The sequence below is a fragment of the Amphiura filiformis genome, chromosome 1 (genome assembly GCF_039555335.1).
Source record: "Amphiura filiformis chromosome 1, Afil_fr2py, whole genome shotgun sequence".
NCBI classification, from domain to species: Eukaryota; Metazoa; Echinodermata; class Ophiuroidea; order Amphilepidida; family Amphiuridae; genus Amphiura; species Amphiura filiformis.
Genome location: NC_092628.1, coordinates 9,283,465 through 9,427,643, shown reverse-complemented (window position 1 = coordinate 9,427,643; position 144,179 = coordinate 9,283,465). Strand labels below are relative to the sequence as shown.

At 36.2% G+C, this 144,179-nt stretch overlaps 5 protein-coding genes across 7 annotated transcripts; 2 read left to right on the top strand and 3 right to left on the bottom strand.

The window, feature by feature from the left end:
- Window positions 1-18,264: 18,264 nt before the first annotated feature.
- LOC140148347 (inactive tyrosine-protein kinase transmembrane receptor ROR1-like) lies at window positions 18,265-26,651 on the bottom strand. Its single transcript, XM_072170306.1, has 4 exons — window positions 26,494-26,651; window positions 23,621-23,743; window positions 22,766-22,951; window positions 18,265-21,466 (listed from the first exon to the last, which is right to left on the bottom strand). The coding sequence occupies exons 1-4, from the start codon at window positions 26,567-26,569 to the stop codon at window positions 21,201-21,203; spliced, it is 651 nt and encodes a 216-aa protein (XP_072026407.1). The 5' UTR covers window positions 26,570-26,651; the 3' UTR covers window positions 18,265-21,200.
- A 31,033-nt stretch (window positions 26,652-57,684) lies between these two features.
- On the bottom strand, window positions 57,685-68,997 carry LOC140148141 (uncharacterized). 3 transcript variants are annotated; one of them, XM_072170111.1, is made up of 5 exons: window positions 68,667-68,997; window positions 65,230-65,531; window positions 64,428-64,586; window positions 59,065-59,268; window positions 57,685-58,253 (listed from the first exon to the last, which is right to left on the bottom strand). In XM_072170111.1, the coding sequence occupies exons 1-5, from the start codon at window positions 68,791-68,793 to the stop codon at window positions 58,242-58,244; spliced, it is 804 nt and encodes a 267-aa protein (XP_072026212.1). In that variant the 5' UTR covers window positions 68,794-68,997; the 3' UTR covers window positions 57,685-58,241. The 3 variants fall into 3 exon arrangements, with proteins under 3 accessions (XP_072026212.1, XP_072026136.1, XP_072026292.1); XM_072170035.1 differs by having other exon boundaries at window positions 65,230-65,534; window positions 68,667-68,996; XM_072170191.1 differs by having other exon boundaries at window positions 65,350-65,534; window positions 68,667-68,993.
- A 13,687-nt stretch (window positions 68,998-82,684) lies between these two features.
- On the bottom strand, window positions 82,685-95,893 carry LOC140165491 (uncharacterized). The gene is made up of 2 exons (XM_072188785.1): window positions 95,823-95,893; window positions 82,685-84,908 (listed from the first exon to the last, which is right to left on the bottom strand). The coding sequence occupies exon 2, from the start codon at window positions 84,881-84,883 to the stop codon at window positions 83,210-83,212; it is 1,674 nt and encodes a 557-aa protein (XP_072044886.1). The 5' UTR covers window positions 84,884-84,908; window positions 95,823-95,893; the 3' UTR covers window positions 82,685-83,209.
- A 1,341-nt stretch (window positions 95,894-97,234) lies between these two features.
- LOC140148045 (DNA-directed RNA polymerases I, II, and III subunit RPABC1) lies at window positions 97,235-115,845 on the top strand. Its single transcript, XM_072169926.1, has 8 exons — window positions 97,235-97,394; window positions 105,960-106,048; window positions 107,906-108,025; window positions 108,637-108,718; window positions 110,351-110,431; window positions 110,882-110,940; window positions 112,037-112,115; window positions 114,730-115,845. Exons 1-8 carry the CDS (start codon window positions 97,338-97,340, stop codon window positions 114,793-114,795), a joined length of 633 nt encoding a protein of 210 aa, XP_072026027.1. The 5' UTR covers window positions 97,235-97,337; the 3' UTR covers window positions 114,796-115,845.
- Window positions 115,846-135,879: 20,034 nt separating this feature from the next.
- On the top strand, window positions 135,880-139,277 carry LOC140147963 (uncharacterized). The gene is made up of 2 exons (XM_072169809.1): window positions 135,880-136,104; window positions 137,951-139,277. Exon 2 carries the CDS (start codon window positions 137,984-137,986, stop codon window positions 139,271-139,273), a length of 1,290 nt encoding a protein of 429 aa, XP_072025910.1. The 5' UTR covers window positions 135,880-136,104; window positions 137,951-137,983; the 3' UTR covers window positions 139,274-139,277.
- The last annotated feature ends 4,902 nt before the right edge of the window (window positions 139,278-144,179 follow it).

Here is a 144,179-nt window from a genome sequence, read left to right as displayed (position 1 = left end):
AACCAATGCAGTGTCGCTGATATTGCTGCCACTACAAGACCAGAAGGAGTGGGACAAGTGTTTACCTTATGTAGGCTTCGCATATAGATCGAGTATCCAAGCATCTACCGGTGAAAGCCCTAATATGATGATGTTAGGACGCGAAGTATCTGCCCCAGTTGACCTAGTGTTTGGTTCAGTGCCTGGAGAAGGAGAATGTGCAACTGACTATGCAGAAGAGTTAAGAGAAAGAATGAGAGGTGTACACGAGAGGGCTAGACATGCACTTGAAGCAAGTAGTAGGCGCCAGAAGCGAAACTATGACCGCCGAACACGAAACCCTATCTATAAAGAGGGTCAGTTTGTGTGGCTGTTTGATGTCAAGAGGAGACCTGGCTCGTCAAAGAAACTCACACTGCCATGGGAAGGTCCCTACCTAGTGGTGACAGCATTATCGGATGTTACCTTCCGCATACAGAAGACGGCCAGAAGTAAACCGAAAGTTGTGCATGCAGATCGCCTCAAACCCTATGAAGGACCAGAGCTAGAACCATGGGTCTTCGAAGTTCCAGCCCCAGTAGAGAAACCGTCTGAGTCAGAGACTGATGTGTTGACGGAGGTGGAAGAGTCAGTGGAAGCACCCAGACCAGCTGATCATGTAGCCAATGAGGACGAACCTGCAAAGAGTCAAGAAACTGAAGACAAGGTCAGGAGAAAGAATAGCTCAAGTAAGGAACCGGACACCGAAAGACCAAGTATCCTGAGTTATGGTGTAAAATGTGTACGAAGGTCGTATTCATCGGTCACTAAAGCTGGCGGCGACATCTGTCTTATTTTGATAGTCACAACACCAATCAATAATCCTATTATTGAAGTGGATAATAAGCTTCTACCTTAGATGGCTATAGAACTTTTAATAACTCTGGTCTTTGTTTGCTTTTGCTAAATCCTTTTCAAGTGGTGGGTTATTTGTATAGGTATGCATAACCAACAATTAACAATGAGAGAACCTTCTTAAACCTCGTTGACTTGGGGATGATTTGAAATGACCGCCAATTATGAAATGTTTGATATTTATTGCCAGCAATGTGGAAAAAGAGACACACATAGAAACGAAAAAGCTATAATTTTGTTGAAGGAGCAAAGTTTAACTAACCATAACTCCGCTTCTGGATATCGTTTGAAGTCAAATGATATACCATTTTTAAGTTTATGATGTTTATTTTTAAACACGAAATAAAACAAAATTGACTGGGAGGAATTTACGGCTCATTCGCCGTGGACGGTCACAAATAAAAAAAAATTCAAAAAAAAATTTTCAAACAAAAATTCAAAACAATTTTGAAAAAAAAATCATGAGGACGTGGCTAATTGCCACAGATGAATATGAATGGGCGAATGTAAATAAAATACCGCCATTTTGAATCGAGAAGTTGATTTTTTGACCAGCGTTCATATTTAGGGACGTTAATATTTAGGGATGTTAATATTTAGGGACGGTGAAAGGAGTCAATGAGCATGGAAATGAGCATGGAAATGAGCAGTGAAATGAGCAAATAAGCATGGAAATGAGCAGATGAGCATTTAAATGAGTAAATGAGCAGGAAAATGAGCAAATGAGCATTGGAATGAGCAGGGTAATGAGCAAATGAGCATGGAAATGAGCAAATGAGCGTGTAAATGAGTAAATGAGCGGTGAAATGAGCAAATGAGCATGTCATTGAGTCAATGAGCGTGTAAATGAGTAAATGATCAGGAAATGAGTCAATGAGCGGTGAAATGAGCGGGGCAATGCTATACATAGAACCGGTTAAACCCGGTTCTCCTCTCCCTTTCCATCACTACCAAATATACAACAAAATGCGCAAATGCGTCAAAATGCGTCGATTGCGTAACAAAATGCGTCAAAGCGTAACGAATAGCGTTAAAATGTGTCATTGCGTCGTGAAATGCGTCAAAGCATAACGAATCGCGTCATAAATGCATCATTGCGTCGTAAATTACGTCAAAGCGTTACTAATTGCGTCGATTACGCAACGAAATGCGTCAAAGCATTATTGATTGCGTCAAAATGCGTAAATTGCGTACCAAATCCATCTCCTCCTCTTCTTCTTCCTCACTTTCCTTGGAGTGTACGTGTCGCTCGTGTCTCTCGAGATCGTACTTGCGCGAGAACGTCCTGCCGCACAGGGAACAAGGGTAAGATTTGAAGGTATTCATGTTGACTCGTTGAAGGTTTGGATCGAAATGACCGAGAGGTTGAAAATAACCGGCTTATATAAGCTTTTGCGTTACGCATTTCTTGCACGATCGACACAATTTGGTACGCAATATATTACGCTTTGACGCATTTCGTTGTGTAATCGACGCAATTTACGACGCATTTTATGCATTTTGACGCAACCTATTACGCTTTGACGCATTTCGTTGCGTAATCGACGCAATTAGTAACGCTTTGACGTAATTTACGACGCAATGATGCATTTATGACGCGATTCGTTATGCTTTGACGCATTTCACGACGCAATGCGTGTTTTATTTCGTGTTTAAAAAATAAACATCATAAACTTAAAAATGGTATATCATTTGACTTCAAACGATATCCAGAAGCGGAGTTATGGTTAGTTAAACTTTGCTCCTTCAACAAAATTATAGCTTTTTTCGTTTCTATGTGTGTCTCTTTTTCCACATTGCTGGCAATAAATATCAAACATTTCATAATTGGCGGTCATTTCAAATCATCCCCAAGTCAACGAGGTTTAAGAAGGTTCTCTCATTGTTAATTGTTGGTTATGCATACCTATACAAATAACCCACCACTTGAAAAGGATTTAGCAAAAGCAAACAAAGACCAGAGTTATTAAAAGTTCTATAGCCATCTAAGGTAGAAGCTTATTATCCACTTCAATAATAGGATTATTGATTGGTGTTGTGACTATCAAAATAAGACAGATGTCGCCGCCAGCTTTAGTGACCGATGAATACGACCTTCGTACACATTTTACACCATAACTCAGAATACAATTTAGGGAATTTACGGCTCGTTTGTGCTGCCGGGTCACATTTTTTTTTTTTTTTGAATTTTTTTAAAATTTTTGGAATTTTTTTTTTTTGAAATTTTGTTTGCAATTTTTTTTTTTTTGAATTTTTTCTTGAAATTTTTTGGGAATTTTTTTTTTTTTATTTTTTTTTGAAATTCTTTTTTGAAATGTTTTTTGGGGGAATTTTTTTGTGGAAATTTTTCTCGATTCAAAATGGCGGTATTTCCGGTTGACCTTTCAAAATGGCGGTATTTCCGGTTGACCTTTTCAAAATGGCTGTACTTCCGGTTAACCCTTGACCACTTCCGGTTGACCTTTGAACACTTCCGGTTGACCTCATGACCCATGATCCGGAAGTGACCTTTGACCTTTAACCTGGTTTGACCTTTGACCCGTAACCGAAAGTGCCGACGTCTCTAAAAGCCATGTTACTACTTACCAAGTATGGGAGAGAGAATTCAGAGTAAGGGAGCAGAGAATGAGTCAAGCTGAAGGGTACTATCAACACTGGATGGAAATGAGGAGACGGGAACGCCAGCAGTGGGAGATGGAGTTAGTGGAGAGAGAAAGGAGGGTCAGCGCGCAGGAAAATGAATTGCACAAGCTGGAGCAGAGATTAGAGAAGGCCGAAAGGGAATTTAAAGAACACCAGAAAAGAGTGGAAAGGAAGGAGCGTGAAAAACGGCATCTGGTGAGGAAGATCAAGGAAGCGGAGGAAGAAATCCAGTGGTGGAAAGACAAGGAGCGGCGACTAGAAGAAACAGGAAGGAGAGAGAAAGAACAGAGGGAGAGTATCGGCAGTACCTCGAGGAGTGGTCGCAGCGGGAGGTTATAGACGAGTAGGAACATCTTTTCAGCAGAAGACCGATTTCGTGTTAACTCAAGAACCTAACAAGATTACAGAGGACTAGGGTGGAAAGAAGAAAGAAGATAACCTAAGGACAATATCTTTTTAAATGTTGTAGAGTAAGGTGTTATATAAAAAACAAACTGTACATATAGGCGTAGTGTAAGGAAATTTCGAACCCCGTTTAGTATTTCAAAGATCACATATTTGCCGGGACGTCAAAATGTTAGGAGGGGGCTGTGTGACGGGGATCCGAAATGTCCTAGCAAACCGCGTTCAGCCTCCCCTGTATGTGCTATTGGCGGCGCGCTTCCAAATTGTATTGCGTGAGGAATGACGTAACCCGGAAATGGCAGTGACCAGCAATTTCATTGAATTTGTGTGTAAACAACGCGGAACGAGTGATATTTATCACTAAAACAGTGCTGGGGATTCAGGTAGTTATAAATATATAAATAAGATTTGAGTAAACAAACATCTATAGCACATAATGAGCCCGCTGGCGTGTGTTTAAATGCTCTCAAATGATAGAAACCAATGTTTTCTGGTGCGTATTTTGCATTCAGATCTGCATTCAAATTGCATGTAAACAAAACGTGGTCGCCAAGATTTGCGTATTTTTGACATGACAATCTCGAGTTTGGGTTCGAAATCCTCTTTGTTGACATAATGTCAGGTGCTAAATTGCGTATAAGGGTCATCGCTAATGTGTATCTATCATGATGTTAACTTCGTTAGAGTAAGACATGAGTGATTGGCCGTAAACTTAGTAATTTTCTAAATTATCTACATTTTGGAAATTGATATTTTACAATTTGTCGCGTAAGCAATAGGGTCATATAGGACAAGGTACATGTTGCCGCGGTACACCTACAAGTACGGTTTGCCATGCAAAGCATTGTGTAGGATGTATAAAATAGATTGAATGTTGTACTTTGTTTATATTATGTCAGATGCTCCTAATCAAGTGATTGCTCGCCCATTGTTGTGATTTTAATTCATGTACCAAAATAATAGACCAAAATGTTGTTTGGCATGGATTATTTGGATGTTCATAATTAATTGATTAATTGCTTTTCTGTTTGTTATGATGTCAATTCAAGTGACCAAAAATTGCCAAAAGAAGTGTATGTCTTACAAATGTTCACTTCAGATTAAAGGAAATCAGTCTTTCATGTCAGTGATATTTACATTTCAGTCATGTGAAGTTCAAGTAAATAGGTGATAATGATGTGTTTTCATATTATGCATTTATATAAACTTGTGTGTAGGCGTATAAATGTCAGTTATGCAAAATGGCATCATGTTTGAGCAGAAGTGCCATTATTTATTGTAGCTCATTGCAATGCAAAATGAGCTATAGTCGTGGTCCAGAGATTATTCATGTGTCAAGTAAATATTATTGTTTCATTAGGTTGTAGGTTGGCGTGAATGAGACAGTATAAAAATCATTCCATTTTAGATTACCGTATTCTATTGCAACTGTTTGAGTGTAAAAAGTGGCGGAAGTAAATAAGTGGTAAAAACAACATTTGTCTATTTCTGTAGTGTAAAGACGAGCGAGTTAAGGACAAATGTGAACCAAAGGGTTGCAATAGAAATATTGGTGCTTTTTCTGAAAGTAAGGCCTAGTTAACATGTACGCATAGGCCTAATGTCATGAGGTGCTACAGCAGTGTGCTAGAAATTAAGGTGGTACCTTACTCGAGTGTCATATATTTATATGGTGCTGATTATGCCAATTTTATTGTGTATCATAATTATGTGTGTCCATGCGTCATATTTTTATATTGGAAACCGTCCATTTTATATGCCAAATGTGTGTCTGGTTGCATAAAAGCCAGCCAGCTATTTTTATATATAATCATGTGTGCAACAACTGATCACATAAAGTGAGTCAGATTTAAAACATGTGTTCCAAATAATGTGTGCTACCAATCTGTGTACCTGTTCAGATCCAAAATTCACAGGTACAATTTTATATTGTGATTTCTTGCTTAACCAAAAATATTACTCCAAAATGTGAGTTTGTGAAGTCGAGGTATAAGTCGAGTTCAGACGAGTTATCATTTATTCCTTTTATTTTCAACCAAATATGTAGGTCCTCTATTTGGAAGTTATTAAAGCATTATTTATTTTGTGAGCCCAGTAGGCCTTCACTAATTAGTAGTACATTCCAAAAGAAAGGTAACTCATTAAAAATGTTTGATATATTATACAGGTAGCACAAAATACTTTTAAATGCTTTGTTGAAATTGTGTGTTATAAAAATGAATCCTTGCTATTAATGTGCACTATTTTGTCAATTGCTCTATTTCAAAAGTTCTCACATGCCAAGAGTCGTGTGTTGGCGAGTTTTGATTTTCTTGAGGAGTTGTTGAGCGAGTTGGTTATAGACTATCATGTTGTGGGGAAATACACACATGAACCCAAATTAACTCATTTTATTATTTCTTTGTGAAGTGACTAATGATAGCCAAGGTTCAAATATCATTGTACTTCTCACATGGTGCACAATTAGCAGGTACTCAAAGTAATTAATTATCTATGTTTCTCAGTAATAAATATATTTGTAATATTGCAACATAATGTATAATGCTCAATAGTGACCAGGAGTGCGCTTGTGCTGGACAGTCGTTACCAAGGAGAGTTATACATGGGGAGTTAACAAAAGTTCAGCAAGGAGTTACACACCAGATTGTTTAGTCAAGTCATTAAGGTCACTCGTGTTGCAATGTTATATTAAAGTATGTGTAGATATTAAGTAGTTAATTATATTAAATAGTTTTTCTTATTTCTCTTTATATCAACAGCCTGTTACTGTATGTTGTTCTGGTGGTCTGTTAATGTGTTATTGCTCGCCTTCTGTCCTGTTCTGCGGTGTTGTTTGCTCGCCTGTTTGTTATCAATGGATCTGGGATAAGTTGCTCGATCGATCTCTGTTGGTCTGTTAGCTATTATTCACTCCCGTGTACTATTGCTGGGCGCAGTAGCTCGTGTTTACTTGTACTGCTGCCTTTCTTGACAAATCTTAACAGCCTGTTGTTGATTAGCACATGTGATGACTATTGGTTTTGAAGATAGTAGTAGACTGAGAGCCAGTAGAATGTTATAGATATAGAAGTGCTAAGAATAAATAAGTACCAGTTGAAAGTAAAAACAAGGTATCACCGTAGATTTCTTTGTGGTCCATCACAGTCTCCTCCAGTGCGTAGCCGGATTCTAGCTCCGGCAAACCCACCAATAAAACCACTTGCTACGTACCTAGCCGCTCGGTCCCGTCACATAGTATTCTCCTCCGCCGTCAGTGTGATTCCAGTCACTCCACGTACCGTGTTGCGAAGGTGGAGGAGACTAAAGCTGTATTGACGAACACGCATGCGTTAAAAATAATGTAGCCTAGGCCGAACAATAGCGTGACGTAGTTCCCGACATTGCCCCTATGAACAGGCACCCTCCTGATTATATGTGTTAAGAAATAAAGTATTGAGTCACTGAACTTCCAGTGTAGTAACTGGATCCCTTGCCCCTATAATATACACAACGTTTCTTACCAGTGTGTTATTATTTGTTGAGAAAAATGCAAAAATATTCACAAATTTATCAAGGGGTGTAGTATCACCTTAACGTTTACGATTCTGAATAATTTTCAATAACTCTTCGTGGTTGGTATTTTGTCATTTCTGTGACCAAACGTGGACACTTTATCATAAGTAAATTTCAGTGGGAAGTTTATCAACCAAAATAGCCGATTGTATTAATTATCTTACACAGTACCGGCATTAACAATGTGTGTATCTAGACAGAATGAGCTCTAACATGTTGCTTGGTACAATAGCGCACAGCGTCATCATCGTTATCGATTTCAATCGAATTGAATACATGTCTCCATTTTGAGTTTGTACTACGCCACTGAGCGATCAAGCGATCGATTTCTAGCCAATTAGATAGTCCTCCTTTTCTTGCGTTCGGTGAAATACCAATCGCCCGTCGCTCACCATCTGAGTATTAAGTTTATATTTATAACACTGGGTGTCGACACTGTGTAGCGTGTTAAAATGTCACAGTGTATTGCCTTTGCAGCTGGTAAATTAATACGTCACTAATCAAAGTAATTAAAGGATCACAAAATTTCATCCAGATTATCTTGACCATGCTTGTACCTAATTGAAATCTACCAAAACACGTTTCAAAACGTAAAAAGGGGCCAAGTTTAAAAAATCTTTCCTGTGTGGCTTTTCAACCTTTTTTAAACTCGGTCCCATTCAGTAAAGTGGTACCGTAATAACGTGAAGAATGAGTCCTAATTTCTACATGCAACAATTAGGTTTAAGACTGTTCGAAAGCGGTGCAATATGACGTAGGCTATGTAGTATCAAAAACATTTGAAGGTTTATGTTTCATTATATTGCGTGTTCATAAAGAGTAGTAGAGTATTATATATACTTAGCAAATTGACTGTCTGTCAACCTGTTACATATTATAGGCCCTACATCTGTACATAAGGCGCAGGATCGCACAAGACGATGAAGAATTTAACAAAGTGAGTATTTGCTACTTTTGCTTAAATCAAAATGCATTATAACGTCTTTACGGAAAAACTTCAATCAAGCACGAACATTAATTAATTTACTCTACAAAATGAACACTGACAACTAAGAAAACAAACAAGTAGCCTAAAGATGACTTCGTATGGGTCTTTAGAAACTTTCATAAATGGGACCAAGTTTAAAAAAGGGTGAAAAGCCACACAGGAAAGATTTTTTAATCTTGGCCCCTTTTTACGTTTTGAAACGTGTTTTGGTAGATATTAATTCTTTTTTGAGGTAAAAGATATTGCGCGGTAAGTGGTTCTTTGTAGCCATGCGAGGCGAAGTAGTTGGATATCCATATTTCGCGGTTAATGGTTCTTTGTAGCCCTGCGGGGCAAACTAGTTGGATATCCATATTTCGCGATGAGTGGTTTTTTGAAGCTTCGAGGGGCAAACTACAATCAAGGAAAAAAGTCCTTGGAACGCTTGGCACCCTCTGTCGAAATTCCGTGCAGGATTTCTTATGTTCATGGAAATGACCTATATTGTGTTTGGGAAGAAACATGACATCTACAACAATGATTTACCCTTCCCCTCTCCCCATCAAGCAATGTTGGAACACATTGGGGAACCGCTGAAGACATTGGCAGTTCTCAACATTGCACGGGGGAGAGGGGGTGACAGTTGTCCGTTATTTACACGCAAGCGTTCCAAGACTTTTTTCCTTGATTGTCTCTACCGAATGCAAAATATTTCATCTAAATTTCGTTTTTGTCTCATAACTCAAAAACGGAATGTCGTATGAGCTTCAAATTGCACACGATTTGAGAGTGGATCATATGCTTTGTAATCATAATAAAATTGTTAATAAAGAATTTGGTTTATTTAGGGAGTGGTCATTGGAAACACCCCCTATGCTAAATTACTCACATTTCTTAATCATGGCTCTAAAATGCTCTAAAATGTCGTTTTTGTCCATAACTCAAAAACAGAATGTTGTATGAGTTTCATATTGCACCAGATTTGAGAGTAGATAATATCCTTTTGAATCATAATAAAAATTTTGATAAAATTGTTGGGTTATTCAGGGAGTGGTCACTGAAAACACCTCCTATGCTAAATTACACAAGTTTCGTAATTATGCCCTCTACTGTAGTCAAATTTCGTTTTTGTCTCGTAACTCAAAAACACTACAAATACATTTATTTACAATACCACAATGTTTTGCAGCATGTTTCCAAAATATTTTCAATGTTATTAAAACTTCAAACATTTTGTACCCTTTATGATATAACCCAACATTTAAATGTTTTGTCAAAAACTTGTGTTTGCTGAGTATAGGCATATATAAATGTTTTCTGGAAAACTTGTGTATGCTGAGTATAGGCATATCCGAGCCAATCACAAAGATCATGATGTAACAATTTGAAACAACTCATTTCTGAATATTATTTCTATTAAGACACGCTTTTGCGATGAGAAAAACAAGAAAAAAAAACACAATTGAATATACTTTTTAAAAAAAGACCACCACTGGGACTCGAACCATTCACATCGGTCAATAGTCAAAAGGTTATCAGTCTGAGGACTAATCCGCTACGCCACGCTGCCATTTCGCAATCGAAGTAACAATTTTTGTTCTTTTATAGTAATCAGGTATCGGGGAAAGTGTAAACTTGTATAGAGTGCTTGCACGAAAGGTCATGAGTTCAAATCATCCTCCAGACACGCTCCATAAGATATGCTAATGCATGGAGTACAAAGAATTACTTTGATCAAAACCAGTTAAACAGGTGATTGGTATTGTACGTACTCCGTGCATTTGCATGTCCGCTGGAGCGTGTCTTTAGGATGGTTTGAACTTTGTGATCTTCCATGCAAGCACCCTATAGTAGAAACCTCAAAATGTATCAGTTTACCATAATGACAAAATGGTCCAAAATCGATATTTTATGTTTTTAGGCCGCATCTCACGAAGCGTCACGTTCGTTTACATTTGCTATACCAATTGAAAATGTTTTATTGCAACAGGAATGATATAAAATTTGTTAACAGTTAAGTTTACCAATTTGAATTGAAATAAATACGCATAAACAACTCATTTCTGAATATTATCTATATAAATTACGCTTTTGCGATGAGAAAAAAAACAAGAAAAGAAAAAAGAAAACAACAATTGAATATACTTTTAAAAAAGACCACCATTGGGACTCGAACCACATCGGTCAATAGTCAAAATTGTTATCATTTTGAATTGAAAGAAATACGCATATATATATTTATTTCAATTCAAAATGGTAAAGTGTTAACAAATTTCATATAAGAGATCAAGGTGTCATTCCTTTTGCATTAAAACATTCTCAATTGGTATAGCAAATGTAAACGAACGTAACGCGTCATGAGATGCGGCCTCAAAAACATAAAATGTCGATTTTGGACCATTTTGTCATTATGGTAAACTGATACACTTGCCATTTTTTTTATACAAGTTTACTCTTTCCCCGATACCTGAATACTATAAAAGAACAAAACTTGTTACTTCGTTTGTGCAATGGCAGCGTGGCGTAGCGGATTAATCCTCCGACTGTTAACCTTTGGCTATTGACTGATGTGCATGGTTCGAGTCCCAATGGTGGTCTATATTTTTCTTTAAGTGTATTAAATTGTTGTTGTTCTTTTCTTTTATTTTTTTCTCATCGCAAAAGCGTATTTTGTTATAAATACTATTCAGAAAAGCGTTGTTTCAAATTGTTACATCATAATCTTTCTGATTCGCTCGGATGTGCCTATACTCAGTAAACACAAGTTTTAGAGAAAAACATAAATTTTACACGTTAGGTTATATCATAAAGGGTACATAACGTTTAAATAACATAAAAAAAACCATTTTGGAAACATGCTGCAAAACATTGTGATATTGTACGAAAAATGCATTTGTAGTGTTTTTGAGTTATGAGACAAAAACGAAAATTGACTCAGTATCATACAGAAGAGGGCCATAATTACAAAACTTGTGTCATTTAGCATAGGAGGTGTTGTCAGTGACCAATCCCTAAATAACTCAACATTTTTATCAACAATTTTAATATGATTCAAAAGGATATTATCTACTCTCTAATCGTGTGCAATATGAAGCTCATACAACATTCTGTTTTTGAGTTATGGACAAAATCGACATTTTAGAGCAGTTTAGAGCCATAATTATGAAAAGTGTGTAATTTAGCATATGGGGTGTTTTCAGTGACCACTCCCTAAATAAACCAAATTCTTTATCAACAATTTTATTATGATTGCAAAGCATATAATCCCCTCTCAAATCGTGTACAATATGAAGCTCATACAACATTCTGTTTTTGAGTTATGGACAAAAACGACATTTTAGAGCAGTTTAGAGCCATAATTATGAAACGGGTGTAATTTAGCATATGGGGTGTTTTCGGTGACCACTCCCTAAGTAAACCAAATTCGTTATCAACAATTTTATTATGATTGCAAAGTATATAACCCACTCTCAAATCGTGTGAAATTTGAAGTTCATACGACATTCCGTTTTTGAGTTATGAGACAAAAACGAAATTTAGATGAAATATTTTGCATTCGGTAGAGACAATCAAGGAAAAAAGTCCTTGGAACGCTTGGCACCCTCTGTCGAAATTCCGTGCAGGATTTCTTATGTTCATGGAAATGACCTATATTGTGTTTGGGAAGAAACATGACATCTACAACAATGATTTATTTCCCTCTCCCCATCAAGCAATGTTGGAACACATTGGGGAACCGCTGAAGACATTGGCAGTTCTCAACATTGCACGGGGGAGAGGGGTGACAGTTGTCCGTTATTTACACGCAAGCGTTCCAAGACTTTTTTCCTTGATTGTAGTTGGATATCCATATTTCGCGGTTAGCAGTTCTTTGTAGCCCTGCGGGGCAAACTTGTTGGATATCCATATTTCGCGGTTTGTGGTTCTTTGTAGCCCTGCGGGGCAAACTAGTTGGATATCCATATTTCGCGATGAGTGGTTTTTACAGCTTCGAGGGCAAACTAGTTGGATATCCATATTTCGCGGTTAGCAGTTTTTGTAGCCTTGCGGGGGCCTATGTTCGATATCCTCATTTCGCGGTTAGTGGTTTTTAAACGACCTGTAACCACCCCAATCAGCTGCATGGGGTAAAAGAATTATTTAAAAAAATAATAGCTGAACCCTATAGTTCAGCCAGGGACTGGAAACGACATATTGATGACTATATATAGAGTGTATTCAATAAACCCAAGCGGAACGAGAGCTGCTAAGTAACCGCTATCCGAACCATAAACACATGCATTATCAGACAACGAGTGTTCCATTTCCTCATAGCTTCTCACGTTGTACACACGTCAGTCGAATTTGGCGGTGTTGGTTTGTTAGCCCTCCAAGTTATAACATCGTTCACTTTGTGTTGAACATTTTATGTGGGCCGCACTGTAATAACATAAAGATCATTCTGATCAGTGTGATGATATCATTTCAAGAGGTCACTTCCCGATTAACATGATTAAGCTAAACAGCCTATGTGGAAGAATTTTATGCATGAGCATTGAGCAACCACATCAATGATGTAGTAATGAATACCCTCTATTGTTATCGGATTAATGTTTACGACCTTCGATTACATGGGAGTAGCAACGAGGACACGGTGTTTGATTTCACTCACATAATAGATCAATAGTGACCTTCATCCAGCAAGGATCAGCCAAGCACTACAGTGGCCAAGCACGAAAGGTTTCTTGTTATCTCTTCAAGTATTTTTACCTTAGGTCTATAATCATAATGCAGGCCTAAATCCCGGTTCTAAATTAAGTGTACTGTTCGAGTAGGATTTGTTTGATATTATTCTTGATTTTGAATAATATTATAGTACCTGTTTGTTTCCATATATCGGTTATTAAAATTACAATTCACCACATACACATTCCAGTTTGCGAGAGGTTTATAATGAATAAATGAATAGGTGTTATTATTTCGAATTATAATTATTTAGGGAGAGTGTTTTAGGATTTTGTTAAAAAAGGGATGATTGTTGATCATGTTTATTTTATTGTTGTATGTATTTTCCTGTCATTTCCTGCAAACCTAATAAAGATATTTTGATAATTGAAAATAGTCTGTATCATAAATCGTAGAGGTTGAAAGAGTCAACAAGCGGCAGAAATTATAATTTGCCATGGAACTTCGATCATATTTTATTTGAAATATAACTGGATGTTAGGGTCTGCATGCATGGTATGCATAGTATGATGATATACAGACACTGACCTTTCCCTAAAACTATTAAGCAGCAAGTTGTGTATCACACCCATCATGGGTTCGAACCCCTTTATTGTATTTTATTGTTAAACCTGAATAGCGTGATTACTTTTGAATGAGCGGCAGCACACATATTTTGTTTGAGGATAGCTGGATCTATCTCCTTTTCCTCACATCTTCTCTGTAGTACAAAGCTGTCTTTTTTATCTAGTGTTTAGACAATGTTTACTCAACCATTGCTATCAATGGATGTTGCCATTTTTGACGACTTCTAACTTTTGAAATGCCCATTAATAAATCAATAAAACCAGCGCACTGAATGGTCTATTGTTTCCGATTTGAGCGCTGACATATTGGAAAATGTTGCCAATCAATATTCATGAGAGTGTACATTCAACGTCCAATTTTCGAAATTGGGTGACTTGTGCTTGGCAGGTGTAAAATACATCTGACTGGGCGTTTTAAATATGTAACGCATAAAGGCATTGACATCATCGAATGGCTGCCTATAGTGCTGTCAGTGTTAGGCCTATGTGGGGGGGCTGTGTTTAGTTTCTATAATAATTATTATAAGGCCTACATTTATTTGTTATTCTTTTCTTTTCCTTTCTCTGTACTTATTCTTTCCTTGCTAAAGTATCACTCCCTCTTCTTATCTCCCTTCCCTTCTCCATCCCCTCATACTTTTTGTCCCTCTTTCTCTCTTCCTCCAGCCCCCTCTCATTCTTCATGTCCCCTCCTCCACCTCTTCCTCCCTCATCCCCTCACAAAAGAGCTGCCCCCTTCAGTACGCCACTGTTTATGACATTCTCTTTCTTAAAATAAAATAAAATGTCAATTTGTGAAACAACTTTAATATAGGCCTATACCGGTATACTTATTATATGTTACATGTAGGCCTATGCGTAGCTATTACCATTATACAGTAATAGACGTGCATACATGGCAGCCTTGATGTGTCATCATTCAGCAAGCGCATTCAATTTATTTAAATGAAGCACCTACAGTCAGTGGGGTGACAACGAACTGCATCAGCGGCTAATGTGTGCCTTTTGAGCTTACGGCTACTCAATTACACCCTTGAGTGGTATAACAACAAAAGGTACTTTTCGTTATAGTAAGCGCTTTCACGCGACTTTCGTTTGATCACTTATTGACAGTAGTCTGCTAGGTAAAGCGTTAATACACTGTCGGGTCAGCTTACCGATTTAATGGTGGAAGCCCTTTGTCCCAAACAAAAGGTACCTTTCGATGAATAGCTTCTCAGATTTCAAATCGGCACAAGTGTACAATGCGTTACATAATCTATTGCCTCTCCATTCTTAATAGCTCCATGAATAAAACCGTGTATAAGATATTTGCGGGGATATTTGGGCGCGATTACAAAAAATTAGAAAATAAATGGGCACTTCTGGGTTGGGTATCTATACGCCGTAGAAGTGACGTCATAATCGGATTAACTACCATAGCAATAGATGAATACAATTTTTGAATAGACCGCCCTGCACTACAAGCAGATTGCACTAATTACCTGTGTATGTCAGCAAACATAGATTGAATACAATACCGCTCTTTTCAAAGATACTTATCTTACAGGTGCGAGTGATCAGCCTTTCTTTGACATCTATGGTTCAGTGCATCGGTAACGCGTGAACGTTGTAGTGCAGGGTGGTATAGTCACAATTGTATTCATCTATTGCTATGGTAGTTAATCCGATTAACTACGTCACTTCTACGGCGTATATAGGCCCTGCATGAAATTATTGATTGGCTCCAAACAAAGAATTTGAACCGGTGTCCTTCACCGTAGTTATGGCGGAGTACAGTCCATTCAATCAAATGTTGTCATCAACCTATTTGATCGTAGTGCAGGGTTATGTGTGTGAGACGAACTGTCACGGTAGATTGCAATCATGCTTTTGTTGAATGCATTTGAGTAGTCTGCCATATTTACGGGATGATACGTCACATCATGACATGCAATGCCTCTATAGATTCTATAGAATTTAAGTATGATATATTTTCGATGGTAATATATTTTCACTTTCAAAGTTTGTAGTTTTCATAATTGCAATTTCTGAATATTATATAAAAAGCGGGAATAATTCTATTAATGTAAGAGTATCGGATCATTTTGAATGTTAATAAATACGAAACGCCGGCGGTAGACACCAGCGATATCAGGGATTGCCGCGATTCTTGCAGTAGCTTTTATGAATAGAATACAATAGTGGATACAATAGTGGATACAATAGCGGAACAATAGAGCTCTCTTACGGGTAAATAAACCTCGTCGCGTTTTGCTAAATTTCACTTCTTCTTTTTCATGAACTAACCGTTATTTCATTAAGTAACCGTTATTTTTAAAGGTTTTTAATATCGTTTTATATTATGTGACCTTGTCCATGCGCTACTAAACACTATTAAAAGTCTCATCAATACTGCTTCATCTGGCCATTAAAACATCTTGAAAGTTAATTTTGTTTTTGAAAAATATTGAATGACATTTTTTTTAATTTATAGCATTGCTCTTTTTCATCAACCTTTCATAAACAAGTAAATAAAATAATGAATAATTAAATTTTGGATTTATATAGCGCATCATCTAGGCTAGTTACTGCCGAACCTGGCGCAAATATATCCGCACTTAGATTGTAACATCCACCAATTATCTGTGCATCTCCCCAAATATCATTGAGTGAAGGAAGTTTTTGATAACCAAACTACTAATCACCGATTTTTGAAAGCAGGAGGAAACCGGAGATCCCGGAGAAACCTGCGAAATTGAGCATGGAATCGGGATAAACCAAGTGCACATACAGTCCTTGGGTACAAGTGTAACAAACTACACGAATTTGTGGAGAAGAACCAGGTAGGTGAATTTGCCTTTACACTAGACTTCAGTGGCGTAGCTAGGGATTGTGGCGTCCAGGGCTAAGGATACATAATGGCGCCCCCTCCCCAATCCTTGAAACAAGTGCGCGATAGGGCCTATCACTCATTAATTTTGGTTATAATGAAGTTGAATATCGGTCTTAAATTGATCTTTCCAATGATTTTGTGCAAATATGAGCGAGAAGCGCGTGATAAATTTGACTTTCATCGCTAGAGAGGGCGCAGAATTGATGCTGAATCGGTCAATTCGGCGCGACCCCCCAGGGTGGCACCCAGGGCACGTGCCCCCTCTGCACCACTGCTACGCCACTGCTAGGCTTGGAGACGAACGAAGAAGTCACTAAGTATCCCAAGAGAATTGAAGCGTGGACCCCTCGCGTGCCAAGCACAAGAACACCGTTTAGCCATGGGGGTTAGATTGCGTCATGGCATCACGTGGAGTTGTTTTCCTGGTGAGATTAATGAGTTTTTGAGTGGTTAGGGTTAACATGGTTAAGGGGTAGCTCTGCCAATAAAAGCGCTGGAACTGACAATAGCCATAATATCAAAGAATAGCAACACTGACTACTAATCTGCAATTATCAATGTGAGGCTGTGAAATTAGCGCAAATTATGAACTAAACGTTTTAATTTATGAAACTTTCAAAATGCTCAATAAAAATTGTTGAAATTAGCGTGGTACAGCTCTTGTAGTTTCCGTCCCTCTACATAAAACACCCAACCCCCTCTCCGCCGTATGACGCTACGCCACTGCGTAAACATAAGATAATTCAGACCATATACCAGTTTACGATCCTTATTTCAAGATCGTTCGTTATCGTAGAGACGAATCCAACGAGCCAAGAGATGGCCCGAGAGATGGTCAGAATTCATTCGACCATATACCAGTTTACAATCCTTATTTCAAAATTTGGTACCTTCCTAATCGTTCGTTATCGTAGAGACGAATCCAACGAGCCATGAGATGGCCCAAGAGATGGTCAGAATTCATTCGGCCATTACTGGGTCCCCTCCGCACCAAACTGTCAAATCATTTATATCACTATCATATTTTGTGTCCACCTGTAAATGGCTACATTACTACACGCATTGCCTTTGTGGATTGTCGTTCATTGTATAATTTGTATCGTTGATGAAACAGGTTTGTACTCAACGTTGTCAGTAACTGGGATATCGAAAACTTTTATGACTGTATTAAATGTACTTGTACTTACTATACCAGTCTTGCAACACCGTACTAGATGATACAAAATGTATGAACTACAATTGATTTCTCATAAAATTCGTCACACTTTTCATTTCTGAATACACAAAACCCCCACACACCCACACAAAAGTTATAGTTTATACCTAAGGGACCGTTCACAAACACTTGTTAGAGGGGCCTGATGCAAAAAGGGGGGCCCTGAAAATTTTTGACCCTCATAAGGGGGGCCTGAAAAAAATGACCACAAATTTTCCTGGAAAAATTAAGTTTATATGCTTTTCTATGGGGTTGACCCATAATTTTCATGTCAAAAATGGGGCCCTGAAATTTTTGAGGTCTGTAAAGGGGGCCCGAAAATTTTTCGCGATCAAATTTTTTTGCATCAGCCCCCCCCCCCCTTACAAGTGTTTGTGAACGGTCCCTAAACAGACGCAGTATATAGAGGCCTAAATAAATACAATCAAAGCAAAGCAAGATGTTTCAAATTGGTTCAAAGCAAATAAATGCAAAGAAAACAAATTTAATGTATCTTGGTACACGTGCACAGACTAGTAGTGTAATAAATAACAAAGAAGTTGATATCATCTTGGATGGGTGTAAATTTAGTAGAAGTATTAAGTGAAGCAAAATTTCTAGGAATTACTATAGATGAACATTTGACTTGGAAAAAACATGTTCAAAATATTGGTAAAATTTGTACCAGAAATATTGGTGTACTAAACAAAGTTAAATTATTCCTGCCAAGAGACGCCATGTATAAATTATATTGTACTCTAATATTGCCTTATCTTAATTATTGTTTATTATGGTGGGGAAATGCAAATAAAGAACACATGAATAAAATGTTCCGCCTCCAAAAACGTGCCATGAGAGTAATCTCCAATAGTGACTATCTTGGTCACACTGAACCAATTTTCAAAATGTTTAAGGTATTAAATATCTTTGATATGTTCAATAAGGAAGTTGCTATATTTATGTATAAGTATAATAACAAAATGTTACGTAGATCTTTTGAAAATTTCTTCCAGACTCACAAAGAAAATCATAACTATAATACACGGAATAGGAATGATTATAAAATACCTATCCACAAAATCAACAGTATCTTAACGGTTGGACCAAAAGTTTGGAATGCATTGCCAAAAAATGTTAAAATGTCAGCAACCTTAGGTCATTTTAAGTCAAACTTGAAATATGTTTTTGATATTTACAAGTAGAATTATGTTTATTTATTGATATGGTAACATTTGGTTAATACTACTGAATTTGATATTATATAAATGTATCATACATATAAATTTAATTTTATATGTATACCTTTTTATTACATGCCTATGACATTTTTGTGGTGGAGTGTGCTGCCCATAGCAAAAAGAAAAGTTTCCCGGTGACCACCCGATGACCATTCGGTGGTCATCAGAAACCTTTCGGGTACCTTTTCCAGAGTTATCCGAAAGTGCCCGGTAGCGGCTACATTGCGGATACCTAATTTAGTTATCCAAAAGTTTTCGGGTAAACATCCGGAAGTCTCCCAAAAACTCAAATATTTCAAATGAGTTACCCAGAAGGTTCCCAGAAACTTAGATTCTTTGCAGGAGTTACCCGGTGGTTACCCGCTTTGAATTTGACCTTGAAAATAGCATTAAGCATCTTAAGAATGCATTGTGGGTGGGTAAGTGGTCAAATTAAGGTCACTAAATGAATTCACAATGGAGTAGCTAGCTGTTGGCAGTTGGAATATATTTGTTCAAAATATTCAAGTTATTTGTGGTCCAAAATGTATGGATTTACATGTAGGACATTACAAGATGTTTACTAATTAATCTGGAACATGCTGTAGGAATTATAAAGCATTGAATGCTTGATTTCATTTGATTAATGCAGGTAGGAAAATGTGTATGAAATGATTTGTATTGATGCAGTCTTTATACACTATGTACATGTACCTAATATATGACACATATTTGAATGTTTTAGTTTTATCTTTTCTAGTAAATCATATATGATTTTGACAGTAAATTAATGCCAATTAAATTACTAATCATCAGCTAATGTACGTGTCAATTAACTGATAAGCTTTATGTTAAGCTATTTGTTGTAAATAAATTTATATTTGATATAACAATTATAGGCTGTGTCAGTGATATGTGATCACATTTAGTACTGTAATACAAGCTGATATCATAACAATTTGGTTGTACATTAATTGAAAGGTATATGCACCTTATAAAGGTGTGGACCAAATTAAATCAGAAGAATATTTTGTACAATAACTACAATTTACATTGTACACTTTCAAGTTTCTTATAGCAAGATAGCACAAGCTCAACTGCCATGACTGCAGAGTTGTATTTCTCCAAAAACTACAATTCAAATAATAAGTTAAATTGCCTAATAAATTTGTGCATATGAATTTGTATTTCTGCATTCCCAAAAGGTCAACAGGAAGTCTCCAAAGAGGTCACCAGGTATATCGTCACCAAAAGTTATCCGCTAGGTCCCCGAAAAGTTATCGGGTAGTTATCCGCTAGTTCCCCAAAAAAGTCATCGGGTGGTTACCCGCTAGTTTCCCAAAACAGTCATCGGGTAGTCATCCGGTACCTATTACCTGAAAGGTATCCACTATGGTTCCCAAAAATTTATCGGGTAGTCACCCGCTACCTACCTAATTTGCATGTGAAATTTGCCGGTGTCTACCCGGTGACTATCGGGAAGTTATCCGAAAAGGTCTCATTTTTTTTATATGGGCGGGTGTGAGTGTGAGGTGAGAAATCAAGTGTATTTTCTTTTTTCCCTTCAGGCTTGGAGTATTGTATTTTTTCATTTTGTGTATCTGTGTTCATATATTTAGGCCCTTCTTTTAAGCGTTTCAGGGGGCACAACGTTTCTAGTGTCTCCTCCATCGTTTTTTATCATGTTTGTTATTTGTATGTTTTATTTTTGATGGAAATAAATTTGATTGATTGATTGATTGATTGATTGATTGATTGATTGATTGATTGAAATTCACTGAGGTATAAATTAAAGAATGTGAGATGGGCACAAAAATAAGGAGAATACAAGCTAATTAATATTTTCCGTCTTCCGTAAAATTACGAGCTTCATTTATTTCATATGAGTTTAGATCTATTTTTGATAGATTGAAAAGTTTCTTTAATAATGGGATCCTTTTTAAGGAAATCATTAACTTTTCAAATAAAAGAAGATCAAACGTGTGTATAATTTATAACATGAAATATTTTAGACTTCTGCCACACACAACATAAATGACAGTCAGTAAAAAATAACCGACCATGCATGATTTGAACATACAGGGGGATCAATATTGTTCCACAACTTAACGCCACTATTATAGCTAAACGAAAATTTATTATTTGATCATTGTTTGATCACTTGGTGTATCAAATATCAACATTAGTCACATGCCAGAGGTTGGCCCACATCACATAGCTCCCATCGTGTGCTATTATCTGTAGTATAGCACCACGTACCCGCTAGCTCAAAGTCTGGATTACGACAGAAGTTGTGATCACCGAGTCCCGTACCAGGGAAATTTCCAGGTGTGCGGACATGCTTGTGGGGTTGCTGTGAAGTCCATTTCTGACATGTTTTACCTGATATAGTTTCGGAAATTGTACCACGGTAGTCTCGAGCGTTGAGGTCAGCAAAACATTCATCCCCTGTATTAATTAAACATGTGAAAGTTAACCGGGTGGTATTTAAACTATGCAGAACAAAAAAACACGTCACGAAGGCTTGAAAGATTGACTTGCGGGATGTATGTACGTATGTTTGCCCGAAATCACTAAAAATAAAGCTATTGAATTCCAGATGTAACCGTGTCATGAGTTATTCATTTATTATTAAATGAGAGAGAGAGGGTATACGAGAGGTGTGTGTAGGTTACGTAAGGGGGGAGAGAGAAGGAGTGTAGATGAATGGAATGGAAGGTACAGAGCGAAGGTACAGAGCGCCGGTAGTCCAACACTCCGCTAGTCCGACACACCGCTATTCCGAATTTGAAATTCACTGCACCAGTCCGACACGCCGCTAGTCCGAATCTAAAATACACTCTACCAGTCCGACACACCACTACTCCGAGAATGAAACTGCACTAGTACGAAACTGAAAACCACTGCTCTAGTCCGAATCTGGAAAACACTCCTTCAGTCCGAAACTGCGCTAGTCGAGTCCAAAAAACATTGCGCTAGTCAAAACTGAAAACCATTGCGCTATTCCGAATCTGAAAACACTGTGCTAATCGGAATTTGGGAAACACTGCGCTCCGATATTCGGACTAGCGTATTGTTTTCTACTGGTTAGTAGTATGTCAATATTTTTAAACATAATTTTAACATATATTTTGACAAACAAAACTTTCTCGATTCTCAGGCGGAATTCGGACTAGCAAAGTGTATTTCGGATTCTGACTAGCGGCGTGTCGGACTGAAAATGTGTTTGCAGATTCATACTAGCGGCGTGTCGGACTGTTGCAGTGGTTTTCATTTTCGGATTAGCGCATGTTTTTTTTTCGGACTAGCGCAGCGTTTTTCATTTTCAGACTGACGCACCCCTAAGTATAGGGAATTTGCGGACTAGTGGTGTGTCGGACTAGAGGCGTGTCGGACTAGCGGCGTGTCGGACTGAACGGTGCACCCGAAAAAGGAGGGGATTGAGAGTGGAGGGGAGGGAGAAGGTAGGAGGGGGAATGGTTGAGTTGATAAATCGATAAACACACAAACAACAAACCAATTAACATTTTTGTGACGTTAATGGAATAGCTACAACTCTTTTCCTATTCACACTCCACCGCCCATCGCGCTTCGATATTGATATCCGATATGATTGTTTTACTTCTAACATTTACACAAAGTAGTGGGTAGCTTTCTACTCCTCGTTTTAATCCCAAGATTTTTAGGAAACCAAAACTTGAAACGAGGCACCACAACAACAACAACTAAGACAACAAGAAAACTTACGTTTGCAACTTCCGCACGTCATTGGGCAAAATGCTCTCACCAGGAGTGCAGTGCGGTCACCATCTTGAATACTGCATAGACGTGACCATCCTTCACATGTAGGGAATGAAATAGACCCAGGCCATACATCTCGGTAGGCATGCAACAGCGCAGAATCAGAGGAGTCCGTGCACGATAACCACGACGCTGGTAAGGTTGGGAAAGGAAAAAGATCACGAAGGGTTTATCTTATGTTGTACAAATATATCTTATTGTTATTGAATTTCATCTCAGATAAAACTGATGAGTTGTAGTAAGACCCCCAAAATTAATAATAGCAAGTATTTCTTTCTTTTTTCCTGGTTTGAGCTATTAGGTAATGAGCTATTTTTAGAAATACTGTAATATGTCATAAATATTCTAGAATGGTAACAAATTATTTAAAAGGCCTGGATAATAAATGATTTTAGCAGCAGTTAGAGTTATAACAAAGAACTCAGTGAAATTTATGTTAGCCAATAGTGGTACAAAATATGTACATTTGCCGTTTTTTTAGAGAGACTGTATACATGTAAAGCCTTCGAGTTTCCAAAAAAGGGTTTATTGGGACAATGTGCGGTTAGGTTTGACATAGTGAACCTTATTTCATACTTCATTAGGCCACCCTTTAATTCAGTGCTCAGACACTATATTGGGTTCTCGCATGGTCTCTTGGCCGAGTTGTTATAAACTAATGAAATATAAATATTTGACAAAGTAAACCTTTTTCGACATTGCAAACCTCCGACAATCATAAGCTGGTTACTTTCGAAGGTTCCATTCGTTTCTCAATCCCAATTATATTCAAATCATATCATGAAAATGTATTTGACTTACATTCGCAAGTTCCACATGTGAATGGGCAGTTAGCTTTGATCCGATCCGCATCAGGGTCATCTTCTGGATAATTGCAAAGGTACGACAGCTCTATGCAATCAGTGGCCTTGTCCCTACATGACTCTGTATGTAGAAACCCAAAAGAAAGAATCATATAATAGATCATATTTCTCTCATTGCCATGCATCCTGTGAATTTAATGCTCTAAATCTAAATTCCGACGAAATCGTGAAGAATATGTTATGATATATAATTTCCTCATTGACATTTTCAAGAGTACTCGTATATAGCGCAGTCGGATAGGCGTTAGATTATCGCGCAGGAGTCCCGAGTTCAATTCCCCGTCACCTGGTTTGATTCTTTTTCTTTTTCTATCCATTTTTAACCCACAATTGTAAAAATTTACATATTGTATTGGGAAATATATTTTGTGTCCTTTTTTTCTAAAAAAATAAATTTTGAGTTCAACGTACTACATGCACACTCGAATGGTCATACGGCACACAGTCATTACAATGTTGTAAGAAGCATGTCATGCATATCAGTCTATTCGCTTGCTGATTGTGCTTTCATACTTAAGCTGAAATTGTTCTCGTTTTCTCACATACTGGGTGTCCCTGAAAGAACTGTATCGTCGGAAACGTAATTGTTTGGGTATTTTAACGCCACAACATAACTATAAATACTTGGTGTGGTTGAGGAATAAATCAGCTATCACATACTTTTTGAATTTTGACAATTGACCATACCGTTCTTAAAATATAAGAATTTTGCGAAACTCCCTCATTTTCAAGCCTTTTCACGGATTCAAATATCAATCAATGATCTATATAGTATATTCTATTACCCCCACGACCCATTATTCAAAATCTCGCACTGTGATTTGTTGAAACGCGTCACGTGAGAGCCCATTATTCTGCAAAAATGGGTCAATTAGCGCCGTAACACATTCTAAACACATCATTACGCTTGGTTACGCGTGCAATAATCCGCGATACGCGCGGTCACTTAAGCGTACGCGCTCCACCTTGAAGTAAACAACTTAAAATATTTGTGCCAAAAAATGATATTTTCTCTTTCAATTCTCTTTAAATCGCACTATTTTCTGGTAATAGAATAGAAATAAAGGGTGCCGAATTATCCTTTACACGCAAATGATGTGTCCTCGGCAGTAAAAACGTTTAAATAATGGGTTCGGCTGCGCCTCACCCATTATTTACGGTTTTACTGCCTCGGACACATTATTGGCGTGTAAAGGATAATGCATTACCCTTTATTTCTTAAGTCAGAGTGCTAAGGCCATCTTGATTTAATAATGAGTGTCAAAGCCCCGCGCGCAGTAGTAAAATCGACGGTTTTTCGCGTTATTCCCGCTGGATTGAGCAAATTTCAGGGTTTTTTTCCGCTGTTTTATTTTTTCCCCAATCCACCACACAAAAATATCACGTCTGACATCGTCAGACGTCAACATAGTCCAAAGCGTAAATCTTAATAAAACAAATTCAGTGCAAGGGATAAAAAGGTGGTCTATTCTTGCCACAGATCACAAAATTAAAGTAAAAAAATAAGAAAATAAATTAAAACCGCATTCCGTTAAGGGTTTTGAGATGAATTATTAAGATTAAAAATCAAGATGGCCTAATCACAGCGCATCATCAGCGCATGATGCGTATGTTGTCATTGATAGATATTGACTCGGTGGAAAGGCTTGAAAATGAGGGAGTTTCGTAAAATTCTTTTATTTCAAAAACGTTGCGGTCAATTGTCCAAATTCAAAAAGTACGTGATAGCTGATATGTTCTTCAATATCATCAGTTATTTAGTTACGTTATTTTTATACCTTTTAGTGAATCTTTTGACTAAAAAGCCAGGAAAATAACCACATTGAAGAAATTGAGGAGATCAATTAAGTCTAACGATATACGCCTATAACACCGTTTTAAAAAACGGTTAATCGTATTTGGTATTTGAAAACACCAGGAGAAGAGTTTAGTTTTTGTAATTTTGACATCTTTGGTTACAACTGATTATAAGTATCGTGGTTTCAGGGTATGTTTGTATGTGACAATTCGTCGGTCACATCACATACTGACATACCTATTCGACGCATTACGCTTTTCGAGAAAATCTCGATTGAAAATTCTGTTTTTAAGTTGGATTTGGCTTCATACTTACTTATTTCTCAATAGAATTTCCTCGACAGAGTATTTATATAAAGAAGAGACTTAGAAGTTAAATGGTGAAATTTACATGTCCAACATCTATGTAAAATTATCTCATACGGTCTTAAACTTAAACTAAAAATAGATCTGTATGTGAAATGATTTTTTTTTACTCTGCCGCTATATTATACTAAAGTCTCGCTATGTTTTTCTTTATACGTATAGATCACTATGTGATTCGTGTATTTGTAAATAAGCTCTAAATAGATCTGTATGCGATGCATCGTTCACCGTATAAATCTGTATGTGATACACGTACTAATAAATGGGCAAAGGTAGCTTACGTCGTTGGATAGCGCTGTATGTGACACGCGCAATTTTAAAAAACAGCAAATAGACCCAAATCAAAGTTTGATATCTAATTAATTAAAAAGTCTGTAAGTTGGTGGATTTGAAGAACTCCAAAACATATTGCTACATACCCGTTTTCTCAAAAAAGTCAAAAACCTCGAATAGAACCGTATGTGATGCGACCGACGAATTAAGTGCCAATTTACACATTTGTAAATTATACTAATTTGAATTAAGCGCCAATATAACGGTGGTATTTAAAGCCCGACTGTGTATTACAAACACTCTGTTTTGCATATTGGCCCCGAGATTAATCTACATTTATTGTTAATTGTTACATTGAGTTTTATTTAAACCTACCTGTATGAAGTGGAACCGCCTGGACTCGGAAAGCAACAGCCAACAGCACTGAACAGAACAAGTATACAGCTTTCATTTCGACTTAATGCAGAATAGTACCGCAGTATGATGTAATGTTGTCCTTATCGTCATTATCATTTCATATTAAGTCTATAACTGCACCTGCGCGTTGTGTGTAGTTCTGATGTGCTCTCAGGTCCCACAAAAAATACACTGTGCAAACGTTGCTACCCGATGTCTTAATCGCATGTGAAATTTTCTTATGTGATGGTATGATATGTTTAAGCATCATTAGTCAAGCCATCTGGTATAACTAATTTTATTTCAAGTTAATAAGTTTTTGTGTTGGACTCGTAACTCGTAATTTGTAATGGGTAAAGGTAACAATAGCACTGTATGGTTTCTAAAATTTTGAGTAAAACTATACTACCCGCCTCCATTGGTAAAATTCACCACATACCTGTTTTATGTGGTAAATTTTAATATAATATAATTGCATTCTGAATACGAAGAATAATTTGGATTTTTTGAAATTGACAACATAATACAAATTTTATTGCAAATTATTAAAAATTGATATCTTTTTATTTTTCATATTTAATAGTCCTCGAAGTAAAAATTATAAATGTAATGATATGTACTTAAAGTGTATGTAGCTGGGAGGAGAGGCCTACGATCATTTGAAAAATTTGACCTTGCGTTTCGTATTGAAGAATTCTTCTTCGAGGACTGTGCAAAGGTGTGTGACAGAACCCTTAAAGTAATGTATTATATTACGGCGGGTCGGAGGGGAGCATGACCTAGTGGTGTTTGAATTAAAATATTGAGAAAAATAAAGCTGATATAAATGAGGACTGGTATGGGTTCCATAAAGGAGATCCCAAGGCTTGATTATAAGGCCTTAACTCAAGAACAGCAAGACGTATGGAAACATGCGATTTTTGGCTTTCTCGACTAATTTCCTATGATAATATATTATAATGCGTAATAATTCAGTACAAAATATCGCATTCAAAAGAAAGAATATAATGAATTATAAGTTGATATAAGAGACTTAAAAATGTTTAATTACCTGGGTTGTCGGTTCCGTTTTGAATGGCTCTATCAAGAGTAAATCCAAATACGGTGTGTACGTCCCGGAGTCGCGAGTACACACCGAGAGACAAATGTTTGGCGAGCAAACTTTTGTGCCCCGTAAAGTTAGGATAATCCTCCTCTGCACTGAAATTCTTCTGCTTTAAACTTGCCATTTTTTCCGATTATAAAAATTGTGTCTTAGTTTTCACCCGGGAGTTTTCACAAGTTAAGTTTGATATTCTCCATAATATATCTTCAAAAAGGTTTGGTGTATTAGAGTCACAAGCGATAGCCATACACAAGAAAATATGTGATGTGAACGCCAGAACATGCAGTTCACTAATTTATGCCCAATTGTGTCTACATTTGCATAATGCTAGACATCCTCCATTCACATCGTTACCTGAAAGATAGCGACTTGGTAACGTAACCATGAAATTGATATGTATATATATATTATATAAAAGTGTGTATACTTGTAATAAATGGCAGCAACGTGTGGTATAACCATACCAGCCGATTCAAGTACCGGGTGTCCCCCAAAAAGGTTACTTGTCCCTTTCATGCCATAATCTATACAGCTGTGAATGTCAAGTTCACAACCTACGTACTTAGCCTGACTGACATAATGCAACACAGAGCAACCGTGCATTTGGCGGGGCGCTTGAGTAGCCCCAGCGATAGCATGGCAGATCCAGTATTTTTCTAATAGACAGAAAATAAAACTTGTTCAGTTTTATTTTAAGATTTTAGTCAGAAATATATAATATTCTTAGAATATATAGCACAGCAGCGATTTCAACTCAACAAATTCCAAACAAAGCCTAGATGCAAAAGATTGTTATCAATTTCGCTATGTTAATGACAGGAGATACAGCGTGCAAAAACGCCTTCACCAAATCGTGTTCTTCTCTAATGACCATCATCCTTTATTCGTAACCACCAAGAGTCAAGAAGCTCTAAAACTGAATTCATTTCAGTGTACAATATTTAATTTTGCAATATGTTTCTTTTGTTTTATACGTTTATGAAAAATTGAGAATAAATAAATAATAAAACAAATCAACACAAAGATGTGGTTGTTTTTCAACTTTCGTTGTGCGATATTTTGATGGTTTGCCACTCTTGACACCTCTATCATCTTGCGCTCATAAGTTAAGTTGCTTTTAGGATACGGAGTTGATCTGGGGCACCAAGGTCAAAACTGAAATTCGAGCCCTGCATGCTAACCGTGAGCAGGTTGGTTTGAGAGGCATTATATTACTTCCCATTCTTCAACATCTGTAATCATTTTGGAGCTCTAATGTCTTAACCCTAACACCCAAAAATCTTACAAAATCTTACGATGAAAAATTCTGCGCATGCATGAATCCCAGGGTCTGTGATGACGCAATCAGCCTAAGTTGTGACCCCTCAGCACAACTGAGCCCTGAAGTCGCCAATCATCATTTTTGAGATATTCAACCAAAATATTCTGCTTGAAATTAGCTTTTAAATGATGTATATCATGTCTATAGTACTTGACATTTTTAAAGTAGTGAAAAATCAATAAAACAGTCAATAAATCCTTTGTTTCCTATTGTTTATTGTTAAGTTCGATGGAGCATATCTCAATAGTGGCACTGGCGACATCCGGGCTCAGTTGTGGAGGATGGTAACATATGCGCACGGAATTGCTGGCCGGGCATCAATAACCCGTGTAGCTAACAGTCCGTGATCGTGTGGTTGGCATGCGAGGGGTCAAAGGTTCGAATCCTGGGGTGCCAAGTCAAAATTCTTCTTTCTCCTTGACTTTTTCGGATCTTCTTTGACTTCCGATCCCAAAAAGCAGGGTCCAGTGTTAGGGTTAATATATAATGAACATGGATACTATGAGCGTGATGAGCTGGTTATTCAAGCTTGGTAAGATATAACAAACGGTTCCTAATATAGGCAAAAAGATATAAGATTTTCATTATCAAGAAATCAGAGCCGTAATATGACAATAGTTGACTGTTATGATGAATTCGTAACACAAAAAAATTAAAATTGTCGATCAAAAACAGCCTACCATGCATTGAAAGGTGAGAATTTCATTCACTTAAATTACTTCCGTCTAAACTTGTACTTCTTCATTTGTCTTCAGTATTCTTTGGTTTTATTCAGTTCACTTTTAAGCCTTTTGCAGCGGAGTAATAACGTTTGGCTTTGAAGCTTGGATAATGGTATGACCGAGAGAAGCAAATTTATACTGGTTTTTTTTTCAACAGCCATGGGGTGCAGGAATAGTTTGAGACTATCAGAAATACTAAGGCTTTTATATGATCAAATCCGGTGGAGTTGAATAGTAATCACAGGTAACAAGTTTCATTATGTCACTTTAAAGTTACTTTGCTACGGTAGTTCTGTTGTTTTCTTCTTCAACACTGTCATACTTTTATGTATAAACATTTTACCAAGTGAAAGATAATATTATTCTTAATTACATTTAGTATTTTTATCTAATTTCCATGTACGGCTTAAAGTAATTTAATTGTGTATAGTATTATCTGTAATATAGTTAATGTAGTATTGAATTAATCTCTGTAATTTCTTGCATATTCTTGATCACAAAACAGGCTCTTTTGGTTTTTGTTAGGGTAAATGAGGGGTGTGTGTTTTTGACATTTTTGCGGTATATTTTGTTGTTGTTGTTGTTATTTTGAAACTTTTTTTTTTGTTAGGACAGGGGTTCTTAATACAGGTCATCCGGCCTTCCGAGGACCTCCTCATTCAATGTATGTGTTTGATTGTTGTGCTGTTATATTTTATATTTGAATGAAATAAAGATGAATGAATGAATACTTTGGTTGCTTGTAGTAATCTTGCAGTATAGATGAAGCTGCTGTTTGAATTGTCACATAATCTGCTTCATATATTGTATACTCTGGTTGCTCTATGAAAAAGGAATAAAAATCAAAACCACTAATCCCTCCAATTAGCTCCTGCTGATTTCCCATTATAGAACTATCAAAAAGTGTGCCAACAGGTATCATAATAACATTATTACATAACAATTTCCTATCTTTTGGATTGTCTGCTGTGGTTTATCATTGGGGTGGGCTTGTCTAGCTGGAAGCGTAATTGACCAAAGAGGGGTAATTATCAGTAATTGGGCCTGGATTTATCACCTTTTTCATAGCAAAAGCCAACTATACACCATATGTGTACGGGGAGGGCGAGTTAGCGCAGCGGTAGTTCCCTCGCTTTGCACCACTGAGGTCCCGGGTTCAAGCCCCGGCGCGGCCCAAGGACTCGTGTGCACTTGGTTTATCCCGATTCCATGCTCGCTCTCGCAGGTTTTCTCCGGGATCTCCGGTTTCCTCCTGTATCGCAAAAATCGGTGATTAGTTGTTTGGTTATCAAAAACTTAATTCCTTCACCCAATGGAATTTGGGGAGCTGCACAGATAATTGGTGGATGTTACGATCTAAATGCGGGTAGGCGTGCGCCGGGTTACGGTTCGCTATCTCTAAGTTCGCTTCGGTTCGCTATCTCTAAGGTTCGCTATCTCTAAGGTTCGCTATCTCTAAGGTTCGTTATCACTAATTACGAAAAAGGTCCGCTATACCTAAGGTTCGATATCACTAATTTTGAAAAAGGTTCGGTATTTCTAAGGTTCGATATCACCAATTTTAAATAAGGTTCGCTATCTCTAATTTTAAATAAGGTCCGCTATCACTAATTTATTGAAGGTTCGCTATCTCTAAGGTTCGCTATCACTAATTTAAAATAAGGTCCGCTATCTCTAATTTTAACAATCCCGGTATCCCTAAGGTTCGCTATCTCTAATTTTAAATAAGGTCCGCTATCTCTAAGGTTCGCTATCTCTAAGGTTCGCTATCTCTAAGGTTCGCTATCTCTAAGGTTCGCTATCACTAATTTCAAATAAGGTTCGCTATCTCTAATTTCAAATAAGGTTCGCTATAGCGGTCCTTATTTAAAATTAGAGATAGCGGACCTTATTTGAAATTAGAGATAGCGGACCTTATTTAAAATTAGAGATAGTGGACCTTATTTAAGATTAGTGATAACGAACCTTAGGTATAGCGAACCTTAATCGAAATTAGTGATAACGAACCTTAGAGATAGCGAACCTTCAATAAATTAGTGATAGCGGACCTTATTCAAAATTAGTGATAGCGAACCTTATTTTAAATTAGTGATAGCGAACCTTATTTAAAATTAGTGATATCGAACCTTAGAACTAGCGAACCTTATTCTAAATTAGTGATATCGAACCTTAGAAGTAGCGGACTTTTTTTAGGTATAGCGAACCTTTTTCTCTATTAGAGATAGCGGGATTCTGATCTCCATAGACTTTACACGTTAGTGATAGCGAACCTTAGAGATAGCGAACCTTAGAGATAGCGGACCTTAGAGATAGCGGGATGTCACCGTGCGCCGTTCAGCAGCAACTGGCCTAGTTGATGCGACCTGATTGTGATGATTCACCATTGCAGCGAAATTACAGCGCTTTGAGTCCTCTAAGATCTGGAGAAAGGCGCTTTATAAATCCGAAATTTATTTATTATTTATATGGCTGTTGGGTTGAACCAGCAAGTTGCAGATCCTCCTTTATTCAGTCATCTTAGGCTATTTAATAAAATGCACTAAATTTAATGCCCACGTGACACATGGGCGCCGCCATACCAAGACCACCAAATGATCAGTAAATGCGCTACAATGCTAAGAGATAGGAATTTTTCAGAAAAATATCATCAAATTTGCTGAAAATGTATAAGGCATCTTAATTACACAAAAGGTCACTTTTCCAGACTTCCTGTCTAGAAGCTGTAATGTCAGCGCCCGTTTGGCCATCCAGTTACAATTCAAACATTACTCTAACGTAGCCGGTACACATAACTTATTTGTATTATTTTAATATTGATTCAGCTACTATGGTGAAAAGTTGATTGACCTGTCTGTATTTACAACCCATAATGAGCGTATTTGGCGGCCATTTTGAAATTTTGAACAAATCATACGCGCAATAATAATTATTTATGAAATGGATATGGCCCTAGAGAAGTTGTAGGTCAAAATGTCACCAAATTCTCACATGGACAATATATCTTGAAAAAGTAAATTTTGTCCATCTTTCGTAGAGGTTGATTTTGGTAGACTTTGAGTGTTATAATATATATATCATAAGAGCAACGTTTTCTGAAATAAGAATCCATGTTGCAATTTGTTTGACCTTTGGAGGTTTTGTTTAAAATAAAATCATGTGCTTCGTGCTTGATAATAATTTTGCTAACAAATCAGGCATTGTGTTTATATTGACGGAGACTTCCTTTTAAACACTTGATTTTTGATCAATATAACCTGTACGTGTGTAAGTGTGCTTCTCCTCCGTGTATCAAGTTATTGCATATAGGCCAGTAAAAATCTGGCCCAAAACCTCCAAAGGTCAAACAAATTGCAACATGGATTCTTATTTCAGAAAATGTTGCTCTTATGTATCTATTTTTTAAATATGTGATTAATGCTTGATAATTACTTTTCTAAACTATAATAATGTACAATGTCGTGATTGCCATGTACTTCTTTTAAAAAATCACCCATGCAATTTGTGTTCTGAAACTATTAAAGTTTACGATTCTGAATAATTTTCAATAATTCTTCGTGGTTGGTATTTTGTCATTTCTAAGACTAAACGTGGACACTTTATCATAAGTAAATTTCAGTGGGAAGTTTATAAGCCAAAATAGGCGATTGTATTAATGATGCTTACACAGTACCAGCATTAATACAACACAATGTGTGTATATAGACAGAATGACGTCTAACATGTTGCTTGCTACAATAGCGTGTTAAGATGTCACAGTGTATTGCATTCGCAGCTGGTAAATTAATACGTCGCGAATCTACTTACTCACATTACCCAATTAACTTATATGTTCTTAGTATCGTTATAACATTGCTTATTTTTCGTCAACCTTCCATAAACAAGTAGGTTCTAAATAAAATAATAAGTAAATGAATTTTGGATTTATATAGCGGCTTTTAAGCGCTGTAATTTTGCTGCCATGGCGTATCATCACAATCAGATCGCATCAACTAGACTAGTTGCTGGCGAACCTGGCGCAAACCTACCCGCACTTAGATTGTAACAGTGCAGCTCCCCAAATTCCATTAAGGATGATTTTGATAACCAAACAACTAATCACCGATTTTTGAAAGCAGGGGGAAATCGGAGGTCCTGGAGAAAACCTGCGAGAGCGAGCATAGAATCGGGATAAACCAAGTGCACATACTGTCCTTGGGTACAAGTCCAACAAACTACACGAATTTGTGGAGAGGAATCAGGTAGGTGAATTTGTCTTTACACTGGGCTTAGAGAAACGAAAAAGGAGAGGAGACGAACGAAGAAGTCACTTGGTATCACTGTAAAGTGTGCTGAGGCTTGTGGATTATTATCCCCTGATATTTGAAACGTGGACCCCTCGCGTGCCAAGCACAAGATCACACCCACGCGATTCCGTGCGTATATATGATTTAACGAGATTGCGTCGGTTTATTGCCATTTGGTCTAATACCATTTCGTGTAATTCTCATTTAGTCTATATCCATTTCGTCTATCACCAGAAAGGCTAATTACCATTTAGTCTAATTATCATAATAGTCTAATGTCCATTTAGTCTAATACTGTTTGGTCCATTAACCATTTGGTCTAAGAACCATTCAGTCTAATAACCCCTTGATGCTGGCCATTTTGTTGGAGGGGACTTTATTGACCTATAAAGGCATTCGACACTGACAATCATGCCATTTTCTTCAAAAGCTTACACCTTTTGGAATTATGGGTCTGGAGCTGGATTTGTGTAAATCTTATTTTAGTGATAGAGAGCAGGCAACTAAGATTGGTAATACTATTTCCTCATTCAAATGTGTCAGCTTTGGTGTTCCTCAAAGTACAATTTTGGGCCCACTTCTATTTACGATGTATACCAATGATCTGCCTCGAACTGTGCCCAGTGATAGCAAAATTACGCTTTATGTTGACGACACTGTCGTTTGTCGCTCATCAAAAGATATAAATGAGATCAATGTGCATCTTAATGATGATCTTAAACGAATTACATCGTGGATGGAAGTGAACAAATTTACCTTAAAGGGCCGTACTTTTTTTGTACAAATTATTGTAATGCAAAGGTTGATGAGCTAATAGTGTTTACATGAATCGGGAACAACTTAAAATGTCAATCAATGCAAATACCTGGGAGTCATCCTCGACCAAAATCCAAAATGGAAGCACAAAGTAATCAAACTTTTCTAGCATATATGTTGTACAGAATCAGGGAATGGTTATTTGTCCATCTGTGTCTTTTAACTTATTAATTGCTGATTTTGTCCCAAAGTATATTCAAAACAGTTTTTACCTCTGTGAAAACCTGTCGTCGTCACAATACACGTGGTCTTTCTCATGGCAACATTGCACTTAATTTCAAACCAGAATTGAAGCTGGTAGACGCTCATTCATATTCAGAGGGGCTAAGGCCTGGCATTCACTTGATCCAAAACTGAAATCTCCTCTCCCGATTAGCACAGCCACTTTCAAGACAATATACTCTCAATTTTATGATTCTTAAATTGAAGTATTTAATTTAATTTGTTTCATGTTTTGACTTCATTTATTTGTTTTGCAAAACAAGATTTTTTGGTTGTATTTTTGTGCTATCATGCTAGGCCTTATTACTGTTTGTGCAATCAGTTTCCATATTGAATTATTTGTATTTGACATTAAATGAATTATTTAGTTTGTATTTGGTGCAATCCAAATTTTTGAACAATATTAATGTTTTATAGCTATGATGGTTCATAGGTCGATTTTTTGTAGTGTTTTATTTTTTAAGTACTTTAAATGCTTATTGGGTCCCCATATTTTGATCCTTTATTCCATATGTTTTACCCTATGTATGTAGTACAGGGGCTATTTTAACGTGCCTCCTGACACGTTCGTGCATTGAGATTAAAATTCTGTGCAGTGAGAATTAAAAATCCGTGCTTAAAATATTTCTATGCCATTTGAGTTTCATCCGGTCAAATGACCAGAGAGTTCTTACGCGAAATAAGATCGACTTGCAAATCCAGTATGTAAAAATGGTTTTAACAGTTTTCCAATACTTTTCTTTATTCAACCTCTAACCAAAATTGCCTTACAACGGCTCTGGTATTGTCAAAATTTACCGGCGTCACCAGAGGCGGATTTAAGGAAATGGCTAGCAAAGTAGCCAGGGTGGCTTCCAGAGAAGTGGATGATCCACGGTTTCAAGTATAGGGGGATCTAGGCTTAAAGGCGATGGATACTGCGGTGGTTTTTAGGGATAAATGAAGGAGGTCAAGTTCTGCCGTCTTGGAAAAATGTTCAGGGTACATTGATTACTTTTCGCCTTTTTGGACCAAATAAAAAACGGTGCGAAATGACAAAGGTGGAAGCTATAGCAAACATAACGATCGATCACACGTCACACCTGGTATATCACGTAGGCTATAATTCTACACAAAGGTAATGAGGCTTACAAAATGAAAATTCATCAACAAGTAAAAGTTTCACTAAAAGTAATGATCATAATGATTTTCAATTTCACATGAAACGATAATTTGAAAACCAAATTCACATTTTATAACAATCACCTGGTATGTTGCGACGCAATGTTAATGGGTCTTACGAAAAACATTCAACAAGTAAAATAATTGTTTTCACTTAAAGTAATAATCATGACAATGTATATTTTCAATTTCACATGAAACAATAATATTAAAAAACACATACAAATCATAATGATCATTATCTGGTATGTTGCGAAGCAAAGTTAATGGAGCTCACAAAAAGATATTTCAACAGTAAAATTTCCTGAAAGTAATAATCATGATCGTGTATATTTTCAATTTCAAATGAAACGATAATATGAAAGAACAGATTTTACAAATCTTAATGATCATCACCTGGTATAATGCGACACAAAGTTAATGAGGCTTGCAAAAGAAAAAAATTCAGATAGATAGCTGGGTTGTTATATATGTGGGGAAATATCTTATTTCTTTGCGTTACAAGCTGAAAACAACATTTACCATTGGACCCCTGTAAATGTTATTTACGCATGGGTGTCCAAAATATCTCGAGACTATGTTGAACGTTTATAACTCATATTCGGCAACCGAAAGCATGAAGGTGTCCTTGCACAGAAAAGCTCGTACAATTATTTTGGCAACCGAAAGCAGACATGAAGGTGTCCTTGCACAGAAAACCTCGTACAATTATTTGGGCAACCGAAAGCAGACATGAAGGTGTCTTTGCACAGAAAAGCTCGTACAATTATTTGGGCAACCGAAAGCAGACATGAAGGTGTCCTTGCACAGAAAAGCTCGTACAATTATTTTGGCAACCGACAGCAGACATGAAGGTGTCCTTGCACAGAAAAGCTCGTACAATTATTTTGGCAACCGACAGCAGACATGAAGGTGTCTTTGCACAGAAAAGCTCGTACAATTATTTGGGCAACTGAACGCAGGCATGAAGGTGTCCTTGCACAGAAAAGCTCGTACAATTATTTTGGCAACCGACATCAGACATGAAGGTGTCCTTGCACAGAAAAGCTCGTACAATTATTTTGGCAACCGAAAGCAGACATGAAGGTGTCCTTGCACAGAAAAGCTCGTACAATTATTTTGGCAACCGAAAGCAGACATGAAGGTGTCCTTGCACAGAAAACCTCGTACAATTATTTTGGCAACCGAAAGCAGACATGAAGGTGTCCTTGCACAGAAAAGCTCGTACAATTATTTTGGCAACCGAAAACAGACATGAAGGTGTCCATGCACAGAAAAGCTCGTACAATTATTTTGGCAATCGAAAGCAGACACGAAGGGGTCCGTGCACAGAAAAGCTCGTACAATTATTTTGGCAACCGAAAGCAGACATGAAGGTGTCCTTGCACAGAAAAGCTCGTACACTTATTTTGGCAACCGAAAGCAGACATGAAGGTGTCCTTGCACAGAAAAGCTCGTACAATTATTTTGGCAACCGACAGCAGACATGAAGGTGTCCTTGCACAGAAAAGCTCGTACAATTATTTTGGCAACCGAAAGCAGACATGAAGGTGTCCTTGCACAGAAAAGCTCGTACAATTATTTTGGCAACCGAAAGCAGACATGAAGGTGTCCTTGCACAGAAAACCTCGTACAATTATTTTGGCAACCGAAAGCAGACATGAAGGTGTCCTTGCACAGAAAAGCTCGTACAATTATTTTGGCAACCGAAAGCAGACATGAAGGTGTCCTTGCACAGAAAACCTCATACAATTATTTTGGCAACCGAAAGCAGACATGAAGGTGTCCTTGCACAGAAAAGCTCGTACAATTATTTGGGCAACCGAAAGCAGACATGAAGGTGTCCTTGCACAGAAAAGCTCGTACAATTATTTTGGCAACCGACAGCAGACATGAAGGTGTCCTTGCACAGAAAAGCTCGTACAATTATTTTGGCAACCGAAAGCAGACATGAAGGTGTCCTTGCACAGAAAAGCTCGTACAATTATTTTGGCAACCGACAGCAGACATGAAGGTGTCCTTGCACAGAAAAGCTCGTACAATTATTTTGGCAACCGACAGCAGACATGAAGGTGTCTTTGCACAGAAAAGCTCGTACAATTATTTTGGCAACTGAAAGCAGACATGAAGGTGTCCTTGCACAGAAAAGCTCGTACAATTATTTTGGCAACCGACAGCAGACATGAAGGTGTCCTTGCACAGAAAAGCTCGTACAATTATTTTGGCAACTGACAGCAGACATGAAGGTGTCCTTGCACAGAAAAGCTCGTACAATTATTTTGGCAACCAAAAGCAGACATGAAGGTGTCCTTGTACGGAAAAGTTCGTTCAATTATTTTGGCACCAAAGTTTTCGCGCGCTTCGCTCGACGACTTTACCTGTGCAGTCTCTTTAAAAAAGAAACCCAGTATATGTATATATGTATCCCACCGATAATACCGATAATATATAATGTGAGAAATTTGTTCAACACGATTCACAGGAGCAGATTTAGCTGTTTGGTCCATAACATTAAAATTTTACATTTGTTGCGCGCTTTGCCCAATGCGACAAAATTAACTACAATTACCAACGTGCAGTGAATTTTCCCTCCTAAAATAGCCCCTGATGTAGTAATAATGTTGGTAAAGTTGCATTGTAATTTGATTTATTTGGTAAGCATTAATATATAATTATCTACTAATTGATCAAATCCCAGATGACTGAAAGTATACACAGTGTTAAGCATTAATATTGTGTGTTTGAATGTATGTAGTATTTGAAAACCTTGATGATTATGTTATATAAATGTTGTATTGATCCCTGGGCCTCAAGGAAAAACAGATGATTAATTATGTTTTCAACTGACTGATCCCAGGTTAAAGAAGAAATAAAACAAACAAGCACACAAACAAATGGGGGTAGCTCTAGCTTACAATTGCAACTTTTTTACAGGTCACTTTTCAGGTCACTTTTCATGTACTTAGTCTTGATTCAAGCCGTATCTACCAGAAGCCACATGATGGGCGAAAAGTCAAAGATAAAAAAGGAAGGTTTCATTTCAAACTCTAATGGTGACCCGCAGGTCAAATTGCTAGAATTGTACATTAAACACAACTAAACAGACACAATGCAATTTGCAGGCAGCAGCTTAATCAGCGCCAATATTGCAACATTGAAACAAACAACTATACAAACATCCAATCCAACCCAACCCCATCCCCCAGTAGGCAATGAGGATAAAGTGCCTTGCCCAAGGACACAACAAGTTGGCACGAGCGGGGCTCGAACTCACAACCTATGGATTATGAGTCGGGCGCCTTATACACTCGGCCACACGTGCTCCCAAAAGATAGCTAAAGACCTCGGGTGAGCAGGTCGTCTTTCTTCCACGGTCAGATTGGGTAGATGGTGCGTGACTATACATTATTTTTGTTTTTGTTGATTGTAGATTGCATTGGGGCTGTACATAGATATACCAGAATAGGCTGTGATACTTCATCCGAGTCCGTTGCTGTATTTATTCAAGGATGACGTCAGAAGGAGATATATTTACTCGAGGGCAAAAGATTTTACGACTTTTAAGCAGTCTAGCTATTTTGACTTACGGGAGAATGTTGCTTCCAATTGCACCTTACGTAACCGAGTGGAGCTGGGCATATTATGAACACAAAGATGACAACATCACAATTAATAATACCGATGTCAGGGAACTACCACTAATGTCGTCCAAGATGGTGATAATATCGGTCGTATATCCGATTACCGAAATACTAATAGCACCAATTGCCGGCAATATCGGTGATCGCTTAGGCTATGATTTTGCGGTTGTCGTCGGACTTATCGCTGCGCTTATATTGACTGTCCTGTTATCATTCAAATGTACTTTCTGGGCGTTGTTAATAGCTAGATGTGTCCAAGGGGTATCTCTTGCTTTTTTACTTCCGGTAGGTATGGCTAGGATCATCCAACTTTATCCAATAGAGCATAAGCATCACAAAATGATCATAGCATTAGCGATGTGTCCTATCGTATTTTCAATCCTGGAAAGTTCTATTGCCGGGTTTGTTATCAAACATTTTGGTGTTTATGCTTGGTTCATTGCAATGATCCCTATCGGTATTCTTCTCCTAGTTGCAGTTTTGTTACAATTTCATTTACACACTAACGATCATAAATTGGAAAAAGAACATTTATGTAAATCTGTAACTTTACAGGTATCTATTTTCGAGATAGTAACTGATTATCAAATGATAATCGCTACCGGTAGCCTCGCTATATCATTTTTGACTAGAGTTTCTTTTGAACCAGCTATAGGTTTATGGATTACTAAGAATTTTAATGCTGGTCCTGAGATAGTTGGTTTAATATGGGGTACTGGAGGAATAGTCCTTATTCCCGCGTACATGATCGGCTCTCGGTTTGCGCAAAGTTATCCAGGATCGGTATGGTTATACGGAATGATCCATCTAGTTCTATGTGTCATACCCACAACATGCCTGCCATATTCACCTACTACATGGCTGGTTGGAATACAGGTAACCATATACCTATACTGTGCTTCTTCAGCTCGCTACGCAATTACGACACTGCTACCTATTATCGCGGAGACAAAGTTCCATAATGCATATGGACGAGTAATGGCTATAGCGAACTTTGGATCCACATTGCCCTACATTATTGGACCACTTGGTGCCGTGCCCCTGTTTAATCATATTGGATTTAAGTACACCAGTATGTGTATTGGGGCGTGCTACATTTTGTATCCAGCGTTACTGATTTTCTTAAAAAATATCTAGTTTGGCAAGCTTTGATTTAATTAACTTATTTCTACATGCATATATCATACGGCCTATTGCACACAAGAATACGGTTTGTGTACAGTACGATTTTACTATGGCAAATTTGACTTCAATGCTTCTTCTGAAGTAAACTTTTTACAGCGGGTATATACCCTTAATTACTACAGTACCAAATACGTAAATGTATTTGGTACTTTAGTAATTAAGGGTATATACCCACTGTTTCTAATGCAGCAAGAAACAAATCTTTTGACAACTTTAGACCCTCGTCCTTCAATAAAAAATATACTACTGTGTTGATATTGAAATCATGTAACAAAGTTTTTTGGTGTCAATAATTATAAGCGTTTACATAAGTATGTTTGAAATATGATAAATATAAACAGGAACCATTCAACAGAGGTTGAAATCCAAGCCGCGGATGGCGGCTTACTGGAGACTTAAAAGTCTTCAAGTACTTGGGGTCGTAGGTTAGGAGTACTGAAGAAGACATCAAAAGAAAGACATGGCATGGAAAGCTTAATAATATTTGGAAATCTTGCTTACCCAGACACCTCAAAATACACCTGTTCCAAACCACTGTAGAAAGCGTCCTGCTGCATGATTGTGAAACCTGGACCATCACCATTCAACTGTATGGTTGTGAAACCTGGACCATCACCGGTAAAATTGGGTGCTATAATAAAATGTTACGATCAGCACTTAATGTGAGCTGGAAAATACAGTACGAGACCAGTGGCAATGTATGGTGACCAAATCTTTGGGAGAAAACGTGTCGGGCATTTTTTGTTAGAGGTCAATTAAGGGTAGACGAGGTATTGTTGGTCGAAGCAACCTAAAAATTGATTTTCATTATCTAGATCAATATATTATTGGAAAATAACACCTTGATGTTTTGTAAAAGTTCATTCTACAAATCGTATACTCTGAAAACTTGCTTATTTTATTGTTGTTAATCGAGTTATGTACGTTTTACAAAAGTGTTGTTGTTTCAGCCCTCTTTACAACGTAACTCAAGAACCGCAATACCTATAAAAGTATATCTGTGATATTTTAATTCTTCTACACACTCGCTATGAATTGAGCAATGCTGTTTTTGCCAAAGGTCACTACCATTCGTAAGATGCTATGAACTACCAAATCACAACAGTTTAAAATAATTAATAACCTTAAGGTCCAACAGGGGTCAAAATTATAAAATATCCTAATTCTTAAAAAAAAAAACTACTCATCTGGTCGTGAGGAATCCAAAAATGTATAGTTCACTATATCTGCGATCTTTAGTTACGACGCTATGGGCAGAAATGTGACCAAGGTCAACGCACTTTCGGCTGGGTGCAATTTTAGGAATACGGTTAACATTGTCCAATTTCCATGATTAAGGGTGTCTATTCATGTTTTCTGGCATGTCAAATTGAATTGAACAGCTTAAAAATCCAAATGACCGCCTTGACCTTGAAAGTGAACGAGTCAGTTTACTGTGTGTTTGAATGCAAAATCATCATCCCCCACTTTTCTCAAAAAAAAAGTTGCGATTTTTATACCACCGGAAATCCCTGGCCACATAATGTTTATGTACAAAAAATTTCTTGCAGATTATTCGTTGAACAAAAACATTGAGAATTTTGAATTACGTTCTGGTACACCAGATGAAATTACAACAAATCGTCTATAGAACAGTATAACACACATAATCATGCATAACTCGCAAAACGCACAATCAGAATCAACTGAAGTTTTAAGTAGGAATAAGCTTTTCGTGGAGATCTACTGAAAAATGTCATAAAAATAGGATGTTAGGATCACGAAATACCCCTTTAAACGAACTATTTATCAAGTAACATTTGGCAGGTGTTAATGTTAAGACTATGTACACAATTATTGGTCACTATGAGGGCTCATGATGCACCCTAATATCTACCCCCAAAACCAGCAGCTATTTTGAAATTTCAAGGTCAAGGCGGCCATTTGTATATTTTTCGGTTGTTCATTTGAATTTTCCATTTCAGAAAACATGTAGGCCCTAACTAACTAGGCACCACATTATTGAAATTGGACAATCTTAACCGTATTATATAGTAAAATTGCACCGAGCCGAAAGTGTGTTGACCATTGTCACATTTTTGATAGGGCAAACTATACATTTTTGATTCCTTATGACCAGCTGAGTAATGTGGTATATTCTTTAAAAGAATTCTGGTACTTTATAATTTTGACCCTGTTTGACCTTAATTGACCCCTACCAAAAATGCCCAACACTTTGAAGAGGGCAGCCCAAGCCAAATTTGTTCAATATTTTTCAGGCATGTTAAAAACACTTTCAAACCTTTTCTCCCAAAGATTTGGTCACCATACATTGCCACTGGTCTCGTACTGTATTTTGACAAAGACGATGGGTTAAGTGGGACACTTAAGGATATTATTGGATATTAAACTTATGTAAATGAATAAAGCTTGGATTCCAGTATAATCCTAGGACAATGTCTGGTGTTAGTTTTGGGGCGATACTCCAATTCAGTATAGAAGGGCGGCCGATTATGCAATAACTGTCCCACTTACCCCACCACTTTGGGATAAGTGGGACACATGTTTAGGTAGGGGTAAATTGGACACATATATTCATGATATTACAGTCATGGACAAAAGTTTGGAATATTTTTATTTTTGTATCAAATGTAGTTTTCAATCATATTAGGAACAGATTTAGTGTTCTGGAGTAGTGCTCAGTTGAATTTAATTGAAAGATATGAATATCCTTTGATGTTTACATCACACAGTTTGTCAATTAAACAAAGAATTACCTGTGGAAGCGCAATACAATGGAAGGATCACACAAACGCAACACTTTTTGGTGGTTTCTTTGTATCACAAAATGAGATTAAAGACACTAGCAAACTTTATTGTTTAAACAAAAACTTAAACTCTCACTGTGACGTGTTCAGACAAGTCTCGTGATTGAGAAAACACATCTCAATATTTGGTGTGTCCACCCCTTGCCAGCTCAAGGTCATTTACGCGATGTGACATTCCCTCGACCATCATGACCATGTTTGCCAAGGCCCTTTGTGGAATATCTCGCCAGCAAGCAATGAGGGCGTGTCTAAATTCCTGCAGGGTGATTGGGTGGTTGTCCATGTTACCTATCCTGCAGACTAATAAGTACCGAGGCCAGCTTTGCTGGCCCCGGTACAAAAAGCCTATTCCCTACAATGCAGTACGTACACAAGTACGCAGAATTCGGCACCCTCAATCATTCCCTAGCCTACGCATTCACATTGTCATTGTGCGGTTGTGCCTGATCAAAACCGCGCAAAATGACAATTATAATTATACCTTAGGTATATCCACGACAAACGTACAGAAAAGGGATAAATTACATAGAAAAGCTGCTACTACGTACCCCGGGCTACGTACCTCTCCGCACAGGGTCCTACCCGATTTCGTGTTCGTCAGTGCATGCAGATCGCCATCTTGGTTAATCACTGGTAAAACTGGCTGGTTCCCGAAACATTTCCACATCATATTTTAACGGAACTCTATGCTGACGAGAATTGTACGGTAGTAGCATTAAAGAATGCTACTATCCATATGCCAGTATATAGACATTATAATTTCGCACATTGCCTAATGCCTACTATTTTTTTCCAGTACATATTGGCTAATGCGTACTGTTTACAGAATCGCCTGCTGCAGGATACTTCTGCCCATAGGTTCTCTATAGGGTTCATATCTGGGCTCAAAGTCGACCAGTCTAGGTGTTCTACATTCTCATTTTCAAGGAATTCCTCACGCGTGGGGCTCTGTGCGCCGTGGTGTTGTCATCTTGGATCACGAAATCGTTCCCGAAGTCTCTACTTGCAAACGGAAGCATAACTGTATCAAGAACATCCCTTGTTCATGTGTCCTTCTAGCATGCAGAGGTGTGATTTAGACCTACTGTGAAATGACCCCCATGCTGTGATTCCACCACCATCTCCCTGGAAGGATACAATCCTCAAGCAGGGCCTAACCAACCTGTCTTCGGACCTTGAATTGGTCATCTTGTCTGTAGAGGAGGAGCCTTGCTTCTTCATTGAAGATCACATTACGCCAGTGGCCTACTGTCAAATCCCTATGTCTCTGTGACCAAAGCAAGCGCGCATGCCGATGTCTTTGCAGAAGCATCGGCTTTCTTATTGGTCATCTTGCGCGATAACCTGCACTAACCAGTCTATTGTTCACAAGTGTCCTGGTACCAGGCGCGTTTATGGACCTCAGCCATTCTGTTCGTAGCCGAGATGCAGACTTCGTGTGGCCATTGCGGCAAGGTCTCAGGAGAGATCGGTCTTCCCTGGCGCTTGTCTTTCGGGGCCGACCTGACCTTGGTCTAGGTGTAGTAGTTCCGGTCACCCGACGTCTCTTCACAAATTTAGAGACTGCACCTTATGTAACTCCTAAAGCGGCACCAATATCCTTCCGTTTGTAGCCGCGATTACGTAAGTCAATGACGCGGGCGTATAAATCTGCGCTCAACTCGTACCCCATGATCAGAAATATCGTATACAACAGACAGATGCGTTTGTGAAGATTATCATTCATCCAGGTAGTAAATAATAAATTATTTTGAACTACAATCTAGGCAACTGGACTTACGTTTTTGAGTGGGAAATTTTCACGTTCTATCCTGAACGCATCATCAGCCCGACTGATCTTCTGGCGGTAAAAGTTCATTGACCCGTGAAGCGGATGTTGTATTGTGTACGCGATCCAATGTCAAGACAGCGGTTGTGAAGAACTGTATATTGGTGAGACAAAACAAACGCTTGCAAAACGCATGTACCAACCATACTGCAGTTACTGTCCGTTTTCCTATACACAATACACAGTGCTCTCACCATTGACGCGTGACCTCTAAAAATGATGTACGTTGGAAGAATGGGCACTTGCCTAGTTAACATCACTGTGTGAAAAATAACCAGCCAATATTTTAGCTATTCTCCAAACTTCTAGCAAATATATTTCTCTAACATGACCTAAAATTACAGCTAGGTTAGATGTTCAGAAATAGTCGCACTTTTGTAAAATATGAGTGAGGGCAAGGCATAGCTAGCCAACTCCCCGTGTTAATTGAATGGAGATTTGACCGAAAATATTGGTATCGGACCGCTCACTTCTGAAGGATGCCACAAAAAACGGTACAAGCTACATTTTAACTATTCTAAATAGGTTCTAGAAAATATAGTTTTGTAACATGTCCTAAATTTTTAGCTAATTTAGATGTTTGGAGAGGGTCGCACTTTTGTGTTTTAGGAAGGATATGTAAACGACAGATAACACCAAAAATATGAAGAAACTATTTCCAAACCGTGTTAAGTCAACATTCATTATGTTGCTCATTTTGAAGAATGCTGGTTAACAAAAAGCAGGTCTTTGTCTCATTTCGTGAACAAAGCTACACATACCATTGTTTCCTTTCGTTTCCTTTATAATCGGTTACCCAACTGAAGCTATAATATCAGCTTTATTGTGATGTCGCACATTGAAAACAGACACTTGTGCACAACCAGAGAGGACCTGATTTAATCAGTTGAGCTGCCTCAATGCGTGTTATCTTGGTTTAATAGCTTTTAATGGGGTTTAAGTCCTGCAAAGGTCGAGATGAATTCTACTGTAGACATGACTGGATCATGCATAGACGAGCCAGCACTGGTTGTGGAGACTCGGCCGTCTATACACACTTGGACAGTTCTAAACATTCCTTTGACAACAAGGATGTTATGATCTTGGACAGAGAAAGCAGATGGTATGAGAGAGGAGTCAAAGAATCAATTTACGTGAAACGGGAGGAGCCGTCACTGAACAGGGGAGGCGGCCTACGTCACAACTTGGCCGGGGCCTACAGTTCAGCGATTAATTAGGAAGATCCCTCTCAGGTTGAACTCGAAGGTGACTTGTGATACTACAACATCCGCTTCACGGGTCAATGAACTTTTACCGCCAGAAGATCAGTCGGGCTGATGATGCGTTCAGGATAGAACGTGAAAATTTCCCACTCAAAACGTAAGTCCAGTTGCCTAGATTGTAGTTCAAAATAATTTAACAGACAGATGCAACAAAGTCAAACTGGTTTCTTCACACCGTAATGCAAAAGCCAATGCATCATATGAATCATGTCGCTAAAATAACTGCGAAAAGGATGCCCAATGGTTGATTGGTCAGGCATAAGAAGCCATTCTCCTATATTAGGTATTGTGTGATATGGAATGGTACCTAGACCTTGAAAGACACCCGTGATCCATTTTGCATGGCTGACGGGTCATTGATGGTAAGAAATCTGCACTTAAAACAGGGTTATGCAAAAAATTAAAAAATATTCCAAACTTTTGTACATGACTGTATTACATTAAAAGAACATATTTTTACAGACATGGATATTCATATTGGAGCATTTGGGCATTATTTATATAATTATACCAATATTTTCTTGGTTTTTAGTGACAAAACCAAAAAAAAAAACACGATTTGCGATTTCCATCCACAAAATCAATAATACAGTCATTCAATGGGCTATTCAGGAAAATAAGTGCACCCCCCCCCCCTTCAATCAAAGCAATGTCTGGATTTCCAGGTCTGCTTTCTGAAAACGACTGGAATTCCAGTTGCAAATGTCACTTGAAAAAGCCTAGAAATCCAATACAATGATGGAAAAATCAAGGAAATTTCCGAAATGAGCTCTCAAATTGAGGATTTCTGATTTTGAACTATTTTTCTGCTGGATTTTTTCGTCTTTGAACACTTTAAAAGTCTGGATTTCCAACAGTCACGACTGGACAAAAAGTCCGAAAATCCAAACTCCTCTATAAGGGGTGTGCATCTATTTTCTGGAATAGCCCAATAGGCGTGTTCAGTATTAATTTAATTTTATATGCAATTTAACTTTCTGAATTTTGGCCGCCACGTCAAGGGAGTGTTGGTCTTAAGCATCTTCCGCGGCTCAGATACCAAATTAACTCCAATATTGAGCAGTGAAACTATAACATACATATTTGCAATGTAATGGGGGTAAGTGGGACATTCGGTATCGTATGATTTTGTTCTGCAATGAAGAATCGTATAGTAAGTGTCCCACTTACCCCACTGTCCCGCTTGCCCCATCTTACCCTTCATCCAACAGTGGCCCGCTGCAATATACCGAGATCCACTGCGTGTTTATAACACTATTACCAGATGCTAACACGAGTTGACTACACTATAAATATTTATTGGTTTTCATGCTTGCTTGTGTGTGATTAATGTGTGTACTTTTACAATATTATATGGCCTACTACGCCTCTGACTACGCCTACAGCTCCGCCTAAACATTCAGAACTATTAATCGTATTCACGAATATCTTAAGGTTAGCAACTATTTTAAACTGTTGCGAATGGTAGTGAGCTTTGGCAAAAACTGAATTGATCATTCCATAGCGAGTGTGTAGAAGATTTCAAATATCTTATTTAAAATAAGTCAAAAAATATTTTACGAAATGTAAAAAGATATGTATAGCCCTATTCGTTTTACACACGTGGACCAATTTGTAGCGTCACACATCATTGCGTTCAATCACAATGGTTAATGTGTAAGAAAAGAGGCCGTTTTAAAAGTTGCACCTGAGTGCCACAGTGTGCCTGAGTGCATAGCAGTCAGGTTTTCTTTAACAAACACATGAATAGACCTGGCTGACTGTATTGTTTGAGCGTTGAATCCTATGGACTCAGATGCAACTAGCACTGTTTAATTTGGTCCGTATAATAAACACTTGAAATAAGGCTACCCATACCTTTTTACATGTTTGCATTTCTTCAAATATTTTTCGATTTATTTTAAAAAGTATTTAGGGGGAACTTATAGTACAGCGTGTAGCGTTATTTAATGTGCATATGAAAGTCCCGTATTATGAAATCTATATGAACACCCGATCGGGCGTGGTTTATATGTTTCATTATAAGGCCAATATATATTAAAGCCATATTATAACATTTGCTGAGGAGGACGCCCTCACTGATTTTTTAAAATTCACTTTTTACACGATTATATTGTACTTTATTAAACCAATATACCCTGCAAAATTCAAGACTCTAGGTGCTGTAGTTTTGTCAAAATCCGAGATTTTGAATAAAGCGCCGGAACCGGCGTCTTATTATTACGATGGAATTATTAGTCGAACGCATACACGATGTTCATAACACACAGTACACACGGCGTGCAGGACGGTGATCTACACAACAAAGGGTCGTACCATAACATGACCGAAGGAGTGGTACGTATTGGCGACATACGCGCCGGTAGTAAATTCCAATTTACTTTGCTTTGCCGTAGTTGTTCGGATCAAAAATAAAGGGGATATATCTGACAGTAAAACTAACATTTTATGTCAAAGAATTGCTAATCTATTTTGTATGATAATGTTATAATATTGCTTTAAGGCATGTAGCTGTTAAAGTGACACTCTCCGTCGAGTTTTTCGATAAATTCATTAATTTCTCAAAAAGTAAAAATAGCAGTTTAACAAATAATAGTTCAAATGAAAGCCATTATTGGGGGCATAATTATCGTATCATTAAAATAGGTCTGACACCAATTAAAACATGTGTTTTGATGTCCCAAGTTCATAGTAAAATATGCTCACGCTCTTTTTTACAGATGGCCTGGAATTTCATATTTCGGTTGCAGCGATTGCCCAAAAATAGGTGGTATGCTTATGAAAAGCGTTTCCGCTTGGAATGTAGATAGTTATTGTTGCTATTACTGTTCGCGATTTTAATTTATGCATTCTTTAGCCGACAATTTTCAATGCATTTTACACACTCAAAATGTCGCTCGCGTAAATACTGATATTTTAAACAGTATCCGTTTTTAAACGAAACTACTGTCCACATTAGTTCCCAAGACTTTGATGAAAACATAGATACCAAATCAGACTGCATGTGACGAACAGATTTTAAACTAGAATTGAAAGAACCAGCGTATGCCCTATGAAAATGCTGTTTCGTAATAAATCGCGTTGTGATAAAAAGAGGGAATTTTGGACATCCTTATGGCTGTTTTTTATACCAAGGAAATGCGTGACCTACCCCAAACTTCTCATGTAGCCTTGACTTAATGTCCGTGACTGTTTGATATTATTGAATTTAGACGATTTGAACTATTTACTTACATTTAACCCGATGTTTGGCCAGAGAATGTTGTATTATATTCCAAAGATGGCGACAGCTACAGACTCACTTTAAACCAGTAAAAGGACACGTTTCTGCTCAGATGTTTCAGAGTTTGAGACCATATATTCACGGTTTTCCTATTACAATTCAAACCTATGACAAATTTGGCTGGTTTGCGATATGCGATTTTTCATCCTGATGTGGTAGTGATGTCAGTACAGTGAGCATTTAATTGGGCACAGCCAAATAATTACTAGCGTTCGGTCAAAGCGCTGGTGTACACATGCACACGCTTAATACGCCACATAGATGCGCGAGCGAAACAGCTGCTTCAACGCGTTGACATTGACTGCCACATCAGGGTGAAAAATGGTAGGCCTACATGTATGACTATAAAACCTCAAACACGCCCCTCGATAAAGGTTGGCAAATGAAGGAGGCGGCAGTTTAGTGAATATGCGAGTGCAAGCGCCGCCCTAACCGTGGAAGGTTTCCGCATACCGAATATAGGTTTATATCATGGCCTCTAGGCCTCATGGTTTATTTTTCGAAAAGAAAGCATAATCAATTGAGAAGGGAATGGATATTGCCATAATAATATCAAAGTTAATACTTGTCGTCCATAACAAGAAGGAATGCATCACGATTGTATAATATCCAGCTTTGGTATTTCATTTGATTACACTAAACATATGAAGCTTTATCTTTACTAGATTTATGCACTGAACATTTGCAGACCAGGCCTTCTACATGTAGTGAGCACCACATTAGATTGTGTTTACAAGAAATATTTATAAAATAAATAAATAACATGAATCCATATAAGATTTATATAGTGCACCAGAGGATACAAAGCGCTGTAATTTCGCTGCTACTAGTGAATTATCAGAATCAGATATCATCAACTATGCCGATTGTAGCCGATTAGATTGTAACATCCACTTATTATCTCAGCAGTTCCCCAAAGTCCATTGGATGAAGAAAGATGTGAGCGGTATGAATTAATAAGTGTCGCCTCCTAGAAATATCCTAGATCACCAGCTTGGATGATAAAATATTATCTAGAAACACGCATCTGTTTTTCAAGGTCTCCCTTTCATCTATTGACCTTAAAGAAAGGATTAAAATTATTGAATAGAGTCCATGACCTGACGCAACGCATTATTAATGAGTAGCTATTAGGGACAGTCATGATGTTATGGTTGAGCGAGCAACGTATGACCACTACACAGGTCAATGGCCTGATTGCGATCTGGCGGGTTTTTAAAAGCACGGTCCCTGAACTACGGTGTACCATGAGGGACATGCAAACTTAAAATAATTTTTCACAAACTCGAATATTTTTTGCAAACTGAAATGATTTTCTACAAACTCAAATATTTTTTTACAAACTCTAATAATTTTCACGAGAGAGCAAGACTCCCAGCGAGACTCAGGCTATCGAGATTGAGTCTATGCGCGATGCGATATTTTTTTTTTTTAAAGAAGGGTCTTAGACCGCTCGGCCACACGACTTGTTGGTATCCATCTTGAATTTTTTTATACATATAATCGCAACCTCAACATAGGCTTACCACGTGGCAAGCAAAGGCAGAAAACGTACCATATTTTGGAATTTTATTTGCTTAAAAACATTAATGTGTATTAATAGCGCCCAATTGTTGTTAAGGAGGCTGTGTACTCTCAGACATGCATGTAGTAAAAGTGCAATAACTTTGTAATTATTCGCACAAGACAATACATTTTTATGAAGGCAAGACATCAATAAATCTTAATATAAATACAGATTTGGAGTAAAAACAACAATTCTGAAGAAAATCACAAAAAAGTGAGTTTTTGGCAATATTTGTTAGGTACATCAAAAAAAAAAAACACTCTTTCCAAAATATTTTATTTTGTTTTTAGCTCAAACTTGAGGCTCCATTCCAAAAACTGTTTTTTATATTTTTTATATCAATTGGCCTTATATTTTGAGATATTGACCATATAAGACATCAAATTGAACTTTTTAAAATTCACAAACGCCTATTTGCACAAAATGATGCCTAAAATCGGAAATAGACCAAAATATAACAAAATAAGAAAACCGTTTCTTGAGTCAATCGTGCTTTTTACGATGATCATATTTGCTTACCTATAGATGATGTATTTATTGAGTTATCGTGTACCTAAATCGTCATTTTACCGAGAAAATGAACATTGAAATGATGGCCGTTGAAGTTTAAAGTGGTCACATTTTGCACTTTCATCGAATTTCACAGGGGAATAGGGCAGTTTTCGTTTTTGTACCTTATATTACGTGAACATCGGGTAAATCCACAGCCCCTTGAGAAGTTTGAGCGAAATCCATTCATAACTTGATATTTAAATCGGGGAAAGAACTTGAAAAACCCACATTTTATCAGCTAAAACGGAGCCATTTGACCACTAGGTTTTTGTGAAATCAGTGCTTCCGTGGTGTTTCCATAAGATGCGCCGCGCATGCAGATAAGCGTCGCGTATGCGTAGCGTATTTGTGCGTTAACAAATTGCGCGATACGCAACGCGATGCGTTGTTGGGCGCGTGTACTCTGCTGGTTCAACAAAGATTTTCTTTCCTTTTCAATTTCAAACACGAATGGAATAGTGAAATAAAATCCTTAAAATATTGCAGTTGGAGTTTACAAATCTGGATTTTCATTCCTTTTATTTATAAAAAACATAACAAAGTGCAAACATCAACAAAACCTCAAGTTTGCGAAAGAAACAATGTCTAGAGTACACAGCCGCGTTAAGAGGCGCACCATTTGATTTCCAAGGGGCATGGGAGTTTTGTGAAAAAAACTTCGCCCACTAGTGAGACGAAAAAACAACTTCGCCTAGTGAGATGGAAATTTTTTTTGCCTCACTGGTGAGTAAAACAAATTTCTCCCACCCAACTTTGTATAAAGGTATACATTATAATTGAAAAATAAATAAATAAATAAATAAAGGCGGTGAAAATAAATCCTCCCTTTGGAGGTGATAAAAAAATACAAATAAAATTCTGCCTGACCCAAACTCCCATGCACCCCTGAGAATCTAATGGTGCGTCCCCTGCGTGATCTAAATACAGAAATCCGACAATAAATGGGCCTCTACATGCACAATACATTATATTAAAGTTTGCAACAACAAAATTAAAGTTTGTAATAATTATTCGAGTTTGTAAAAAATCATTTGAGTTTGTAAAAAATGATCAAAGTTTGCACAAATTATTTTAAGTTAGCATGTTCCTCATGGTACACCGTACTGAACATAACATATCCGTGGGCATATGACCGAAATTGCCTAGCAATTGACGTCTCATGTCAACACAGTCTATAGTGTGATTAGAACATTATTGTCTGGTGATCATTATAGTATGATCAGTACGAAAAATCCAGATTTTCAAAATTTAAAAGAACCACTTTTTAGCGGAAATTTTCGTAAGTTACACAGCTGAAGTTATGAAAGGGTTGAAAGACTACAATATTATGGCATAAACAAGAATATGTTCGATTGGTCTTTATTCCTATAGGCTGTACCCTTAAATAACCTATTAACACAGATTAGGCCCAGAGATTAGGTACGTATGCAATAGTTCAACCAACTATAATGTCAAGGAAGCTCGTAAGGAAACATTCATAAGTAAATTTGATGATCGATAATTAGTTTTCATCTAATGTCTCATACATCAGCTAATGTATGAGACATAGAGGAAATTTCGGTTTTGGAGTTATCTTCTATACACCGCACAATCGGAGTTAGCTCTTTCACGTAGCGGTTCCGTTGCCCCATGGTCTACTACACCAGATTGCATGGCCGATCGGAGTGTTATCGTCAGAGCCGGAGGCCAAATTGCCCCCCTGCTCAGAAAATGTTCATTAATAAAACGAGGACAACGGTGACAACAATGGCCGAAAATAGGACAAACCATCGACAAATGGGGACAAAAATTTATTTTCTAAATTTCCATATAAATAAAGAGATCGTTTTGTATTTACTGGGCGCCGCCATCTTGAGCGGTTTGCGATTTCTTCAAAACCGCACAGACAATTATTTTTTAAATTTTAAATAAAGAGGGTTTTTTCCTTAATAAATAGGGTGCTTTGTTTCCATCTTCTGCGGTTTGCAATTTCGTCAAAACCACACAGACAATTATATTCTGAAAAGGGCGTTTCAATTTGACTGGGCGCCGCCATCTTATGCGGTAATAAATAATAATAATGTGTTAATATAACTCATACAAAAATTCTTTTCATTTGATTGGCTAATTGCTATTGATTATTCTTGCTATTTATAGAAAAAGACTAGACTATTGCACTCCACGTCCGTGCAGTATTTCTTTTTCCATTGCATTCACACACACCTATCATGGCAACGCTGACAGACGCGAGCGTATATCGCGAACGGAGACTACCCGGCTCGCCAATTATAGGTATGGGTGTCGTTTCTAAAATAAATACGGTTTGTAATATTTTTTAAAATTTATTTTGTTTTTCTGGAGATTGATTAAAATTAGGTGAAAGAGAAAGAATTTATATATATGAGTTATATAAAACAAATATTGAATGTTATTATTCGTTCAATGGAAAGAATATTTTCATTCGGTGAAATATGAACTGTTCAATTCAACTCGACAAAGCCTTGTTGAATGGACAAGTCCATATATCACCTCATGAAAATATTCTTACCATTGTACTCATACACATTTAATATTTGTATATTAATGCACGGGTGCATAGTGCTTTCGGACGAATTCATTTTTCTTGCGGGTTGATGTATTTATAATACTCGCATTTTTCCAACATTTTTAATGGAATAGGTTAATGAATGCATATCACTTGTCCCAGCAAACACAAAAACGTTTTAAAAACGTTTAAATAAGTTATATTTTGGGTTCGGGTTATATAAAGGTCATGAAAACGTTTTTAAAACAAATATTTGGGGCAAACATTTTTCGCAAAATATTTTTTCAACCCCAAAATAACGTTCTGTTTAGAATGTTATGCATCAAGTTTTCAAAAAATGTGTTTGGAATGTTATTAAAACGTTTTTATACCCTCTATATAACCCTACATTTAAACGTTTTCTGTAAAACATTTTGTGTTTACTGAGCAGTAGATTATCAAAAAATGTTTTTAATGTTATGAAAACGTTTTATAACCTTAATATACCCTTTATATAACCCGATATTTAAACGTTTTCTGACAATCTTTTATAACCTTTTGCGAATGATGTCGAAAACGTTTTGTTTGCTGGGGTTGCTCGAGAAATTGTCCAAATTAATGCATCTGACTAAGATGTTGATAATGCAGTTGATAATGTTGTCACTCTCATTGGACGCATCAACATCTCAGTACGCGTGCATTAGTTTGTACAATTTCACTCTCAACGCTCAGCAGCAGCGTAGCCAGCTATTGTGAGAGTGCAAACCCAATTTTTCGGCCCCATTTGGTCAGTTTTCGTTAGTCATTTTAATGACACTTTACTCTTTGCCGCCCCCATTTTCAGGACTGAGGATTAACTACCATAGCAATAGATGAATAAGGTACCACAGCAATAGGTTAAAACAATTTTAATAGATCGCCCTGCACTACAGCGTTCACGCGGTACCTATGCATTGAACCATAGATGTCAAAGAACAGGGATAAAGACCTGGATTGTAATTCTATAGAATATGCATTTTATGCTGTAAGATTGCAACCTGCTTGTAGTGCAGGGCGATCTATTCAAAAATTGTATTCATCTGTTGCTATGGTAGTTAATCCGATTATTACATCACTTCGACGGCGAATAGTCGCCAACACAGGTTCATCCCGGGCAAGTAAGGACGAGAGTGAGGGCCTTTTCAATTTTCCGATTTTCAAACTTATAAAATCTATTGTCCTGATTGAACATCATAATTGAAATCTATTGATTTTAGGTTGTTGGTGGATTGCAAAACAATTAAGCAGTCAAACAAAAGAAGTTCCCACCCATTTTCAGACCAAAATGTTTCTCATCAGCGCAAAAATGGTTTTCACACAAAACCCATCAATCTCCATCCATTAATCAAACTAGGACTTAACAACAGAGAAACCAACTCCAGAAACCAGTAGCATTAATTTAACAATACTTCTGGTTTCTGGAGTTGTCTCTATTGAAATATAAGACATGTATACAGTCAGCTACCTGCACAACCGATTCTTTTGTTCTGCCAGGCTCACTCAGTCATTTAATGAGGCAATACAAACGATCGAAATTGGTGTTGAAATGAGCAAAATTTTGAGTTACACCTTTTCAGTGTAAAATTTTTTCTCAGCCAAATGAAAAGCAATAATTTTCATTTTTTCAGTAAATGGCTGGAAAAACTATAATGCTTGATACTGATTTTTTTTTAAATCCTGGTGTTAAACTTAGGCCTGAAATTCAGTCATTTAGTGTAAGATATTCGATTTTTATAGGCTTCAGCTCGGCCCGCGAGCTTTTTCTTGGATCAACCTTTTAGCTTTTCAAAGTAATATAGTTCGCTAATGAAGGATTTTCCCCAACTTTCTAAAGCACATCACCGTGAGCTATATATCATAGTTTTGTCAGAATTTCCGTTTTGATTTCACCATCTTTCACTGTCGGCTGAAAAATTTCTAAATCAACACGTGAAATCTAAAGGCTAGTACTAGCATTGTGGATCGATATCCCTGGGTTTAATAGTAATACCGGCATGGCTATAGTGTTGCCAGAACTTCAATATAGCAAAGAAATTCCCAGACCTATAGCGCTCCTACTGATCATGTTTAACCAGAACACCCAATTGGGGATTTAATCGCTGGTTGGGCAATTTGCTTTCAATGAAAAATTGACCTGGATAACAACAAAGGAAATATCGACTATTTCTGCTGGTTGCTCTCGAGATAAAAGTACTCACCATTGCCTACTTTTACTTAGTTTGACATTTTCGGAGAATGAATGGAAAAAGGGTAAAACAAAAACGGAAATTCTGACAAAACTATAACATATAGACCCACACGATGTGCTTTACAGAGGTGGGAAATATCTTTCTTTAGCAAACTATGTTAGTTTGAGACGCTAAAACATGAATTCCGTAAAAAGCTCGCAGGCGAATTCAAGGCCTATAAAAATCAAAAATATCACACTAAAAGTCACAATTTGATGCTTAATTTTAACACCAGGATTTAAAAAACATGTATATTCAAGCACCAAGTTTTTAACTGACATTACTGAAGAAAAAAAAAAATATTGCTTTATATTTGACCGAGAAAATTAATTTCATAGCAAAAAGGTGTATCTCTGAATTGTGCTGATTTTTACATGTATCGATCGACTTTTAGCGCGACTAAGCATTTCTAAAGAATTGGTTGTCCAGGCGGCAGACTGTATACTCCATCGCTGAGCGATGAGCGATTGGTTTTTAACCACTGAGGTAGAGCGCTTTTTGTTGCATTGGGAAAGGCGTGCTACCTCATGATCAAATATTAATGGCTCGTCGTTCGCCGTTGGAGTAACGATTCAGCTTTATGTTCCGAGAATGCTGAAATGAAAGTCTGATGGGAATTTCTTGCCCATCATGTTAACGGCATGGTCAGGTGGCTAAATGTAGTGATGTTTTTTACGTTTAATAATCCATGATGCTATTAATACCTCTCTACGCACTCTCTGATTCGTTAAGTTTCTGTAATGATTTCATGTTGCTTAAATTGTCTGAACAGGTTCGCATTTTCATTTTGCCATTTTGTATATCAGAAATTACATAATATCAAAACATGATCGCTTCAAAGGAACAATATCCTCCTTCATCTGTTCATCAATAATTTGATAATTACATTTGAAACATAGTCATGGTTATCAAATTCTATTTCAAGTTTAATATCATGTATTATGTGAATGCTCTGTGCTTCTGATATGTCATTAATCGTATTGCATTTCGCCGGTAATAATTAAAACACCTGTAAAATGATCCAGTTTTGAAAGCAACTAGGTCACACATTATGATCAAGGTGCCTATTCATTCATCTACCAAAAAGTAGGAGCTTTTGTCAAAATGATCCACCATGGCATGGGGTATTATATACATGATTCCAGTCCTTTTGATAAATTTATTACTGCTGTCATAAAAGAGGCGTATCTTCTCCGTCTTCATCAGGAGTCTACCTGTTCAAAAATAAGACAGTGATAAAAGAATATAAGTCGTCTTTAAGGGCAATTATGATTTTGCAACATTCGCAGACGATTTGCATGTTCTAAAGTGGAACCCCGGGAGTGGAACAGGCACAAAAAGAAACTCGTCAGTTATAGTCATCTTTGCTGTTCAACAACCTGATAATTTTTGGATTATTCTAAAATATACATTTTGTTAATTGGACTTTGGCGTCTCATTTGACACCCTGTTCGTGAAAATCGAACAAGAATTGACCAAGATATGCGCCTCACAAGCCTCAAACCCCAAATTCAAAAGTTGTAATTTCGATGATTTTCAATGGGAACGCACCGTTGTATTGCACACAAGCACCACGGGCCAATCAATAAAGCACACAATGTAACAGACAGAATTGAATCGTTAAAATTGCAACTTTTCATTTTGGGGTTTGAGGGTTTGGAGGGGCATATCTTGGTCTATTCTTGCTCGATTTTCACGAACAGGGTGTCAAATGAGAAAGCAAAGTCCAATTAACAAAACGTATATTTTAGAATAATCCAAAACTATCAGGTTGTTGAACAGCAAAGATGACTATAACTGACGAGTTTCTTTTTGTGAAATGTTAAGGAAATGTGGCTGAGAGAATTTATGTATGACGAAGAGTGGTGTGGATTACTAAGATATTGCCATTGCCATTTTTGATAGCCCTACTATACGGGGATTTTACACACGCTATACTCAGAGATCGTACCGCTAAAACAAAGTGACAAAAGAAATATGCGAACATAAAGGGAGAAAATGGAGAAAATCTCATTTGTTTCTCACCTCTGTTACATCCGGGTTGTCATAATGATTACCCGTTGTTGCATTGTCATCATCGTCGTCATCCGGGAATTCTATGATAGGGTCATTTGTTTTTGGCGATGTTTCTCCCGAATGACTGTCACCATCTCTGTTTTCTGCCGATTCTGTGACGTCTTGAGCTTCATCGCGCCAATAAAAACGAGGTGCATTTGATGGGGTTTCGTCCTGTGGAAATCATTGTAAACGTATTGTTTAGTTGTGGAAAGTAGTTTCAGACTTTAGTTCAAAAGAAGACAAGGAATTCAGCATCTCCCAGCAAACACAAAAACGATTTAAATAAGTTATATTTTGGCTTTTGGTTTAGGTAAAAACGTTTTAATAACATTAAAATGTCGGGTTAAATAAAGGTCATGAAAATGTTTTAAAACGTTTTGTATGAAAACACACTACTACAATATTTAGAAAATGTTTACTGTAAACTATTTTTGCAAACAAATTTTCCAAATATTTTGTCAACACTTAAAAAACATTATGTTAAAATATTTGCACCCAGCAAACACAGAAATGTTCTTAAAATGTTTTTTCAAAACGTTTAAATAACATTATTTATATTTATTATATTAAGGTCATGAAAACGTTTTTAAAACGTTATTGCAAATTTGGGCAAACATTTTTCGCAAAATATTTTTCAACCCCAAAATAACATTCTGTTTAGAATGTTTTGTATCAAGTTTTCAAAATGTTTTTGGAATGTTATTAAAACGTTTTATACCCTTTATATAACCCGACATTTATCGTTTTCTGTAAAATATTTTGTGCTTGCTGAGTAGTAGATTATCAAAAAAAACACATTTTATGAAAACGTTTTATACCCTTAACATGCTTAATGTACCCTTTTGTATAACCCGACATTTAAACGTTTTCTGACAACCTTTAATAACCTTTTGTGAATGTTGTCGAAAACTTGGCAGAGGTTTCCAGTGGTATAAACATATCTCAATTTTTTGAGAAAAGTGGGAGGATGAGGCTGTGGATCACGAAATGCCCTTTTAAGACACAGAATAGTGACATGGAGAGAGGCAGTAACTACATGACCCTTATGCTGGTTTCATACTTTCCACTTTTCTGCCGCTTGCCGCTTTGCTGTTCTAAAGACGATTTTGCTTCACTGCGCAGTTGCACCAGAAACGCTAGCAATGACCAGCAACAAGCCGATATATCGATCAATCCACCCCTTTGCCCAAGCGGCAGCACCGCTGGGAGTTCAATTCAAGTTAACTCGTAGCGGTGCCGCTCTGACGCATGAGAACAAAATACGATTTTGGAGTGGTGCTTTTGGAACGATGACTTTCAGAGTCATGCCGCTGCCGCTCAGCGGTGTGCCACTCCGCTTGCAGGGAAATACAAGTGGCTTCACGCCGCTCAACGACAAGCGGCAGAAAGTATGAAACCAGCTTGATAACTTAGTCCTATATAGCGCTATCGGTATCCTGGTAGGTATACCGATAGCTCTTCCTATCGTACCCTGAACATCTGCATAGTGCTTTCGTTTTTGGGTTTTGGTTTTTGTTTTTTTTAATTTAAATGAAAAACTCACAACACTGTGTAAAGGTTAATTATTATGCTTGATACAATTTATTACCGCACCACGGTAAGTAGAAAGAATCATCTGTTCTTAAAAGGGCACTGATAGTGATATAGGACCAAAGTTTCTACTTGGTGCCTTAGTACACAAGTTGCATGCTGTTTCTCTTGTCATCTACTAAATTATTAACAATCGTTTGCATTTAGGCCGAAATTGCTGGTAATAATGTCAATTTTCTGACTGAACTCTTGACATAAAACTGAACAAGTTATTATTATTTTCAAAAATCTACATGTAACCTTCTTTTTTTCGACGGAATCTCTTAAAATAATAATACAAAGTTGAAAAAAATGCTTGACAAATCGCATGCCGCGTTTCCAGGAAAATAGCCTAAGCTTATAGGCACAATGATAATGAATGAATGAATGAATCTTTATTTCCATAATAAAAAAACAACAAAATACAAAGAAATTCAGCATCATAAAAATAAAACAAGACAATTATGGAGGAGATGATCGAAAGGCAGAACTAAATTAATACAACAACAAACAGAGTAAGCCTATCACACAAGAACAAAAACGGGGCTCCAAGAACTAGTTGTAAAATGAGATTAGCTGTGTTTTATATTTGTTTCGAAAATGTTTGATTGAGTTTGCTACTTTAAGGGCTGGGGTATGAACGTTTGGACAGTATTTATTTTGGGACATCAGAGCACATCAGACATATCGAATTGCATTCTGAATACGAAGAATGTCATTCTGATATCAAATAATTTTGATTTTTGAAATTCGCAATTTAATACACATTTTATGGCAAATCATTAAAATTGATATTTTTGATATTTAACAGTACTTGAAGTAAACTTTATAAATCTGATGATTTATACTTACAGTGTATGTAGGTGGGATGAAAAGCCGGCGATCAATTGAAAATTTCGTATTGAAGATATGGATTTTTTTTCCCAAAACACCAAAAAAAAATAGGTCTTTTGGGGAAAAACCATATCTTCAATATGAAAGGTCAAAATTTTCAATTGACCGTCGGCTTTTCCTCCCTGCTACATACACTTTAAGAATATATCATTAGATTTATATAATTTACTTCGAGGACTGTTATATATCAAAATTTGAAAAATATCAAATTTTTATAATTTGTCATAAAATTTGTATTATATTGTGATTTTCAAAAATGAAAATTATTTGATATCAGAAAGACATGCTTCGTATTCAGAATACAATTCGATAGGTCTGAGGTGCTCTCATGTCCTACAAAAAATACTGTCGAAACGCAATAAACGCTCATTTTAGATCCCTTAAGGTTATCGTTCAGGGAATTCCATAACAGTGGGCCGGTAGTCCTGATTGAATGATCAGTGAATACTTTCTTGTTTCGTGTTTGATTATACTTATTACTGTTTCTTGTGTGATAGCTATGAATATCGGATCGTTTTAGAAAGTAACTGTCAAATGAACATGGCAGTTGTTTAATAGAATATGTATACATGTATACACCTAGTTCTAGTTTGAATATATCAAAAACATTGAGCATATTGAATTTATGAAATAGTGGTCCAGAATGGCTTCGATAATGGCTATTTGAAATGGTTCTCATGGCCCATTTTTGGAGCAAATGTATTTTATCAAGATATGTTTTACATGCATTCCCCCATGTAAGTATACCATAATTAATATAAAGCAAGACAAGCGTACAATAAAGCGTGTGCAAAACACGCCCAGGTATAAAAAATTTCAACTTGTTTATCATACCTATATTCCGTGAGATTGTTTTTGAGATTCCGTTGATATGGTTTTTCCATGTGAGATTTTCATCGATAATTACACCTAAAAATTTGGTTTCGGTTACCCTTTGCAAGTTTGTACCATCCAAAGTAATATCTCTGTTTTCTTGTGAATTATTTATCGAAGTCATTCTAGGGGTACCCAAAATCATGTAATTAGTTTTACTAGCATTTACAGAAAGTTTGTTTGCTTTAAACCAGTTACTCACTTCGGATAACTCTTTATTTATTAATGACATTTGTCATAAAATTGTCGTATCATCAGCAAACAAGTCTAGTATAGTCGAGGTATTCGTTATATCATTTATGTACAAAATAAATAGTAAAGAACCTAATATTGAGCCTTGAGGGACTCCGCAAAGGTGTTAGTGAAAATAGGGTCCACAACTTATAAGTTTCCCCCTAAATACATTTTAAAATAAGTCGACAAATATTTGACGATATCCAAACGTGTAAAAATATATGGACCAAATTATAGCGTCACAAGTCATTGTGTTCAATCACAATGGTTCATTATGTAAAAAGAGACCGTGTTAAAGTTGCATCTGAGTCGATAGGAGTCAACTCTCAAACAAACTGACTCAGGTGCAACTTTTAAAACGGCCTCTTTTCTTACACAATAACCATTGTAATTGAACGCAATGATGTGTAACGCTATAAATTAGTCAACAGGGGTAAAACAAATAGGGCTATACATATCTTTTTACATTTTTACATTTCGTAAAAAAATTGACTCATTTTAAAGAGTATTAGTGGGAACTTACAAGTTGTGGACCCCTATATAGATTAATATGAAGATTTTAGATTAAGATTAAAGTGGATTTACAGTGGAAATGAATCGGCTATTACGGAAGAAGCATATAGCACATGCATATTCTTTTTTTAAACTTACCTTCGAGAAATTTAGAAATGAATCATCTAAAATTTGCGGAATGGAATTATCAATACCAGAAAGATTGGTTTCACTGTTAGTTTTCCTTGATGAGCTTAAAGTAGCTAATGGATTAAAGCTTAGTTTATGGTCATACAAAATGAATGAGGGCGTGGAGCTATTCCATGTTATGCCAGGGTCCTGCAATAGCAAGTCATTTGTTATAGCAATGTTAGAAAGTTAATAAGCAAGTTCACATGTTGAAGAGAAGAATTATTGTTATAAGCGTTACTAAAATGCCATGTGTACCAAGTGTGTCAGTGTTTCATTATGATGTTAGTACATATATATAGTTACTAATTACCTGCCAATCAGTGCAGTGAATTGCGTAACTACTCCCCGAGAATACTCCTTACTCATTTTAAAGGAAATTTTCGGCAATCGTGCCTTATATGTCAGAAAAATAATTATCAAGAACGAAGTGGTTTTATTTAAAACAAACACATATTGACCATAAAAAACGAATAAAAACAGTCGTCTTTCAACACGCAGTATTTTAAAATTACCTCGCCGAAATTATCTAGGGCAATGACGTCATAGTTATTTGTGCTCAATTGTCGCCAGCCTTTACTGTATTACTGGGACGTCATTGCATCAGACAATTTCGGCGCCCGGCAATTATGAAGCGGCGCGTTGAGACACGGCTGTTTTCATTCGTTTTTATTGTAAATGTGAGTTTGTTTCAAATAAAACCATATGATTCGGTCTTGATAATAATTTTCCTAACATATAAGGCATTATGTTGTGATTACCGTAGTCTTCCTTTAAAGGTGGGGACGTATACTTGCACAAACTTAAAACTTACGTAAGAAACATATAACTTAACCCCAAGTGAACTACCTGCCTATTGGTCAAAAAGACGTTTTCATTATCAATTGGACCAATCAGCAACATTGTTAGAATAATTTCACCACGCAAAAAAAAATTGGGGTGAATTATTTGCAAAGCTCCATTTTGATTGGTGATTAAAGTGAAGATATCACGTAATTGACCAATCAGAGGCAATGTTAGATCGGCAGGTAGTGCTCAGGGGGTTAACTTAACCCAATGATACTGTAATGTCTACTTACAGATTGATAAACAAATACAGTTGGCCCAGGTCCTTGCCCAAAGGAGCCATTTCTTTGAGGTATATGTCGTAACCTTGGGTCTGTATGAGGATATTGCTGTTGTTGCTGTTGCTGCTGCTGACTCGGCCGATAATATACTCTTGTTGGTGCTTGGTTCATCTGATAAGGAAAAGACAAGGTGGAGGTAAAATCACATTTCATTATTTTCATTTTTGTTCCATTTCTTTCTTGAAGATTACTTCAAAACCAAACAAGTTTAGATGTGTGCGTACCACATGTTGTAGACATGGTAGATGTGGAATTGCTATTGCAAAATAGATAGACGCAATGAAGTTCAAATAGAACTGTCATTTTTATCTCTACCAAAATTACGCATAATTGTAAGTGCAGTTGTCTATCAATCAATACCTGCAATAACAGGGACGCTTATTTTAAAAAAAAGAGTGAAGTTTCAAGATCCCAAACATCTCGGCCATGTTGGCATGTAAACCGCCTAATAAATACATCCCCTAACGAGTAATACAAGCAACACGGTGAATATCTTGAGAAGGGACGAAATCTGTATGTATGTCTGTATCTTCGTATTGCTTGACGTTGCCACATCCCAAAACTATGTCCTAAAAGCACGCATGCAGCAAGGGCGCTAGCTTCTGTCATGTAATTGGTAAATGTCGGTAGAAGGCTGCCCGGTTTCGCAAAGAGGTAGTCATGGTAGCGAATTTTAAATAAATTATAATACTTAATATTTAGTCTATCTACCTCTAGGAGCATGCACGGGTGTGCTTTTTTTATGACGGTCTACCTTGTATTTATAAGTGTTGTTCCATATCTTGGGGTATGCGACCCCAGCAGACCGCCCGTATTCCGACTGAGGCATATAGGTGCCCGCCCCCGGGATAGAGTGTTGGTGAATTCGAAGTACCTGTTGACGTCTGTCTAGCATACAAAAACAGAATACAATGACACCGATGCAGAAGATGACGATAGCAGTAACGCCGATGACGATTCCGACGATAGCGCCGACGGAAAGAGGCATCTTTGAAGACCCTGTGTCGTCGTCGTCTTCAATGTCGAATTTATTAACGTACCTCTCGGGGTTATAGACTGCTGAAAGATAAAATTAAGAAGAGCATAATGTGTATATACAGGGTGTCCCAAAAAAGAGGCCTCTCATTGCGCCCTCTTTTTCTCCTATTTCTGAAAAGTTGATTAAATATATTTTGATATGTAAAGAAATATTCAATCGTTAGCTTTAATAAACCAAAACAATTATTTCAATCGGCTCACAACTTTTGAAGATATGCCCTTTTGAATAAAAGTACCCGTTTTCACTCTGTCCACGGATAGCAAACAGAGTGGTTGGGATGGCCTATGCTGTGGAGTGGCCTGCACGATCACCAGACCTCACACCACTTGATTTTTTTTCCTTGATGGCAAAATCCAAGATCTTCGCAAACGTATTACTGAATGCATTCGCAAGTATCCGGCGCACAGGGATGGTACGCAACGCTATTGATGCAATGAGAACCAGGGCTGAAACCTGTATTCGCCAAGGAGACAACCAGGTAGAGGGCAAAGCAGCACAGTAAACTCACTTCAGAAGAACCAAACACAAACCAAACAGCATTTTAGGACTAACTTTTATCCTAAAAAGAGAAATGACTTATGTTGTAAAGAAAAAAAGAAGAAAAAAAAAGCAAGAAACAACAAAGTAAGAAAGTAAGAAACATAATAAAACAAAAAGGCATAAATAACCAAGAAAGACTAAGTAATTGCAAGTAAAGCAAAAGAAGTCCCATTCGGCAATGTTCGGCATCCATTTTACCCACAAATTAATGACACTATTAACAAAATCCATTGCCATAACCCACCGTACCGGTAAAGCCCATTCCATAAATAAAGTTATTATAAGGAATGTTTGATATTCATGCATGGTATGTGTACTCCTCGCTTTTCAATCTTTGAAGTAACCAAACCTTCTCCGTGGACAGAGGGAAAAACGGGTACATTTCTTTAAAAGAGCATATCTTCATAAGTTGTGAGCCGATTGATATAATTGTTTTGGTTTATTAAAGCTAACGACTCAAGGTTTTCTTACATACCAAAATATTTTTGATCAACTTTTCAGAAATAGGAGAAAAAGAGGGCGAAATGAGGGCCTCTCATTTCCCACAAAAATACTGCCCAAACGTTCATACCAGAGCCCCTAAAATATCCCAAATTAATGTTTCCATTTCTTTTGGCTGACAATAAGTCTAAAATTAGCAAACATTTCATTGCATAACTTGACGTACCTTTTGTTGATTTGAAAAAATTTTGAATAGAAGAATCGTTTCCCTCCCAAATTTTTCCTATTTCCAAAAACAATTTCTTATAGTCAAAAGCAGAGGATGTTTAAAGACATTCCTACAACCCAATGGGGTTTCTGACCTTGTATGTCTGGCTTTTGTACACATGTGGTACAGTTGATCATACCTTGCATTGGATTGTGTGCAAATATCTGGTGTTTTCATCCTATTATTTAACATTCGAAACATCGAGACTTAGGAATAAAATTAATGCAGTGCGACAATATGAATGTTTCCTGTAAGAAAATGAAATATCAGTCCTAAGTCTCAACTATTAGCTCGTTGGCTGCAGTTTTAAAATTACCATTTTGTGTGTGTGTGGCAATGGGGACTTTGCCTTTAAAATTAGGTTATATTGATCAAATTTCCCAATCATAGTGCATTGTAGGAATGCCTTTAAGCCTCCTCTGAGTCAAAAGTAATCACATTTTTTCAAAAATGATGCTCTCAGAAAAAGTTGCACTTTTCAACATTCATACATTTAATGTACAAACATAGAATTAAAATTGGTTTCTTTTCCTTTATCATTTTGTTTCTAATCCCTCAGTTACCCATATAACCATCATGCAATACAAATCTTTATTTTTTAATCAGCGGTTGTTTCAATATGATAAAATCACTAGGGAGGGAAAATCTGGTCTCCGTGCATACATTTGACCAAAAGGGTGAACATTTACCTGTAACATATCAATTTGTAAGTGCTCTTTTTTAAAAGTCATAGTTCATTGAATTTACAACCGTATGACAAAACAGGCGAAAATAGTAACTTTTTGCACAAGATTTAATTAACCATTGCGCATTCTAGTGACTCTAGTATATGGACAATATAAGTGTGCTTCTTCATTTAATGACATTAAATTTGAAAAATATTGTAAGGAACACTTGAGGTTTTGACTTTTAAAACTTACACTTTGGTCAAAAATGTCCTTGGATAGGTAGTTTTAAACAGACTTTCCACATTCGCCTTGCTATAACATTGAATTGCCAGTGTCTTATCTGTTGACCTAGTGACTAAAAGTGTTTTAGGGGGAAGTGCAGCTTTCGTTTAATATAAAAAAAATTCTGATTGGATGATGGGAACACTTGAGGTTTCAACAAAAAACAATCAAAGAGGCCCATTTTTAGCTAGAAGCTTCACAGATCCTACAGTGCTATGCACTCAACCGTGTAGTGTAATCATAAACTGTGGTGGAGACATTCGCTGCTTGTTGTTCTCTGCTTGGAAACTCTTTGATATGTACAGAATGTATTTTTTACACGACTGTTATTTACAATGCCAATTTGGAAGGAATGTAGGCACCTAACACAGGTCGCTGGGTCGGTGTTATTAATTAAGCCTCATACTATATGTTATATCACTTAAATTTTAATGTTTCAAGTTGGTTAAGCATGAACAAACATCACTGCAGAGCCAAATAATCAGATACTTAAAAAACAAATTTTGCAGACATTTTTGAAATTTGAGTCAAGTATTAACTTGTAAGTCATGTAAGTTGTAAGCCTACACGAATACATTTTCTTTTTCTTTTTGTTTAATTTGGAAGGCCGGGCCAGCAGAACAGAGTTCCATTTTGTTCGTCACCTTAGCGGTTTCTGTGACTCAAAAAACATGTACTACGCCATTTATACACGTAACAATGTACAAAAAGTTCATTGCTATTAATTATTTAGGCATGTTTAACGAACCATATCACCAAAGGTCTAGGTATTCCGTTGACATGGCTCGCAACAGGCTTCCGTGTACAGTTGAATGCTTACAACTTTTCCTTAACGCTACTCTGTACCTTTCCACATACAATTTATATTAACCTGGTTATCAACGTATTTTAGTTGAAACGTACTCAATTTCTAATAATAAGTAATTGCATTATAGTAACAATAATATACTTACATATATAGGAGAGATAAATAATAAATACACCCCCTAACGAGTAATACAAACAACACGGTGAATATCTTGAGAAAGGACGAAATCTGTATGTATGTCTGTATCTTCGTATTGCTTGACGTTGCCACATCCCAAAATTATGTCCTCACAGTTGGCCGATGATCCAGAGTGTCTACATAGTCTAACCATTGCCTCCATGATTAAGAATTCATGATGTCTTAGTTAGAATAAATTAAGTAGAGTTCTTAAAACTGTGGTGACATTTTTACTTCAGAACTATATATCTATCTATATATATTTCATTGAAGTTAGACAGGCCAAGAGTGTTGCCAACAATTATGTAGTTGCTTAAACGCAGTGTAGACTTGAATAAAGCGCCCAATCCGATGCTTTACCCATTGGTGTTATTTAAAGAAGTATTTTGTGATCATAGCAATCTCTTTTATGACATTTTTAGTAGATACCCACGAAAAAAGATTATTGCCAAAATTTCAGTTCATTCCGATTTTGCGTTTGCGAGTTGTGCATGATAATGTGTATTGCACTGGCCCATAGATAATGTGTTGTAATTAAAATTTCACGATATTTTGACTAAACGAATTAATCTGCAAGAATTTTTTGTACATAAACATCATGTAGCCAGAGGTTCCTAGTGGTACAAAAATCTTAACTTTTTTTGAGAAAAGTGGGGGTGGGGGATGCTGTAGATCACGAAATGCCCTTTTAAGCTAATGGTACTAAAAAATTACAAGGTGCCCTTCCAGCAAACACAAAAAACACAGAAAAAGTTTAAATGTCGGGTTATATAAAGGGCATATAAAGGGTATAAAACGTTTTCATAACATTTAAAAACATTTGTTGATAATCTACTGCAAATATTCTAATATAATGTTATTTTTAAAAAAGTGTTGACCAAATATGTGGCAAAAAATGTTTGCAAAACATATTTTGCAAGAACCTTTTGAAAACATTTTAAATATATTGTTGTAGTGTTTTTTCATGCAAAACGTTTTAAAACATTTCTATGAAATTTATATAAACCAACATTTAATGTTATAAAACGTTTTATCTGAACCAAAACCCAATATATAACATGTTAAACGTTTTAAAAACATTTTTCTGTTTGCTGGACTATCAAACCGCAGTTGCTATATTGAGGAAAACACAAGTTAAACCCAAAAAAGTCCAATTTAGTCAGAAAGTCCAAATTAGAAAAAAAAAACAATATTAACAAGTGGACCACTTTTTCACGTTCAACTGTACAAAATACTACCCAAAAAGTCCTGCGTACTGGCCTAAATAACCTTATTGTACTAATGCACAATTGACCCTAAAAGTAGCCCAATTCACTACATAGCCGCGGTTTTGGCAACGAGGGTAAGTTTTGAATAGTGTACACCGAGTTCGTAACCTGTTAGTCAAAATCAAGTTCAGAAAATTTGCTACGGTTTGATGATTCTTTTGTCAGTACAGGGCAGATTTTGTGGCTGACAGGGCAGAACGAGATTCGCCCTTGGTTTCATGCATAACATGCGACTAGATTTTGATATCTGGTGTATTCCGCGTAATTAATACTGCTACAGGGCTAACATCCTTGTCAAAATGCCTATAGATCAAACAGACAACATAAGGTTCTGCTTAGCGCGTCCATGTCAGCTGAAACGTCAAATTCATTTTTTATTTCTTAATTTTTTTAGTTTTTTCACGTTAAATTCTAAGACATATTTTGTAGAAAATACTCGCATTGCTTATGTATAAAACAATTGATATCTGGACTTCAATTGTGTTCATCAACCTGCAATCATAATCTTATGCTGTGTACTTTTGAACACTTGAAAATAAAATTTTGACTCAAAATTAGTTTTTAAAAAAATCTTTAAACAAATAAATATAAAAATAAAATTAAAAAAAACACGGATTCTGCCAGAAACGAAACTGCCATGGGCATACATGTAGTATTATTTTTTTACCCTAATGTGATTACAAAATTTTGTTTTTCACAAAACGTTGTAGAAGGATGTCACAACTGATTTTTTTTAAACATCCAAATGAATACAGCGGAATAAGAAATAAGAATAATAATAATGATAATGATAATAACACTAATAATAATAATAATTATATGACATTTTTCAGTAGATATCCACGAAAAAGCTTATTCCACAAATTTCAGTTGATTCCGATTTTCCGTTTGCGAGATATGCATGCCATGTGTATTACACTGCTTGCACTTCTTTCAACCAAAATACCTCAAGTAGTAGATTGGTTTATTCAATTTTTATAATCGAGAAATCAAGAAAGCAATCGCAAAAAACATTAGAAAATTTGGTAAATAAATCGTTACTCACCGTGAAGTCTCCATCATATTCCTCAGTTCGTGCAGCATCTGTACCATCCATTCAGCTATATTTAAAATTGGACAACACTCTTAATTGTTATTAAATGTCATTTAGGCTTTTTATATTCAAATACTGCTGATGCAAATTGGTTGCCAGGAGAACTCATAAAGTAGCATTATAATTACAGATACTTAAACTAAAAAGCACTTTGACTTAAATATTTTTAAAAGTGGCTTAATTAATTGTATGATATTTAGAGACAAAGATCTTGCGTCACATAATAATCCGCTCTACTATCATACTAAATTGGTGTATAATGCATTTATAATAGTGTGGCACTTGATATCGTTATGAACACGGCAGAGTGCCGAATACGCAAAATTGCTGTTCTGAGTAAATGGCGTTTGAAAATCTTGGAACCATTCAATTGGTCCTTCTAAAAATTGAGAACATTCTTGAACACTCATTTGAAATGTATATTATAGAAGTGAATGTGCACAAATTATTTGCAATAATTAGATGTTCTGAAACAATCGATATCATCCCTCCAAACGGGTATTTACAGTTATTCGGCTTTATGCTGAATCCAAAATGTCTCTACCGCTGCGCAAATAGTTGTATTCGAGGTCGAATACGCATTCAACTACGTGTAAACCATAGCACGCATTCTAGATTTGGGACTTTTGTGTAGAAATTACTGGTTGTCCAAAGGCTGTAGACTTTACATTAGATATATAAGTTATAAAATAGCCATCCCTGTAATATTTAGCAAAATCCAATGATTTTAAACCAGAAATAACAATATTGGCCTATATTTTGCATACACGTTTTGGGATTCTACGAGAGCGCACTCACATTATTAAGCCAGGGCGATATCATGTGGGGAATGTTTGTACGTATAATTGTTTCACTGGATAGAAGACACCTATAGCTATCCATTGGTATCAAATATAATAGTATATAGGATATTTAATATAGAAAATTCAGAGTTTTCAGCTATACACTACTACAGATCAACCTGATTGTACAGCTAAGTATACGATTCGTCTTTTGGTCGAATTCATTAATTGCACTCAGGCGCGATTCGTCCAAATCAAAATTTCGGTATCTACGTCAGGGTAACATTTACCGTTAATTTTTGGTGGAAATAAAAGATCATCTGAAACATAATCATAAGCATACAATAACTCAATTTACTCAAAATTCTTGATTCGTCACTCTGCCGAATTCATAACGATATAATGTGTAACCATTCCTTAAAATTTTACTTATAGACTAATCCAATTTCACGCATTCCTACACCTGAGTATTTCTCACCGGGAATTTTAAACTCAAACTACATTCCACCGCATTTAAACCTCTTAACTGTGGCACTCATTTATGGGAATTGATGAATACAACTGGGAAACCCTGGTTATGATCAAAAACTCTTAAATTTAATTACACCATTGGATATTACAATCGCACAAAAAGTTGCAATTCGAAAAAAAATACGGTGAGGAAATCAAATAATTATTATTGCTTTAATGAAGGGCAATCATCCCGTGAAGGTTCATGCTTGGTGAAACAGTTTTTTAATTTTACCTTATTATTGCGGCTTAAACCTCCTTGAAAGTTAATTCATTAATTGTCCATGCCAGAGAGATCCAGGCAATATGACAAAATCTGGGAACATGAAGGTTGGCCAAATCGGTTCATACTTTGTAAGATTGATGTACTGGATGACATATTTTCACATGCCAGACTAGACCCACCTGACCCCCCTGGGTAGGGAGATATGGGTACCCCCTAATTTGGGGCTTTTGACACAGGTAAATTGCTGTGAAAACAGTTGAAAAATGGCAATGTTTATGAAGTTATTTTTCTATCAGCAACTCCTCGATTGGATTTTATTTTGAAATATTTGTTAAGAGCATAGTTTATTTGTAATATAGAACTTAAAATTGCAATGATTGGGGTCTTGGGTTTTCAGGAGGGGGTCATCAATGTTTCCCCTCTTTAGCATTTTTAAAAAAAAAAAAAAAAGGGTAATTTTTAAAGCTCTTTTATGAAAATATACATCTTAAATATTGATTTTTTTTTTCATGTCAACATTTTGAGGCTATATTGGTCTACTCCAAACAATAAATGGTAGATTCGGGCGGTGTAACGAATTTGCATAAAATTGGTGTTTCTAGACAGTATTTTCGCCTAATAAATTTCTTGAAAATTATATTGTAAGTCTAAAAATTGGAGGAAACTGAATGTGACAATTCTATTTTTAGTCTTAAAATACTTAAAATGTTTTCATATGGTGACATTGTTTTAGATTTTTCTAAACAGAATCATGTCAAGTCTGCAGAAGTGTTTCTAAATACAAAACAATTCATATTTAGCTCTCTGAGTAAAGTACAAAACAGAAATACTGAATACAAGACTACCTTGTGATAAACCATGATGAACAAAATTGCAATATAAATGTAGGTCCATTATGTAGGCCTATTGTGTATGCATTTTTTAATTATATCATTATATTGTTTTTATATATTAATAAAAAGTATGCCTATAAAAGCCCTCAATGTTGTGAGTAAGAAACTAGGATATTAGTTGGCTACTGTTATAATAGCTGATAACTAACCTAAATCAGAAGAGTTTATAAAGGAGTAAGTTAATCATTTGAAATAAATTTGATCACAGTTTACATTCACAAATAATTATTCTAGAAACACTATACTGCAAGTGCCCAAGAATCTTAGCCATAGGATGTACTTCTAGTAGGCCTAGCTAGTAGCTGGGGCAGATATGGTCTTTTATGATCTTCAATTTCATGCTATACTGCTTGAACTGCAACTGCCTAATACTGAAGTATTCACTAAATCAAACCAGGATTTTATTCAATTACAATCGCAAATTTCCAATTCCAGTTCTTCTTTCTTTCTTCTGTCAAACTTGTAATGAGCCATCATAGCCATATGCTATAGGCCAATGTATCCATATTTGGTCACAAGGACCAATGGGTGGGGGCACAAATGTTACATGACCAACTCGGGGTCAAAGGTCATCCAAAGGTCATTATGGCCATGTGATTTTCACTAAAAATGCTTCTTCTTCCACAAATTACATGACACAATGACGTCACGTGAATACCTGCATCGGCTTTAGCTGTCTAAAAGTTGAAGAAAGAATTGAGGTCAAAGGTCATTAAGGGGGTAAAATCTTATAATTGCATTATCTCAACATCCGTAAGGGGTATGGGGCTCAAACTCGGTGACAACAAATCTCATGACCAGTGGAACATTTTACAGGGGTCAGGGCAAAGGTCATGCAGAGGTCAAATTTTAGAAATGCATTTTCTGTACATCTGTAAGGGGTACGGGACCCAAACTCTGTGACAACAAACTTAATGACTAGGGGGATATTTTGGAACACTTTGCAGGGTCAGGTCAACGGTTATCTGGGGGTCAAATTTTATCATTTCTTTTTCTGGGCATCTGTAAGGGGTATGGGGCTCAAGCTCAGTGACAACAAACCTCATGACCAGAGGAACATTTTGCACGGGTCAGGTCAAAGGCCATGCAGAGGTCAAATTTTAGAAATCGGTCTGGAATGTAATTCATAGGCTTACATTTACATGCGAGATATACAGGTTGTATTAAAACGATTGGTACCAATCCATAGTTTGTTTATTAAAAAGCAAACTTCTTGGAACATCATAATATCTGTTATATGTTATTTGTTCCTGAGAATAAAATAACCTAGATAACTTGCACGGTCATAAAATGACCTTTAAGAATGCTTCTGCATGCATATTTGAACTGGAAATAATTTAACTGCAAGATTTCATAAATACTTGAGAAGTAAAACATGTTTGATGTATATGATTTAATCAAAGTATCTATTCTGGCTGGAATACTTAGATTGTGCTTGAAATATTTGAGGTATAAAATTGTATACTTTTCAATAAAATATTGGGTAAGTTGTTCTATATTATCTAGACTACCCCGTAGTCCACTTGCCCATTGTGCATACTCTGGATATTGTATTTAAGCTTAAAACTCTGATTTAATTAATGTGTGCACAATTGATAGATTTTCACATCTGATCTTTTCAATCACCCTACTCCCTCTGTTTGTTAGCTTCCCAAGTGGACTACTGACTTTGCCTTGCGGTGAAGATTTTTAACACGGGACTCTATGGAGAGTTAGGCCAATTTCTGGCCTAACTAAAATTGGCCATGATGTAATGCATCTTTAAATGGATCTGCCTTGTGATTGGTCGCCCATATCTCGCTATGGTTTAAATCTTCTGGGCCCGCGCCATTACCATTAACTACACCGTACACAACTGTCTGTGGTGTTTGCGGCGCTTTTGTGTTGACGCGAAAGTTAATCTCTCATCAAACATCTAGCGCGTCTTGTACTATACCATGCTTAGTACTTGTGGTTAATGGACTGATAAACAAGTATGCTTGACAGTGTGTTTTTTAGAGAGCAAAGTCCAGGGGTAAAGTTCTGCTTAAAATTCAAAGTCCATAGTCGGATTTTCGGGGTTCGCTATCAATAAACTGGTAGATTCCAAAATCAGAATTGTTCAGTATTAAAGTGAGCCATTATAATTATGCAAGATAATGTTGCATTCAATTACTTTTATTGTCACTAATCATCTGATATTTTTAACTCTTTATGACCATTTTACTATTGAATAGGCCTACTTTAATTTTAATAAACATCAGTATAATTTTGAGTGGGTTCATCATGACTAATAATAACATATTTTAAATAAAATTCGACTATGGCATAGTCTATATATTATCATGATTATCAGGATCAGAAATATCAGTGGACGATTGAGAGTAAAATCCAAGAATCTTGTCTTTTTTGCAATGTCCAACAAAAAGTTTTTTTCTTTAGTGGTTACTTTATAACTTGTTAATAGACATTTTCAACAATGCCACGATAATTGAATACATGAATACAAAAGCCACCTAAGTCCATGCGAAGTTATTTTGAGAGAAAAACCTGTGTATCATTTTAATTCCTTCAGTTAGATTTACCTGGTCAATATGGTAAGTTTTACGTGCAAATGAGTGGATTAACCTGTATTAGGTATGACGATTAGCATTTCAGGGACTTCGTGGGGTTCATTTTAAATTTTGGACTTAGGTGGTTTTTTGAATCATATACAAAGACAACAATGTTAGAATGAGATTACCACTAGTAAGATAATACAAAATAAAGCACACAGGTATGTATAATGTTGATAAGCATTCTGCCATGTAATATAAACCACACACTTTCCTTTATTAAACCCATTTTTGTTCAAAAGTCATTCTCTAGCAATGAATGTGTTACAAGTGGACTTTTATACATACTGGATTTCAATCAATGTGTTACAAGACTCAAATCATGGAATTGGGTGATTCTTTCATACATGCTATTTTTCACATGCCCAATAGACACAGAGGATGAATTTGAGTTGTTCTTTCATGCATATGACAGGCCTATGTATAGCAACAATTTCCCATGCTTAACTCAATTTGGCCAAAGTATGGACTTAGGTGGCTTTTGTATTCATATATTCAATTGTATTTCAAACACCAGTATGAGGTAACATTTTGTTTTCTTACATTATATTATTTATAGGCTGATTGCGATATTTGTAAACAAAGCAAATAAGTGCACAGCCAATCTACGTTGTGACAATTTGTAGATGGCTTAGAGGAATGTAACTTTGCACTTTCAGCTCCAAACAAGATCTTTAGATGTCAAATCAACTCGAAAATAATGTTGACACTTGTTGTTGAAGCAAATGAACCTCAAGATCTAGTTAAGAATATTTATTCTTATGATACTATTCTTGCATAAGATTCTGGCATACATCATGTTCATTCGATTTTAGTATACGTGCAACATGGCATAATGCATGAAAGACATACGATATCTTTCAGCTTTATGATTGTTTAATCAAATGAGATATAGAAACATCTACATTTTAAAGGTTTAGTAATGTTCATTTTTCCATTTATTATCAGCTTGGTAACTTTTATTATAGTCAACTTTATAATGAAGAAATACCTTAATTTATGTCTGTCAATTCATTTAATAAAAATGAAAATTTTAAAGAAGTTCTGAGGGAGGCCAAATGATAGGGATTGCTTGAATTATTATTTGTTAACTATAATGTTCACTAGAATGAATGAGGTATAATGAGGTAATAATTTTTGTATTACGATTATATTGTATATTACAATCGTTAAAAACAAAGCAAATAAGGCATGGTCTACGTTGTAACAATTTGAGAAGGCTCCGATCGTTATCAACATTTCCAAAAGCAGCGTGAAAACAACAATACATGGATCTTAATGTAGTGATTCCTCAAAGCAATGTAAACATTGCACTTTCAGTTCCATACAACAGCTAGAATATCATTTTGACACTTGCCTGTCCTCAGCTACACGTAGTACAATTGGGCGTCGAAAAGAACGGTAACATGCAAAGTGTCATCATGATTATGCACTTATAAAAAACTGAATTGAAGGTCTATAATAACTCATATTTATATGTTGATGCTAAGTAAATAATTGTTTATTTCTTACTTTTGTTTGAATCTGTTCATAAACGGTTTGTTCAATCAAACTGTTCTTTAAAATTCCCGAGTGTTTGACCAAGTATTTTAGGTTTTTCTCATTTTAGATCGAATAAAATCTAGAAACACTTAAATTTTAGTAACATTTTGCTTTTGTTATCCATGATATTAAAGTTTAAAACATTACACAACTTAATAACCAGCTCTAAATAAAGTATGTAGTTGAAATAATCACGTATTTCATTAATATTACAATATTTTCAGTTTGTAATATTGCTAAAAATACCACATAGAAACACTGTATTTTCTAAAAAAAGCAACACCGCCCCAAGATATTCTAATTTGTTTCTCACAGCCACATGTTGGGTTACTCTAATGACACCAACAAAAATTCAAAATGTTGATGTATATTTTTTATATTTGCATTTGAATTCATCAACTAAAATTCAATTTTTTAAGACATTTTGAGGGGGGTATGTTTAGACACCCCCTAGAGCCAAATGATAGGGGTTGGTTGAATGTCAATTGTTTCCTGTAATGCCCGGGGTAGATGTTTCCTACAAATACTTAATTTACTTAAATAACTTCAACCACTTGTGAAAAAATGAGAATACAAAATTGGCTTAAATTCAGGAAAAATTCATCCATTTTTAAGGGTGTAGATTGTACCAAAACAAATAAGGGCTGTAAACCCTTAACAAGGGGGGGCCAGAATCCTGAAAAAGTTTCAGTGAGAATGTTTCATCAAACACCCCTACTACACCAAATATGGGCAAATTCGGACAACCTTGATGTTCCTGCCACTGCCTGGCTTTCTCCGGCATGATCAATTAATAAGTAATATTACTCTCTTCCTTTAGGGCTCTTGTCCATTTTTCTCTATGCACACTGCTTCTTGTTTTATTTTTTATCTTATTGCTGCTGAATGACTTTGGACTTTAGGGCCGCTACAGACATTTTAGTGGATGTAGAATATTCAATGCACTACATCTCTTCGTTATTTAATCTATTCCCATTTTATTTCCAGCGATGTCTATCTTCTAACGAATGTTTGATGACGTAAAATCGATAATATGTTATGTATTATGTCTGGTGGAAATATATTTCACGTCATCAAACATTCGTTTAGAAGCCTAAAAACATCACTAGAAATAGAATGGGAATAAATGAAATAAAGAAGAAATGCTACATCGAATATCGTCAGCCTTGAAAAATGTTGACCTTTCCTATTAAAGATATAGATTTTTCCCCCAAAGACTTAATTTTTCCAGGGTAGGGGAAAAATCTCTATCTTCAATACGAAAGATCACAATTTTTAATTGATCGTCGGCTTTTCATCCCAGCTATACACACTTTAAGTACATATCATTAGATTAATAAAGTTTACTTCGAGGACTGTTAACTATCAAAAATATCAACTTTTAATCATTTGCCATAAAATGTGTATTTTTGTGTGTCGCGAATTTCAAAAGAAAATTGATATCAGAAGGACATTCTTCGTATTCAGAATGCAATTCGATATGTCTGATGTGCTCTCATGTCCCACAAAAATACTGTCCAAACGTTGCTACCAGAGCCTTTAAGCAAATTCAAATGTTTTATAGAAGGGACTACGAGGAAGCCAAGAAATTGATAGAGAAAAACTTGAACAAATGAAAATATAGTAGCACTTCAATTGATCATTCCTCTTAATAATATTTATATAATATATAGTATAACAATATTTATTATTATTTATTGTTATTATTATTTGCACCTTAACCATCCAAGAACACACACCTTGTATATTGATTTGTAAAACATTGTAAATATGATATGCTAACTTAAGTACGAATAAATGAATACATCAATTAATAATTATCAAATCAAACAAACACAGTCATGTATCACACACCAATTTTAATAATTAAAGCGCCAAGATAATGGCAGATTATGATCTACTGCAAGATTTTAAGTGTAAATATATTCTGAATTTGTAATCTTCCAAGTTTTAGGGATTTGATTAAATTAATTAGCCTGGGTGGATGCAGCTTTTAAAACAAACATAGCACTTTTCCGATGAAGATTGTACAAATATCAGGATTGCATTTCTGATTTTATATATACGGTCAGGTTATTCTTCTTAATCTGCATATTATACATGGTCTTTGAATTGGGGGGAGGGTGTTAGGTATTTGACATGTTCAGTGGTGCATCTGATGGGGCAAAGTCAAAATATATAATTTTGACCTTATACAGTGATAATTGTGCAAACCAAAATTAAGTGTTTGTGTTTACCAGTTCAAATTTTCAATTCGACACTGGGGGTAGGGCTATTCTCTGTTGGAAGGGGGTTGGCTTTATGGGAGCTTGAAATCTTCTTTTGAGGAATTGAGTTTGCTAACCAACTCATTTGGGGGCTCAACCCCTAACCCCCTTGGTTTTCACCAAGGTGGTGGGGGTTAGTATGCAATGCCTCGTCAAGGTAATAATCTTTTAAACAAATTAAAGAAAACCATTAATTAACTGATTTGCAACTGTATTATCCATTCAAATTCCATTTAACGGGTGCGGGGGGGGGTGTTTTGGCTTCACCTGTCCAAAATCATTATAGGGGCTGAGCGATTCTCCAAGCAACCATCCCTATTCCTAAGCTTATGTTTATTGAAGTTCTTGAAAGAAATCTATTCCCATGAGGAGCCTGTTGAAAGGGAATATTGAGTTTGTAAACAATACAAACATTGTTGTAGTGTTTCTAGCATCAGCAAGCCAGAACACCCGTTTATGCTTATGGGATGGGTGCAAAGTGTGTTTATTGTACCCATAATAAAAGGTTCCTTTGAAGTTGATCAAACCAAAAAAAAGAGAAATGTATCCTCTTTGGGCCAAAAAATCATGTTTTAGGGAAAATGCATCACAGTTTTTTTCCAAAATTAGAAATACTGATATTTCATATTTCAGATATTATCAAGATAACTCTATTCACATAGTACGAAATCTGGAATAAGAAACAATTGGAGACCCATATTAAATTTATGTTAAGAAACATGTATTAGTAAGCGGGACAAAATTGGTGAACTATGCATTTTTTTAATTAAGCTTTTTTCTTAAACTAGAAACACTGTGATTGTTTTACTGCATTGGGAGAAAAAGTTCATCATAGGAATGTGACAGACTTAATATGGGTGAGTTTTGCTGACCCCTTCTTCTGTCGACCATAATGGTCCTTATCTATATACACACTAAAGGGAACATTTGGTTTGTAAACAATGCAAACATTATTGTAGTGTTCTAGCATCAGCAAGCCAGAACACAATGGTTTTATTTTTGCTTATGTGGGCCAAATTGTGTTGATTGTACCCATAATAAAAGGTTTCTTTGAAGTCGCTGTCCAATCAAAAAAATGAGCATCCAAATTTATCCCTTTTGGGCCAAAAAATCACGTTTTAGGAAAATGCATTACACATTTTTTCCAAAATTAGAAACACTGATATGTCATATACCGTGTGCAATAAGTTCGTTCCGCCCCCACCCCCAAAGCATATTTAATGTACTTAAAATTAAACTCAAACAATGAAGTTTAGGCTATATTTTGTTATTTGTTATTTTGTTACATTAGTAGAGATGTTAAACCAATTTATTTGAAGTCATAGTATCCTTGGTGGTCAATCACCATGATCACCTTCAAAACATGCTTTCCCCAGTCACCGCCGACTAATGGCACAAAAAGTTCCTTATTCTTGTCTAGGCTTGGCCATACATTCTGGACTCTATCTGTAAGTTGTATTATGATTTTACATAAGGAGTTTCACAAAAACCTTTCTTTTAGAATAAACCACAATATCTCTATTGGGTTAAGACCTTTCTTCATCCATTCTCTAGCAATTTCTCTCTCCTTGAACAAGCCACTGTCGGATTTTTTTGGACGCCATCTTTAAATTCTCTGAGGTTTGTGGGTATCTAAATTCCTCAAAACACACCTCTGTCCACACTACAAGAAATACAAAATGCCTGGAGAATTTTTACACCATGCATACCTTAAGAACATTCATAGCAAGTAATCCTGAGGGCAAAAGCTGATGACGCTCAAACTATAGTAATGATATGCTTAGAGCAAACCGGACATTAGGGCGGAACGAACTTTTTGCACACCGTATAGATAACTCTATTGACAATCTCATTTTATAATATTAGTCCGAAATCTGGAAGAAGAAAGGAATGGCAGACCCATGTTAAGAAACGTGTATTTGTAAGCCGGACAAAATTGGTGAAATATGCATATTTTTAAATTAAGCTTTTTTCTTAAAGTAGAAAGTGATTTTTTTACTGCACTGGGAGAATGAGTTTATCATAGGAATGACACAGACCTAAAATGAGTGCATTTTGCTGACCCCCTTCTGCCGTGGACCGTTTGGTCCTTATTTATATTCACTCTTAATATTTTAAAATAACTTGCTGGAAAGTTACTCTTTGAGGAAACGCACATGTTTACGCCCAAACGACCTAAGCTAATCGTATATAGATACATCCTTTGCGCTTATTTTAGTGATAAAATCTTTACCCCAGCAATCTTACCCGACCATCAAAGATGATCATAGAGGGGGGATTAGGTCCCAATGATTTTCATTTCTCTCCTGTGAAATTATTCCAAGATTTTTACTTGTTAGGTGAAAAGAGTCATTTCATGTTTAGGAGAAAATCGCATTTTTGTAGAATTTTTAGCAAAAAATCAAATGTGCCTATACTTTTGTACATACCCAGAATTTCCCAAATTTACATGAGGGGCCTCACATTATGACCTCATATCGATATGAGGGAATGTGGGGAATGTTTGGTATCACTGGATAGCGGAGACCCATAGCTATACATTTACGAAATATTTAATGTTCAATGGTAAGAATAATTTCATGAAGTGAAATATGGACTGCTCCATTCAACGAGGCTTTGCCGAGTTGAATGGAACAGTTCATATTTCACCGAATGAAAATAGAAGTTCCATTGAACAAAAAAACATTCAATATTTGTTTAATATAACTCATAAAGGAGTTCCCTTGCTTCCACTTAATTTTATAAATCCCATGGAAAACAAAATAAATCAAAACTGTTGGCAAATATATTTGGCCATTATATAACCCGACATTTCAATGTTAATAAATCGTTTTGATTAAAGGTTTTAAAAAAAATTTTGTGTTTGCTGCGTAGATGTCGTAGCATGTAATTTAGAGCATAAATAAGATTTCAATGAATTCATTTCACTATTAGTGCCAAAACTGCAAACTGACCAACTCCAGGTTGACCCTCGTCTCTGCAGCTACGTTAGATCTTACAACCTTGCAGTTCAAATTCCAAGATATAATTTTGTTAGTCATGAAAGGTCCTTATTTTTATCTACACTTATATATACAGTCCGCTGTACCATTATGTCTTAATGAAGATCTTGACGTCCCATGCGATTGACGAAATAGTACCCTCATGATACATTTACCTAATTGTAAATTAACCATTCTAAACTACTTAGTCATTTCTTTGTTCGTTCAAGAAATCGCCATTGCATTAATTGTCCAAGATAATATTGCTACAGAGTACATATCCTTAGCAATTACGGTTGATACTGCAATCGATGACACATAGAATTGCTTCCAAAAACTTTTAAAAAGTAATCTATTAACAGCAGGAGACTTTCCTGGACAAAGCCTGTTTCATGACAACGTCTACCTCCCATGACTGATGATGTCGCCCATGACTACATCCATCCGGGCGTGTGTACGACAAGATATCACAGCAGCCCCAATAAAGTTTGCCTTTATCGCTGTCCAGAGACGCCGCCTCACCAACTGGCCACCGACTCCACTCTCTAAAATGCATTGGTGGCAATGGATGAAAGCAACACACATTGTCGGCGTTGTTGTTCCCAGATGGTACGTAGCTCTTGTGACACGAGAAGCATTCTAACTCAACATCACTGGGTTGTGCGGCGTCAAACGCGGCAGAAACAGCTGTTGCGTTGTCACAAGCGATTGCCTCGATGGTATCTTTCAGAAAACTGTTCTCCTTTTGAAGTCTTTTGATTTTGATTTCCAGTGCCTGGTTTCTCGTCTCCTTTATGAAGTCTTGTTGCTTTTCAAACATGCTCTTTGTCTCTTCGAGATCCTGTGTTTTGTTTTTCTTCTCCAATTCTTTGACCTTTTTTCGCCAGTTGTTTCTGTCTTTGCAAATACCGTCCTTGCTATGTTTCAAAATGCTTGCTTGCAGTCTAGCATGATCGCGTTCACATTTCACTCGCTGTCGCTCATTGGAAACAATACACAATTCCTGCTGCAACTTGGCTGTCGTCTCTATGTTTTTCCTTTCACAATCTTGCATCATGCGCATTTCATTTGTAACGTGAATAAGTTTTTCTTGACCCATTTGAATCATTTTCTGCTTATTGATATCTCCATTCTCTAACTCTTCATTTCGCTGTTGCAACTGCGCGATACGCTTATCAGTGTCTGCTTTCAACGTCTTAATCAGTTCCTTCATTTTTGCGTGCTTTTCCTCGGTTTTCTTTGCTCGATCGAACCCTTCTGTGATTTCATGAAGTAATTGAGCTTTCTGCTGTTCTAAACTCGTGATATACTGTTCCTTTGCTGCTTTCCAATTTCGAAGGTTTTCTTCCATTTCAAGAACAGTTTGATTTGCTTTCCTTTCACCTTCCACTGCTTTCAGCCACTTCCCGTTCAAATGACCAATCTTTCCCGACATGGTCGCAAGTAAATCGCGAGTCAACGTCAAGACACGGTGTTGATCTGTTGTCTTAATCTCCAACTTAGCTACACGCTGAAATATATCTGGAACGTTTTCGTGACTGATAAGTGACTTGACACGTTCCGCCTCGATATCAACACACTGTCTGTTACCTGCTGACATTTCTGCACTGGTGCCAGCATAGTCAGTGACGGGATATTCAAAAGGCACATGCGTGCTCTCAACATTCCAGCTGGTATTCTGTGGAATTTGACATCCAATCAAAGGTACATTGGGATAAGTATTGACACTTTCCATGACAGCAATTCCTTGTATTTGGGATTCAATCCCCACATTACCACCGACAAATTCGCGTGTACTGATGTCATTCCCCTCGCTCATCTCTGGCAATTGACCGTTTGCGTTAGCCGGCGGGAGTTCAAATGACATGTCGTGATCAACTTGTATAAGACCAGGATATTCATCGTTTTCGACTGGTTCCCTAGACCGGAGTTGTTGAAGACCGCTTTTTGATGCCAACGTCATATCTGCAAAGGACGATTCTGTGAAACGGTTTAGGTCTGAGCTTTGTCCACTGCCATTTAAAGCCATCAAAAGCTGTCGTTCTTACAGTCTCCTATTAAAAAGAGTTATTCAAAAACAATAACCAGAATTAGTTTCTTCAATATCTCCACCGATTACTTTAACGCTGTCTTTTAACATGTTTAATGAAAAGAGAGCAGACGGCATAAATGATCGACCCTGGTAGGGCGTAAGACAATGCAAGACACACCTCCTTTCTTCATTATATACTTGGCCGCTAAGACACAGTGAGAGAGTATATGCAATCAAGACTTGGTGTAATTACCCGTGTACCAACTGTGAACTCAGCCTGAGATAGTTCAGTGGTATAACTCTCAAACGGCAATCGTCAATCGTAAGGTCTACATTGGTCTAGGGTTCAAACCACACGGTCCTGATTTTTTTCTGCTCTCTAAATTATTTTAGTATGTCAGAGTCGAAGAAAATGGCTGCATTGCCATGAAATTGCATACTAATGTACTTTTGTAACCAATCAGGGGTATGTAGATTCCGAATACGCCAGAAACCAAAAAGGCACCCTTGGTCAAATTAAGTTATTGAGGTTATATGAACATTATTATGAGATTTATACTTTATTGTTTTAAATTACCCATTTTTTAAGCCGAGTTCCTTCCAGGTCAGGTTCCGATGCAGTACGCAAGCCGCGTTCACGTGTTTTGGCTTCTTTAATCTCTCTGCCACAGCTTCCGTACGTACCGAAACTTTGTTTTCTCGAATGTGTTCTCGCGAATTCTCGTTAAGTGGCACGAGATATTTTCATTTTCCAAACTGATTTCGCGGGAATTACGGCCTTTAATTTCTGTTCCGCGATTTTGAACCTTTTAATTTGTCCAGTCTATTATTTATTACTCTTACTCTTTCACGAAGTAAACTGCGTTGAGCTTGCGAAATAATACCTCTATGGCTTTGGTGTTGATCGGACACTTAATTTAGAATGAGGCTGGGCGGAGTGAGGCTTAGGGACTGTTCACAAACACTTGTAAGGGGGGGCCTGATGCAATTTTTATATATATATATATATGAGAGTGTATTATGGTTGCGATGACGAGCGATTTTATGTTCAGAATTTATGTTTCGCGGTGGCTTTTCCGTAAATTTTCCAAAGACGAAATAGATTAATCAGGACTGTTCCATAAAACTGAGTATTTTTTCGTATACTAGTCCAGATTATAACACACATAGAAAAACAAGAATTAATACATGCATTTTCGCACATTTTTAAAGCATAGTCGGAGCTTTCAGAATCATATTTTTCCAATTTTGGTTTTTTTTAATATTTATAGTAATATCGATCTTATACTTATAGAAAATTAGTCACGGAAGCCACTGGTCACATTCATATTTCCATATGTAACCTATTGCAGTTAGGCAAAAAAAAATTGTCGTGTTGCCCTCAACCGTCCTACCCTAAATCCTGAAAAATCAGGGTCGCAATTTTTTTTTTTTTTTTTTTTGAATGATGATTTTTACAGATTTGTTAAAAAACTCAATGTTTTTCACTTAAAATTAATATTTTATTGAAAGACTAGTCTTTAATTGATGTCTAACATGTATCCAGAAGTCAAATTGACAAATGTCCCCTAATTGAAGAAGCATTATTTAATATTTGAGGGGATTTTTAAAAACTGAAGGTTTAAAAAAAATATAAAAAATACGACCGTCCGACCCAAATTTCCCATTTTCCCACTTGAGGGCAACACAACAATATTTTTTTTTGGCCTTATTGTGTTATGACAAATAAAGGTAAAAACGAAAGGTTTCACTATTCCTCCCTCCATCAGTAAAAGTCATGCACATGGGGGCGTGGAAATCCATTACAATGAGCTTTAGGATCTGGACCCAACCCATAATTTTCCCTATGAGTGTGGGCCTAATAATTGGCTCAATATTTGAGCCGCTGGCTCAGGCACCGCTCCGACTCACATTAAGTGTAAACAAACTAAGTGAAATATATTGCACTTTAAACATCTTTACTGATATTTATCTTTATTTAAGCATTATTAATATTATATACTTTTTATTTTAATTACTCATTCATCTATTTTCTGACTTCCGACTTACCATTGCATAGTACATTGTACAATGTAACAAAGTCAAATTGATTGGACTTTAAACATCTTTATTATTATTATTATTATTAAGCATTATTTGCATTATTAATCTATGTACTTTTTATTTTATTTCTTTATATTTATTTCCTGACTTTTGATTTCCCATTGTATAATAACTATGCACTGCACAGTGATAGCTATAGGCCTAGAAAAACTTGAACTAAAACCTGCTCGGGCATGTAAAACTTTCCATAGCCGTTTCATTATACATGTCAGGTCAGTGGGTTTTCCACTGTGTTGCCGGCAAGTCTTTTCATGAAAAGTTTTCTCATAATCACATAATCACAAGTTTTACATGTTGAAAAAAAACTTTTATTTTTAAGTGTTGACAAAATATTTTCATGTTCATTGCCAATAAATAAAGTTGCCAATTATAATAAAATGTTCACAACATTTTATGTTTTTGTAGTGATTTTTCAAACAAAATGTTTTAAAAAACGTTTTCATGATCTTTATTTTTCGCAACATTTAAATGTTATTTAAAGGTTTTAACCAAAACCAAAAACAAGTTAATAACACGTTTTGATAACATTTACTGGGCTAGCAGTTAATTTTGTCAGTAGATCAGTTGAAGTCAAAATCATAAAATAATTTCTAATTTGTGCTAACCGGACGATTGATTTAGAGGTTAATGACTTCGCATTAGTTGTTTCAGTTGTGGTATAGCGGATATTTTTTTTTGGGGGGGGGGCGCGGGTTGGGGGGGTCTAAATAAAAATTTATAGAATTGTTGCACAAAATTGCCACAAAAAGTAACTTTTTTGCTCAATTTGGGGTTTTACTGGGAGCATCTGTGGGTGGCAAGACTTCAGTCTGACTGAGGCGCATTCCCCCTCCCCCTGCCCCCATCCCTTGGCCCCGTCACTGGTTATTCTATTTTGAGGGTATACTCTCTTAAGTTTTCCGATTGAATATTTAATCAAAAAGATTGATTTTTCAATCTGTTGCCGTTTGCAGTTAGGGAAATCGTTTTTGACTGTATATTCAGTCGACTGATTTGAATTTTCAATCCTTTTTATCAATCTTTTAGCGAATTAAGTCAGTAGAAAGGATTGATTTTCATTGTTTTTCATTCTTTCACTGTATTTAATTAGGGACAAATCCTTTCCAATTGGAAAAAAAAGATTGAAAATATTCACCTTGAAACACATGTCATTTGGCAGTACAATAGGAGTAACACATGATTGGATAGGGAACTAGGTCTACAAAAAGAGTTAGATTCAAACCAAAATCCATTTCAATCTATTCAGATTGATTCATATCAACAATCGCTAAAAGATAGAAATATTTCAATCTATTTAGATTGATTCATATCAGCAATCGTTAAAAGATTGAAATATTTCAATCTGTCAATTTAGGAGATATATTGTGAAATATCTAATCATTGTGTTATTCCGAGGTCCAAGCACAATGTTTAGATATTTCACAATACCCGAACAATAACTGATGCGAAGTCCTTCATAACTTCTTCTTCCTACTTTGTGAAGAAAGCCTTTTGTTGCATAAATATTACTAGTTATTTTCCAATTTTTTTTAATGTCAATAAACGAGGTTCTTTCCTTACATGAATATTTTGCCCAATTTTACTCCAATTGAATTCCATGTTTTTATATTTCTTTTCCCAAAGGTTTGACATATTGGTTTAATTGATATCCTTGATATCATAGCTTTCCTATATAATTGTGTAGTACAATACGCAACAAAATTATTTCCATCATAAAAATATATCCTTGTTAGTACCATTTGTATATTTATTTTTACATGCCATTGAAATGGCTTGTTTAAGAGCTGCCTGGCTGTAAAACCCCTACTTTTAATTAGAACGAAAGACCACATTTTGGTCATACAAGTCTGCTTATACATAATACCTCTTTTTACCCACTCTTTGTAATAGAATATCTTACCCCTGCTAATTATACAAATATTATAACGATGTATATGAAGCTCTGAAGATTTGTTGTTGCTAGTGATGATGTTGTTGAGACACCACCGAGAACAAAATCTTCAGAGCAATAACCTCTGGTGAAGACGCGGGTTGACCCAGTGAAAGCGCTCCGGTGAGTGTACCAAATTTGAGTAGCGTAGAAGTAAATGAATTTGCTTTCTATATATTGTTCCAAATAACTCCATCTCCCCAATTTTGCATTTGAAGACCTGAGCACAAGAAGACCGTAAGTCCACTTGGCCCCTCAACATGTATATTAAAGTTGCGTGTAGTTTCGTATAGTTGGTAATGTTTTATACATGTTCAGGGCCAAAACAAATCGTTCACAACCTTTCATGATGTTTTCACTCTGGGACATGTATTTAAACATTATAAAACCCTAAGAAACTATACGTAACTTTAGTGTATATGTTGAGGAGCCAAGTGGACTTACGGTCTTCTTGCGCTCAGGTCTTCATTAAGTCTTTGTCTTGATTGAGTACATTTTAATTTGGAGTTTTCATAATTATACAAAACCAAAATTTTTGGACACTGACCTGACAGTTTCGTATGTCTTGGACGACATACTTCTTCAGAGTGATTGGTATCCCATCATCCTCTGTGCTGGTGGTCGCACAGCTCCATCCCTTGGGGGCCGGGCGTGGTCTTGAGGAGAGGGTCATACACGTGACTTAAATGGTAGGCCCCCTCGTCCCTGTTCATGACGGCCGGGCCTCTCTTACGTATCCAGATTGATTCTCTGATGAAGCGGGTACTCGCATCACACTCCTTCTGTAAAACTTTGGTATCGTCCCAGTTTATAACATGGTTCTGTTGAATGGCATGATCCGCTATGGCTGACTTGCTTTGTTCTGTAACTGACTCTTTTCTGGTCTGGCGCGTAAAGTTCTTTTTGCCCCTTTCCACTTTGTCCGTTTCTTGTTGGTGTTCCTTAAGCCAGGTTTTCAATTTTCGGCCGGTCTTACCAATGTATGTGCAATCACAGTTTTTGCAAGGAATCTCGTATACATTCAGTTTTGTCTAGAGGGTCAATTTTGTCCTTCGGATGAACCAAAAGCTTCCTCAACGAGGTGTTCGGCTTCATGGCAGTGGCAATATTGTGCTTCTTGAACATCTGATTGGCTCTCTCAGCTACGCCTTCGACATATGGAATCACTACAAGTCCCTTGGTCATGTTGGTCTGCTGAGAAGGGTCTTTGGTTTTGTTTTTTGTAGATTTGGCAGATTTGTCCCTGATCTTCTTTTTGACTGTCTCAATTGTCCACTCTGGGTAGCCACACGTTTTCAATGCTTTCTTGATGTTGTCTTCCTCTTTCTGTCTGCCTTCTGTTTCTGTCACGATGAGTGTCCATTCTATCCAGTAAAGTGCGTACTACTCCCAGCTTGTGATATAATTATTGGGTGGTGGGAGCTAAAGTTGAGATATTGGTCTGTGTGGGTATCCTTGCGGTAAACCAAAATTTTGACTGAGCCATCCTCTTTTCTGACGATGAGCGTGTCTGAAAATGGGATACGACCATCTACTTCCTTCTCGTAAGTGAATCGTAAGTAGATCTATTATTTAACCTTTATATGAAAATGTTGATGCCATCAAATTTTTACTATGAATATGTTGCCAACCATTGACAGGTTTCTATTGAGTCCATTGGTTCCCAATTTGCAGACAACTCTTCAATATTAAGGGGGTACTACACCCTTGTGGTAAATTTATGGCTATTTTTGCATATTTCTCAAAAAATAATAACACACTGGTAACAAAAGTTATGTATATCATTGGGGCAAGGAATCCAATTACTACACTGAAATTTCAGTGACTCAAGACAAGCGGTTCAGTATACATGGTATAATATGATAGGAAATAAGGTACATCCTAGCGGTACCTTATTTCTTATCATAAATAACGAACCGCTTATCTTGGGTCACTGAAATTCCAGTATAGTAATTGGATTCCTTGCCCCTATAATATACATAACTTTTATTACCACTGTGTTATTAGTTTTTGAGAAAATGTTAAAATAGACACAAATTTATCGAGGAGTGTAGTACCCCCTTAATTGACGGGTTAATTACTACTCCTGATATAACTAATTTGACACTATTGCTTGGATTGAATTTCCAACAACGTTCTTTTTGAACTTTTGTTTTATTAATTAAGATACATTCACCATAGTATTTAGGGGTTAATTCAATACCCCGTACATCATTCATTTGTCTTATCTTACTAGACATAATTTCTGCCGCTATTATGAATAATAGAGGAAATAAAATTAATTACAACCTTGTCTTACACCTTCTTCTTGAAAGAAGAAATTTTACATATTGACCATTGTGTAATAATTATTATACAACTTACAGTATTTTTAATTTTAAACATAATACTTATTAGTAGTTATCCATTTTTTTTTTCAGACCAAAATTAAATTTCTCAACTGCAAATTAAATACAATCTCTTTTAATCGTATCGAATGCTTTTCGGAAATCGATACAAATCATAGCTCCTTCTACATTTTCTTTTTTTTCTAATATCTCACAGCATCTTCAACAATGCGTAATGTTTAAAGTTGCCACGCTTTCTTAAAAAGTCATTGGCTTTTGAAGTAGATTATATTGAGCATATCATTTTTTTGGCTGCAAAAAAATAAGAAAATATGAAATGAAATTGACAAAATAATTTAGAAACGTAAAATACATTATGAACATGATAAGAAAAAGGTAACGCTAGAATGTACCTCATTTCTTAACATTGTTATATAATGAACCACTTGTCTTGAATCGCTGAAATTTCAGTGAAGTAATTAGACTCCTTGCCCCTCCCCCTGTAAAATACATAACTTTTGTTACAAGTGTGTAGTTATTTTTTGAGAAAAATGCAAAATTAGTCACAAAATTTATTAACTCAAATTAGCATATTTAACTTGTTCTTGAGACTTTTTCTTACATTTCTTCACCACTCATGCTTGTAAATGGGGGGGGGGGGGCTGATGGAAGAAAGGGGGCCTGAAAATTGGTATCCCTCTGAAGGAGGGCCTTTAATAAAATTCTCATAGAACATGAGTTTACACTATTTTCTTTGGGTTGACGTACATTTTTCATGGCCAAAAGAGGCCCCTGAAAATAATTTTAGATTCGAAAGGAGGGCCCTGAAAAAATATGTGAATTGTTCTGTTTGTGCATCAACCCCCCCCCCAAGTTACAAGGTTTTTGTGAACGGTCACTAATATATGGGCCTACACATAACTTTAGGAATAGGAGGCATATAGGGTAGCTGCAGGTAATATGGGACAGCAGGTAATATGGGACACCTGTTTTCATTTTAACAAAAAGTAGCTTAGAGAAGGTAAACACTTTAAGTTGATTTGTTAAGTGTTTAGAGACATCAATTGTGCTTCTAGAAATGCAGTTTTGGAGTCTGTGTATCACAATCAATGCCAAAAAGAGTGAAATTGCCCAAAAATTATGTCGTTTTTTTTGGCCTGATATAAAATCAATGACGTCACATTTTATGATTGTGTATCCAAAAACTCTGGTACTTAGGGGGCATTTGTCATTTTTATGATCTTTAGGTGATGGGTTAAGCTTATCAGCAAAAATTCCACTGACAAATGGCACTTTCCTTTTATAAATGATTATTTTCTCTGATTTTCAACTGAATGGGTGCAGGTAATATGGGACACATAGGAAATTGTGTGCATTGTCAATGCGAAAAGCAAAACTATTTAGAAAATTGAATTTTCTTGTAGAAATTTGCATTCAACATTCAAAATCATGTAACAAAAATGTTTTTAGAACAAAAGAGTGATTTTCTGAACTTTTTGATTTTCACCATAGAGATAACACAGTGTCCCATATTACCTGCACATGCAGGTAATATGGGACACTTGACGATGACGTCATTTTGACGTCATAGCGTCCAAACAAACATAAAAACAAGGTAACATTGCCTGTTTTATTAATCTTAAAGGACAGGTTGTTCATCATAACAATCTCTTGTGGGCATATCTTCTTTAGTTTTTATGCAAATAAGCTAAACGTCCTTAATGGTCCCATATTCCCTAGCTTTCCCTGCAGGTACCCTAGGTAAAAATTGGTTTCAAATGTGAGTGTACTTTCTTTAACCATCCTGTTCAATCATCGTTGGGAAAATACGTGATTGATGAAAAGTTGGGTGAAACGGAAGTTAAATTCGACAACGTTTGACGGTTTGGAATTGCCTAAAAGTTGCATATTTCCACAACGTTGGGCAAAATGTCGCCCAAACTTTTTTCAGCGTATGAACCATCCCCTCTTATCATAATATGGGGTACGCCCACCCCCACACACACACACCCACCCACTGCCCCATCCCCCGGGTTATATGCCCCGGGTTCAATCCCTGATAATATGATTACATAATATATATAATGATTACTTGCATAAAATTATACCTACCTTGTTTTTACCACGAAAGTACGAGACACGTTTTTTCACGGCAGTGAAATGATGCCACTTTCCCCCACATCTCATATGCACAGTTTATCCCTTACATATCATGTGTCATGAATAGGTATTGTAGCACACCAGCCTTGTGAATAAGAGACTAGGAAATAATTCCTAATATCTCATACCCTAGTTTGTATGCCTTAATATCTAATCTTGCCACACTGACAACTTACTAATTAGCCCTAACCCAGAAAAGAGTCTGTCCAGGAGTAGGAATTTTTTAGCCTTTTTTAGAAACATGTTTTCAATTGGCTTATAGCCATCACATGCTTACAATACACATAACTGATTGGTTAATCAAAACTAGCAGGATCCTGGCCTGGCCTGATTACAAAGTAAACATCATTCTGTATAGAAAATTGTGTAGCAAGCGATTTACTTCAGAAAATTACTACACTGCTCAAAACTAAGTCCATTATCTATCATAGTTAATTGAATGTTAGCTAATGTTTATTGACTTCATATTGGTGTTCATACATATCCCTGACCCTGACAAAAGCTTAGCAAGAGCAAGCTGTGTAATTATTTTGTTTACTTGTGATAAGATACAATTTTCCAAATTTGTTTCCTACTGAGTAGGTGACTTAGTAAAATTCCTTTAAAAAGGAATGGGCGCCCAATGTGAGCTTGGTCGTGATGTGGTAAATTTCATGGTGTTTAGATTTGGCATTATTATCTCTTGCAAACCCGGTGACACCTCATTATAGAAATCAGACATGTCGATAGGTTGTAAGAGGGGATAGCCTTTTCCAGGCTCGAATTGGGCCATTATATAAAGAAAGTTTTGCTACTTTGCAATGCAATAAAATCCTAAATGCAAAACGAGATCCTGTAGGTGGCTCCCGAGGTGGCTTAAAAAACTAAATGCAAAATGAGGTTTTTAAAAATATTGTTTTCCAGAGTCAAGACGCAGGTATCATTATTAAGCCTCAAATCACTTATTTATTGTCGAATAAGTGCAGAGTAGGTTAGAGATAAATATTGAATGTTAGACCAAAGTAGCTCAAAGTACATGTACTATACACTTGATCCGTGAACTTGTCTTTTTTAAAGACAAATTCTTGTTACGGATAACTTGAGATGCAACCCAAGCCAAGGGCAGATAGCTAAATGCCGGGGCTCCGGGGGGGGGGGCACTTCAATATGAAATGGATATAGGTAGGTGCAGGGCTGCCACTTTTGCACTAGGGGGCATTCGGTAAGAGCAAAATGTAAAAATATATGGAGTCATTGGGTGAGAGCATGATTTTTGGCATTCGGTGAGAGTAAAATGTAAAACATATGGGGTCATTGGGTGAGAACATGGCCTTTTTTTAAATGGAACTGATCTTTGGTGAGGGCCGAAACAGCGCCTAACCTCGAAAATCAAATTTCTAGTCAAATGGCTTCAAATTTCTTTTTTTTTTCAAAATAAGTAACAAAATCAGTGATTATAAATGAACGTTGCTGGTCATATTGAACTTGTAGGGGAAAGTGGGGTAATGCCGGACTGTGGGGAATCCCGGACACATCGATTGCAGCTAAACGGAGAAGGGTGGCACTATTATAATACCTTAGGGTATTAGCTACCTCAAGGTGTACCTGACGTGTACTATTACCAGCGCTTTGGGTCTCGTCTTTCTTTGTGAAAATTACGAAAAAACAGAAATTGTAATTTTTGACTTTTTATCTGAAAAGTGATTTATTAGCTGGGTGACAGTTAATGCGACAAGGGACACAGATAAAGTATGGATGAAAATTATGTTTGATACTTGATTGTTAGCTGGATGTATGAATTTCGGTATCTTAAACTGGATTAGTAGAACAAGCACTGAAAAAATAAATCGGGACCCTGAGGGGTAATCCCGGACACATATGCGTCTCTATACAGATGGGGTAATGCCGGACACTTGTTATTTCGAAAATATAGACAACAACAACAGCCACCATAGGTGTATGCTTGAGGTAACAGAAGTACCTAATACATTCTAGGGGATTATCATCCTAATCCACTTTCCCTCTTTGCAACAATCATGTGTCCGGGATTACCCCGTGTCCGGCATTACCCCATCATTTTTTACCATTTTGTTTTTTAATTATAACTTATTAACTATAGATGTTGAGTTATTATTACTCCTACTTTGCATTGATATCATGATTTTCACTGATGAACTTTATTTAATCTTGTACCTGTGTAGCCTTAACGAAAGGTGCCCGGGATTACCCCACTTTCCCCTAAGGGTCTTGGGTGACAGATCAAAGGGGGTCTTCGAGTGACGTAAAAATACTGGGTCTTTCGACGCTGAAAAGGGGTGGGGGGTTAACAGCCCTACATACCCGTCACCTCCAAAGTGGGCTGAGTGCCCCCCCTACCCCCGGGCCGGGTCTATTATAAAAATCGGTCAATGATGATATTTCTCGCACACAAACTTACGTGAGTGACAGCAGATCACAATTCTTGACGTTCAGTTTGCTTCTCGATCTTGAGTGACGATTTCTGATAACCTTTACGGCAAGTTGTTCTGGTATAAATAATCAACGACGAAATATTCTTTTAAATAATACTTGGGAATATAATGTTAATTTTGTTAATTTGTATTTCGGTTCTCCGTGGAGTTTTCAGCCTGTGGTTCAGAGTATTATCAGTATAGTAAAATTCCATTTCAAATGTCAACAGTAATATTTACAATTGACAAGAGTAAAATTCCATTTCAGTTCATTCCGCTTCAATGAATCATTTCCCATTTCTACATAAACCGGGCCACAACACAGAACAATACGCCATTGTCATGGAAATTCAATGGGTTCGGGGAATCCCCGTCTTGCGCATTATGTCATCAGTCACGGGACTGGATAATACTATTCATTCATTCATTCATTCATTCATTCATTCATCAATTCACCCATTCATTCATTCATTCATTCATTCATTCATTCATTCATTCATTTATCATTATATTTCCATATACATAGGCCTTCATCAAAATCAGACAATAACAACTTACATCAAAATCAGCAAAAACAACTTAATTACAACAAGGCCAAAGAGGCCTGTAAAAAGCCTTTCCTCATAGGAGTAAAAACAAAAGCAAACAAATTAAAACAAAGCCAGATAAAACAACTATGGAACAAGATGCTCAAAGAAATTTATAAACCATAGTTTAAGATTTGGATAAAGTGCTCAAAAGAAAAGAAGGAAGATCATCAAACCTAATTTGAAATTAACTTTTGCTTTTATTGTTTACGGAAATGTTTAACTTATTTAGATAGTTTAATCGGATTTTCTAAAGAATTCCAAAGGACCACTAGTACGAACAGAATGATCAGGAACAAAATAAATAAATAATCCATCCCTCATTTGGCCATTTCATCAACAAGCCAAGGCTTATACCGGGGGCTTATATTGGGATATTAACCAGGCACCCAGGCTTTTTTTACCCCATGGTTGCCAAGTTTTGGCTCCTGGTGTGGCCAATATTGTACACTACAAACTATAAGACCAGGAGCCATCTTTGGGACCAGAAGCTCATTAGCTCCTGATTATTATTAAGTTAATAATTTATAAGGCCTGCAATCAGCCATCAATCTTTTCTTTTCTTTTCTTTTCATGCGCAGCGACTGGAACCAAAGACTAGCGTAGCTAGCTGCTGTAAAAATATTGAGCAACATATTTATGATATCGCAAATGTGAAAAAATAATAAGAATTTATTAAATTACTTAAAGCTAGCCAATTATTAGAAAATTAATACTACTTGAGGGCTTAAAGACATCAATCTGCACATTTTGCCAAGTTTAAACGCATTTGGATCATCCGCCTTTATGATTTCAAACTATTGGAAGGTTGACAATATTTCTAAATACAGCCGAAGTGTCTGCATGCGAATTTTTTGGTTGTGTTTCGCATCGTGATTTGTACCTCTCTAGATCTCATAACTTCCTTAATAAACAATGGATGACGAGGCTGAAGTGTACAAATTATGGCGGATCAGGAAGACTGTTATGCAGGTAGGTTTAGTGGTTAATATCGTTAATGATGGCAGCCTATTGCGTCATTTTCAATCATAAGCTTTTATCTGTACATACATGAATAATCATGCAAGGCTTCAAAATTCAACAGGCATGACGCACACATGCACAGCGATATGTTTCCATATACAGGCGACACGGCGATCTTTTGTTTTAGACCACCGAGCTATAACTATAAGGTTAAAATTACGAATTTATGAAACGAATCTTTCTCATCAAGGTTATGCACTTATCAAGTCTTTCCCCGGCCCTGGGTAGGGACAGGCATAAAAATTTCAAATTAATTCTATTAACATGAATTGTTGTTTATTGGAAGAGAGAACTTCCCAGAAACAATTTGACACCAAAACCAATCTTCTACTGTATTGCTAAGTGAAGTTATGACGAAATTACTGTCGGGACATTGGGCCATTTTCTCTGTAGACTCTGATAAGACTTACCATATATAGGAGTGCATGGGGGGACTTGATAATTTTTGTGCCTCCCTGTCAATTTTTTGTTTTCACTGTAATTTAATCTAATTTTGTTGAATATTATGTATGTTATCATTTTCAACACATCTGTGAAATTTTGTATGAAAATTCAAATTTTAAGGTGGTAAAAAAGTTTTTCGGCCATTTTGGGCCCATTTTAGGCTAAAACAATGATTTTTCCCAAGCGATAACAAAAAAGTGCTTTCTCCCAGCAAATAAGTAAACTGGAATTGGTATGTGAAAAGGATGAACGTTTTTGTCAAACCATGTTTCCTTTTTGTCAGAAGATGAATTTTGGGTCAAAATAGAATTTTTTCCCAAAAATGCCCCTTTTTGACCCCTTTTTGACCAAAACGGTGATTTTCACCAAGGCATATCTCACAGAAAAAAATATTCAAAAGTGAAGTCAATGTTGCATTCTGCTTCCTAAAGCATTGAAACTGTTGTCAATGCAAACTAGAGCATCTGAAACAGATTAATTTTGGTTTTATTCATCATTTTCTCCAAAAATGGTGTTTTCAGTGGCACAAAATGGCACAGATTTACATAGGGCTTTATTATCAAGTAAAATAAATAGCGCCCTCGCTCAGATGTGCCTGTCCCTACCCTGGGGACCCGGGACATAGCGGGGAACATGCCGGGCGTGGCCGGGATGTACACAAATCATTGCCCAGAGGCGGGAAGTTAGCCAGGACTTGGCCGGGGATGTACAGTAGATCGTCCCCGCTATGCCGGGCCAATCATTCATGTTAGTCACAGTTAGTGGGGGCTTTTGCAGGGGTGTACATTTTTTTCCCCGCACTGCCGAGACATAGCTGGGACTTTCACGAAGAAGTCACACCATTAAAAAACATGATCAGTATACCAAGAACGGCCGATTTTGCATACTCATCTGTAATGCGCTATTTTCACCATTGTGGCGCTACAAAGGAAACTGAGGAGTGGGGTAATTACTTGTTTTAAGTAACCAATATTATATTAAAACCAATTTCGTGCATCTATAAATGAAAGTCTATTTTTTTTTAAACACTTTATTTTGTTTAAATCCTTATGCGTCTGCATGTAAATTAAGGCTCAAACATGTTGACATGTCTTTAAAATTATCGGCATGCACTATTAAATCGGCCGTGTCGTATATGATCACTGCTATCCAAATAATCCAATCGATCTTTTTTTATTAGGCCTATATTATGTCGTTCATTCAATAATCGACACGGGTATATCGCGCTACAAACTTTAGCACGTGCTATTAAGGTCGTTGACCCCTCTCCCACTACTGACAAAATGCAATATTATTGCCCTAAAAAGTTGAATTAACATTGAACTTTTCTTCTTCTTCTTTTTATCTATGCCCGTATACCGATATATTAAACTCTGCAAGATAGGCCAGGGCATAGCCGGGATTGTACATTGTTTTAATGCAAGTCCCGGCCCATGGGGTCGGGGATTGTGCCGGGATTGTCACACTGTAGCCCGGCTAGCGGGGCCGAGTCATAGCGGGGATGTACAGAAAATGTATGCCCGTAGGCCGGGACTTTAAAGGGGTCAGTGCCGGGATGTCACGCTGGTAAAATGTACTTCCCCGGCTAAGTCCCCGCTAGTCCCGGGTCCCCCAGGGCCGGGGAAAGACTTGATAAGTGCATTATTTTATGTTTTTACTGAATTACAAATCATCGTGTAGTAAATTTCAACGAACAAGCTTTAAGTTTCACAATTTTTGACGTAACGGGTGATGCAAACTCCAAAACTTTCGCGTAGCACGGACGCTTGATGTATTGTTACCAGTGTTCAATTAAGGAAAAATAAATGGTTACAATTTCTTCTGGTTGTCCGTCTAAGTTTTTGGTTGTCTGTAGGTGACTTTTGGCTACAGATTTATGGTTGTCCGCCGGCGACTTTTTTTTTTTTTTTTGTCCGCGACTTTTTTAGTTGTCCCGGGCGAACGGACAACCAAAATTTCGAACGCTTTATTATTGTACCGGTACGCTTGTTTTGACGTCGTATATATAAAGTAATTCTAGACTCGCTTGCCAGTCCTATATGCCATGCCTATCATGCTATCATGTATATTAAAAGGGCATTTAGTGATCCACAGCCTCATCCCCCCACTTTTCTCAAAAACAGTTGAGATTTTTATATTCACTGGAAACCTCTGACTACATAATGTTTATGTACAAAATATTTCTTGCAGATTAATTCGTTTAGCAAAGATATTGTGAAATTTGAATTTTGTTCTGGTGCACCAGAACGAAATTACAACGTATTGTCTATGGAGCAGTGTAATAGTACACATAATCATGCATAACTCGCAAACGCAATATCGGAATCAACTGAAATTTTGGGAATATGCTTTTTTCGTTAATATGTACTGAAAAATGTCATAAAAAGAGGATGCTAGGATCACGAAATACTCCTTTAAAGGACTGGCTTACGCCATTTTGGATGTCAATGGGAAATACACACTTAACGATTGCGCAGGTCAGAAATTTAAAAAAAAAAATCTTTAAAATTTCATCAATGTACCGTATATAAAAATTGTACGAACTTTATTGTGCTTGCTAATTTAAGACTCGGTTGAAACAAAATTAAGGATCAAATGCATTTTAGTGTCCAAAAAGGCAAAAGTTCTGCCGAATTCTGCACCCTTGCGAAGGGTTCAGAATTCGAATCGGGAATATAAATACCCGATCTTTGCGATCAAAAACACAAAATTACAACTTTAAACATAATATTGGCAAAAGACATTTATACCAAACAATATAGAATAGAAAATTCGACGTCAACTTCTCAAAATATTGGAGAAATATGCTCACTAAACATTGGGAAAGTACGCAATCCAATTCCCATTAAAACGTGTGAGAAACTGAAAGTGCATAATCCCCACTAAGCATTTCCAAGCGTGTATAATAGTTTTTTACTGTGCAAATTTCTGCATTCATTCAAGAAGGCAAATTTTTAATTGTTTTTGGAGACCCAATCTACATGTAGTGGGGATTATGATTTTTTATGCACTTTCAGTTTCCCACGTGTTTGAATGGGAATTGGATTGTGTACTTTCCCAATGCTTGGTGAGCATATTTTGAGAAGTTGACGTCGAATTTTCTATTCTAAATTTCTTTTTATGGCAATAATGTCTTTCGCCAATAGTAGGCCGGTAACTGGACATTTCATCCCCTCGCATTTTCATCCCCTGGACATTTCATCCCCTGGACATTTCATCCCCTCATGTTAAAAGGATATTGTAGCGTTCTTTGAGCGTGACAGTAAAAAGATTGCATATGAATATCATAATTGTTTAGGATCTTTAGAAGGAAATAATATAAGGAAATTAATCTTTATTTAAAATTAGTCTTATTTATCCAATGTATGCACCGTGTTCTGTATGAGCTATCACCAGCTGATCACGCGTATAAAAATCGATCGATGTTGAATGGCAATAGACCAATAGTGCAATGCATTTACCTATCAGTGCATGTGTGCATGTAGGTCCCCTACACGGATGATTCTAATTCAGTATTACGTCTAGTATTATTATTAAAAGTATTATTATTTGGCTATTTTACCGGGTAGGCCAATCGTTATCATTATATTATTATTAATATTTTTATTATTATTATTTATATTATTATACTTTGTTTTTCGTTGTTGTTGATATTAGCCTGGACTATTTAAGCTAAAGTGTATTTCTTCTCTTTCTTCCTGTTATTTATGTATTTATTGTGTATTGTTTATGTATCTATAGGCTGTTTTTATTTATAATTATTATAATTTATGTATTTATTAGTATTTATTTTGTTAAATTTGTTTATTTATTTATAATTTACTTAGTTGTTTATTTAACAAAATAAGTACGGTACATTTTTATGGGAACCATGTATCTGTTATGTGGATAGTATGTTTTATTATTAATAAGATAGTGATAAAAGATAAATAGCATCAAATATGACTGCATAGGCCCTAGAGAAGGATCATGGCAATATTTTTGTATTGTCCACTTGATGAGGTGATTAGATTTAGTGCAATGTCATGTTATACAATAGGAACAATAGCCGTCAGCCGAATGGTTACAGGAAGTTGAACTCTTTCAATCAGTGGAATCTATGTATATAACTATATTGCCAGTTTTAGTCGCCCAGTTGGGCGACTTTTTGACTTCCGTCCTGCATACAAACAAAGTGCTCCCGCGATTTCAGCGACATTTTGGCTACTTTGAAAATCTCACCATGAAATCCATTAAATATTGGGCGCTTTTTGAAAAGCCGACTTCAAAATTGTTAAATTGGATATTCTGTCATAGTCAATGGTCCTTCAAAACAAGCCCTCCAAACAACTAATTCAAATAAAAAGAAAACATTCTGTGGTCAGTGTGCATCCAAGTATGACAATGGGAAACAAATTAAAGTCGATACACGCTCAGGGAGATAACTGATATAAGGGCTTAATCCCCATGATTATCCTTAGAATATTCCCATATCAATTCTCACAAGTGGCTTAAGACGACAAAAGTGCCAAGCGGGGGGCCAAGTTTCTCTTTTCATGTAGGTTCACTTGGGTTTATTAAAAATAACATAAATACATGTCGTTCCATGGCTCTGGGGAGGGCAGTGGCTGAAAATAGGTTAGTCTACATTACCAGTCGTTATCTATTTTTTGTTTGAAAATCAACTAATTTTACAAAAATGCATGATGTAGGCCTACCAAAAAAAGAGGTTGTTTTTGGGTTAATTAAAAATATCACGAACTACATGACATTATACATTGGCACGGAGGGGTGGGCACGGGGGGCGATGAAAATAGAAAATAGCTTAGGCTACATTACCAGTCGTTACTCGTTATCCACGGACCCGGAGGGTGTTCTGGGTTGATTGATTGAAAGTTGACTGAACTTAAAACTCATGGTTATAAAAAATTTTATAAAAAGGAATGGTAGGCCTATACTATTTTTGATTTAACGTTTTATCAGCAAGAAAGTATATTCGTCCCAAAGTAAGGCCTCACATAAATTTATCCTGAAAAAAAAATCGGGATAACAACTTGACTTCCAGTACGGCGTGTACAAGCACGACCCGAATTGATATTAGGCCTATAGTTATGATGCATCCATCATCATGCACAAATCGGATCAAATCCTTTAGGTATTTTCGAAATGAAACATTTGTCAAAAATGAGGAAACCACAGTAATGACAAAGTTGAGCCCCATTCAAATACATGTAGTTGTGACGTGGTATATCAAAAGGAGACACTTTTGGGCAGGATCGTAAATGGAGAAATATAAAACTACCCTGTGGTGATTTTTTCATAATTTGGGTTTGTTGCAAATTGCTGATGTTAATAATGTTTTTAAAATATTGTCTGATAGTTTCAGACCGGACTATAACTGACATCTTGTATTTTTCAGACACTTTTCAAGGTCATTCCTAGGCATTTTTCAAGTTATCATACCTCCTCCTTGTATAGTAGGCCTATCAATGCTGACATACTGTGCATGGGTTCCTTGGGCACGGGTTACAGCTCTATGGTATTTAAGGGTCTTTTGGTGAAAAGCTCAGTTTTTGAGTCCTTCCCGCCAGAGTCCTTTTTTTTCTCAAGTTTTTATTTACGAATATCATTATGTAGTGCATGGGGATACAGCTATAGATAAGATGGTCATGATGGTCATGATGGTCTGAGACTAGTTCGTCTCAGATTATTCATGGTAGGGTCTTTTGGGGACAAATGCTCAAAGTCTATAGTTTTTACACGGAAACCCTGGCCTTCTTGACCGTTCATTTTTTGTTCTAGTCTTTTACTTTGATTTAGTGGTATAAATGTACCAAAACCTGGACCACCTCCTCCTCACATATAGGTTTAAATACTCATTTTACAGATGAGCTCAGATGCTAGCTGCATGATCTGAGTTGCGCTTTTCTCACCACGCGTTACAAGTATTATGCTGATACCGAGTAGAACCTCGGGCATGGAATTGCAGCTCGGTGGTATAGGGTCTTTTGGTGAAATTTTTTTAGTCCTTCCCCGGTAGTTCTTCATTCTTAAGTTTTTCTCGTGCTTTCTTCTCTCTTTCAATATGACTAGTGTGCAGAAAGCTAAATGTCAAGAGGCGGGGTCAAGAGCTGGAGACAAGGTCATAATGTATATAGTCCTACGAGTTGTATTTCAGTAGGGCCTACCTTTATTTTCAACCCTGATCATGCTGATATTTTGCCATATTATTTGTAATGTGTAAACATGTCTAAGCTTACATTGGAATTCATTATGTTTGTAAGACATTGGAGCTACCCTAAGTAAAAGGTAATAATAATTTTGTATAATAATATGTTCAGTGAAAGGGACTTTTCATATACCCAGGGTTTTTTTTTCCTGTTCACGCGTGCACGTAGGTCTTCCCTACCTATGTATACCAAACAGTAAACGCCCAAATTTGGAAGATGTAGGTGGTTCGGCTTATGCATGATTGCATTTTAAACTTCATCACTTAACTTGTTCATTCCTGTTCATGGCGCACTGTCTTCCCTATCTAGGAATTATCAAACACCTAGTTTTGGAAGCTATAGGAAGCTCGGCCAGTTGATGTCGTTCGCATGATCAGGCTAGTCATACACACAATTGGCACTTGTCTCAAATAATTCCGTACCGGTACTTGTTTCTTTTATGGTTCTTTCTATACCTTTTTGCCTATACACATCATGATCATGCACATTATATTTATTTACTGATTTTTAGCAAACACCATGCCTTTCATATATGAAAAAGGGCGCAATCTGACTATTTGATTTGCAAATGATTGATAGTATTTGATCATGCCGATGGATATTTGCTACATGCTGCAGGGCGTTGTACCACGCCGCCGGTGCTCCTAAGGATTGGAAACGGTCAAAGAGCTTTTCCGCGATGAATTCTTTGTTGAATGATAGGAGTTTCACGAAATTCACATTAGACTATACGTAATAACTTACGAATGTAAATTTGATAATGACTATTATCATTATCAGTAACACCAGTACAGGGCCTCTACATGTACAATACACGACATGCAAAAATAAAATAATGAATAGAGTGCACGCACATCTTCCAAATCTAGGTATATCAAACACCCAGATTTGGAAGTAAATACACATATAATTATGTTGTTTAAATTGTTGAATTAATGTAACAGTTCCTAAAATAAATAAATAAACAAACAAACAAATGCAATAGTTCCTAAAAAATAAATAAACAAATAAACAAATAAATATGTAAATAAATAAATAAATAAATAAATAAACAAAATAAGTAACCACATGATCTTCAGGTACGTGAACAAATAGGACTTACATGTATACTCGACTGATTAATATTTTTGAGCAAGTTTGTATGGGGTGAAACTTGAGTTTGTCTTACTTATAGATAAATAAATAAATAAAAATTCATTATTTATAAATAAATAAATAAATAAATAAATAAATAAATAGGCCTAAATAAATAAATTGGTCTAAATAAATAAATTAATTAATTAATTAATTAATTAATAAACAATACATAATAAATACATAAATAACAGGAAAAAGAGAATACACTTAACATAACAATAATAAATAGTCTGAGCTATCAACAACAAAAACCCACAGTAAATAATAATATATGCACTGTTCAATTTATATAGGTAAATTCATTGAATTATAGCCCTGCTGCCATTCAACATTGATCGATTTATATACGTGTGATCAGCTGGTGATAGCTCATACAGAACACGGTGCATAGGCCTACATTGGATAAATAAGATTATTAATTTACTTATATTACTTCCTTCTAAGTTCAAGATTCTAAACAATTAAAAGATCGGATATTTTTATTCCTGATTCGAATTCTGAACCCTTCGCAACACATCTATAGGCCTACTATAGGTATATAGGGACTCTTTGAAATCAGTACTCTTTTCCATTCAAATTTTCTGATTCATAGTCTCTACAGCCTGGATCTGATTATTGTTCATGTTTTGATATACTGTATACAATCTCTCTGTATATTGCTAGTTTGTTGAGAAATCATTGTATAAAAGTAACCATTGAATAATTATTTTTTGTCTTATTTCAGTTATGCCACGATCGAGGCTACCTAGTTACTCAAGATGAGTTGGACCAAACTTTAGAACAATTTAAAGAACAGTTTGGGGATAAACCAAGGTAAGAACTGTGAAAGGAAGGTAACTGCATGTGTACCCTTTTTACTTTATCTTTGAATGCATTCTTTTGGATATGTGGCACTTTTTTAACCAATCAATGAAAAATGAAGGATATGTGTCTGTATAGAGCACACCAAAATTGTATTTTCATAAATTTATTTGGGGGAAATTTCTTTTCATTTTATCATATCAGTATTGAGTGGACAACAGGCTGTCATCCAAGTCTCTACATGTATAAATTTACATTTAATATTACTTAGCATATATACCTTCCCCCTTATGATTATTCTAGTATAGTAATTTAGTAGCATGCAAACTGATATTTTACTCAGTCATCTGACTCATCTTTGATATTTGCTCAAAATGTTATTTGTGACCCGGCAGCACAAACGAGCCGTAAATTCCCTAAATTGTATTCTGAGTTATGGTGTAAAATGTGTACGAAGGTCGTATTCATCGGTCACTTAAGCTGGCGCGACATCTGTCTTATTTTGAAAGTCACAACACCAATCAATAATTCTATTATTGAAGTGGATAATAAGCTTCTACCTTAGATGGCTATAGAACTTTTAATAGCTCTGGTCTTTGTTTGCTTTTGCTAAATCCTTTTCAAGTGGTGGGTTATTTGTATAGGAACAATGAGAGAACCTTCTTAAACCTCGTTGACTTGGGGATGATTTGAAATGACCGCCAATTAGGCTAAAAAAAAAAATTGTTTGTTTGTCCTCCACAACCATTTGAAAATTGGTGCGGGCGGGCGGATTTTTTTTTTTTTGTTTTTTTTGTTTTTGTTTTTAAGAGCATACAAATTTTCCTATTTTGTGAGTTGATATTTAAAGTTTTATGTTTAAACATGGAAGAGAATATTGAAACATAAAATAAACACAAGACAAAGTATTTCTGAATGAGTTGCATACTTTATTTGTTTTCATAAATACCCCAACTTATGTTTGCTTGTTATCTGCTTTTGTAAATGAAGCTGCAAATCAAGCTCTACAATCACTTTCCTTTCGCGCAACACACATACGCAAACTGCGTAGGTCGCCATGTTTGGACTGCATCACTTGAACGTTGTTATGCAAAAAATATAAATCACCACGTGAAAATATTTAAAAATCAAAAACTATTACATATATCATTCAAATATGTATTTCAAATGTATGAAAAATATTTTAATACAATGTATTTAGTACATTTTTTTTAACTTTTGAGAAAAATCGGTATATTTACACATTTTCACCCTGCGCTTTTTGTCCACAAACAACGCTAGCTATACGATATAAATTCAGTTCTTTTAATAGTACGATCGCCGAGTACAAAGTTCACAACGAAATATAGATTTGTATAGTGAGTTTGGACATGCGACCACACGTATGATATGGTCTGCGTAAAATGCCTAAATCAAGACGTATAAAAGTCGTAGAAAGGTAGAAAATCCAACAAAATCGATGTTTTTAACTTACAGTTTTGGGGAAAATGTTAAAAAAAAAAAAGATAGAAAAAAAAAGTTGTAGGCGCGGGCGTAAAAATAGGTGCGGGCGGTCGAGGACAAACAAACAATTTTTTTTTTTTGTCTTATGACTGTTTGATATTTATTGCCGGCAATGTGGAAAAAGAGACACACATAGAAACGAAAAAAGCTATAATTTTGTTGAAGGCGCAAAGTTTAACTAACCATAACTCCGCTTCTGGATATCGTTTGAAGTCAAATGATATACCATTTTAAGTTTATGATGTTTATTTTTAAACACAAAATAAAACAAAATTGACCGGAGGAGGAATTTACGGCTCATTCGCCGTGGACGGTCACATTTATCATTTTATCAATGATATTATTTCAAATTTTCTTTTAATATAGTGAAGGCCGGCCAGGAAGGAAAGACTTGACAGTACTAGTAGCTCATAATGACGACCGAACAGATCAGATGTTTGTATTCTTTCCTGAAGAACCCAAAGTAGGCATCAAGACAATCAAAGCGTAAGTAGTTTGCAATGAAAAATACACATTGATTGAACAGGGGTATACCCGGGTATATGTTTACATGTATGTTGTATGGTCTTATTTTTTCAATACCAATTTTTTACCAAAATTTTTAATAGATAATTATAAATTCCATGACTTTTTTCCTCCATAACTTTTACATACCAAAAATTCAGGAATTTTTTATACCCCTGTGATTGAATACGGTAACATAAATAGGATACAAAAGGAATGGCCACTTATAAAGAAAATCCTTAGAAAAATTGTTACTCAACTTTCTTGCAATAAGTGTATGTCTTGAAGTGAAGTTCTATTAAAAACATGCAGGTTGCTTGATAGTAATCATTTTTTTAAACAGGATAATTATAACATCACACCCACTTGATGCATTACAATTAAAAAAATATATGAAATTAAAGTTCACTCGGAAGCTCATAAACAGAAATTGTCAGATTCAGCAATTGAGTGGCAGTGTGGGTGAAGAGACTGTTCAAAATAAAGGCAATTGGATATCAAAAGGTTAAAGGGAATTTATGAGTATAGATGGTCATATTTCTGTGTCCGAGGAATTTTTTTCTAAACTTTTCTTTATGTTTTTTTCTTAACAGATACTGTCAACGTATGCAAGAAGAAAATATCAGTCGAGCCATCATAATTGTACAGGTTGGAATGACGCCATCAGCCAAACAGGTGAGTGAAGTTCTTGGATGGGGGTGGTGGTAACATTACCATACTCGGGACAAATTACCATACAGAGATTTAAAATAGCCCAATTCTGCCTCACTTATAGTAAAAAAATTGAAATTTGCCAAAAATTCTGGGGAAGTAATTATGGTAACATTGTTGGCAGGGCACCCTTTTTAAAGGGTGCCACTTGGAAATTTGGAAAATCCTTAAAAGGGTGGGGTTTAAAAAAAAAAAAAAAAAAGGGTGGATTGATATAAAGGGTGGGAGTAAAATAAAAAGGGTGGGAGTGCCAGCTTACAATATATTTTCATTGAATGATAAAATCATCCTAGAATAAGTGCCAAACCACTGCCATCACACCATATCGCAAGATAAAATTCCATTTGATGCATGTTTACATCCACTAGGCTATTGTGTGATGATAGGTGCAGAATTGACGTGCTTGATTTACTTGAACCAAACTGCTCATGCACTTCATCAATGTATACAAATAGGGGAAAAAGCAAAAAGTGGTGGGGGTCAGGAATTTTCAGTATAAAGGGTGCCTCAGCAAAAAGCATGGGGGTCAGGAATTTTCAATATAAAGGGTGCCTCAATAAAAAGGGTGGGGGTAAAATAAAAAGGGTGGGGATCAAACCCCACTGCCAAGTATGGGTAATTTGGCTGAAAAATGTGGACTTTTGATGTAGCAATGGTCAAAATATCTTGGAAATTTGGTACAGCGATGGGTGTAATTCACTAAAGCATGGAAATTCTTCCTTCACTTTTACATCAGGAAAGCACAACAATTTATATGGAGAGAGTATTTCCAATACTTTCATAAAGTTGCATGGTAATAGCTGAGAACATTACACAATATATCGCCATACTCTCAAGGTTAAAATGCTTTGCGCTAAAGTTGCCATTGAAATACTGTTTTTCAGAGTAACATGCCCACTTCATTTATATCTTCATGTGAAGAATAAAACTAAAATTAAATGGTTTGTTCAATGTACTATAAATTGTTGTTAGAACCATTCTATTTAACCTTTGACAGAGAGTCATTGTTAATATATGTGATGCGATCAAGCAAAATCAGTCGCAACTTGGAAATGTTAAATTTTCAGTTTCTTATACATGTAGTACAGTAGAAAGCATTTACAAAGCTGCATTTTGCAGAAAACACCATTGAAATTGAATAACCAGATCCAAAGATATGAGCAAAACAATAGGAAACAAAAAGAAATTGCTTTGTTTGGCTGTACAATGTATCTCAAAATCAATATTTCCGAGTTCCAACTGATTTTGCTTGATCGCATCACATATGCTAAGATATTTGACATACACATGAGTTCCTTTGGTAATAAATGGCCAGTTTGTTGTAATTTGTATTATTTCTGTGTAGATTTCAGAATTCCATTACAATTGAACGTCTCCTGAGATATGAAGCTTAAATTGTTTATGAATTAAGACACTTTTGAGCATATCTCTATAAGCTTATCTTTCTGAATATCTCTATAAGCAAAATCTTTTGATCCAAATGCATGCAACATTTTTTTAATATTCTCTGCATAAACCAGACCAAAAGTTTGATAATGCAGGTAAAAATTGTGACCTAATTTTTATCAATAATAAACACTTCTCCTTTATTTGCAGTCATTAGGTGATATGGCACCTAAATACATCCTTGAGCAATTTCTGGAAGCAGAATTACTAATAAATATCACAGAACACGAGGTAGGTACAAGTTCCACTATGCTAGCAATGCTTAGCTGTGACCTTCAAACGTTGATTATGAATTTCTTTTTTGATAGTAACTCAGAATATTAATTTGATTCATGCCAAGATGATTCCCACGATGCATCTGTTGCTTAATACAGCATGGTATCTGTCGTGCAATTAATATACCTGAATACGAAACCCACCCATGTCCATACAAAATGTACTTTGGCCAAAATGAGTTAAGTGTTGGGAAATTGTTACTTATACATAGGCCTATCATATGTATAAAAGAACAATACAAATCTACCCTCTACGTGCGTCTACTGAGCATGTGAAATCCAAAAACCTGGACTTGGGTGATATGTTGTTATTGTTGATGTCATTGTTATTGCTGTTGTTGTTATCATCATCATCATTTTTTCCAAATATGATTTTATAACAAAAACAATGATTTGTTCTTTTCAGTTTGTACCAGAGCATGTAGTGATGACTAATGAAGAGAAATCAGAACTGCTTGCAAGATAGTATCCTTTATATATTATTCCAAACCAGGAATTCTATACCAAATATATATGACCCAGTACATGTATATGGTCATCAAATAAGTGAAAATATAAACTCACCTATTGACATTTGTGTCCATCTTTAATCAGTTGAGTGTCCTATGCCAGTTCAGGAATCAAGTCTTTTGATCAGCAAAAGCTGCCCTATAGCCTATACAATTTCTGCGTTCTATATTGTACACATTAAAAAATATGACACCTGGCAGCTATTGCAGATTAATATTTGAAAGTGTATTTTAAGGAAATGTTAGTCACAAAAACTCATTAACTTTTCTACATTAAGACAAGTGACCCTGATGAGGTTAGAATTAGCAGGGCCAAAGGTCAGTCTCAAAAACTTTTTGCAGATATGGCTTGTTGCACTAGCCTTTCTATCGCCATGATTGATGAATGATAAAATAGATTGGACTTTGTTTAAAGAGGCATGGTCCGATTTTTCATGTTCTGTTTTTTTTATCTTAGATTGAGGCTTACCATTAAAACAATATGTTTCCAAATTTTGAGACTTTTATTGCTCCAGCGGTTTTGTCAAGAGAAGCAAAAATGTGTATAACAGTGCCCTATAGGATAGCACATACACTTCCATTGTGATTACTATAAATCACTACGTTTTTGTCACACCGTTTAAGTGAAAAATATCTCTAAACAAAAAAATATTTCGGCGCTAAATTTCACTGGGATAATGAGAAAAATATGAGCTTTCTTCTGATACCAAAATCTCAAATTTGATGAGAAAAAGGGGGGACTAGGCTGTCGATCAGGTCAAGGACCATTAAGTCATGAGGTGGTTAACATTTGAAAGTGTATTTTAAGGAAATGTTAGTCACAAAAACTCATCAACTTTACTACATTTAGACAAGTGACCCTGATGAGGTTAGAATTAGCAGGGCCAAAGTTCACTAAGGTCAGTCTCAAAAACTTTCTCAGTTAAACACAAATTGTTACAATTTGTACCATAATATGCACCAAACGTGATGAAAATGTTCATTGCGTATCAATGTTTTATATGAAACACTGAGTTAAATGTTGACATTGTTCTTAACCCAAGATAACTCAGTAAATTGAAGGAAACTCAGTTACCCAGAATTCAACAGGGAGACCCAGTGGCCAGATACTTTGGACTGAAGAGAGGACAGGTGAGATACTTTCAAGATACAAGATAAATGCTAATGATTACAAGCCGACGTCAAACGTCGGCTTGTGCTGTCTCTTTCCAATTCTTCTTCTTCTTCTTCTTCTTTCTTCTTCTTCTGGCAACCGCAATCAACTGCATCTAGCTCCGCAAGGGATTGACAGATTTCAACCAAACTTGACCCAAAAGACCACTGGGCTAGGCCAAACCTTCCATTTGACTTTGACCTTGCTGTGACCTTTGACCTAGCTATAATGGTCAAAAATGTGATTTCACAAAAAATGCTACTCCTTCCACAAATTTCATGCGATGAGGACATGGTTATATCATGTGACTCGACATTAGTCGGTGTCTATAGGGTGTGCTCAGATAAGGGGTCAAAGGTCATTAAGGGGTCATTTCGGTCAAAATCTAAAAATATTCAAAAAATCACTGTCTTTACAAATTACATAGCAGAGAGTCGCCATTAGCACACATGCATTGCTACTAGCCAGGGTCTTTAGGATGCCTACAGTTTTGGGGTCAAAGGTCATTAAGGGTTACTTCCGGTCAAAACCAAAATTATCAAAAATGTTCAAAACATTTTTATCTCAAAATGTAAACAGACCAGAATAATATAACCAACATACATGAATTAGTGTTCCCTGATGTATGCATGGTATTTTTATTTTGGGGGTCAAAGGTCATTAAGGGGTCACTTCCTGTTTTTAGCTGAATAACTTCAAGAATTTTTATCTCAAGAACTGAACAGGTTAGAATTTTTTAATTAAAATTGGAACAATGCATTTTGTCGGTGTACATAAGGTTTTTTTTTTCATTGAGGTCAAAGGTCATTAAGGGGGTCAAAAGGTCAATCAAAAATTTTAAAAAATCAAAATCCATGTATAAGTTCCGATTAAAGCAATATTATAACATTTTCAAACATAATAGATTAGCATTTCTTTGCCATAAATTGTTAGCTTTTACTATCAGATATAGCCCATATTATTTTTTAGCCTAACAACTACGGCAAAGCAAAGAAAATTGAATTTACTACCAGCGCACATAAATAAGCCAATACGTACCACTCCTTCGGTCATGTTGTGGTACGACCCTTTGTTGTGTATATCACCGTCCCGCACGCCGTGGCGTCTGTGTGTTATGAACATTGTGTATGCGTTAGACTAATAATTCCATCGTAATAATAAGACGCCGGTTCGGCGCTTTATTCAAAATCTCGGATTTTGACAAAACTACAACACCTAGAGTCTTGATTTTTGCAGGGTATATTGGTTTAATAAAGTACAATTTAATCGTGTAAAAAAGGAATTTTAAAAATTCAGTGAGGGCGTCTTCCTCAGCAAATGTTATAATATGGCTTTAAGCTGAAATTGACCAGGAATATTTCTTATGACATCCTAAGCACAATGCAAGAGCAGTTGACCCCATCCGTAACCCAGGGGTCAAGTTATAGGGTCAAATTGCGGCTTGTATTCAGCGTCTGTTGACTCTAGTTCATTACTACTATAATATAATAATAATGATATTAATTAATTATATACTAATGATTGCAATCTCAGGACTATCATAATTATTATAACAATGATCACAATCATCACATGACAATGTCATTTAATTTGCATATGTGACACGATCTGCTCCACAGAGGCCAAAGGAGGCATTTTTGAAAATTGAGTTACTATAATTATTATCTTGTAGTAACATTAGGCTAGAGCCCGAAGTTTTCCATTTTACGGAAAACAGAGAAATTTCACAAAAAGTAGAAAATGGCAATTTGCAACTACAGGCAAAATTATTCCAGTATACATTCAACAAAATACACAAACCGATTAAATATTTCACTGAAATTTACTTCATATTGATCATTACTTGCGTTTAGGGGTCATATATTTGCAGTTTCATGACTTTTTTCTTTGGCTATGCCAGTGATTTCGCATGTGGATGGTCATTTTGGATTAGTGTTTCTAGATAGAAATATACTGTTTACGTTTTTCTTCAGTGTTTTTAATATGAAAAAAATTGGATTTCCTTAGAGTGGATAAATTTTAATTGTTTATCTTTAGAAAACGGAAAATAACACGGAATTTAACATTTACAAAACGGACAACTTCGGACTCTACATTAGGCTCATCTCAATTTCAAATTTGCCGCATTTGGCCCCATGGACCAGATCGTGTCACATATGCAAGATCATTACAATTCCATGACACTCATAATTATTATAATAATAATCACATGATGTCATTTCATTTCCATATGCAAGATCATTGCAATCCCAAGGTTGTTATTGAATATCCTGCCAATGTCCCCTCACAAATACCCTTTGGTGGGGAAAATTGCCAAGAAGGTAAAATAATATTACAGTAAACTTGATTGGATTTAATGGTTCCTGTCTTTTTCAAGTTTTTTTTAATATTATAGTAACTGCAAGTACACATGTAACGTTCATAATTGTTTGCCATGCTGTTCAATAAAACAATTTCAGAAATGATATTTAACACCTACATATGTAATGAGCTCATTCTACCAGCAGCCAGCACCTGTTTGTATGTTTGTTTTACCACACATGGATAAGCTCATCAGTCAAATATTTTATTCTTGTTGTTTACATTTTACAGGTGGTGAAGATTATTCGACCTAGTGAGACAGCTGGCAGATACATATCCTACAGGCTTGTTCAATGACACCATTTTAAATGGAACTGAACTATAATACATGTATATATACATGTTCATCTGAACTTGACAAAATGTGCCATGTACTCAGTTGCTACAAACATGTTGGCCAAAAAAGGAGGTGACAAACACCTGATTAAATACACTTCTGTCGATCTCTTGACACATGTGACACACCAAATGGTAGCAAAGTGTGGTAACTTTTCAGCCCTTTATGAAAAGTTAATTTGTACAGAAAAGGTGCCGTGTACCAACCTGTATATCAGCTCAAGAAAGCACAGCTATAATATAAAGACAATAATATGTTACGAGGATGTTACTGAAGAAGCAGTTGGCCTGGTTCTGAAAACAGTGTTGCCGGTGTGCCAAGGCAAGGTAAATGGCTTCCCAAGTAGTGGCGTTTTGTCTCTCAAGTAGCCCAACTTGTAAAATGTCCAAGAAGCACTCAAGATCCTTCAAATGGGCAACACTTATAATAACAAGTTAGTGCTTATGAAGCACAAAATAACTGGAATATGGGGCGCTGATTATACCTCAAAATATTTTATGCCAAAAGTCCTTAAGTGTGCATTTTATATTGTTCCAATACTTCGTACAATCAATATGAAATTCACCAGGACCATCTGCTAATGAATTTTCTATAAAATATATGATTTCCAAAAGTGTAAACTGACTTTCAGCACAACAAATTTCAACTAACCTTGAATTTTTGATGTGTGACTCACATCATTTTTATGAACCTTCATTCGAGTTTATGATCTAATTCTACCATTTGAAATCAAAGTTGCTTACTGTTTTTTATTATGATATAGGCCTATACATTGAGTGTATGTAACACACAATACCAAACACCAGTTCTCAAAATGGTCACCATGCGCTTAGGGCCTTTTGGCTCCAAAACCAAACAGCCCCTCGGATGTCCTCTCGGGCTGATATATTAAAGTTCGGAGGTGTTTGCTAATATTGCAAACTGCATAAATCATCATGTGAGACTCAAAAGAGGATTGTATATATATCATCTCATTAAAAACTATTTCTTATGAAAAGAATTAAAAATGATCAGTCATATATGCAAACTTTGTGTTTTTTTGTGTGTTCAGTATTTCTGTATTGCAAGAAACACATTAAATATGTTTTGTCTCTTCCTTAACTAGACGTATGAAGACATCACAGCTTAGTATTGGGTGGTACTCAACTTGATTTTATTCAAGTAAATAAGGCTATACATTTTCCCTAAGCCTAATATAACATGGCTTTTGGTTAAATGATCTATTACTACAATTGCCTCCTATATACGTACAATCAGTACTGTTATAATGAGTGCCCAAGGTTACTAAGTGCCCATTTGGTACCCTTGGGCAATCCTTGTATTCCAAGTCACATGGCCATTAGGCTGCAATCACATAGAAGTATACTGTATACGGTACACACCGACATCGCCTGGTTAATAATTACTTTGTACAGCGGAGACACTAAAATCAATACCCGGGATCGATACACGTGAATGTACTATGCACGATTTGATATTCAGACGATAAATCTTTCGATACCGGGTAGAAAATGATGAATATCTCCCGTAATTTTTTTATTCTAAAGAACCCATATTTTTTTGCTTGCACTTGAATATATGTGTTGAAAGGATATGATAGTCGTTAGCTTGCATATTAATAAAGAACCATGCGTATTGAGCTCAAAAACTGACAAAAATTCTGATTTTATGTGCCAAACTATAGCGCAGTGTAGGCCACTTGTGGAGGCAGTCTAAAAGCAGATGACCTCATGGCGTATACCATGCTCACTCACACACAGAGAGGTCAGTCACCATGCTGTTGTCAATAGCCTTTAAATAGTCAGATGTCCCTCGGCCCATTATGCGTCTCATAACTATTAAACCGGTCGGAACAAAATGGCCATGCGTGACTATGGATTCAACCTACCATGGCGATTTCTGCCATGAAGATATCGGGGCGATGACACTGTGCGGTATTCGCTAAATGATATACGCTCATTCGATCAGGCTGAGTTCACTTGTATACTCCTATGTGAACTCCGCATAATCGAATGAGCGTTTACAGTATCAGAGATGCTAGTTTTCAGGTTTTAACCTGAATTAAGGTTTTTTGTGAGTTCAAATTCCCGTGTTTTATTTATTTTCAGCCTGTTTTGGGGCTTTTTGGCCTGTATTCACACGCTTTACAGGTTTTTTGAGTGAAACTGACTGGCATCTCTGAGTATACTTCTATATGATCGCAACCTTATAGTTTTACTTTCTATGACTAAAACCAGTAAGCAGTTCTAAGTGCAGACCTGTAACTTCTAGCGGATTTCAGCCTCTTTTGTTGCGCAAATTAGTGTTTGTTTGTTTGGGTGGGTTTTTTTTTCCAGCCTAATTTAAGCTATTTTACGCCAATTTCATGCTTTCTTATTGAGGAGTTTCAGCTTCTTTTCAGGAAAGGTTAATTTCAGGTCTGTAAGTGAAAAGGGTCGATAATTGACCAAAAACTGTTGTCTTGTTTATAAGGAGTAACTTCACTTACATGTACGATATCTTGACCAGTTCGGGATATTGAAACAAAATTTAAACATGTACAGCTGTTTGAAAAAATTGCTATAAGAAGACAAGTTGAATACATTATAGGTTGTCAGTTTGTCATGCAAAGTACAATGTAAACCAGGATGCAGAGTGGCATTCAGATTATTGCAAATGAATCGAAAGTAATCCACATTTTTCAGAAGTCCTGCATAACAATGTAAGGAATAACTAGCACTATCTTGGTCATTTTGTTTGCACATGTATCATTATCTTCAACAAGAACGAGCAACCTTATAATAGGAATTATTGCACCTCATAAATATTCATGAGCAAATCATACAACTTAATTGGTCAATCGTAATAACAGAACATATTTCACCATGCAATAGTTTTCTCTACATGACAGGTAACAACCTCATCCCCATAGCCTAAGTTCGATGTAATAAAACAAATACTACATGGTTTATATAGGAAATATAGGACAACTATTTTCCCCTCAGCAGGTCGACCTGCCCCTCGGTACTGGCTGCAGGCATATCACCCCTTGCCCTACGGGTTCGGGGTGATAGGCCTGTAGCCAGTACCTTGGGAAAAATAGTTTGCCCTACATGTATTTCCCCGGTATAAACTGAAGTATTTGTATAAGACATTAAGACCTGGCTCATGGAAATTATGACCAAATTTGGTCATGTTTGAATAAAATTTTGTAAAGGCAGATTTATCAGGCATCAGAATTTTCAGTTTTAAAACTGAATTTAACTTTTTTTTTTAGTCAAAATTTCCGCAAACTTTATTTACTGTTTTGATACTTTTTGCCTAATTTCATGTGTATTTTCAGGTTTTTTTTTTAGGAAAGTGCAGTCTCATGCCCGATTTATTGAAAGCAGATTTATAATGATTATAGATGAAAGTTCAATACAGTACGTCATGTACATATTATACACAGATAAGTTAAAACCAGGATGTTGAGTGACGTTACGTATAGATTGCATAGACATAAAGGTGAACAGAAGGTGATCCACATTGATAACAATTGATTAAAGGAGTGAAAAAGTTTTGTCCATAATGCATGTGAAAAGAAATCTGGCACATCCATCTCAAAATGCTATAGGGTGCATGGACTTAATGCTAATGCAACATAAAGAGAAAACTAACTTCCATATATCAAATCCAAAGTTTTGTTCTCAGTAATGTTTCAATCCGTTTCCTACATCATAATACAGGAAATAATCATCCTATAGATGAGTTGACTTCTGACGTCAATGCCTGGCAGTATGCCCACGCATCATAACAATTTCCATTGTGTTTTGCCTGGCAGTATGCGCGATTGCGCGTGCATCATATTTTGTTCAGGGCTCGTGTTTTTAAAACTCACTCCACATCACAATAAGGCTATTGAACAGTGTAGTAGTTGCATGGGGTGCAGTCAAGCATATCGATATACGAGCCCCTTGCCTTTGTTGATAAACATTGAGGTCAACTCATCTCATCTATACCAATTAAAAGTGCATTTTGTGAAGTCCTCCCTCCATATACAATTCACCAAACCTGGTGATACCAACCACCAAAACCTTCAATGGTTTGCTCTTTAAGATTAGTCTTAACCATAGAATTATGGAAACTTTTAATTTGGGAGTAATTCTTTTTTCATAAACTCGATATAAATGTCTAGAAACAGTTTTTTAGTCTTGACTATTACTTGAAAATTTTAAATTGTTATGTCAAAAATATTTTGGTGAAGTACAGTGTATGTGCCATATAGGTATGTAACAACATTTAGGTCAAGTATGTGCCATTATCAGTATGTATACTTTCATATTAAAATCACGAATTTTGCATTTTATAAGACCTAAAAGTTTTAATAATTCCAGGCTTAAGACCAACCTTGATAGTGACATCGTAACCTGTACTGAAAGTAATGTAAATATTGTTGCGAACTATAATTAACTGATAGGAAAGCCGGATTTTAATATACATGTAATCGTGTTTTAAAGACAGAGCGTTAGTACATAAGAGCAAGTTTTCGTGATAGTGTTACTTTCGCATAACATTTATATCTGGGCATCCTGGTCTTTTTGCTCAGTAGATTTCAAGCACCTTGTACAATAAGTTGGGAGTATTTCAACAGTCTTATCGAATTACGCTTTGTACTTGTTAATGTAAATTTCGTGAGTACATCTTGTCCTGACTCGAGCGTGTTTCAATCGGACACTTATCGGATCATCGTGTGCATCAGAATGGCTAAACTCGTCTTTCTGCTCCTGTTGCTAACCAGCTTAGATATGGCACTATCTACTGAAACACCAAGAAATACAAAAGGGTCTGCCGAACATGAAAATCAAGTCGAGCTTCAGATCAAATGTGAGACATCTGACGATGTTGTGTGTGGGCTTTCTATTGTGGAATGTACTGTAAGTCTTGGACAACAATGCCCTTTGACAAATGTAATCAAAGCTGACATTTCTGTTTTGCAAGTCTGTCCAGGATTTATAAAGGCAAAGGACGCCAAGCTGATAGGTGTAGTCCAAGTGGTGTGTCATTTTGAAACTTATGACAGTTGCGACCTGCTTCAAAATGCCATTATGATTGTGGAGCGACCACAAAATCGTGTGAAGAATTCCAAATCAAATAGCGAGGGAATCACATGGGCGGGAATACTACGAAAACGCGCACCGCCAGAATTTGCGATTATTCTCGACAAAGTTTTGCCAAAGAACACAAGTTTGAGCAATAGTTTCTTTTTGATGCCTTCATCAATCCATACACACATGTTTAGATATAAATCTCTCAGCAGCCAAAATATAAAACTGCGGGCATATATCGGTCAATGTGACACACAAGAAATGTGCCAAGGAACACAGTTGTGCAAAGCGTCGCGAAATGAGTCATGCTTAGTGAATGCGGTTTGCAATATTTGTAGAGCTATTCAACTTCAAAGCGCGAAACTAGAAAAACGAGGTAAAGGATCATCAGATATCCGTCCTGGTCTGAAAGACGTAGCACGACAAGAGGGACCCGTGAAACACAATAAGATACTTAGTAGGGTTTTGCAAGAAAATGTGGACACTTCTGCTGACGAGTATAATACAGTTATGCAAATTGAAACAGAAAGTAAGAAACTAAAACTTCAATCCAGCAACCACCGTGACTACGACCATGACGCGGGTACAAATCCTGGCGACGACGTTAAGCAAGTTGAGAGAACAAATTCAGAAGACGACAATGGCATCAAAGCTCGAGATAAGACGGTCGCGCATGGCAACGAATTACAAGATGCCATTGAAGAGCATGTTGAGGACACCAAAAAGCATAGCTACACACCAGAAGAAACCATTGGCAACCCAATAGATGATGATGATATCCAAGCAAAGAGTGGCAAAAGAAAGCGACGACCAAGAGCAAGTCGTGGAGGGAGCAGAGGTGGGAGCAGAGGCGGAACTAGACGTGGCTCCTCAAGACGTCGTTCCCTGAACCCAAGCCCCAAAGAAATCAATATTCCCGGCTGGGCAATCTTCCTCATCATATTTGGTGTATTTCTATTGTTTGGCATTTTTGCCATATTTAAATACTACAGCTACGTCCTGAAAAAGATATACAAAAAGATCTGTTTTTATGAAAGTGACGTGTGCTGTGGAAAGTGCCCATTTGGCGAAACCCTAGAAGAATCTAGTCCTCAATCGGAAATGGTTGTTGCTTCTTCTGGCACCGCTCCTTCTGGTGAAGATTTAGAACATCGGAGTGATAATCTATCTGGCGCTCAGACTGGGGAGGAGTATGAAAGGAGCTTGATTGAGTCGGAAGTGATGGTATCTGTTGATGCGCCATCAACAAGCGTTTTGTCAACGGAAGATGTGGTCGTCGGTGAAGATGCCGAAAATCAGAAGAACAATACATCTGGGACTCAGTTTGGAGACGGAAGAAACGCGATTGAATCGGAGGAGAAGACATCTGTTGCTGTACCATCAATAGACGTTTTGTCATCGGAAAAACCGATCGTCGACGAAGCACGCGATGACGGTGTAGAAAATCAGAAGAATGCATCTGGGATTCAGATTGGAGATCAAAGAAACGCGATGAATGAATTGGACATGTTGACAGAGCAGACATCTGTTGCACCAAAAGACGTCTTGTCAACGGAAGATCGGATCGTCGATATAGCAAATCAGCGTGACAATCAATGTGGGACTCAGATTGGAGATGAATATGAAGAAAACGTGATTGAATCGGAATGAAGAGAAGGCATCTGTTGATGAGCCGTCGACAAACGTTTTGTCAATGGAAGCAATGAAGCATATTGATTCTTTATATATTATGGTGAACTCTTAGATAAAGAACCTTAAAAGGTTTTTTTGCTGTCCTGTATGTAGAAACTGAAATGTTCTACGAAGAATCGAAAAGGGTCCTGGAAGGGCTGGAAAGAACCACTTTAGACCTAAGAAAGGTTCTGGAAAGGTCAGAAAGAACCATTTTGGAATCTACATGACAGCCAAGACATCTTTTTCTGTACGTTAACGACGGCCAAACTTGAAGTCTTAAAAGATTTTTTGTTTCAGTTAAAATGTCAATGTGTGCAAAGATATGACCCAAGGCCGGATTAATAATTCAAACTGAACCAAATCAATCATTGTTGTAAGCTGTAGATCTAAGTTGTACATTTTTATCTGTTGCACTGCATGTATATCTATACTCTTTCATTTCATTAATTTTGAACGCTTAGTTTAAGCCCAATCGGGCTCATTTTAACATTGACATCATTTGACCTTCGACCTCGGGTTGACCCTCGAGCTGTGGTACAATTTATATTAAGCTTGGACCAAATTTGGTGGTCATAGCATGTAATTTAAAGGAGTAGCACCATTTTTAAGATTTTCACTAAATTAACCCTAATATCCGCTATATGACCTTTGACCCCTATCTGTGAACAACTTATAATCAGCTTGGGCCAGCGGTTCTTGTGGCTACGTTTGGTCGAAATTGGGTCTTGCTCTAGTAGCATTTTAAAGATTCCAACATAATGACCTCTAATAACCCTACATGATTCACCCTTAACAGTGTGTAACTTAAAAGAAGCTTGGTCACTGCTTCCTGTGACCAAGCTTGGTCGAGATTGGCCCATTTTATGCCACCTGATATAATAATTTCCGTATATCAAATCAAATGTTTTGTTCTCATTATTGTTTGATATGATTTGTGTATTATACTATTAATCTATTTCCTAAATCACAGTATAGGAAAAAGTGGTTCCATGTGCAATTTGTGAAGTCCTCCCTCCCACACACACAAGTCGCCAAAGTGTGTAAAAATCACTGGGGGTACCAACCACCCAGGAATAGTTGGTTGGTTGTAACCCTGGAATGATGGAAACTTTTGTAATTTTGTATTACAAACTAGAATTACAAACTAGGACTCTGTATTACAAAATTAGATATAAATGTCTTGGACTAAACGTTTTTTGTTGTTGTTGTTGTTGTTGTTGTTGTTGTTGTTGTTGTTGTTGTTGTTGTTGTTGTTTTCCTTTTTCAAACGTCATAATAAACCTGCTTCTATATCTTCCCTTCATCTTAAAAGTCAGTGCATATCTTAAGAATTGATATATTCCGGGGCTTCTTTTCTACTTTACCACCTTTTCAATTTCAGTATTTAAAAAACCTGTGTTATATCTGGTATTATTATTATTATTTTATTATTAATATTAATATTATTATTAATTATTATTATTATCATTATTATTATTATTATTATTATTATTATTATTATTATTATTATTATTATTATTATTATTATTATTATTATTATTATTGTTATTATTATTATTATTTATAATTAGTGTTATTACTATTATTATTATAATTAATTTTTGTGGTATATATTCTACAGTGGTCGTATTCGTCGAAACGAGCGAAACACTACATCCTTAAATACGTCACCCTACTTAATATTTATAGATACCTTGAACGGATAGGTTACCAATATCGCATTTACGTGCATATCTTTACTATATGTGTGCACCGTGACGATTCTGCATGGAACCTAGGATTGCATGCATGCATCAGGTGGGGATGGTCCACCGTCCACCTTCTCTTTTCCCCGCTCTTTTCGAATAACTCTGACACTTAACGTGAACAGGGTTTGACTCTTCCTGTACACGGGACAAACAGCTATATCTATATCTGCACGTGCTAAGCAGTGTATGAAAGCAGCTAATATAATCGTGTTTTAAAGAACAGGGCGTTGCCGCCGTTAGTATGTACATAAGAGCAAGTATTTTGTGATATCATTACTTTCGCATAACATTTATATTTGGGCATCTTTTTGCTCAGTAGACTTCAAGCACCTTACCTTATACAATAATTGGGAGTATTTCAACAGTCTTATCAAATCCTGTTCTACAGTAAAACGCTTTGCTTGTTAATGGAAATTTCGTGAGTACATCTTTGTCCAGACTCGAGCGTTTTTGACTCGAGGGTGTTTCTATGCGGACACTTTTATCGGGTCATCGTGTCCATCACTGACCATCAGAATGGCTAAACTCGTATTTCTTCTCCCTCTGTTGCTTACCAGCGTAGAGGTGGATCTATCAACTGAAACGCTAAGAAATACAAAAGGGTCTGCCGAACATGAAAATCAAGTCGAGCTTCAGATCAAATGTGACACATCTGACGATGTTGTGTGTGGGCTTTCTATTGCGGAATGTACTGTAAGTCTTCAACAAGAATGCCCTTTGACAAATGTAATCAAAGCTGACATTTCTGTTTTACAAGTCTGTCCAGGATTTATAAAGGCAAAGGACGCCAAGCTGTTAGGCGTGGTCCAAGTGGTGTGTCATTTGGAAACTTATGACAGTTGCGACCAGCTTCAAAATGCCATTATGTTTGTGGAGCGACCACAAAATCGTGTGAAGAATTCCAAATCAAATAGCGAGGGAATCACATGGGCGGGAACACCACGAGAACGCGCACCACCAGCATTTGCAATTGTTCTCGACAAAGTTTTGCCAAAGAACACAAGTCTGAGCAATAGTTTCTTTTTAATACCTTCATCAATCCATGCACACATGTTTGGATATGAATCTCTTAACAGCCAAATAAAACTGCGGGCATATATCAGTCAATGTGACACACAAGAAATGTGTCAAGGAACACAGTTGTGCAAAGCGCCGCGAAATGAATCGTGCTTATTGAATACGATTTGCAATATTTGTACTAGAGCTGCTCAACTACAAAACATAAAACCAGAAAAACGAGATAAAAGATCAAATATCCGTCTTCCTGGTCTGACAGACGTACCACGTCATAATGTATCCGTGAAACACAGCAAGATATTCATAAAGGCATTGCAAGATAGTGTGGGTAATTATGCTGACGAGTATTATACAGTTATGCAAATCCAAAAGAATAGTAAGAAGCTAAAAGTTCAATCCAGCAACTACCGTGACTACGACCATGACGAGGGTACTACTCATGGCGACGACGTTAAGCAAGATGAGAGAACGAATTCACAAGACGACAATGGTATTAAAGCTCAAGATAAGATGGTCGCACGTGACGAATTGCAACAGAATAACAAAGATGCCAATAAAGAGCATGTTGATGGCACCGGTAGGTTTAGCAACACGTCAGAAGAAACTATTAACAAACCAACAGATGACGATATCCTAGTAAAAAAGCGACGACCAAGAGCAATGAGTCGCAGAAGTGGAGGGAGCAGAGTCAGCAGACGTAAATCAAGTGGTGGTTCCGGCACTTCCGGCACAAACAGCAATATTCCCGTATGGGCAATTATACTCATATGTTGTTTAATTTTAATTGTGGCATTCGTACTTGCTTATCTGTGCTGCAGAAAAACTCCAGAAGAATCTGGTCCCCAATCGGAAATGGTTGCTGCTTCTTCTGGCAACGCTCCTTCTGATGAAGATATAGAACATCATATCATAAGGAGTGATAATCTATCTGGTGCACAAACTGGGGAAGCTACAGTATGAAAGAACTTGATTTAAAAGTGATGATCTCTGTTTTGTCAAGATATTTTGCCAGATGTGGTCGTCGATGAAGATGTCGAAAATCAGAGGAACAATACATCTGGGACTCAGTTTGGAGATGAAAGAAACGCGATTGAATCGGAGGAGAAGACATCTGTTGCTGTACCATCAATAGACGTTTTGTCAACGGAAAAACCGATCGTCGACGAAGCACGCGATGAAGATGTAGAAAATGTGAAGAATGCATCTGGGATTCAGATTGGAGATAAAAGAAACGCGATTGAATCGGGGAAGAAGACATCTGTTACTGTACCATCAATAGACGTTTTGTCAACGGAAAATCCGATCGTTGACGAAGCACGCGACGAAGATGTAGAAAATCAGAAGAATGCATCTGGGATTCAGATTGGAGATAAAAGAAACGCGAATGAATTGGACATGTTGACAGAGCAGACATCTGTTGCGTTTCCACCAACAGACGTCTTGTCAACGGAAGATCGGATAGTCGATGTCGATATAGAATATCAGTGTTACAATCAATGTGGGACTCAGATTGGAGACGGATATGAAGAAAACGTGATTGAATCGGAATAAAGAGAAGGCATCTGTTGATGAGCCGTCAACAAACGTTTTGTTAATGGAGGAGCTGATCGTCGGCAATAGAAACACATTAGTTCGATCTTTCGATCGAACATCCATGCTTGGTCGTTCCTTATAATTATTTCTGAAATCAATTCATTAACTATTGCATGTGGTAACATATGAATATGTGCCTGTTTTGATATTGAGCAATATAAATTTAGCATTAATTTTGATTAATTAGTTGTTAGTTCATAAATAAATCGAAGAGCAGCATCGACAGTCTATCCGAAGATCGACCTAATTTCATTAGGAAACGATCCCCAGCCTATTTGTTCGATTCAAATACAATAGCCAAGACATAACTGCCAACACAATAGTGTTTTCATATACCATATTACTCCCATTTAAATGTAATCTTACTTAGTCACGGGTCTTGAACAGCTCAGCTAGGGAGTCAATCTGTGACGTGTGTGCAAAATGTCATGATTTTAAATAAATAGTGAATTCAAATACTGAATTGTCCTTGACCATTGTTAAAGGACTTGAAAAGATACTTAAAAAGAAACTGTTTGCGATTTATCTTCGTTTTTTTACAGTTATGTCAACATGGTCAACAATTGATGTATGCACTATAATATTCTGGGCTTAAAATTGCACACACATAACATACATAGTGTATAGTTTTGGACCCTTTAGAAATCTACCTTTAGAAATCTACTGGCCCCGGCTACTGGCCTATCCAGTATCAAAACATTAGTATTTAAACTTTTCAAAAGAGAGATTTACATAAAGGTGTCCTGTATGTCTCTAATACTGCAGCTTGAGAAATCATTTTAACTAGCATGCAAAAAATAAATCGTGAAACTGCAACATCAAATCAAGTGAAATGTTAGGACATAGCCAAATGGATGAATAGGCCCTATATTATAAATCAAATTTTTTTTTTTCAAATGACTAGATTTTAATCAAATTCATCACAAAATTCGAAGGAATAATCAAGACATATTTTAAAACTTTATTTGCCCTTGCAGCTCATTCCATTTTTGAATCCCTGATGTTGTTCAAATATTCAAATTCAGCATGCTTGAACTTATAAAAAAAAGTACGCAAACTTGCAGTGTATTTACAAAAAAAATATAGCCTAACAGTCTGTTATTATGTCGAATTATTTTTCGAATAAAAAACAAATCAACCAATAGTTCGTTGTGGTCATTGTGCGTAATTGTTAGGCTGAAAAATCTGTTGGAAAAGAAAATTGGTTGGGTCAAAATATTTTAAGTAAAGATATACAAAAGCGAAAGGTATTTTGCAGAAAATAGGGCGGCGTCTTGCAAGCCCTTTTTCAATTCTTTGTTATCTTCAAAAGGAATAAAACTTGAACCCCGGCCCTCCAAAGATGCTTCAATGTTATTATTAAACACTTTCGTAATGATTTCAAGTACATTGTAGGCCTAAGTATCAGATTCCTAAACATCAATTTTCAAAAACAAACAAACAAACAAACAAACAATAGCCATCAACACATAGTATATAGTCATGTTGAAGTAAGAATGGGTTGTAAGTGCATGCAGTGTTTAAAGAACATTTCTACATCAGACTTCAATATGTGGTCAGTGAAATAAATTTTCACGAATTACTCCCCTGTTTGGGGCTAGGATTATCCTCTAGGCAAGGGGTTGGGTAAACTTCAAAAGGTAATTAGGCTGGGATAGGTTATTCTTGTATATTTAGGGTAATGTTTGGGATGAATGAGGGGTTTGTACAAAATTTAAAAATATACCAGTTTTTGGGTAGGCCTACATTTTCAGGAAAGGTTTTCAAACTCCGTTTTGATGTATTTTGAAAGACGTGTTTTCTTGACTGAGATTTCTTCATAAAATATGACCTTTAAAAAAGTGTTCAGTCCGCCTGTTCCTACCCCACATAAGCCTTTATTAAGTTTAACTTTATATTTATTTATTTATTTATTACCTTTTATTTATTTATTTATTTATTTATTTATTTATTTATTTATTTATTTATTTATTTATTTATTTATTTATTTATTTTTGTTTGTTTGTTTGTTTGTTTGTTTGTTTGTAGGCCTATTTAAAAATGCCCAAATGTTGTCGTTGCTTTATTGTTTCACTGCCACCAGCAAATATCAACTAAAAATTGCTTAACAAATAAATGTTTTAAAAATTAAAAGCACCACTTAACAAAATTATAAAACAACAATCACTTCGACAACAAATACAATTTAAAACAGAACCTTTAAATCAAATTCGTATAAATACAATTGTTCTTTACATTAATGTCAATGTTTTAAGGTTAGCCGAGAGTTTTTCATGCGCTTGATTTCAGAGGGGCGTAAGTTCATAACAGAAACAGCCATGCAGAAAATGAACAAGCGTACCGGGACGTAGGCCTACTTACAATAGAATATCGATCCACGGTCAAGACATGAAAAGGCTATGAAACTTGGCTTAGCTCGTGCCCGGAGCTCGGATGCCGGGGGGTATCACAAGCCATTTTCGGCAATTTTCAAAAGGATTTTATAAATTTTAAAATTGATTGGGGGCACTTCGTCAAGCTACGCCCTGGAAAATGTGTTGATTTTGAATTTATAGCCTTGATATCTTTGATGAAATCAATGCTGCTATTCCCTGATTACAATGTAAGGGTAGGCAACAACAACAATATCAAAAAGCAATTATTTGTAAATCGAATTTGGGATGAAAATCAACAAGACAGACTTAGCAGGCCTACAAAGTGAAAAACAATCAATCACGATTCACTGCACTCAGCGAATCAATCAATCAAATAAAACTAAAAAGAAAGGAGCAAGAAAGAATAAAGAAATAGTGAAAAAGAGAAAGAAAGAGAGAGAAAGAAAATGAACGAAAAAGAAAGAAAGAAAGAAATGAAAGAAATGAAAAAAAAAAAAGAAATGAAAAAAGAAAGAGAGAAAGAAAAGAGGAAAGAAAGGAAGTAAAAATGAGAAAAGAGAAAAAAGAAAGAAAATTCAGCCACACGGAGACTCGAACCCACAAAAATAGTTCATATTAGATTCCCAGTCCAACGCTCTATCCACTCGGCCACAGATCAACTTACACAAATTGACTGTTCTCAAAGCGGATGATATAACTATAATTGGATGCAATTACATATGATTACAATCGCGTCCGCATTATGGCTCTTAGAATAAACACGCATGTCGGCGCTGAAATTTTGAACGAACTGATGGAGGAAAACCTCGTTTTTGCAAAACTAGCTTCAATTTGGAGTGAAAATCAAATGGAATAGCAATTGGCAGAATGTTGAGAAATAATGTAGGTATTCAGATGTCTAAATTAACGTCTCGTAATCAAGATATCGATAATTTCACAAACCAGCTTTTTTCTCAAGCAAATTCTCCAAAATTTTCCCCCAAAACGGGCTTTTAAAATTTAATCGGTACTGTATTTGGTTCTTCCCCATGGCAACATTATTTCTTTGATCGATTTGTAATACAATACGAAAAAGAAGAAAACAATCGCTCGGTGTGGATTTATACGGAGCGCACATTTGAAAAAAACCTCATGGAACGTGTTTTTGATCTTGTGAACATGGTGGGTAAAAATGCTTTTAAACGAAGGATTTTAAAATTTATTCTAATAATTTGTATATAACACACACAAAAATGTTAAGCTACATCCAATGCACCAACATTTCACTCGCTGCGATATTTGATTACTGAGAAAACTCTGTTTTAGAGAACAACTTTATACGTCTTTTATACGTTTTTTATACGTCTCTTTGTGTAACCTTAAATGGAACCAATTGTTATATTTGATGAAATATCTTAATAATTGAAATTTATAAAAGTTCAAAAAATATAAGACCTATCAGATCATGAATGAAATGTTGTTTAATCATCACAATTTTTCTGAGACATAAATAGTAAAACCTTTATGGTGAGACCCTTATGATAATGATCAATGGAAATGTATTCATATTTGACCGGTTTTCAATTATCATGAAAGAAGAAAATTGAATTGCAAACCATACATGACCAAAGCCATTTTGACTTTGTATTGTGTCTCGGTTTTGCAACATCTTGCACCTATTGTGTCTTGGATTTGCAACCATTTGTACCTATTTGAGCGTGTTTGTACAAAAAAGACAAGTCTTCTCTGCATTATAGTACATGGATTGAATAACGGACAAGCTGACTTTCTATAAACAAGCTCATTATGTCACGGTTTTGCAATACTTGGTCAAATATGCAATGCTTTATGTCTCGCTTTTGCGATGCTTTATGCATCGGATTTGCATGAAAAGAAAACCGCGCATTATGATGTGAAATTATAAAAAGCAGCCGTTATATTCTGGGTTTGAATCAAGTAGGCCTAAATAGTTAAAATCACACCTTCTGCATGATTAATAATTGTACAGCAATCATTGTCACGACGATGCTCATCATCATCATTAACAACAACATCGTCATCACTATCGGCTTGCTGTTGTTATATTTTAATTGCAATTAAAAATAAATTAATATGCGAACGCAGGATTTGAAAGATTGTCATTTTACATGTTAAGAAGCATCATCATCATCATCGTCGTCATCATTATCATTATCATCATCATCGTCATCATCATCATCATCATCATCATCATCATCATCATCATCTTGTTGCTGTTGATGTATGAAAATTAAATAAAATAAATTAGGGGGCAGTGAGTCTAAACTTTATTTTAGTATTAACACACTTTTAGAAACCACAACCAATAATAACTTTTTATGAAATGTTTGCATATAGTTTAGTTTAGATAATACAACAACTTCACTTGCAGTCAAGTCAACTTGATGCTTCCAATTATTATTCGCAATATAATGAAAACTGTTCTGATTATTGTACCCCCTAAGTTATTGAATCTTTATCGTTGGCATATCAGCAGAGAAGCATCAATAGTCTTCTATTGTAGTCGTGTTTGCTTTGAATAGGATATGCTCACAAACCCATGTAATAACAGCTATTGACAAACTGTTTACTTACCTGGCATAATCGAGTGAAGCACTAATAGTCCACCTCACAAAGTGAGGAAGTCTATCGAACAAAAAGGCTGGAAGACGTTTCCTCATGTGGTTCTGGTGCCTTAAAGAACTCGTCCAAATTTGGTTCTGTTAAACAGCAAGAACTCTTGATCATATTGATTCTTTATGGTACACGCTTAGACAAAAGGTTCTAAGTAGAACCTTAGAAGGTTCTTGAGCTGTCATGTATGTAGAAACTGAAATGTTTCTACGAAGAATCGAAAAGGGTTCTGGAAGGGCTAGAAAGAACCACTTTAGACCTGAGAAATGTTCTGGATTTTGTGATCTTTCCATTTCAAGAACCCTATTCTCTTGAAGGTTCTACATGATAGCTAAGAAATCTTTTTCTATAAGAGAGTACGTGAACGACTTGAAGTCTTAAAAGATTTTTTTGTTTCAGTTAAAATGTCAATGTGTGCATGGATATAATCCAGGGCCGTATTTACCACGAGCCCAGAGGCCAGTAGGGGGCCAAAATTGGAAAAAATAATAATAATAAAGGAAGTTTGAATAAGTTGTAATGTGCATATTGCTTTGATGAAAATGAAAATTGCATATTTGTGTTCTAATGACACAAAACTAGATTCGTCTTTCTCACATTTTTGATTTTTTTTTCTTCGTTTTAAAAATATACTTTAACATATCCAAAATTATAATCAAATTGAGGTACCTATGATTACGACCTTCATGCACATTTTACACTAAACTCAGAATACAATTTGCCGATTTTACGGCTCATTCGTGGAGTGCGGTCACATATGGAACGCTCTTAGAAAAAGTCAGTATATAGCAATGTGTGTGTAAAACCTTTCAGTATGGTGTGTATAAACCATTCAGTATAGATAGCAATGTGTGTATGAACCTTTCAGTAGATAGCAATCACGGTATGCATGGTATGTATAAAACCTTTCAGTAGATAGCAACCCAGCAAACACAAAACGTTTTCGACATCATTCGCAAAAGGTTATAAAAGGTTGTCAGAAAACGTTTAAATGTCGGGTTATATAAAGGGTATATTAAGAGTACAAAACGTTTTAATAACCTTAAAAACATTTTTGATAATCTACTGCTCAGCAAACAAAAATGTTTTACAGAAAACGTTTAAATGTCGGGTTATATAAAGGGTATAAAAACGTTTTAATAACATTCCAATAACATTTTGAAAACTTGATACAAAACATTCTAAACAGAATGTTATTTGGGGGTTGAAAAAATATTTTGCGAAAAATGTTTGCCCAAAATATTTTCAATAACGTTTTAAAAATGTTTTCATGACCTTTGTATAACCCGACATTTAAATGTTATTGAAAGGTTTTGAAAAAAAATTAAGAACATTTCTGTGTTTGCTGGGTTCAAACATTTTAACAGTCATAATGTTATTTAAGTATTGACACAATATTTGGGGAAAATGTTTGTAAAAATAGTTTACAATAACATTTTTTGAAAACATTTAAAAATATTATAGTTTTAGTGTGTTTTCATACAAAACGTTTTAAAACGTTATCATGACCTTTATATAACCCGATATTTTAATCTTACTATAAATAGGGGAATGTTGTATGTGGCATATGTCAAAGGCTCCGTCAGTTTCAATCCAAATGTTGCCAAATTCATACGGGAGACCAAGGAATATACGGGAATGTGTTTAAACTTTATTTGGTTGAAAACCGTTTAGAATTGGCCTCAAAATCAGTGAAAATGGGTTAAAACGGGATTTTTGTTATGAAAATCGGTTGCCTACGCGTCACTGCAGCTGGCCGGCAGCGCGTCGGCGCCGCGTGCGTAATGCGCACTACGCCAATGCGCGCGTAAACGGCGCAGAGCCACGCGACTTGCGAGCCAGAGACCAGTGGACATGATAATATGGAAAAGGGAAAAATAAAGGACAAAATGGTACATGGACGTCACGGAATTATGATAACGGGTGAACACGTCCGCAGACACGCTATGAGAGGACGTAATAAATACGGGGAAAGATGCGTGTTGTATAAACAACATGAAGCGGTAGGCCTACTATAAAGAAAAATAAAATTTAAATGAGGACAAAAACGGTACGAGTAATAGGCCAACGGGTTAAAGTAACTAAATGAAACGGGAACGAAACAAAGAAGGAAAGAAATTAATCAGGAAATGTAAGAAATAAAGAAGCTAAAATAGCTTAAAATAATGAGAACAGAATTAAATAAAAAACATGGAAACGGGAAATCACAAGCAGCAAATAAAAAAGAAGCTAAAAGGGAAATGTAAGAAGGAACATAATTATTTAGAAATTAATGGGAACGGGGTTAAATAAATAAATAACATGGAAACGGAAAATCACAAGCTAAGCAGAAGAAACTAAAAAGTAGAGACAGATTTAGATAAATAAAATGTACCTTTTCTATGATTCTACCTGTTCAGTAATTATTCCTGTTATAGTGAACGCTCTCATTTACTCATCTAGCGGGGACCCGTGCGAAGCGCGGGTATCCCGCTAGTGTTATTAAAACGTTTTTACCTAAACCAAAAGCCAAAATATAACTTATTTAAAATGTTTTTAAAACGTTTTTGTGTTTCCTGGGAATGTGTGTATAAAACCATTCAGTACGTTGCAGATAGGGGTGTGTGTGAACAAGTATTAACATAAATAACGAACACATGTCAAAGATTTACCACCGAGAATTCTCTGTGGTCATGGTGGTAATATGTACACGAAGAACCCTTTTAGTTGTACATGGCAGCTATAAGAAATCATTTTCTATTAGAGTGTACGTTAACGACGGTCAAACTTGAAGTCTTAAAAGACCCAGGGCAGTATTTACCACAGGAACCACGATAGGGGCCTAAATGTTGAGAGGAAAACTAATCCTACTTTAAAATAATAATATAATGATAATAAATTAAAAAAGGGAGTTGAGGAAGTTGGAATAAGTTGCATTGGGCATCTTCCTTTGGCTCTGTTCTAGGCCACAATAATTGTCCCAATTTTGACACATTTTAGCATTAATAAAAATGGTACATTATCTTTGCAAATTTGTCCAGTCAAGTACCGGATAGGCGGGCGGTTTTGAAATTAGAGAATAAAGGTATTGCTTTTGGCCTCTATCGTCTCATATAACACGGGCGACATCATTATTTTAAGTAAAACAACGGGCGAACACTTTAATTCAAATAAAAATATCATAAGTATTAAAAATTTTAATCAAATTAAATCCTACATTTTACAAGAAATTACCCATAGCTTAAAATCGATCAGTCCCGTTTTAAGTTAAAAATTAAAAAGTAAAGACAGTGTGTCATTTAAATGCCATTTTGTCTTAGGCTATGCTAGCACATCTCATAATATGACAATGACAAATACCAAAATCTGAATTTTGATGATTTTTACGATCGTCCGGATAAGCAAATCACTGAATGGGCCTTTTAGTCCCCGGGGAGGTGCTTGTCGCAGCCTGCCGACGGCGTTGTCTTTTAATGACATTTCTTGTTTTCTTCTTACCTTTTGGGGGGCGTCTCGTGCACCCTGTACACATATCAGATTGGTGTAAATCTGCCGCAGAACTACACAATGTATTAGCCATTGAATATGCATTATTCAGTTTCAATTCCACAGAAATATTGTTTTTTCCATTACGCACGTTTTTACGCTTTTGTCAGCTTTACAGGTCAGCGCACAATCCAGTGTTGCCTGAAAACTACGGTGATTGATCATTAAAGGCACGTAAAAATAATTGTAAGGGTTTTTTTTCTTAGCGCGTGCATGTTTGCCATAAAATCATGCAATCCTGAGATCTATAGTTTGAAAGAAAAGTGCTGACACTATAAAAATGTGAGAATTTTTTTAAACAATAAATTATACATGCATACTGATCATGTGCTGATGGAACTTCTTCATGATGTGTATAATACTAAAGGCCAAGGTACGTATCTACTGAGTATTTGCACAGTCGTATCAATATTTGCATGATTAATATAAACTATCCTATTCCTATGTCTGTCATCATAAAAAAAATATCGTTGTATCAAGATGGCTTTTACTTGTAAGGAGCTTTAAAGGAACATTTCGTTGATGATGCAATCTAAAAGGGGGATGAAAGTCACGTCGGAAAAGCTCGGAAATATCTGAATATCCTGGACAATTGTGTTAAAAGGTTTTGAGGACGAAGTTGGACTTGACCTTCCCGCCAATTTTTTAATTGTTGTATTAAATCGTTCCAAGATGACAATAGTTTTCCTACATTAGGACTATATTGTATTGTAACAAAAAGAGCTACAAAGATGATCAGTGATTAAACTAGCAAAGCCAGGGGCGTAGCCAGCTTTTTTGGTCAGGGGGGCAAAATAAAATTTTTGGGGCACAGACGAAAAAAATTACAGTTGCATCATACAATACATAGAGACAAAAGGCTTTATTGGGACGATGTGCGCGCGTAGCGCGCAAAAAATGAGTATTTTACACTATTTTCGCCCATTATCAGGATGGAAAGGGCTTAATCTTTGCAATATGCGCGCGTAGCGCGGAAAAATTGTGTATTTTCGGGGTGAATTTCGGTAGAAAAGGGCTCCTTGCCCCTTTTCTTTTCCTTTGCCCTTCTGATTTTCCCTTTTATTTTTTGTCAGAGGGCACTTTTTTCTTTCATTTTTTGTCAGGGGGGGCACTCTGCCCCACCTGCCCCCCCGCTGGCTACGCTACTGAGCAAAGCTGTATATAGGGAATTGTTATTATCGTTAAACGGTTAGGTGAAAGATGAACAGGTTTGGCAACTCGCTTTGACACTCTGATTTGTTACGATCATGTGACACTGATGTCAATATTTATATAGTGAATGGAATAGTAGAATATCGCCATTGCATACTCTTACTAGTAGTACATGTATTATTCTTTTTACACTTAAACCATTCTGTGACGACAATCTACTTAGCACATATAAACGGTTTTCGAACGAATAACAGAGAGCGCGACCAATCTGTATTTTGGCAAATACAGTATATGAAACTGGTCAGCTAATACGTGCCCAAGAGGTTCATACCTTTGGTTAAAACATCCAACTGTCTACTAGATGTGTGCATGTAGCTTAACATAATCTCGGCACTATGTGAGGAGGATTCAACCATTATAGTCATTTGTTTTTGAAGGTCATTGAATCAACGAGTTATTTTCCATGCGACAATTTTGAAAAAAAAAAGGTACGTAAAAACCCCGATACTTTCATTTATTATTGAAAATAAATGGTAAATTGCTTTTCGACCTGGCTTTAGGTAAAACGTGCTTCACATTAATATTGTCGTAGATGCGTTATGAGCTATTATGTGTGACTCAGAGGTGTGTGACTATTGCCCGGGACTATTTCAATTTGCAATTGCGTTTTGTCGATATCACTCGTCGATAGAATTGAATAAAATTACATGCATGCAGACGACAATCCGGGATGACAATGCCGGGTAATACAAATAAGGCTATGTCGATAAAAGCATGAAAAAAATATTGTTTATATTTTGCATATAATTTGTCAACACTTGAACATATATGTTTGATTCAGGGAATGTTTTGCAGCAGCAAGTTTTCAAAAAATATAATATGTTCGTGAATGTTATCATGGACGTCTATGCAAGAGGCATAACTTGATAATGCTCCATTTAGAGCTGTGCAATAATTATGAGCCCTGGGGAGGGTAAACTTGGTGGGAGGGCAAGAAATTTTTGGCGAGCTGAAAGAGGGGGCAAGCAATTTTTGGCAAGCCGAGAGGGGGGCAAGCGATTTTTTGCACACATTCATGGGGCATCTTTTAAATAAAACGCTCTAAAAAGGCTTAGGAAAACACTATGGAAACGCTTATAAATAAGCAAATTTTCCTGCTCGCTGCGCTCGCAACGTGTATCTAGACAAATAAGGTTTGCAAATTGGGATGTATTATTCGCAAAAGGTTAGAAAAGATTGCCATAAAACGTTTAAATGTCGGGTTATATAAAGGGTACATAAAGGGTATAAAACGTTTACTTAACATTCAAAAACATTTATTGATACTTTAATGCAAATATTCTAACATAATGTTATTTTTAAAAGCGTTGACAAAATATTTGGCAAAATATGTTTGCAAAAATTATTTAACAATAACATTTTGACAACATTTTTAAAATGTTGTTGTAGTGTGTTTTCATACACAACGTTAGCGTTCTGATGACCTTAATATAACCCGACATTTAATGTTATTAAAACGTTTTTACCAAAACCGAAAGTCAAAATAGAACCTGTTTGGGGAATCTTTTTAAAGTAGTCAAATGTGTAAGTTCCGGGTTCTATTCCGTTTCCATGGCAACAATCACCCTATTGAAGAATTTTTCTCATTTTTCCTAAAAATCTCATATTTTATAACTAGCTTTGTCGCAAACTAAATCGGGGAGGGGGCTCTTAGTGAAAATAGGGGTAGGGATGTTCCTCAGATTCGGAGTGCATTTTCAGTCATAGTTTTGTGATGCATTTTGATTTTTATATATTTTGGGTTTAAGAAAGAGTGATTTTTTTAACAGGTAGGGACGCCTATTTTCCGTAAGTAACATAACCGCAGGTTTAAGGGCTTTTTTTTTACAAAATTTAGCATTTTCAACCATTTTAGGTGAATATTACTTAAAGTTGGTCAAAAGATTATATTTATTTTTATTTTTTCATTTTTTTATTTTTTGGGGGTTGTTTTTGTTTTTGTTTTGTTTGTTGTTGGTTTTTTTGTTGGTTTTGGGGGGGTTATGTTCTCCATTTATTTATTTTAATTTTAATTTTTAATTTTTTTTTTTTTTTTTTTTTTTTGGGGGTTGGGGTGGGGTTATGTTCTCCATTAGCTTCGCATCAGAGAAACGATCACTTTCAAGATCTTTTAAGAGTAGGTATACATCAGAATAGACAAGCCATCAATGATAATTTCAACGCTGGCCGCCCATTAAAATATCCAGTATACAAAAATAAGAAATGTAGGACGACTGGGCGAATTTGATTTATTATTATTTTATAACATGATTTTTTGGTGTGCTTTTTCTGCAGATCAATAAAGCACCCGTCTATTCTGTACTGACAATGGAGGGCAAAGGGGAACCGGAGCACACCCATCGACCTGATCATTCGGAATCTTCATCTTCAGACGCTAATAATGCATCTGCAAACAGAAAACATAAAGAACCGGTCGAAGACGAATACCATGGCAGTGTAGTTGAAGATTCAAACACGGTTTATTCTGCAGCTTCATCCGATCATTCTAAAGATCATATTTCTCATTCTTCTTCTGGAGGCCTTCGTAGTGACTACGCCTCAGCAGATACATTAGGGTCTCACCTTGCTGGTGTTGGCGTCACAGATAACATGCTCAGTGTGCCTGAGGCTATTCATCGGATTGCATCTTTGGAAGCACGAATGGACTTGCAGGAGAGAGTTCATGAAATGACACAGCACGAGCTCACGGATACACGGAATCAAATTTCCGAGTTACAAGATAATCCAAAGACAACTGCCCAGATGCAAGACCAACTGAAGGCTCTGAGGGATAAAACCGATATGCATCTTTCAAAACTTGAACAAGATAAGGATAGGTTACTCATAGAGAATCAACAATTAAGGCAAGCAATGCTGGACAATGCTCTGTCGCAAGCTGAGAAAGAACGACGCATGCTTGCAGAATTTGACCGGAAACTGGAAGAAAAAGTAGAAAAGTTAAAGAATAAGCTAAAGTGTGTTTGTGAAGAGAGGGATCAAGTCAAAATCGAAGCTAAATTGCGGGAAAGTACCTTAAACAATGAAAAGGCAAGCTTAAGACGCGATCGCGACAACTGGAAAAAAAGAAGTGTAGAAGCGGATAGGGAAAACCAAACTCACGTTGAACATATGACAGAACAAAAGGAACTGCTGGATAAAAAAGAGAAGATTCTTATCAAGTTTGAAGAACAATGTAAAGTTGTAACCAAAGAAAATATACGGCTAAGAAGAGAAAACAGCTTCTTACAAGAAACCATATTTCACGTCGTTCGTGTCGGCTCCGACGCATTGTCCGACGCAGCCACCAACGCACCTCCAGATGTCGTATTTGAATGTTACTCGTGCCATAATACATACACCTCGGCTTCGCAGCAAAACAATGAAAACAATTGTCGGTTTCATCCATTACCGGCCATGCACTTTCGAGAATGGAGTAGATGGCCTATTGGTAAGGATGCTATTGAATCGGCAAGAAATAAACTGTATTGGCCTTGTTGTGATACGTTATCATACTCAAGACCTGTTGGTTGCTGTATGGGACGTCATCATCAATCGTGGGAACGGGATATTATAATGAAAACAGTCTTGTCTTCGAAAGAGAACTTAGATTGGGACTAAAACTTCTATGCAGAATCAAAGTTTTGGATGGTCAAGAGAATTTTCCAACTTGATTCATTAAGTTCTACTGCCTGAACAGAAATGATCTCATCTTGGATTCCCTCCTGGGGTTGGTATCTGGCAATTAGGTGACCAGATCACCAGCGAATAGTGGCAGTATGACACAAGATGGATCAATAGAATGACCTTGCCTTAAGAGGCAATTAGTGGTTTTATTTGGTTTGAAAAAGGAGGTGAGACATGATCAATTATTCTGTTCAGGTAGTGTAACCTAATGTGACTAGATAGTCAAATAAGATCTCACTAGATTTCCGGGTCAAATATGACTGATTCCTGGCATGATTTTGGGTTAAATTTGATTCGAAAAATCGAGTACGATCTTATTTTACTATTGAAATCTAGTCAAATCGAGTCTACATACGAGAGGTAAAATACCATTATATGTCGTCATAACCCCGGTTATACGTATTTGGTGTTGTAGCAATTACTGAAAAAGTGCATTTTTTTTTAAAACTATAGCCTACATGTATATTGACAATATCTGATTTTTTTGGGCACGTTTCTTATAGACTCCCTGAACATTTTCGTGCACTTAAATTTAATACCAAGTAAAACGTTGAAATTAGGTTGAAAACGCGTCGTACATGCATTTGAAAGTTGGCATTGACCATGTTAACGTTATTAAGTTATTTCTACCTATTCAAGTTGGAGGTTGAACTTTGGTTGAAATATGGATGGAATTTCAACGTTGTATCAAATTTTTTTTAATTTCAAAGTTTAAATTAATCAACGTTGACGCTTCATTTTTCAGCCAACCTATAGGTTTAATTCAAGTTAGGTTGAACTTCAACGTTGATATAAGGTTGACATCACAACATCCCAGCAAACCCAAAAATGTTTTTAAACGTTATAAACGTGCAATAAACGAGTTTGGGAATTGTAACATTTAAATGTCGGGTTATATAAATGTCATGAAAACATTTTTAATACGTTTACATGTTGTCAAAATGTTAATTACAAAAAATATTTGGCAATATGTTTGGTCAACATTTAATAACATTATGTTAGAATATTTTGCATTAAGTTTTCAAAAACGTTTTCTAAATGTTATTAAAACGTTTTATATCCTTTACCACATATTTATAAACACAACATTTAAACGTTTCCTGTAAAATGTTTTGTGTTTGCTGGGTCGCAAAGTTATAACCAAAGAAAATATACGCCTTAGAAGAGAAAATAGTTTCTTACAAGAAACCATATTTCACGTCGTTCGTGTCGGCTCCGACGCATTGTCCGACGCAGCCACCAACGCACCTCCAGATGTCGTATTTGAATGTTACTCGTGCCATAATACATACACCTCGGCTTCGCAGCAAAACAATGAAAACAATTGTCGTTTTCATCCTTTACCGGCCATGCACTTTCGAGAATGGAGTAGATGGCCTATTGGTAAGGATGCGATTGAATCGGCGAGAAATAAACTGTATTGGCCTTGTTGTGATACGTTATCATACTCCAGACCTGTTGGCTGCTGTATGGGACGTCATCATCAATCGTGGGAACGGGATATTATAATGAAAACAGTCTTGTCTTCGAAAGAGAACTTAGATTGGGACTAAAAACTTCTATGCAGAATCAAAGTTTTGGACGGTCAAGAGAATTTTCATTGATTCATTAGGTTCTACTCCTGAACAGAAATGATCTCATCTTGAATTCCCTCCTGGGGTTGGTATCTGGCAATGAGGTGACCAGATCACCAGGCTGTCATTATTCGCCGTCGAAGTGATGATGTAACAAGATTAATTACCATAGCAATAGATGAATACAATTTTTTAATAGATTACCCTGCACTACCACGTTCACGCGGTACCTATGCATTGAACCATAGATGTCAAAGAAATGCTTATCACTCGCGCCTGTAAGATTAGTATTTTTGACAAAAGAGGGATTATTCAATCTATGATTGCAGACATACACATGTGATGAGTGCAACCTGCTGGTAGTGCAGTGCGATCTATTCAAAAATTGTATTCTTCTATTGTTATGGTAGTTAATCCGATTATTACATAACTTCGACAGCAAATAGAAGCAGAATGTCACAGATGGGTCAATAGAATGACTTTGCATTAAGAGGCAATTAGTAGTTTGATGTTGATAACTCACTGCAACTTGAGTTATTACCTTCGATTTGGTTGAAATATAAGATGAGACATGATCAATTCTATTCAGGTAAAGTTATTTTCTTTAAACTTCCGTGGTCCGGGTACGCGCTGGTGAATTGCGATCGCGTAGAAGTGACAAGGTGGCCTACTACGCGCCGCGCCGAAGACCAATGGGTCAGCCGGCTTGTTGTCAAGTGCATTGATCAGCCAATCAGCGTGATTGTTTATTGCTTTTGTGTTTACGCTCGTGTACGCGATACGCACAGGCACGACCACGGAAGTTTAAAGAAAACTACTTTAGTGGAACCCAATTTGACTATTATTTCAAGTAAAATAACATCTCACTAGATTTCTGGATCAAATATGAATTATTCCTGACATGATTTTGACTAGGAAAAATTGAGTGTGATCTTATTTTGCTATTGAAATCTAGTCAAATCGATTGCATCGTTTTAAGAGTGTACATACGAGAGGTAAAATACATTCTATGTCGTCATAACCCCGGTTATACGTATTCGATGTTGTAGCAATATTACTGATGAAGTGCATTATATTTAATTATTGGCATGGTATTATAGTGCGGGTAAAAATACACATTTTGGTGGTTGTTTAACCTTCATACCACCTTCCCTTCTGGAGATATTGTATATTTCCCGTTTGGGAAATCTAATGGAATTTCCGGAAATCTGAACATAAAAAGAAGATTTAAATGTTTGATGTATACTAGTAGCATGGAATGTTCTTTACCATTAAAACCAAAGGGAACTGTTTTTGGGTCACTATTTTTGAGAAAAAAATAATTAACAAAAGGTGTAGCTTCGGAAATACTCAAAAAATGCAATTTCCCCGAATTTAATTGAAAATTCATAATTTAAAAAGTAAATGAGATATTTCAATTTTTCTTTTAGATTTTGAAAGCATTAGTCAAGTTACATAAAGTAGTGCAAACAAAATGGGCTCAAATATGATTGCAAAGGAGGTTTCTAGAAAAGGGGTAAATTTATTATGATGCAAAAGCCCTTACATTCACAAAAGGTGCGATATAAAAGATATAATAAAATAAATAGGAAGGCTTGAAAATTGTACCAAGCCTATTTTTTTAGTTTCTATTCATCAACACTTTATCCAAACCCAAATTGAATCAACCAGTAATACCACAATTTAAAAAAGCTGTTTTTCTCAAAAAGTTAAAAGTGGATGTTAGGGGTTTTGCAACAAAGCTCTTCATAAATTGGCAATATCAGAATTTTGGGCACATTTGTTATAGACTCCCTGAACATCTTCGTGCACTTAAATTTTGTACCAAGCATACACACAAACGTTGAAATTAGGTTAAAATAGCGTTGGACATGTATTTGAATGTTTATATTAACCATGTTAACATTGTTGACGTATGTATACGTAAGTTGTCAAGTTATAGGTTTAAACTTGGTTGAAATCTGGTTAAACTTTCAAAGTTGATACAATAAAACCTTATTTAGGTTTAAATCAATCAACGTTCACGCTTCATTTTTCAGCCAACCTATAGGTTGAATTCAGAATAGGTTGAACTTCAACGTTGATATAAGGTTGACATCACAACATCCCAGCAAACCCAAAATATGTTTTTAAACGTTATAAACGTGCAATAAACGCGTTTTGGAATTGCAACATTTAAATGTCGGGTTATATAAATGTCATGACAATATAAAACGTTTACATATTGTCAAAATGTTAATTACAAAAAATTTTGGCAAAATATTTTTTCAATATTATTTCAATAACATTATGTTAGAATATTTTCAGCAACGTTTTCTAAATGTTATTAAAACGTTTTATATCCTTTATCACATATTTATAAACACAACATTGAAACGTTTCCTGTAAAATGTTTTGTGTTTGGTGGCAAAGTTATAACCAAAGAAAATATACGCCTTAGAAGAGAAAAGAGTTTCTTACAAGAAACCATATTCATATATGTCAGCTCCGAGGCATTGTCCGACACAGCCACCAATGCACCTCCAGATGTTGTCTCGTGCCATAATACATACACCTCGGCTTCACAGCAAAGCAATGAAAACAAATGTCGGTTTTATCCATTACCGGCCGTGCTGTAATGGAGTAGATGGCCTATTGGTAAGAATGCTATTGAATCGGCGAGAAATAAATTGTATTGGCCTTGCTTTGATAGGTTATCATACTCCAGACCAGCAGGTTGCTGTGTAGGACGTCATCATCAATCGTGGGAACGGGATATCATAGTGGAAACAATTTTGTCCTGGAAAGAAAACTTAGATTGGGACTGAAACTTGTATGCAGAATCAAAGTTTTTGAATGTCAAGATAATTTATTCAGTTATTCAAGGTTCCACTGCTTGAACATAATTTATCTCATCTTGAATTTCCTCCTGGGGTTGGTATCTGGCAATGAGGTGACCAGATCATCAGGCTGCCATAAAAGAGACAGTATAACACAGATGGGTCAATAATTATAATGGCCTTAGTGGTTCGATGTTGATAGCTCACTGCAAGAGTTATATAACTCTTGTACAAGAGTTATACAACTCTTGTAGTGAGCTATCAACATCAATCCACTAATAAACTAGAACTATCTTTAAAAAAGACAACGCCATGGATGAAAAACTCGGTGAGACATGATCAAATCTGTTCAGGTAGTGGGACCTAATGTGACTAGATTTCTAGTCAAATAAGATCTCACTAGATTTCCGGTTCACTGATTCCTGACATGATTTTGGGTCAATTTCA

Excerpts from the sequence above, each read along its gene's own strand:
- LOC140148347 (XM_072170306.1), bottom strand. The coding sequence starts at position 26,569 with ATGAAAGCTGTATACTTGTTCTGTTCAGTGCTGTTGGCTGTTGCTTTC. Across the intron at positions 23,744-26,493 it reads GGCGGTTCCACTTCATACAG|AGTCATGTAGGGACAAGGCC; the intron begins GTAGGTTTAAAT and ends TTCTACATACAG. Across the intron at positions 22,952-23,620 it reads CACATGTGGAACTTGCGAAT|CGTCGTGGTTATCGTGCACG; the intron begins GTAAGTCAAATA and ends CAACCTTACCAG.
- LOC140148141 (XM_072170035.1), bottom strand. The coding sequence starts at position 68,793 with ATGTGGCAACGTCAAGCAATACGAAGATACAGACATACATACAGATTT. Across the intron at positions 65,535-68,666 it reads TATTTATCTCTCCTATATAT|CAGTCTATAACCCCGAGAGG; the intron begins GTAAGTATATTA and ends TTTATCTTTCAG. Across the intron at positions 59,269-64,427 it reads CTGTATTTGTTTATCAATCT|GACGAAACCCCATCAAATGC; the intron begins GTAAGTAGACAT and ends TGATTTCCACAG.
- LOC140165491 (XM_072188785.1), bottom strand. The coding sequence starts at position 84,883 with ATGGCTTTAAATGGCAGTGGACAAAGCTCAGACCTAAACCGTTTCACA.
- LOC140148045 (XM_072169926.1), top strand. The coding sequence starts at position 97,338 with ATGGATGACGAGGCTGAAGTGTACAAATTATGGCGGATCAGGAAGACT. Across the intron at positions 108,026-108,636 it reads GGCATCAAGACAATCAAAGC|ATACTGTCAACGTATGCAAG; the intron begins GTAAGTAGTTTG and ends TTTTCTTAACAG. Across the intron at positions 110,941-112,036 it reads TCAGAACTGCTTGCAAGATA|TAAATTGAAGGAAACTCAGT; the intron begins GTATCCTTTATA and ends AAGATAACTCAG.
- LOC140147963 (XM_072169809.1), top strand. The coding sequence starts at position 137,984 with ATGGAGGGCAAAGGGGAACCGGAGCACACCCATCGACCTGATCATTCG.